The sequence below is a fragment of the Miscanthus floridulus genome, chromosome 9 (assembly GCF_019320115.1).
Source record: "Miscanthus floridulus cultivar M001 chromosome 9, ASM1932011v1, whole genome shotgun sequence".
Taxonomy (NCBI): Eukaryota; Viridiplantae; Streptophyta; class Magnoliopsida; order Poales; family Poaceae; genus Miscanthus; species Miscanthus floridulus.
The window spans coordinates 107,425,775-107,566,689 of record NC_089588.1 but is presented as its reverse complement, the minus strand read 5'-3'; the positions used below and the strand labels follow the sequence as shown (position 1 = coordinate 107,566,689).

The following is a 140,915-nucleotide window of genomic DNA, read 5'->3' as shown; positions in this document are numbered from 1 at the left end:
TTCGACAACGTGGATATGTAGTCTAAGTACGGTCGTCGTTAAAACTAGCCCGTTAACTTGAGAGGTGTAAATCGTATTGTTACGAGTCACGATTGTAGTCGATTAATTATGTCTTTGCATTGCATTGCATCACATTGCATATCATATAGGTACGATGATGGATCAACGGATCAAGTGAAGGATTAGTGGAAATCTGAAGATGGCGTAATGGTGTTCTCTCCGGGAGATGATGCAATGGGCTTTCTATTCAGATGATGGTGGATGATCAGAAGATGTAGATACTAACTTTTTAATATATATCTTACCCAGGCAAGCCCCGGTGCATAACCCCTTCTTTTTTGCAGTTTAAATTATATTTGTGCATTAAGTTTTAAGGCCCCGTTTGGCAGGGCTTCTCCACCGGCTTCAGGAGCCGTTTGGAGCCGTTTTCTGCCAAACGGGGTAAAGTGAAATAGCTTCACTGGTGAAGCCCCTAAAAACATGCTATCACAGTGATTTGGGGTGGGATGGAGCCAAAAAAGTGGCTTCTCCTGGCTCCTCCTCCAGGCCCCTAAAAACATGCTCTCACAGGGAAGCTATTTTGCCAAATGGTTTACCAAAACTGCTTCAGCTCCACCGGTGGAGCTGTTCGTGGTGCTGAAGCAAAAAAAAATAGCTTCACTAGTGAAGTGAAGCTCTGCCAAACGGGGCCTAAGGAGTTGATTGAAACCCACTTGCATATATATCTTTATCCTATGAGTCTTACTAGTATGACAGGATCGTGTAGATTGCTATGCTACAGGACTCCGGTAGAAGTCAAGTGATTGCCTGTCACTCGCGAGATATAGAAAATGTATTACTGTATTATTATCACTTGGAAAAATATGAAATGGTGGAAAGGAAAATAGTGACCGGGCAGAGATATGGTTTGGGTATTGGTGGGTGTAAGAGGTTGTGTCCTGTGTCCAATGGGACATAGCTTGGTTACACTATTTTTCCCTGTCTGTGTCGGTTAAGGACCGGACGTTGCATAAGGCTCTAGGCAAGTCATAGATTTATTATCCCAAGCACATACTTTCATCATCGGGGTCATCCTCGACTTCATCATCGGGGTCATCCGTAGGAGTAGCTCCTCCCTCGTGGACGCTTTCGATGTGTCCCTTAGGGGTGCCTGCCATGAAGCTTTCTTGTGAGGGGTGATGGATTCCCCTGCTGGAGTCAGAGTCGGAGATCATCTTTGAATCAACCGTGAGAAGGTCATGGAAAGATTCGGTGACGTAGTCTGTCATACCCATGAATTCATCATCCGTGGGGGACAGCTGCGCGCGTCGTGCCACGAGGTGACCAACGGTCCTCGCAGCATTGCGAAGACCGAACAGGAACGTTGTCAGGGCATTCCGGGTGAGGTATTCCGGGGAGAGCGGCTCCCCTATGGCAAGCTGCATCATGACGTTAGCGAACGAGAAGGCGAGGCAGCGCAGATCCTCCTGGGATAGTCAGGGTCCTAGGAAGGCATCGAGCTAGTGCTCCATCCTCTCGTAGTCGAAGCTGAGGAGCTAGTCGCTCCCGTGGGGCGAGCTTCCGGGGCATGCAGCTGTAGCTCCTTGAGGGCCTCGATGATTGTGTCGAGGCCGGTGGAGTGAAGAGGCTGGGTGGGGGCGGGAGCCGCGCCAACTCTCCCTCCATGGTGATGAAGAAATCCAGGCTCCCGAAACGCACGTGAGCACTCGGGACCCAACGGATGCTGTGGCTAGCCATCCATGGCCTGTTGTGGACGACGAGACACGCAAAAGGCCCCTACCTTTTATAGGTGGAGGGGAAGGCACATGTTGCACAAGAGAAAGAGAAGAGAGAGAGAGAGAGAGAGAGAGAGAGAGAGAGAGAGAGAAGCAAGGAGGAAGGAGGGCCCCGGGGTCGTGGCGTCCTTCATCTCCTTTATGTGGGTCCCGTTGGTCCTGTAGATGATGATGGGGATGGCTCCATGTCGTGGCCCTATTCACCACTGGCGCTATACGTGGGCGTTGTCAGCCGGTCGTGGCGCTCCATTCCGTCCCGGTGGGTGGCATGGTTAACAGACACCCCTATCGGAAGTCGTACGGGGATTAGGCGGCACAGCGCCGGCACGCCCGACACTCTTGTCGACGTGAGCCCCCAGGTATGGCCCGTCATGCCCGAAGGTGACGTCAAGACTCGCCTACTCCCTTTTCGGTGTTAGAAGTTTGACCCTGGGTTCGTACCCTACGACCCGTACTAGTTGGGGGCGATACGGACGCCCGTCGGGCAAGGCGGAATCCCCCTTCGAGGGGTCTGACAAGGCGAAGACCATACCCGAGGGGTCGGGCGAGACGGAGCTCGCACCCTCGAGGTCAGGCGCGACGGAGCCCGTGCCCTCGGGGTCGGACGTCACGGAGCCTGCGCCCTCGGGGTCGGGAGAGGCGAAGACCGTGCCCGAGGGGTCTGGCGAGGCGAGACCGTGCCTGAGGGGTCTGGCAAGGCGGAGCTTGCGTCCTCGGGGTTAGGCGTGACGGAGCCCGCACCCTCGGGGTCGGACGAGACGGATCCCGCGCCCTCGGGGTCGGGCGAGACTTTAAATACGCCCCTGACCATCCGAGCGAATCATCGTTACGCGGCCATTAGCTTCCTACTTCCGCGTATCCTAATATTGATACCCGACAATTCTTCTTGTTTGCAGAATGCCCATAGTTTACACAGGCTGTGGCTCAAACAATGTATGTGTAAGCACAAACGTGTATGTACGTATACTAGCATGTACGTGATAATAACAAGTATGTTGAACTAGCACGTACGTGTATATTTGTTGAATTATTGAATCTAAAAAGGGGTTACACTGCTGTTGCAGTTAATTTGGCCGTCCAGCATACTTTTTATTGATCTATTAGCTAATTAATAATGCAAGCAGTAGGAGACAAACAGGAAAGAACAACACTGATCTTCAGGATTAGCTGGTGTTGGCGTTGCATGGTGTGCAAGAGGCATGGGACATGACAGAGTTGTTGGGATCTCAGACATGAGCCTGCAGGGTCATGTGACGGAAGACATATTGCATATATGTTGGCTCAGTTATATGGGAAGAAAGCAAAGAGAAAACGGAAAAGGTTGAAGTTGAATCGGATTGGAGAATACTTGAGAAAGGAAGAAAGTATTTTGCAGCCGTTGATTATTATTTGGCCGATCAAGCAAAGAAGTAGCAGCCGTATGCGTATGCGTTTTCGACTGGTATCTCCGTACTTCTTGAGTTGCATGGCCAAATAAAATAGATTTGGAATATTTTATTCGTTATTATCTACATGCAGATTGATTAGTGCGTGCAGAGTCAAAATTGAAGATTGGAGAATATTTTAATTAGTTGAGCTGTTTATATACCGGACATTAGTCACTACTACACAAAGCATTTTTAGGGGCAGCTGGTAACTCTTTATAGGGGCGATTTGGCAAGCCGCCCCTACTGAACCGTCTCTACAAACCATGCATTTGTAGGGACGGTTCCCAGGCTGCCCCTACAAATTGATTTGTAGGGACGGTTGGTGATTGAGTCGCCCCTACAAATCGATTTGTAGGGGCGGCTGGTATTACGAATCGCCCCTACAAATAGATTTGTAGGGGCGGCTCAATCACCAACTGTCCCTACAAATCGATTTGTAGGGGCGGCTGTAGTGCCAGCCGCCTCTATAATACCTGTTTGTAGGGGCGGTTAAATCTAAAACTGCCCCTACAGTACGTTTTCCTGCCAAAAAAATTTAAATTTACAATTCAAATTCGACCAGAACTGTTTGTTTCCGCGTATTCCATCCAACGTTCGCGTTGCCGAACGCCCCGCGACCAACGTTCCGAACGCGACTACCAGCACAATAGTATTATATAAACTATAATTACAAGTCAATATATACAATCCATCATTTAATATACAAATTCCATAAACATTGTTATCAACGTCTAGAGCTAGCCTTTCAGTCTCACGAAGGTGTTGGTACTGAGGATTTCTACCTAAGTCAGACTCTCGGTCATGGTAGGCGCCTTTGACGTGTACAATCTGTTCCAATATGAAGTTGCAAAGGTCGCCGATGAGCTCTAAGAGTTGGTCATCCTTATATGGGTCTTTTTCATTCCTTTCTCTTCTCTCCACTACAAGAGAACAAGTTTTGGTTTAGTATTTCATACCATGTACGAAGTTTTTATACTACGGGTGTAGAGATTCAAACTTACCCTTAAGGGGTGTCTCCTGTAGGCACCGGTGTTACTCATCATAGAACATATATAGTATCCACAATGTACACTCCCAGGCCTCTGCTTGGGGTACTGTGTGTTTTGCATATGAAAATATTAGGTAATGCTTTTGATAGCCATGTAACGGAGTACTGAAGAAGTAAGATACACTTACCGCACATAGTGTTTTAATAGCCAGTTTTTCCTTCCTCGCTGGATCATGCCTTCCGTGATGATGAGTGACATAGAACCTAAATGCCCTGTTCGAATTATTTTAGCAAATACAACTTGTTAGTATCCATAAGTGAACGTTACAAGTATGTATACAAACATATAAGCTAATGAGGATTGTCGATATGTATACGTCTTGAGAATCGATATGAAGTCTTTGTATGTCGCCGGGTCCTTATCTATTGAATCAAAGACCCATGCCATGCTCCTCCCGACATCGACGGCTATACAAATCCAGTGGTTGCTGCATGGATTTAATCATAGAACTAGATAAGCTCTTTTACATCGAATAAAATATATCGAACAAAGCTTTAAGTATATAGTTGAACTTACTCGAAGTTGTATGGTAGCCATATAGTAGAGTGTTGTTGTAGATTTTTGAAAGCCAGAGCAATGTATGCCGCAACCTTAAGGGACTCTTCCTTTAGTTTCGCCATACAGATGCGCTCTTTCTTCCGAAGAGTCTTTGCGGCGGCTAGCTCTTTGGCATCCACTGTCCACTGTTTAGGGTAATTAAAATTTGGTTGGGCTATAGCTTGAGGGTCTACATACCCGGCTTTCAGACTTGGCATTTGTTTGACAATGTGCACTTGCATTCTACAAATCACGGTGTTGGTTAGTTACAACAAAATTCAAAGATTACATTCATATCATATTGGGAGGACAAGGACTTACAAGCACCACGTGCAAATTAGATTCATCTCCATTTCTCCCAGGTGAAAGCATGTGTGCATGTCATTGAAGTCAAAGACAATTTTCCCGGCTAGGCTTCCAAATGTGCCGGTGGGGAAGCATGCTTGTACGAGATCTATGCTCATTGGGAGAACACGCAAGTACCAATCATGGAACCTTCTCATTCCAAGTGGTAGGCGCCGGATGTCCCGGTTTGGTATAAGGGCTTGCCTCTTTCGTATGTTTTCGGGCAATCCTTTGACCATTTGATGTCATCAACATTTGGATACTGCTTTGCAATTTGGTGGAGTTTGCTAGTTACGGCCTCCTCCGAACCACGTTCTAGGACTTGTTTAACTTGGTTCTCAGGCTTGAACTGGTCATGTGAATACCACTTGGACACCGACGAGACATCTTTCACTGGAACATAAACTGGCCTTATGTTGATTGGAATCTTCTTTCGAAGTTCCCATTCAGGCACGTCCTCGTCTTCTTGTGCATCACCTTCTTCAGGAGGCACTCGTTGTTCATGTATCAGCTGTGCTTGTTTAGAAGACTGTGGCATCTCATCATGCACTTGCTTGGTACGAGCTGGAGAAGGTTGTGGCATCTCATCAGGCACATGCTCGCTAGGAGGCGGGGAAGAATGTGGCATCTCAGGTACGTGGTGGTCACGAGACGGTGAAAATATCTCCCCAACCTCAACAACTCGCTCCAAATTTGGGAGAGGGGGAGGCGGTGAAGTAGTCAATATAATGTCCCGTTTGTGCCAGAGGATGAACTGCCCAATAACGTCTCCGAGTAACACCAGCCCCTCGGGAGTTGCGTAGTCTATCCTCCACTGCATGAACTCGGGCTTCACGGTATGCACCTCGACCCTAGTGTAGTCTGGCGGTATCTTATTATTGTGGTGTAAGCCACCGGGAGGATGTGCCACACCCATTGTCCCCTCCATCATAGTGTTCTGTCGGCCGCTTAGAAACACCAAGGTGCAACTAGTTGGTTCCCGTATGCGATCGACGGGGGTTGAGGCTGCAGTGGAACCTTGGCTGCTAGGAACTTTCGGAGGGCTGCCAACTAATGCCAGTTCTCCCGGCGGCATCACTAACATCCGTGGCTCCGTAGACAGTCCTTGCTCCTCCAGTGCCTTCGCAACTAGAGCCTTCACTTGGAGTTCAAGACTAGTCTCCTGGTCTCGGCCATGTTTCTTGTACATGTGTCTGTCCTCTTCGAATCCTTGCTTCTAGGTTGTCCTTTTCCCTAGCCCCCTGGTGCGGCCTGTGTGCTCCTTATTTCCCAAGCCAAGGCTAAGCTCGTCCCTCTCTCTAGAAGGATTGAAGGAGCCCTTCTCCTTGTCTTAAGCATATTTCAGTATCCTTGATACCACCTCTTAGGTCTCCAGCTTATCAAACTTAAGATTGCTGCTGGATGTTTCTGTACTCCTCGCATATATCGAGTTCCTTGAGTGTACCTTCAGATTCGTCACATCGATATTCCCAGCAGCTGCGGCCTCTTCGTCCATCTTCCTAAACTGCTCTTCCTTGGCATAGTAGCCACCGGGGCCTAGATGATGGTGGCGTTTGTTCCTCTTCGCCAGCTCGGTGTTACGGGCACTAAGCTCCAATGCCTCCGGTGAAGTCTTCTAAGCCACGAGCTCCTCCCATTGACTATGAGTTATTTTGTCGAACTCTTTGAAGGGAGTTAACCCCTTTTGGATATACTTCGTGTTGAGCTCCGGCCTCCAACGTCGGAATACCTCTCCCATCATCCTGAAAGCATTTTTTTTACCAGTTCGTGCTTACCCTCCGGAAATCTAAAATTGACCCTCAGGTGCCTATCCCATAGTTCATTCTTTTTATTCTCTGGTACCTCTTTCCAGTTAGGGATTGCTGGGTTTAATTTATCTCTTACTAGGACCCCGATCGCATTATAGAATCGTCCTCTTAATTCCTTCGGCTCAAGGACCTCCCCTACTAGCTCGACCTCCGTTATCACATAGCATGCCTTATCTGGATATAGATTTCCTTTTCTATCCCCTCATTTCCTCTTAGGCTTGGTAGTCGTGGTTGTGTCTTCAAGTTGTGGAGCAGAGGCATCGTGATCCGTCTCTGTGGCTGTTGCCTCTACTCTCCTTTCCTCTACTCTGTCTTATCCAGCGAGATGCCGCAGACGTCGACGTCGTCTTTTCCAAGTTTCAGGAGGGACCTGTATATATGACAAGTCAAAGTGTTAGCAGAGGTAACACAGCCAAAGCTTTAGCAAAATTTACAAGCTAAGGCTTTTTCCCTACCTCCTTGTTCGGGTCAAAGTACTTGTCCAAATCTTCCTCTGTTGGCCTCCTTCTGGCTTCATGTGGGAAAGGATCCTCGGGACTTACATATCCCTCTTCTGAGTCATCATCAGCATCATCCTCTTCTTCTTCGCCTTCAGCAGCCTGTCCTTCGGGGCCTTCCTCCTCGTCACATTGCTCCTGAGTAAGCATCACTTCTAGATCATTTTGTACCTCCTTATTAAACTATTCCTGAGTAAGCTGGTCCTCTAGTGCTTGCTCCTCAAGGGTTGGCTGCTCATCATGCTTGGGGCATCGGGCTGCACTATCTGGTGTCCGCGACATTATTTCGCGCTTTGTTCTAATAGATGCAAGAAAGTGTGCTTTAGGTACGCGAGAAGGTATAAGAAATTAAAAAGGTCTATAAACCAAAGTAGTCCTATAAAACAACAATATATAAAAAACAAGAAGTAGCAGTGGTAGAGGCCTCAGAAACATGTCAAACATCATCTGATCTTGAACTTGGAGCATCAAGGCATCATAACAGAGAAGAGAGGAGAAGGTAATGTAGGGGTGGCTGCTAATGATGCCAAGTTCCTCACAAGTTCTTGATCATCAACTCATACTCCATATAATGTATGGACTTGGACAATTTCATCATCGGCAAAACAAAGGAGAGGAGAGGAGAGGGGAGATTTGGCAAAAAAGCAACAGTTGCTTAACAAACATAGAGAGGAAAAGGTGTAAAAAAGCAGCTGCTGCTTCCCAAACATAGAGGATAGGAAAGGTGGCAAAAATAGAGGAGAGGGGAGGAGAGGGGAGATTTGGCAAAAAAGCAACAGCTACTTAACAAACATAGAGAGGAAAAGGTGTAAAAAAAGCAGCTGCTGCTTCCCAAACATAGAGGATAGAAAAGGTGGCAAAAATAGAGGAGAGGGGAGATTTGACAAAAAAAGTAGGTGTTGCTTCCCAAAAAAAGCAACAGCTGCCATACTGACTTTGCTCAATCACACATGAACATCATATGCTTAATATCTTCCGAACCTGATAGACAGATCGGATAATCAGTTTTAGTAGACAGTAGTAGTAGGGAAGTAGTATAAGTAGTTGACAAAAGTACAAGTAGTTGATAGAAGACAGAAGTAGAAGTAGTAAACAGTAGTAGTAAGGAAGTAGTAGAAGTAGCAAAAAAGCAACAACTGCTTAGGAGAGGAGAGGAGTAGAGTGGAGTAGAGGAGAGTAGTAGTAGAAGAGGAGTGGTAGAGTAGTAGGAGAAGAGCAGGAGGACAGTATAGTAGTAGAGTAGCAGCCAGCAGCAAGGGAAGAGAGTAGAGTAGCAGCTAGCTAGTAGGAGTAGGAGTAGCTAGCAGTAGCAAGTAGAGTAGTAGTAGTTCAGTACAGTAGAGAGTAGTACAGTAGGATAGTAGTATAGCAGTAGCAGGTATGTAGTGAAATGCTACAACCAATCATATAAGTGAAATGCTACGGTCAAGATCTGGAACCTAAAATGGCTAGCTACTACCGATTTGAATATGTAGTAAGAACTGACTGCTTGCACTTGATAAATATGAGCTTATTTTATTGCCATATAACAATCTGATTTGAATATGTATGATTCACTTGCAATGTTGTTAGCAATGTCAAATGGCCTATTTAGAAACTTATTTTATTCACTTCTCAAATATTTAAAACTGAAAGGCTCAATTACTAACCACTCAAACATTGGAATGAAACTAACCTACAGCTAACCATCCACCAACGGGCCAAGCATCCATGCAGTTCAAGCTAAAAAGAGACTAATATAAGAAACAAATAGCTACAAAAAAACACAACAGCTAAGCATTGAACAAATTATAAAGGTAGATTGTTGTATCATGAAAATGACATTGCACAGGAAATAAAATCACACTAAACTCAGCTAGCTACTACAAATTTTCTGAAACTCAATGAACCACTGTAATCTGAGTTGCAAATAAATAAACCAAATGTAAACTCAATGAACTGCAGCTAGTTGTACTCAATGATGCGGACAGGACATGTGTCCGCCAGTCAACCTCACATGGTAATCTATCCTAACGCGTTGATGTGCACTCACACATCACGTCGCTGTTTGCTGCCATGTTCTCATGTGCACCGTGCACACAATGGCAAAAGGCCATACTAGGGTTTTTGTGTTCTGTCGACCACCAAACCTTTTTTCCAAAAAAAGGTGTGCGCCCTCAACTGCCATCGTGTGGTTCAGAGTGCGTTAAGATTTGTGCTCCTTGCTCCTCAGGAAACTCCAAGGAGGAGAGAGGAGGGGAGGATCAGAGGTAGGTGTAGCTTAACTGCAGGAACTGGGGAAGGGAGACCGGGAAAAGGATACAGAGAAGAGAAGACCAACAAACTATAATCCTATAGTCCTATAGATGCATCATGACAGAGAAGTGACCTGGAAACCAACAAACTGACCATGTGTCATACAAGTACAGACCACTAGCCCCTTGGATATGTTTGTGATTAAATTCTAGGTAATCCACTAATTGATTGAATACCATAAGTGTGCTAGAGACATGTACTGAACTGCACCAGTGGAAGCAAAGTAATCAAGGTAGCAGAGCCCGAGCACCAAAAATGTATGCATAGCACATCAAGGTCAACTTTGCAATATATCATATTCCTATATAAATGAGATAGCATGGATGAAGCCTTCAAAGACTTTTAAGCACAGGAAGAATTTTAAGCTGCTTTTGGAAGGACTAACGTAGGACTGTTAAGCATTGCCCTATATAAGAAACTACTATCCATTAATTCATCATAATTAAAAAATTCCTAACTTCTTCAAGCTTTTAACTACATTTCTGAATCGGTGAGATGGACAATATGAAATCCACAATGGTCCAGGCAAACTAAACTCACATTACCTTTAGCTCAGTATTTTCAGCAACCAAATTCGAAATACAACTTTTGAAGTCCTCCAAATCACCTTTAAAAAGTTCTAGTTTGAGCACACAAGGGAAGGTTTGACTTTAAATTCCAAAATAATAAGTTGAAATCTCAAAATGCAACATGGAGATGCAGTGAACAACTCAATATACAGGGTGCCAACATATACTTTATCTTTTCAACACACACCGTAAACGACATGGAAAATGCTGCACAAATCCAATTGGATCGACACAACTATAAAGCCCAATTAGGTGGGAAAAATAACCAACATTCAAGTTCTTGACAAATAAACTATTTTGTTGTATAAGTCTAGGCTGTTCTAAGATCCAAAAGTAAATAAAATAATGCACATGGCATAGTCAACAACAGCAGGAATCTCAAACTACAACGTGGAGATGTAGTTAACATACGTGGTGACTGTTTTACAACAATGTAATCTTAAGATGTTAAGAGACAACTCTAAGCTACAGAATGCATAGCAGAAAATAAGCTACACAATGCACAGCAGAAACAAATAGAGATGAAGCTTTTTCATTCTTATTCTTCTAGTAACAGCAAAAGTAGGCTCAGGAACGGTAGGTGACAACGACAACGAAGGGCCATAGAAAGCAGAATGAAATTGGCACAGGTTGTATATATACCTAAAGAGGACAAACTAACTTCACCAATCGAGAGAGTGCAATCACACAAAAAGGAACCAACTGTTACTATGAAAGAGTTCCTAATCATAAAAAACAAATATGAACTAGAACCCACGAAGCTAACGTAATGTTTTCCATTACTATGCCAAAATTACTCAACAAAAAGTAGGTTTCACTATACAATGCCCGCGGCAGTAGCAGCCATGGTAGCCGTATCAAGATAACGATGAAACCAAAGAGGAACAGTCGAAACTGGGGCTAAGGAACTTGGTTCCTCTCCTTACCTAAGAGCTTCTGGTAGCAGTGAATCTGAAGCTCCTTGCCACCAAGACGCGCCACCATCTCAGCCTCACCGACTCTCTTGCGAAGCTCCTCATCCTTATAGATCTAGAAATAGAGATGGCGGCGCGCGTCAGCGGTGGTAGAGAGCTGGCCTTTCCCGAATCCAATCGCAAAGAGGAATAACCCGCAGACCAGGACTAGAATCGTTCCTACCTGCTGGAGGCGGGCCTGGGAGATCTCCTCGTGCTCTTGTGGCAGTGGTTCGACAAGGGAGGGGGCAGTCGTGGCACGATGGGGTCTCCGGCGGCGTTCGACGTGGTGAGGTGAGCGGCGATGGAGCGGTCGAGCTGGGAGCAGCAGGGGCACCGGGGCTGGGGTTGTGGGGCCACCGAGGTTGGGCCAAGGGAGCTGTCGTCGATCCGTCGGCTGGGACCTCGATGGTGGAGAGTGAGATTGAGTCCAGGTGGGGGAGGGCAGTGGAGCTGGCGGCGCGGAGCGAGGCGCTCGGGCTCTAAAACCCTAGATGGAGCAGCGAGGGCGTCGGGGAAACAGTTGGGCAGCCTGACGACGTCGGGAGGAAGAAGAGACGCCCAACACTTGTTCACCCGAGCGCCCGTGGTTATATAGCCAGGACGATTTGTAGGGGCGGTTCCTAATCCAGCCGCCGCTACAAATGCATTTGTAGGGGCGGTTCCTGATCCAACCGCCCCTACAAATAGTTTCTATTTTTTAAATTATAAATTCTCTATTTTTATATCATAAAAACATAAAGTAATATAAAACAATTTGTGTATATGCACAAATATAATATTTTGTATTATTCTATATATGAAGAAATATATATAAACAATTGTAATCAAAACAATATAGAAAAAAAACAAAAATTAAAAATTTGAATTTTAAAACTTCGACTACAATTTTATGACATTAAATTAAATAAAATGAAAATGTTGTAAACATAAAAGTAGTATAACTCATCAACATGTACAACTTTTATTTTGGTCATCTTGTCATGTGACTTTGTTTGAACGATTCAAATTTTGAAATTCAAACAATTTGAACTTGAAACAATATTTTGAAAGAGTAAATGATTTCAGATGAAAAACTTATGAATACCAAAGTTGTAGAACTCATCAATATGTACAACTTTTATTTTGATCATATTTTCATTTGACCAAATTTGAACAGTTGAAATTTTGAATTTCACTAAATGGCAACTTCAAACAAGATTTTAAAACCTTAAATGATTTCAACAATAAAAGTCGTAGACATAAAAGTTGTTGAAATCTTCACTATCTATAACTTTTATTTTGGTCACTTCTTCATGTGACAAAGTATTAGTAAACATTGTTCATAAATTCACATATGACTCATAGTTTCATGAACTATATGAGAAACATGTTGATTTATGTACAATGTTTACTATCACTTTGTCAGATGAAGAAATGATCAAAATAAAAGTTGTAGATCTTGATGAGTTATACAACTTTGGTATTCATTACTTTTTCAGCTGAAATCATTTAATGGTTGAAAATCCCGTTCGAACTTATCATTTTTTTAAATTTAAAAATTTGAAGTGCTCAAACTTTGTCAAATGAAAAGAATGACCAAATCAACACACTAACTTGATAGGGCAAGATTTTAGAAAATTTTAGGAAAAAATCATCACATTTGGAGTTAGTATGAGGGAGAAAAACTAGTTACAAATTTTACCTAGAGATTAAAAAGAAAAATCACAGCTGTTCATGATGATCAATGATGAACAAGTGTGATTTTCTAAAATCATGCTCTATCATTTTAATCTAGTCATCTTTCTTTGTCACTAATTTTGAACAATTCAAATTTTAAATTTCAGAAAATGACAGCTTCAAACCTAATTTTCGAACACTAAATGATTTCAGCTGTAAAGGTGATGAATATAAGAGTTGTATAACTCATCAAGATCTTCTACTTTTATTTTGGTCATTTCTTTATTTCATAAAGTGTTAAGTGATTTCATAAAGTTTTAGTAGTAATAGAGTGGATGTTCAAATAGAGTCATCTGGATGTTGCAAAGGGTAGTCTCGCACATATGCATAAATGTAGTCTCACACACATACAAAAATATGTAGTCTTACACATGTACATAAATATATAGTCTCATACGCATGAATAAATAAAGTCTTACAAACACACACTTACACAAACACTCCACGTTCAACAACTAGCTAGCCTAGTGTAACGACTTTCCCCTTGACACCTTTTCGTTCCCATGGCAATATGTCTTTGGGGAGGTTCTTTTCCACAACACTGATCTTCTTAGGAAAGTCTGTGAATAGCGGCATCTTATCGTAGTTATTATAAGCTTCAACATCGTCCACGCCATCAACTCCAATAATGTGCTGTTTCCCGAAGGCAACCACATGCTTTGTCTTCTTCTTCAGGGGGAGGTTACTTTGTGGGTTAGACATATAGAAAACTTGTGCGACACGTGAAGCGAGCACCCAAGGGTCATCTTGGTAGCCTAGATTCTCGAGATCCAGGACTCTCAATCCGATCTCGTTCAGTTGGTGTTGTTTGATCCAGCGACATCGAAACAGGGCCACCGTTATATCCCTTCCATAGTCAAGTTCCCATATCTCTTCAATGATGCCAAATTATTGGATCTTTCGAACTAATCCATCGAGAGCCTCTATTCGAGCGCCGCTGTTTTGGTTTACATATTTACTATCCTTTGCGTGGGTATAGTACGTATACCCATTGATGTCATAAGCATTCCAAGATGTCACTTGTCTCGATGGCCCCTCCGCCAACCTACTGATGGTAATAGAGTCTATGGTTTCTCTAGGCGTTATGTTTTGGTCCTTCAACCATGTAGTTAGTCGTTGCTTGTGTTGTTTCATGACACAATCATCCGAACGGCCATTTCTCTCCGCCATAATGATAGCCAATTGTTCATCAATATACGGTTGCATCAGTTGTGTACTCTGCAAGACACTGTAATGCGCCCGACTCACCTCTTTGTAATCATGGTCGATGAACACTTCTCTACCACTGGTGCCCTTCCTAGCCAGCCTACCCTTGTGATGAGAATTGGGTTTACCAATCCCTTTCTGTACTTTTAGGTACTCTTGATAGCACTTGACTTCTTTATTACTATAACCCTCTATCATGGAGCCCTCTAGGTATGCTCGATTATGCACGTATTGACTTAGAACCGACATGAACCGCTCATAGGACCACATTTCATGCAAGTAGCAAGGGCCAAGCGCCTGTATTTGATGAACCATGTGAATCATGAGATGTGGCATTATATCAAAAAAGCAGGAGGTAAACACATCTCCAGTTGGTTTTGTGTCTCCACCACAAATTCATGTAGGTCACTCGGCTCTTGCTTGCCAATCGTCTTCTGTGAGATCTTTGAAAAGAAGTAGCACATGCGGGTGATGGCCATTTTCAAGAACTCTGGCTTTATAGCCCTGATTGCAATAGGTAGAAATATTGTCAGCATCACATGGCAATCGTGAGCCTTGTAGTGTGTTATTGACAAGTCCTTCATCGACACTAGCTTCTTCACATTTGCTGAAAACCTAGTCGGGACTTTGATCCCTCTCAGGAAAGTGCATATAGCTCTCTTCTCGTCTGGTGTTAGGTTGAAGCACGCCGCGAGCAGAGTGTATTTCCCATTAGCCTCAGGTACCGAGTGAAGCTGTGGCATCACGTTTAGCTGCACCATGTCTTTCTATGCTTTCAGACCATCCTTTGACTTGCCTATGTCCATCAAGGTAGCAATGAGACTCTCAAAAACATTCTTCTGCACGTGCATAGCATCAATGGCATGGGGGACCTCTAAGTCTAGCCAATAAGGCAGATACTGAAAAAAGATTGATTATTTCTTGAAAGGTACGCCTTCGACAGGAGGTGTGCTTCTATCTATGTTCGTCCCATCTGGTTTCTTCTTTTCATAGATGACGCGTATGTTTTTCACCATTCTGTACATGTGTTCTCCGTTATGATGTCTCTCTGGAGGGGGTTCAATCTCCGGGGCATTGTCATAAAATCTAAAGAACAATTTGCTGCGGTACTTGTGACTTATCTTTAAGAAGCGTCGGTTCCTTAGGTAAACTATCTTCTTGGATGCATCTAGGTACACCCATGTAGTACCATCCAAGCAAACCAAGCATCCCGTCTTCCGTTTGATCTGTCTAGACAAAGCAAACAGCGCGGGGTAATCATTGGTAGTAACAAATATTATTACTCTACATATGAAGTCCTCCTTTCAGAATGCATCGTACATCTGCTCCCCATGCCTCCATAGCCTCTCCATTTCTTGCATCAAGGGCTCGAGGAACACGTCTATATCAATGTCTGGTTGTTTAGGGCCAGAAATAAGAATAGTGAGGAGAAGCTACTTTCTCTTTTGACACAGCCATGTTGGGATGTTGTACATGGTCAAGATCACTGGCCATGTGATGTGGTCGCTCATCCTCTCATTGAAGGGATTCATTCCATCGGTGCTCAAGCCAAACCGTACATTCCTTGGGTCATCACTGAATTCTTTGTGCTTCTCATCAAACCTTTGCCACTGACTACAATCAGCTGGGTGTGCAATCTTATCATCATCCACCTTGCGCTCATCATCCCACCATGTCATGAGTGCGGCTTCTTTAGGGTTTACGAAGATACATCTCAAGCGGTCGGTCACTAGCAGGTACCACATTACCAGGGCAAGAATTCTTCTCTGCTTTGCGTCGTTGCCTAATGGAGTGTCCTTTGGGGGCTGAGATTCTTGTACCACCTTTTTGGTAGCCTTCTTATTCCTCTTTTTCCCCGTGGAGGCTTCGTCCCCACCGTAAAGGTCATTGTTCTTGTACCGGCTGGCCCCACACCGGGGACATTTATCCAGTGACTTGAACGTTTCACCATGAAAAAGTATACAGTGGTTGGGGCATGCATGGATTTTTCAACCCCCATTGTCAATGGACTTATGACCTTTCTTCGCTTGGTATGTGTTGGTGGGAACTAAGTTTGGTTGTGGCAGCACCCATGACAGGAGATGCAATAGATCATTGAAACTACAGTCTGACCAGCCATACTTAGCCTTCAGGATGAGCAGCTCAAGCACAAAACATAGCAATGTCCAATGTGTCAGACAACCCTTTTCAACACCATATACAGACTTCTTCGATGCTTTTATCACCATTTCCAAATTTTCTAGACCTTTTGGGCTATTTAGTAAAATCTCTGGTCCAAGGGCTCGAATCATGTCCTATAAATCATCTTCATCCCCGACACATGCTCCACCATCATTATTGGCACCACCTTCGTCGTTACCATCCCAACCACCAGCATCACCACCTTGTTCATTGCCAAACTCGAAATCCATTCGTGCATCAAGCTCTGCTGAATATTGGGACAGGGATTCTATGGTTTCGTCGTCGTATTCCTCCTCATCCTCGTTGTTAACAATAACCGTTTCACCATGATGAATCCATACTGTGTAGTCCTCAACAAATCCTTGCATAATCAAATGTGATCTGATGATAGTCACATCTGTCCATGCCATACGGTTCTTGCAATCTTTACATGGGCAAATAATTGTATCCTTATTCTCTTTCAATGTCGTTGCATGCTTCTTTGCGGCTTCAATAAATTTATCCACCTCTTCACGGAAACCTGCCTTGAACCTTAATGAACCATACATCCAAGAGTTCCTGTACTCCATCTTTTACAACAACAACAAAACAGACATTAAAGGAGTACTTATTCAGATACATATAAAAATGAAACAAATTAATAATTACTTAAGAATAATTGTATATACTTCAGATATATATGAATATAAATCTAATATAATTACATGAAGCATACAAACACACCATGGTAAAAGAAAATTAATTAACGGCCCATTTATCCATAAATAATTAAAATACATATTTATTGATTACAATAAATAATTTCAAAGACAACAATTAGAAAGAATTATACTTTACCCAATATATTTCATACAAACCCTAGTTCAATTTCATCAAACATAAATTTACAAAAACAAAATTAATAAAAAAACAAAACCCTAGATCTAGATCCACATGCACATGAAACATCCATAAAACTAACTAATTGTTCAATAAAATCAAGAAACATGGACCAAATAAGGGTATGATCTTGTTCCCCTCCCTAATTTACCCTAGTACATTCAAAAGTTGGGTCTAATTTGCTTCATAAATAGCTCAAGCACCATAGAAGAGAGAGAAAAACAAAACTCTAATTACTCACTAACCAACCATTAAAACTTCAAAAAAAGTATGGAACAGCATTTTCTTACCTTCTACAACCTCTCCACCAAAGGATTTGAGACCAAAACCTTCCCCCTTATTAGAGCAATTTTTGGAAGGTGCCCAAGGACTACCCACCTTTTTTCACGGGTTGGAGTGAGTGACCCGAGGAGGAAGAAGGTGCTGCATCTATTTTATATGGGGGCATTTGTAGGGGCGGCTGGTGATTGAGCCGCCCCTACAAATCGGTGCTATAAATACGGGGCCATTTGTAGGGGCGGCTCAATCACCAGCCGCCCCTACAAATAGCATTTTCAGGGGCGGCTGGTGATTGAGCCGCCCCTACAAATCAGACCCCATTTGTAGGGGCGGCTCGTAACACCAGCCGCCCCTGCTGTTCCATTTGTAGGGGCAGCTAGTGTCTGGGCACCCGAGCACGCCACTTTAGGGGCGGCTCCATCACTAGCCGCCCCTACAAAAAATTCGAACCGTTGCTAAAAATTGTTTTCTATGTAGTGAGTTTTCCTGTTGATAGGATCAAACGCGTATCACTGGTAGAGAACAGATCTTTACTCCTGGTGGGGAACTCCCTCTAGTCCCGGTTCCCCACCCGGGAGCAAGCATCCGGGACTAAAGGGGGGTCCTTTAGTCCCGGGTCAGGAACCAGGACTAAAGGGGGACCTTTAGTCTTGGTGGGTAACACCAACTGAGACTAAAGGTGCCTCCTGACATGCCACGATGGCCGGAACCCTTTAGTCCCGGTTGGTAATACGAACCGGGACTAAAGGTTTTTTTACTTTTTTCTTTTCTTTTCATTTTTTGTTTTCTTTTCAAAATAGGTTATCGAAGTTATATTGTACGCTGCTAATTATACATATACGCGTGTATAGTATGTTTCGGTTCAAGCACAATGAACGTATTAAATCACACAATTCAAGCATAGAAATATATATATATATATGTATATATATATATGTATATATATATGTATATGCATGCATGCATCATATATATATTTACATGCATGCATGCATATGTGTATTTTACATTATATTATTTCATGTGTATATATTACAAAAGATTGCATTACAATTGTTGTGATATAACAAGTTTCCTCTCATCCTCTAGCTTGGCTTCCATGGCAGTGTTGGGTCGAAGTAGAACTCACCCTTAGAATCGATGACCTGGTCATTAAAAAATCCGGCTATAGACTCTTGAATTGCTTTGATTTGGTCTTGCTGTATGACCTTTTCCTCCAACCATCGAGCCTACAGGTTTGAATTAAAGGAAAATAAATTAATATATGTACATATATATATAAAGACATAGTAACACAATCAATAATAATAATTAAATGAATATATAGTGTATTTTTAACGTACTTTGAGTCTCTCTGTAGGAGTTCTTTGGGAGACCACCTTGATAAACTTACAAACATAGTAACCACAGTAGTTGTTCCCCTATTCCTGCCTCAGACACCACTTTACGAGAAAAAGATTTGTCATCCAATCTGGTGATCTGGTGAAAGCTATATATTTAATTAATAAAGATGATGCGATTTAGGGGACTTACTTTCAAAGGGATTACATTTAGTGGCGCTTTGCATTTTCCCATGTGTTGCTTCTCAATAAAGGTTTTCCAAACACTGCCCAATAAAAAATTTGCCACGTCATCAGATATAGTTAATCATCATGTTTGTGTGTATATATAGTTGCTAGAGATACCGAAATTACCTCTGGATAATATCTATCATATCTTGGTAGTCTTGTTGTGGTTTTCTCATCGAGTCATAGATTATCAAGTGACTTTTCACCAGATCGATGTCCATCAATATCCAGTGATTGCTGCATGTGTTTATAGGATATAACGCATAACACTCATTAATTAACTAGAATCAACATATGAGCCATTAAGGATGATCGACATTATTAACACTCACTTGAAGTTGTAGGGAAAGAGTATATCCTTCTTGTGGCGTTGGTTCACTAAGAAGTTCATGAGGTTACTCTCTGACTCAGACTTCCAATTAGGCTCTGGAGTAACTGGGTCTTTGAATACTATATGGGGATCAACAAAACCAATTTCATTACAGTCTTCCTTTCTGAGCTCTGTCATTGTAAATCTGCATATATATAGTACTTGTTAGGATAATTTATATGCATATACACACATATGATGAGTTTAATAATAGATCAAAAGAATTATTACTTATAGGCAATAGCAGCTAATGATAACTTTGTCCAGAGAGATCAGGTGGCATAGTTGATGAAATTCTGTAAAGTCAACATACATAACATCATCGCCACGGAACCAATGTTCGTCTCTAATTCTGACACCAATGCAGAAGTCTCCACCAGTAGACGCCTGCATGTACCACTTGTTTAGCAGGTACATTTGTGTCCCCAGATCACATAAGGCTTGAGGGTTGTATAGACTCTGGCCTAGTACAAATTTTTTCTTCCAAATATCAACCTCCGCCGCACTCTCAATGTTTCCATCACCAAACATCTGGTAAAGGTCGAGACCGGTCTCTTCAATAAATTCACCAAGGTGATCCAAATCGACATCCGGACGTATGTTTGCCTGATGCATTAATCCTAAATTCGAACCATATTCATTACCAACAACTAGCGGGGGACTGATTGGTGCGATTGTTGTCCGAGTTGTGCAACTCCTTTCCCTGCCCGCTTCTTTTTCTGTGCCGCCTCAATTGACTTGGTGAGAGTGCGGTCATAGTCCATTAACGTTGATTTGGACGGCTTACGAGATTCTCGCAGTTGTTGTTGGTAAGAAGCCACTTTTTTCTTAGAATATCTAGAGCTACGAAGAAGTACGGTTTCTCTAGGTTTCTCCTTGCTTCTTGACCGTTTTTAAGTTTGTTATAGAATCTGGACATATCTTTTTTATATGCATTAGTTACTTCTTCCTTCTCTTCAGATATTATTTGGGGAATAGCCCTTGGTTTCACGGTGGCTTTCTTTGCTGGCGGGGACTGGTTCTTTGTTTGTGGGGCTGGCCTCTTGCTAGTACTTGGCTTCTTGGTAGGCGGGGGCATGGGAGGCTTTGGAGACCTCCTCGGAGGTGGTGGCAGCGGCGTTGGAGACCTCCTTGGAGGTGGCGGCTGCGGCGTTGGAGACCTCCTTGGAGATGGTGTGGATGCAGCCTCGCCTTCCAACACATTATCATCGTATAGAGCACTATGATGATCTGGCGATTGAACAATTAGACTTAGGTTGGGGGAGGATCTGCTACAAAAAAAGGAATGACATATTATTATGAGCAGATTGTTAATTATTTAAGCCAATATAAATTAATGATGTAGTGTTTTCATCCGCACCTATGGTGAGGTAGTTCAGGAGGAGGTGGAGGCGACATCCCGGGAATGATGATGTAGCGCTTGCACCATAGAATGAATGTCTTCTCTGCTTCTCCTAGAGTCTTCTCGCCATCACCTCCAGGAATGTCAAGAGGCAAATCACTAAAACCTTTTTTAGCTTTATCTACCGAGATGGTAGCATATCCTTCTTGGATTATATTCCCATGAATCCTTGGTGTCTTAGTTCGGTCGATAGGATTAACAAGACCGATAGCCACCTTGATTGTGGAATTCCCCTTCAGAATGTGTAGCTCACACGATGTACAAGGTTCAGTGACGTCATCCACAGGGAAGCGCAGTCCTATGTCCCCTTGATTTGGTATCTCCGTGGAAGTGCAGCTGCTTTTCAACTGAACAGATTGGCTAATGTTGATTCCTGGCTCTGATGGCTGCTTGCTTGCACTCACTGCTATTTGCACTTGCCTTCTGATTTCCTCCTACATTCTCGCTTCAAGGTTTTTTTCCGCTCCTATGCTTCACGCACCGCTTCCTCCAACCTCTGGAGCCGCTGTGCCTCTTCTTCCTTCTTTCTCTGGCGGCTTCTGTAGGAAGGTCTATCCTGAGGGAATCCATGCTCCCATGAGACACTTCCTTTGCCTCAAGTTCGGCCACCGTGTTCAATAGTCCCGATGGCGTATGTTAGTTCATCCTTCTCTCTGTTGGCCTGAACACACCACTAGCAGTAGCTCTCTGAGCATAAAATAATATTTCTGCTGCTTCTTGCAGTCTTGCGCCATAAACACACTTCCCAGTCTCCTGGTCCAGTGTTCCCCCATGAGCGAAAAACCAATTCTTTGCATGCTCTCCCCACTCGAGTGATTCTGGTATGATACCCTTGGCAAGGTCTGCTTCCATTTTGTTCCACTTCTTAATGGCAGTCGGGTAGCCACCTGATCCCAAGTTATGGTGGTATGTCTTCTGTTGGGCATTACGTTGGTTCTTTATCACCCGACTCACACCCTCTTCTGACGTCTTGTACTGTACAAACTCATCCCAATAGGGCCTCTGCTTTGAGATCGGGCTTGGGACAGTGAAATCTGGTGCTATGTTCTTCTTGATATACATCATGTATAGGTGTTTCTTCCAAGTCTGAAACTGGGTGGCCATCTTCTTCATTGACCAATCCCTAACTCGCTCCTTCAATTCATCACCATCTATTATATCATCATAACCATCTGTTTGGAGCGTGAAATGTACCAAGACATCTTTCCAAATTAACGTCTTGTCATGATCGGAGACAAAACTAATATGAGGAGCATTGGTCTTCTTCTTCCATTCGCGGGTACTGATCGGGAGCCGGTCCCGTACAAGGTAACCATAGTGGTGCACAAATTTCATTTTATTTGGCCCCCCAGTTCGCCTGTATCCACATTGAACTCTGAGATGATGAAGCGGCCCTCCAATGGCTTTTTGGGACCTCGAACATTTTTACTCTTCGTTGTAGTTGTTGATGTCGATCCAGAGGGCTACAAAACATAAACATTATTTTTAATGTCATGAGCACACATAAGACATATGATAATATATATAGCTAATAATAAAAAATATATACTTGGCTAATATGTTGTTGCTCATTTTGTTCAAGAGCTAAGTACTGACTCCCATCATCTGCGTCCTCTTGCACGTTATTTTTAGCACCATCATCGCCGGCAACTTGAGTGCTAGTGTTGATCAAATTCATCATCAACTCCTCCTCATCCATGTTTCTCGAGTCGGCCATCTAGCTTCAAAAAAACAAAACCAATATATAGTACGGCCAAATCTTTGCTTACATGCGTCAAATCTACAAACAATATTCATTATTAAATCTTGCCCCTCAGCCACGGACGCAATTCGCCACACTAGGGCGAACTGCGTCGGTACTAGGGCGAATTAGGGCTATACATAAACGGCTGAGGGCAAATTGCGTCGGTGACTAGGGCGAACCACGTCGGTGACATCAACAACGCGGTTCGCCCTAGTCACCGACGCAATTCGTCCTAGTGTGCTTTTTAGCGTTAACGATAACGATAATATGAATGTTGATCGACTAGGCCGCGAGAGAGGGCAGTGTGATGAGAGTGGCGGTGCTCCACTCCGCCGTATATATGTTTGTACACATGGGTGAACGAGGGCGGCGATGCTCCGCCGTATAAACCCTAAACCCTAGGGCGAACAAGGGCGGCGGTGCTCTGTCGTATAAACCCTAAACCCTAGGGCGAACGAGGGCGGCGGTGCTCCGCCGTATACATAGAAATGCATGGGCGAATGAGGGCAGCGGTGCTCCGCGACGTATATATACATGCATATGAATACAAATGACAAAAAATATGGACCGCCATATACATAGAAACGCATTGGTCAGCCTCTGCCTGACTCGGTGACGTGCCACCACGGAATTCTCACCTCTCGTCGTGGCTCCCCCCAGGAAGCTCTATCCTCGAGATCCTTAAACGCAAAGAAACTAGGCGTCATTTATGCTCGTGCGGTCGCGCGCCCACAAAGATGCTGCCGCAGCCACGCTCGCCTCAAGAGCGCCGCCCAAGTCCTCCCCCTCCCACCGGCGGCATGTACTACTCCAACGACATGGACGCGTTCTACGATGCCTGGGTGGGCTGGGAGGAGCAGATCGTGGCCGACCAAACGGCGGCACTCGTGCTCTCGCCCCGGCGCTGGAGCGACGCGCTGGCGTCACTCGTGGACGCCGCCGTCGTGCACGTCGCCGCCTACTATGAGCACAAGTCCTGGCTGGCCGACCGTGACGTCGTGGCCGCGCTGGCTCAACCCGCTCGAGCGCACCTTCCTGTGGGCCTGGGGATGGAAGCCCACGCTCATGTTCCGCTTCGTGGAGACCGGCGGCATCGGTGCGGGGATCGGCGTGGGACCCGAGCAGCGGCGCGTGCTGGAGGATAGAGAAAGCCGAGAGAGCTCACCTCACGAATGTGGAGGTAGATCGACGGGGTCACGTGGGCACGCGTGGTGGAGGGCCGCACGAGGTCGTCGGCACGAGGTGGGGTGGCGACCGGCAGCGGCGCGAGGAAGAAGAGAGAAAGGGCGGATGTTCAACGAGGAAGAAGAGGAGGGGATCGATCCGCGCAAGGCACTAGCGCTTATATACCAGGGAGATTTACTCCCGGTGCCAGCCTCCCATCGGGAGTAAAGGTCCTTTACTCCCGGTGCGTGTTACCAACCAGGAGTAAAGGTACGGTTGGTAACACGCACCGGGGGTAAAGGGTTTTTTTGGCGGGCCACGAAACTGCAGCCCACCTTTACTCCCGGGTGGGCTTCCCACCCGGGAGTAAAGGTGGGCTGCAGTTTCGTTTCCCGCCTATTTTAAGCAAAAAATTTTAATAGAAATGCAATAGTCTTGTTAAATACATAGTAAATTAAATAAAAGGCATAAAATTATTTTGTTAAAAATATGGATTTTTTTTCTTTATTGCACATAGGAAAAATCTATAACCTACTTTTTTTATTTTTTGTTATAATTATAAAACATAATGTAACTAATATTTATTATTTTGTTAATGCAAAAATATAGTGTTTAATTAAAATTATTAAAACTATTGGTTTTGGACAGGAAATTTGTTTTCACATCATTTTAACGTAAATATTTTAATTTTTCATCACTCAATATCCTAATTTAACTTTTCGAGAGAGAAATCCCACCAAATCAAACATTCATTTAATTTGAAACACGACATAATAAACATCTGAATTCACAATTATTACATAATATCTCAAACACACACTACATTAAATCACTATATCATCAAGTGGGCATAGCAGTGAACTTCTTCTTTACGTATGTCCCTTGGTTATGATCACGTCGTAACCATGGAGTGTCCTCATCATTTACCAAGATGCTAGGGTCTTTGTTCACTTTGAAGGGCGGAATTCGGTCATCCTTTTCATAATCTTCTGACATGTCCGACTTGTCCTCAATTCCCACGATGACTCTTTTCCCTGAAAGAACTATGTGGCGCTTTGGCTCTTTGGTTGAGTCATTATCGTTTTTCCCTCTTTTTGGTTTGGTAGACATATCATTGACATAGAACACCTGATTCACATCCTTGGCAAGGACGAATGGTTCGCCTTTGTACCCAATATTAATAAGGTCTACTGTTGTCATTCCATACTCGTTGTCTACTGTTACCCCGCCTTCGGTCACCTTGACCCATTGGCACTTGAACAATGGGATCTTCAAAGTAGGTGCATATTCTAGTTCCCATATTTCATCTATGCGTCCATAATATGTCTGCTTATTCCCATTCGGGTCTGTGGCATCTATGTGGACACCACTGTTTTGGTTGATACTCCTTTTATCTTGGGCTACTGTGTAGAATATGTTCCCATTTATCTCGTATCCTTTGTATGTGACGATATGCCATGATGGTTGCATAGCCAATAAATACAGTTGCTCATGGATGCTCTCATCACATTGACATTTTTTTTGCAACCAACCGCCAAAAGTTTCTATGTGCTTACGCGTAATCCAAGCTTCAGTCTTCCCTGGAAACTCGGATCGTAAGAGATCCTTGTGTGTCTCAATATACGAATCTACCAAAGAGGAGTTCTGTAGAACTGTGTAGTGCACTTTATTGAAATAATCATCCTCCATACCAATATATGTTTCCTCCCTAGTGTCCCCTTTCCGCTTAGTCTCCCCTCATGTCTCGATTTAGGAACACCAATCGAGTCAAGGTCGAGAATAAAGTCAACACAGAACTCAATGACATCTTCTGTTCCATAGCCCTTGGCGATGCTTCCTTCTGGGCGAGCACGGTTGTGAACATATTTCTTTAGGACTCCCATGAATCTCTCTAAGGGGAACATGTTGTGTAGGAACACAGGACCGAGAATGAAAATCTCCTTGACTAGGTGAACTAGGAGGTGTGTCATGATATCAAAGAAGGAAGGAGGGAACACCAACTCAAAGCTGACGAGACATTGAACCACATCATTCTGTAGTTTAGCTAGATCAGTTGGATCAATTGCCTTCTAAGAAATTGCATTGAGGAATGCACATAGCTTCACGGTGGCTAGACGTATATTTGGAGGTAGAATTCCTCTTAATGCAAATGGAAGTAATTGCGTCATGAGAACGTGACAGTCATGGGACTTTAAGTTACAGAATTTCTTCTCTGGCACATTTATAATACCCTTTATAATCGAGGAGAATCCAGATGGTACCTTGATGTTGTTTAAGCATTCAAACATGATGTCCTTCTCCTCTTTGCTTAGAGTGTAGCTGGCAGGACGTAGGTAATGGCGTCCATCATTTGTCTTCTCTGGATGCAGGTTGTCTCTTTCTCTCAAACAACGCAGGTCCTGTCATGCTTCAAATGTGTCCTTAGGCTTTCCATACACACCCATGAAGCCTAGCACGTTCACACAAAGATTCTTCGTCAGGTGCATCACGTCGATCGAGCTGCAGACCTCTAGGACTTGCCAATAGGGTAGGTCCCAAAATATGGACTTCTTCTTCCACATGGGTGCGTGACCGTTAGCGTCGTTCGGAACAGGTTGGCTGCCATGTCCTTTTCCAAAGACGACTTTCACATCATTGACCATATCGAGTACATCCTCACTGGTTCGGTTGCGAGGCTTGGTTAGGTGGTCTGCCTTCCCTTTAAAATGCTTGCCTTTCTTTCTTACGGGGTGATTTGTAGGAAGAAATCGACGATGACCAAGGTACATGATCTTTCGACATTTTTTCAAGAATACACCTCTAATATCACCGAAGCAGTGTGTGCATGCATTATATCCCTTGTTTGACTGTCCTGAAAGATTACTTAGAGCAGGCCAATCATTGATTGTTACGAACAACAATGCTCGCAGATCAAAGTGTTCCTGTTTGTACTCATCACACACACGTACACCTTCTTTATTCCACAAAATGATAAGTTCGTCAATAAGTGGTCTCAGGTACACATCGATGTCATTGGCAGGTTGCTTCAGGCCTTGGATGAGAACAGGCATCATAATGAACTTCCGCTTCATGCATAACCAAGGAGGAAGGTTGTAGATACCTAGAGTAATAGGCCAAGTGCTATGACTACTGTTTTGCTCTCCAAAAGGATTGATACCATCTGTACTTAAAGCAAACCTTAAGTTTCTTGCGTTATTTGCAAACTCCGGGAATTCTCTATCGATTGCTCTCCACTAGGACCCATCAGCAGGGTGTCTCAACATATTGTCTACCTTACGGTCTTCTTTGTGCCATCGCAACAATTTTGCATGTTCTTTGTTTCTGAACAGACGTTTTAAGCGTGGTATTATAGGAGCATACCACATAACCTTGGCAGGGATTTTCTTCCGCAGACGTTCGCCCTCAACATCACCAGGGTCATCTCACCTGATCTTATACCGCGATGCATGGCATACTGGGCATGCATCCAATTTCTCCTACTCTTTGCCACGGTACAGGATGCAGTCATTAGGACATGCATGTATCTTCTCGCTTTCTAGCCCCATAGGACAGACAACTTGTTTTGCTTCGTAGGTTGTGGCGGGCAATTCATTGTCCTTCAGAAGCATCTTCTTTTGGATTTTTAGTAACTCTCCAAATCCCTTGCCAGATACACCATTCTTTGCCTTCCATTGCAGCAATTCTAGTGTGGTTCCCAACTTTTTCTGCCCTGCATCACAAGTTGGGTACAACAATTTCTTGTGATCTTCTAGCATCCGCTCGAACTTGATCTTCTCCTTTTCACTTTCACATTCTCTTTGTGCGTCACAAATGATCTGACAAAGATCATCAGCAGGCTCATCTTCTGCGGCTACCTCTTCTTCAGCTTCTCCCATTGCAGTATCATTGAAGCATGCACCATCGGGAATAATATCATTGTCGTCCCATTGTTCTTCTCCACCTTCTTCCATTACAATGCCGGTTTCTTCGTGCTTCGTCCAACAAATATAGTTTGGCATGAAACCCGACTTGAACAAGTGTGGATGAAGAGTCCTTGAGCAAGGATATTCCACCGTATTCTTACATATGGCACATGGGCAGCACATGAAACCGTCACGTTTGTTTGCCTCGGCCGCACGTAACAAAGAATGCACGCTGTCAATGAACTCTTAGGAGCGGCGATCAGCATTGTACATCCAATGCCGGCTCATCTGCATTAAATGACATAAATACCATATTAAAACCTAGATCATAATTAATTATTTATACAACATGCGTGCCACCACAAAAGGTACAAATTTATGAAAGCATTGCTACAATGTAGACAATCCCAACTACCACTGAAAGAACTAAAGATAAAATACATTTTAGTAGCACAAGGATTTCGCGACCAATCTCAACTAAAACAGACAGATCCCCGATTGTGCAACATCTTTGGGCTTCTTCGGCTGGATCACTGCCTCATTAGCCACCGTATCTTCCTGTTGTGCAAGATATTTTTGCACGAGTTCAACATACTCTTCCTCCCAGTAGAAGCCTGAACATCATCCACTGCCATCCCACTGAAATTAAAACAAAAAATTAGAACTTTAATCACAACCATCATGAAAATAGGTATAAACTAACCATAATCATTAAATACGATAAAATAACTCACATTACGATCCGGACACTTGTAGAAGATACGATCCTTGTTGGGACCCTCCTTCTTCACTCGGTACTCCATCACAATCTTCATCTCATCATGACACTTGCCGTATGGAATGAGAGGGAGGCCCGGCCTAAGTCGCTTTGGAAACCCATGAGAGGCCGACGACCCAGAAGCAGTTGCCATCTACTCTCTATACTCATTTTTTAATACATTATAAATTTCTCATTTTATAAACAAATAAAATTAAGAAACTATAAAATTATCTATATCTCTAAACAATGATATTTTTAATGGTCATTGTGTTCCCGTCATTTACTGCGGCAGGTAAGTAATTCACATGATATTTTCGCAAATTAACAGAAGAATGGCAGTGTACACACATAACAATCGATTATCGTTTATATTTATATATATACTACGTTTGGGTACGGTGATTGACAGACTACTACGACGATATCGGAACGTGTGAATAAATAACCATCCGTACTAGTTGACCTTGCTTACGTGATCATCTCGGTGAGCATTTCTCCACCGGACGGCACCGTACTTGGCCACGGAAGAGCTCCAATTCTACAAGGAAGGGAACACGGTCTTTCATGACCGTTGCCGCTCTCCCTCGTAGAATCAAAGCTCCTCCTTGACGTCCGTTATCGCTCGGCAGAGAACATGCTCGCCGAAATGAACACGGTCCGCTAGTTCAACTAGCTACTTTAACCTTCCTTCATGTAAATATGCAAGCTTGAAGTGATCTTGAGCTCAAATTGCTTACAAATGAAAAAAAACCACAATAAAGAACCATATATATATAGTGAACAAAATGGGATAAGACAATGATGAAACATGAGAGTATGAAGTTGGTAACCTTTAGAACCGAAGAATCGACGGAGGAATCGAAGAAATCGATGGAGGAATCGAAGAATGGATGGAGAAAGAGCAAGAACACTGCTTAAATTTGAACTTAAGCTCTCAGGCGGGCTTGGGGAGGAAGAAGACGGCCAACAGGATTTATAGCTCAAAAACATGTTTTAATAAATAACCATCCGTACAAGTTGACCTTGCTTACGTGATCATCTCGGCGAGCATTTCTCCACCGGACGGCACCGTACTTGGTCAAGGAAGAGCTCCGATTCTACGAGGAAGGGAACACGGTCTTCCACGACCATTGCCGCTCTCTCTCGTAGAATCAAAGCTCCTCCTTGATGTCCGTTACCGCTCAGCAGACAACATGCTCACCGAGCTGAACACGGTCCGCAAGTTCAACTAGTACGGATTTTCTATAATTTTCAAACTATTTTCTAAGTTTTTCATTTCATAAAAAGTTAAAATAAAATGTTTAGTCGTGGAGTCCATAGAAATGAACATATTTTGACCTAGCAACGCATTGTCAATTGTCATTGCGTTGCATTGCACCCCAGACCGGACTCCGGACAATAAAATACTATGGTCGATCGATGCCGTTCTTTGTCGTACAGTCGCACGGCGACGGCCGACGGACCCGTTCAACCACCAAATCTATCAGGCCCGGCTGTTCGGGCATATCGTCAAAAGAGAACGGATTTGCTTCCTATTGCATGGCCTTGCATTGCATCTGTCATACCAGTCGGAGGCACTAGTCCCTATACTCATTTTTTAATACACTATAAATTTCTCATTTTATAAACAAATAAAATTAAAAAACTCTAAAATTCTCTATATCTCTAAACAATGAAGTGTGCTATGCATGCTACAAATGAACGGTGAATACTAGTTTTTAATAGCTACTTTAACCTTCCTTCATGTAAATATGCAAGCTTGAAGTGATTTTGAGCTCAAATTGCTTACAAATGAAAAAAAACACAATAAAGAACCATATATATATAGTGAACAAAATGAGATAAGACAATGGTGAAAAATGAGAGTATGAGATTGATAACTTTTACAACTGAAGAATCGACGGAGGAATTGAAGAAATCGACGGAGGAATCGAAGAATGGATGGAGGAACAATGGATGGAGGAACAATGGAGGGAGGAAGCAAGAACACTAGTGCAGTGAGCTTCAAAATGTGCTGAGCTCGGGCTCAGGGAGGAAGAAGGAGACGGCCGGGATATAAAGGGGGGACCTTTAGTCCCGGTTGGTGGCTCCAACCGGGACTAAAGGTAACTTTCCAACCCCGGGCGCATCCACGGCCCGGGAGTAGACCTTTACTCCCGGTTGGAGCCACCAACCAGGAGTAAAAGTATACCTTTAGTCCCGGTTGGTGGCTCCAACCGGGACTAAAGGTCCCTGCCACCTCTGTCTGGCGCAGTAGCCGTTGGGCAGGGACCTTTAGTCCCGGTTGGAGCCACCAACCAGGACTAAAGGTATCTCTATTCTCGGGCGCAAAAAATTCTGGGACTAGAGCCCATTTTGGCCGAGGATCAAAGGTCTGTTCTCTACTAGTGTATGTATTCCAGTTTAGAATCCTGGTCGGATACAGCTTGTCAAAGCCTGTGGCATACCTGTGTATAATACTGGGTACATGGCTGATTGTTTTCTCTCTAACCAATCGACATAATACATCTACTACTATTTTCGGCGATATGTTCTTTCTTCTACCTTAGGACAATAATGCATGCCGAACCCTAATCTCCATTAGGGGTGGGTAACCTTTGCCGTTTTGCACTGAAAAACGCTAGGCTCTCCTCCACAAAAGCGAGGAACCCCTTTGCTAGTTTGTCGTGAAAAATAGTCGCTCGTGGTCATGAAAGCACGATAGTACGGCGGTGTTGTGTATAGCCACACAGGCGGATCATGCAACAATGCGGCAGAAACAACAACCACCTGATTACGAGCACATCATAAGCCAATATGGCGGTGATAGTGTATATCCACACAGGCGGGTCATGCTCCAATGCGACGGAAATAAGAACCTGATCACAGACGGATCATAAGCCAATATGACGGTGTTAGTATACACCACAGTCGGTGATGAAGCCGACGATGAGGGCAATGACCATTACTGTTACTGCCAAGGCCGAAATTCGACTGCGATGAGGGGTTACGAAGTGGCTATGATAGGTCTAGATGTAGTACAACGATCCTCTCATCTGACGTCGTGGACGTCGTTCCGGACAAGGACCCCTCACACAGAGAGAGGCAGATAGAGAGGGTACGACGACAAGATGGTGGCGTCAGCCCGGCGACGAAAACAAAGGCAAGGCATGGAGCTCGCTAGAGTGGGTTATGCCGGTGGCGTCTTTGGCTGGAGCTCGACACTATGCGGTGGCTGGCACTCCTAAGGCCATGCTGCAGCGTCTGGGGTTGTCGGTGGTGACTGCAGGCGTTCGGGGCGGCGATAGTGACTCCCTGAGGCAACAGCGGCAGCGCGGTTACAGGCCGATGCCCTAGCGGAGTCTTCTAGCGAACGAGGAGGGGTGGCGCGTGAGCACAGTAGGTGCACGAGCATGCAGAAGGTGTCGCCTTGCCTTGTGGTGCCTTGCTGGCGACGAGCAACTGCCACGGCGGCTCGATGGTTTGCTACTCTCAGTGGTAGGGCGACACAGAGGGATAGATCAGGCTAGAGGTGGCGGAACGTATGTTTGAGGGGCCAAGGAGCTTGCCTATCAACTCTATTGGCCTGAGGCATGCTAGATAGGGAGAGCTCGGAGCTTGGCTCTCATGGCGCCTAGATTTGGGGAAGATTGAGCTAGCGCTCGGAAGAAGAGTGACGAAACTCAAACATAAGGGTATGTCTAGTCTCTAGCTAAGTTCTTCCTAACCGAAGGACCCCCGACCAATTCCTCCAGAATCGCTCGGGGGCTACGCCCATCAGGCGTGCTTGAGCACACCTTTTGGCCAAGGACCGAAGAAAAGCCTGACCACGCCCTCAGCTCCCCCAATGTCAGGCAATTGCCAAAATCAAACAGAGCCAGCTCCCAAAGTAAATCAAGGTACAAGTTGAGCAACTTCTGAAAATTTTACTTCGGTAATACATTTCAAATCAAAACAACTTAACTGAGCAAACGCCATATACATGTAATTGAACCAGGAGCAGCCTATGGACATGGGAATGAGTAACTGTCTTAGGGAAGTCATCTCGTCAGGATGAATGCAACCATTAGAGCCCCACCCGTTCCCTTCAGGCGCTCACCCACCCCCTCCACAAAATCAACCAAATCCACCAAAATCTCCCCTTAATCCCACCAAAATCCATCTTCCAGCTATGGATCCACACCCACCTCTTCCTTATCTACCATCTGGTGGGTCTTTTTGCTCCGGTCATGGCTGCTGTGGGGGTGGCGCATCCTCTCCGGCATGCAGCTGGCGGCCGCCGCCGGCCGAGCCGCCTTCGCCGAGTGCGGGCGGTGTCATGGCTGCTGAAGCTGTGGGTGTGGACGCTGGCATGTCCTCCCAGTTGCCCGGGATGGTGGGGCTCGGATCTCGTACAGGAGAACCCAGCGACGGCGGATCCGCGCCAACCAACGATGTAGTGTTCGTCCCCGAGCTGGCGTCGCCTGCTCGCTCGAAGGGTCGCCCCACTCTCCCCCCCCCCCCCCCCCCGACACCGCCTCGTTCTTCCCCGGCCACCTCTCCGCCGTCAGGTCCAAGCGCTTGCGTTGGGAGGATGGCTCTCTCTCCGGTGACTCCGACCTCGAGCGCTCTCCTTCCCCATCATTGCAGGCCGCGCGTTTGACTCGCTCGGGTGCTGCACCCTCCTCGGCGAGCCCCCCACCGAAGGCAGCTGTGGCTGCGGCTGCCATCCCAGTGCCGCGGCGCCGTAGGCGGCGTCGACGCCATCACCGACGCCGCGGGCGGAGGGCTGCCACGGCCGCAATGGGTCGTTGCGACGTGCCACGCAGGGGCAGTGAAGCCCCGCCCTCTGAGGCTCCGCGGATCCAAGTCCATCTGCAGCTCGGCCCGTGGAGTAGGGTATCCGCCATTGATGCTGATGGGTGGCGGTGCATCCTGCCTCATTCTCCAAATCATACAGTGGGCAACCAGCAGCTGTGCCGGGGAGGCGGTGAGGCCAGGCTTCAGCAAGATGCCCGCCCGGGGGTCAGACCCCGGATTTTCCCCGCCGATTTTTGGGGTAGATGCTTCAACTGTCTATCCGGACTCACCGGGTGGCCACTTGCCGGCTCCCCCATCGCTGCCTGCGTTGCCACGGGTTTGGGCACATAGCGCGTGACTGCAGGCGGCCGAGATCAAATGTTGTCGCTACCGCCTCCACATGCCACTCCTCGCCATTGATGGGTGTATGTTCGCTGGGTGGCAGAGCATGGTCGTGGACTGGCTCGCTTCGCTTCGGCAGCGTTACCGTCATGGCCACCTCTGGGTGGCCCGCTGATTCATCGATGCCCCACGCCCCATCCGAGATTCCTGCTGCAGGCGAGGTTGCCGTGCACTCCTCCCTGCCTCAGGTCTCCTTCGACGACTTCTTCGACCCCCTCGCTTCCGAGATGTAGGCCATGCCGGCCCATGAGCGATGGGACGACCCCATGCGCTCCGAGGGGTTGGTCGTCATGGAAAAGGCTTCGGGTGTGGGGGTCCCAGCAGGAGGGTCGCCCATTCTGGCACAGCTTTCTGGATCGCCTGACTTGGCCACGCGTTGCTCCCCCCTGGGTAGGAGGCGACCAAGGACGCTTGTGCCGGATTCGAAAGCTGTGGAGCTTGAGCTGTTGAGGCCCGGCCGCAGGTCTTCGATTGATGACGAAGGCCATAATGCTCAACCTCCATCGGCTGATGTGTCCCTGTTGAAACAATTGGAGGCGCGGGTATGCATCCCGCTCGAGACCCCTTTGATCAGCAAGCCGAGGCTGAGGAGGTCCAGGACACCTTCAACGGTGTTGTCGGTGCGTCGGAGTGGGAGGATTGCTGCTAAGGCCAAGGCCTCCAACCTGACTGTCCAGGCACAAAATGTGCTGAAGCAAAAGCTAGGGATCGCAGACATGGCGCAGGGTCCGGAGCCTGCGGCCTTGGACAGTATCAAGGCCTTCTTCGCAGAGCCGTTGTCGCCCTCTAAGCTGGCGGCCCTTCAGGCGCTCTTCGCTCCAGATTTCGATCCGGTGGCCATAGAGCTCAACCTCACTGGCTTCGAGCAGGACGCTTTTTAGCCGCTGGGTGTAGGGCCTGTTGTGTTTGTTTGTCCCTTTGCTTGGTCCTCTGTGCGGCCGCTATGTAGTTTCTTTTGTAATCACAACTGTGTGAGCTCTGTCGGTATTTGGTTCGGTAACAAAAAATTACCGTCCCAGTTTTAATAATTTGTAAAACTCTCCTTCTGCTTAATGAATACCGTGCCAATGACACGTTCGAGAAAAAATATGGACATGGAGTAGCTAACCACTCTACACTGCCACTGGCAGCATGGACTAGCTGAATCATCGCTGCACACAGCTAGCAACCAAGAAATCATCAAGCAAACGCACTGAATTGGACGCGGTGACAGCCATTGGACTAGCATAAATAAAAGGTTCTAAATTTATAATCACAAAATCAGGGCAGCCATTATAATAATCAGAAAAAGGAAACAGCGGAGAGTTTAAGGGAACAACTTTAGCCGTTTAGCGACATGCCGTGGCAGCCTCAGTCGGAGGCGGCCACAGCCACCTCGAGGACGGGGGTCGCGGGTGCCGTGGCGCCGGATGCCACGAGCGTCCAGTCCGGCGGGAGCGGCGGGTACTGCGTGGGGCGGCGCTTGATGTCCCACGGCTGCATCTTCGTGGGCCGCGTCTTCATGTGGTCCTTGGTCCCCTTCTTCTGCGGCCGCGACGAGCACTCTACCACCAGCAGCGAGGGGAAGCCGACGGAGTAGTGGCGGGCGTGCTGGTGCTGCCTCACCGGCGCCCGGCGGGACGGGGACGGGGCCGGCAGCACGGCCGTGCCCGCCAGGAGCGCGGTCACCGGCGACAAGCTCGCTGCTTCGTCTTCGCGGGAGGGACGGACGGACTCGGGGAGTAGAGTGTTGTGTTTGGGATAATAAGACGGGAGGCGCTGTTTCGGATTGGGGCGGGATTTGATTTGCTACGCTGAGCGAAATCCGGCCGTTCATCCCAAACAGCTGCGATCTGACCGATCAGTCATCTTGACTGTGTGGCTTTTTTCTTTCTTTATTTATTTATAGGAGTATATATATGTCCCTATTTGAAATTTGTAAATTTTGAGTCACCTCTTCCTACAATCCCTTGCCATCTGCTGGGAGAGCCAAATCGGTATCTCAACTTTGTTGTCATCAAAAGGCTGTAAGTTCATTTCACATACAAATTCAAAAATGAACAAGGGGCTACAACTACAAGATGCATGGTCTGTGTTACTTGGTCAACTGCAAGAATGAAGAATCCCAAATCAAACTTATTCGTGGTATCAAAAGACAGTGAAATGCCTATACAGGAAGCAAGCAACAACTTATTTAAGAAACTAGATATATATGCACACCACCAAGCCCCAAGGACCAGATATAACCCAGCTCAACATTGAAATACTTTTCCGAATCAAACAAAAAAGAATTGCTGTATGCCAAGCCAATGCATTTCATCCTATCTAACAAGGACGCCTGGAAACTTTGGTAGCCATCCATGATCGGAATGCTCGATGCCAATATTGGGAACCATCCACGAAGTGTGTCAAGTATTGCTCGCCAATTTCTCATGACATAATTGCGCCTAAATTAAAGGACTATATATAAATACTTCACCGGACATACGTTACTCATCAACACAAGACATCTCATTGTTTATTATTACATATATATTGAGTAGGACACTACTCAATAGATTCATCACAGACACGTACATATATGAAATCAACCATACAAGGAACTTTAGATGACACCCTCGCTCGCATTATTCAATTGATGCTTGCCTTTCATATATCAAGGCATAAAAAAATATAAAGGTACCCTTTGCTAGGCAACCTAGCATTGAACAGTATACGGTATTTCCTCAATCGTGTCCACGTTATTTTCCACGGTGTAGTAGATAACGATCTTTATAGTTCCGGCTGCGAGTTCGTCACAAGGCGTTGGCTGCTCGTTATGATCTGAATTTAGTTCGTCAAAGTGTGTTATATCTTGCCTGTTGGCAAGGAGCCAGTTAACAAACGCATCAAGCGGCTGGCCAAGCTGTTCGGGAAACATCTCGGAAGCCGCAGCCATGATAACGTACTATATATATCCTTTGCTTTTCTCTCTTTCGAAACTGTTATAATACCAATAAGAATCAATAATCGAGCAATATTGACATAATCAATAAAAACATAACATCTTGTCTCGAACTAATGCTATCATCTTTGGCAAGAATAAACTTCATACTGCGATAGACATCCTACTTTCATACTAAGAAGATGTCTTAATCGATTGAACCATATACCAACCGAGCAGCAAATAGTCTACTAAAATGTTAAAAGGAAAATATTTGGAAGCAATAAGTAACAAAGAAATACATGACAATACCTCCGGAGAAGAAGAAGAAGAAGAACGCAGTAGCCTATGGCGATGATATATGTGCTCTATGTACACGTGTGTATATATATACACCGACATTTGTATATTAGTTTGGCTCTTCTCGGTGAAAACAATGTAAGCGTTTTGTCAACCATTAATTAGGAAACACCGTCATATTGCCATTTTGCTACCAATAATGATAGTTGTCAACCATGATGATGTTCGCATAACGCATGATGATGTTCGCACAAACATAACATGACGCTCTCAATGACGATAGTTGTAAACAATGTACGTCCACCATTAATTAGGAAACAACATCGTGAGGTCGCTAATGACAACAGAATGGGAATTTAAATATCATCAAACATCGTCTATTCTTCTCCTCGTTCGCAGAGAGACAGCTGAATGCCCATAGTTTTTGTCACAAACCAAATGTCATGCCAATTTTTTCACATGCATTATGAACCTAGGTTGCATCTGAAAATTCCTAAAATAAAAAACCCTGCATGTTACATCTAGAAACTTGGTGTGCATCATGTGCATTTTAAATTTAAAAATTAGAAGTTAACTTGTGCATAAACTGAACCTGCACATTTTTGGCGGACCGTCTGTTAATCACGACGGAGCGTCCGTCAAAACCTTTGCACGACCATTCAGTCTGTCAGGCACAGTCAAGCACTGGTGGATCGTCCGTCGCTCGGGGCGGACTGTCCGTCAAAATCGTGCCGACACCTGTAACATGCAATTGTTGTGCTGTCCATCTCTCACTCAACTCAGGCCCACATGTCAGCCCAGCCCCACCTGTCATCCGCACCATTCACAAATATACACCCTCTCAATCAGCCCTCACCCCTCTCACACAAATACCAGGAAAGAACAGAGAAGGAGAAAGGAGAGGAGAAGAAGGTAGAAGAGAGGAGAAGGAGAGGAGAAAAAGGAGGAGGAGGGAGGCACCCATGCTGGAGCCCTACTTGTCGCTGGCAAGCTTCAACATGCCACCACCCCGCCAGAGATGGAGACTGCCCCCAAGACACCATCTTCTTCCCCAAGCCCATGGAGAAGCTCCGCAAGCTCGATCTACCTCTACAAGGCATCCCGCCACGAGCTGTTGTAGATGGAGGTACCCCAAGTCATGGTGAGACTCCCCATGACGCCCATCTTCATCATCCCCTCCCAGTCTCCATTCCCACCAAGCTCCATGGTCCTCCAATGGTGGTTTTCTCCATTGATAAGGGCGAACTCCACACAGCCCATGCATGGTGATTCCAACACTTGGAATACCTTCCCCACATCCCTAGAAAGCCATAGGAACAAACCACACTCTATTCGGAGTTCGGACTCCCCGGAAATCATCTCCGACATCTTTGCACTGTTGCTGTTCCTCATTATGTTGAATTATAGCCACAACCCGAGAGCAGCCTTGTATTGGTGCAGTGTCCGTCATATTTGACGGATGGTCCGGTAATTTCCACTGGAGGGTCCGTCACATTTGACGGAGGCTCCGGTAAATGCACAGCAGCACAACCTAAACTTGTAAAATTAATAGAAGATGAATTTGAACTCCAAAAATTATGAAACAAGTTTTGTTGTGTTATTTAGAATATTCTCTATCATCTAAACATGATTTTGACATCAAAAGTATAATTTAATTTTTAACTAACACTACTACAGAAAATTTAACCGAGGCGGGCGTTTTGGCTTTACCGAGGCAGGCATCGTAGCCGCCTTGGAGTAAAGGTCACGGTTAATCTAAACCTACCGAGATGGTTGGTTTGCCCGCCATGGTTAATTGATTAACCAAGGCGGTTGCTTTAAGTCAACCGCCTCGGTTAATAGGTATTAACCGAGGCGGTCATCCTAAAGCGACTGCCTCGGTTAAAGATTTAACCGAGATGGTTGTCTTAAACAGACCACCTCCGTTAACGTAACAAAGGCAGTTTTTATTACTTGCCTGCCTCAGTTAATGTTGGCATTTCTAAACGTCAACACTATGAATAGAGATAGAATCTATCCCTGACAATGGCGCTAGAAATGCCAGTTGGCATTTCCTAGCATCGCTACCTAGGATTGAGGTCCTAGATAACGACACTAGAAAACATCAACCGGTAAATCTTAACGTTTACAGATTGAAGTCCGCAAGCGCACGGAAATAGCGTTCTAGCATTTCACCCGGAAGTATTAAGGGTATCATTATTTATATTTTTCTAAAGGAAGGCATGGTGTAAAGATTCTAGCATGGATATGATCAGGATAACATGCTTGCATAATGGACCAAAGTTCATGACAGGGATAAACATAGTATGGTTTAAGGATAGTGTGACACACACTCGAGCCTACCACAGAGGTAAAGATGGAAGAAAAAATAAATAAAGAATAAAGATCCTACGGGAGCAGGCGTATCTTTAATATAGTTATGCAAAGAACAATAAGTAATCATACATATACATGAGTAAGAGCTAGCTCTAAGCATGAGATTGGTTGGGAGGCCACCGAGTAATGGTCTGCCGGCAACCTCATTGTTGGCTATTGACACCTGTGGGCGCACGCAGAAAAAGATCCGCAAGCGCATGAATATCAGTTGTAGCTCTTCACCAGAAGTATTCTAGGATATCAAACTCAGGGAAACGTGTGAGTTTAACTAAGTCTAACTTAACCAGGAGCTAGCAACAAGGCTAAGGATAACAGGAGCATAGAGAGGACTTAAGGTTCTCTTTCTCTAACTTGGGTAGTGTGTTGTCTATTATTCACCTGGGGACGCCGCTACGAAAGAGCAAGAATAGAGCTTAACTACTTCTGTCGCAACTTTTGTCCTACTTGGCCTACAGACGGGAGGTGGATTACAGAGGACTCAACGGGGCTGTCACCCCCGCGATCTACCACATGATACGGAATGTAGGGTTCCTCTACGAGTAGCCAAAAGTCTAAGCACCGCGCTTACACTATTGATTACTACTTTACTCTTCCTAGGAAAAGAGTAAAGCACTCAAAAGTGTCATGAACCTGATGAACAATATAAACACAAACTTACTTGGATTAGAGATCAATTACCAGAGATGTCTCAGAAGCAGGTTCAAATAGAACTTAAATCCGCCAAGGTACAAGCCATAGAGAGAGCCCGACAGGTACAAAGGATAGCTCCTAAGGAGACTATTCTTCTCTTGTTGTCATGAATCAGAATGAATTGGATTATTATCCAAGAGGGGGTAGAGGGTGCCTTATATAGGGGAGATGGAGTAAGGGGCAAGGAATTACCACGTCATCAATCCGTGTTATTTCCCTTGATCATCGTTGGATAAACCGGCTTGAAACCGACCTTCATACATGGTGGAGATTGATCCTCATAGGCGGTGGAGTGCGCACGACGAAGCGAAGACCGATAGGATGGGCCCATAGGCCAGCCGGCCTACAGGTGGGGCCACCCAGCCTCCCCTATGACAGGTGAGCCACCCCCTATGGCGGTGGGTCTTTGACTCCGTATTGAGTTGACTTTTGGATGTTTCGCGAGTTGGTCGTTCCCTTGCGTTAGTTTGCTTGTTTGGAGTGTATGACGGTGGTCCCAGGAGCTGTTTTATGAATAAATCCTCCTGCATATATAAATCCCCAAAGCTCGTGGAAATCATTAGTTTAAACCCCTAGTTCTATGTTGGTGACCTTATTCATACAATTTTATAAGTTAAGTTGATGGTTTATGATGAGCATTAACTACCATCAACAGGCTACCACAAGCTTAACCTTTACAAGTCCCTTAGCAAAGACTAAACTAAATTAATAGATCAGAGTTGCTTTGATGTTTTCACTCCTCAAAAGTACATATGCGTTCAAACAAAAAATCTCCTCTGGATTAGAATAATCTGGTTTGACTTTCAAACTCACCCATATTACCTTTAACCATGGGGCTTCTTAGCCTTCACTTGGTTTTTGAGCAATTGAAAGACAGAATGATCAATTGAAGCACTATGTCTCAAGTTCTTTGTTCCACCATTGTTTCGGAGTTTTTATAATTTTTCAAAATAAAACTCAGAGATTCCGTTGTATGACACCCTCAAGTCTCTCAATATATGTGGTATTTGTGAATCTTCACCAAGGCAAAAATAATGATGTTGTGCCTTTCTCTTTCTACAACTAAGGCTTATGTAGAGCTCATAGGTGTGGACAACGCATACATACTTGCAAAGCATATGTTGTAAAGTCAAACAATGGATCCAAAACGAAACGAGTCATACAATCAAAGCAAGACGTGCATGTGTATGGATATATGAAGTGGATATATATGGTGGAGTGAATATAGTGGAATCCTAATTCTACTTTGCTCCTTAAAAACTTATCTCTCTTTTGAAACTTGTAAATATTTTTGCAAGAGCTTGGGCTATCTTTATTCTTTCTCTTTTTCTTTCTTCTCTTTCTTTTTTTCAGACGGGCATCTAAGTACCCATTGTTTTCAATATCTCGGACATCTTTGTGTCCATTTTTTTCAATACTTTTGCATAGCCCAAATCTCTCTTTTTTTGCAACAAAAGCTTTTGAGAGATAGCAACAAGAACAACGGAGCATTTATTTGGTGGATGAAAAACCTATTAAGCATGTTTTTGTGTTTACTCCCAGTGTAAGAATAAAATATTTTTGAGTGGATCTAAATGGAATGGCATGTTTTTGCGCCTATCCTCAGTGTAGGAGTAGTGCATATGTGGGTGGTGTGTATGTGATCTTGATTTTAAGAGCATGACAAGTCTCTCATAAGGGTCAACGAAGCTTGATAAAACTTAATGCAAAGCAAGCAGCATATATATGGAAGTTTTTCTAGCCTAAATAGCATGTATGTCTGTGGTAGGAATTCAAGCTTTTTCATACAGGAACTCATCATGTAACATTTTTATGTTTTCCAAAAGTAAATCTACAGGATTCTAGTGTCACTTGGAACAAGATAAACAGCAACTCAGAACTTCTCATATCATATCCGTCAATTACCTAGACTTAGATCAAGCATATACTACCCACGAGTTTCAAGTTCAAAGTAAATCTTTATATCAAAACAATTTTATCCAAAACTCGAAAGAATTCAATGCTGAAAATTAGGTACTTGGAATGAATTACAACAGAGCAAATATTCATCATTTCCATTTTCGGAGGTTATTCAGAGAGTCCCTTTTATTTAATATCAGTTCTTAAAAACAAAGACTAGCAAATTATAAATACACTCTTTTTATTTTGTTTTCATTTTTATTACTAATATATATAGATAACTATTAATTTTGCTTTCAGGTATGTTTTTTTAACTAGCTATATGAATAGCTGGAATAAAAAGATAAATGAAACAAAGGGAAAGAAATATTTGTCTTGATACACGGGGGTGCCTCTCCCACAAGCTAGTTGTTGACGTGGTATTATTAAAGTGCGCCACGAGTTATCCTTGCAGAAGCGCTCCCGTGTGGTACTGCATCCGAAGGATTTGGAGCTGGAGGACTGCACGTGTGCGTTTCAAGCAATCACCTCCGGCCAGTGCCGGTCCTAGGGGTAGGGCACAAGGTGCGATGGCCGAGGGCCCAAGCGGAGGAGGGGCCTAAGCCTAGGTATACAAACCTCTAGGTTCTATAATCCATTAGGCATTAGCAAATTAATGAGAAGAGAGACATAGAACTGGTCAGGTGACCCAAAAAGACAACATCGGCATTTCTTTCCTAGTTTCCTTTCCCCACGGCCCTCGGGTAGAGAGGAGGCGATGAGTCACGCTGCACACAGCACACTCTGATCGTGAGTTCGCGACGTGCACCTTATACACGCGGAGCTAGCGAGCCGCGCCGCCGCGAAGAGCTTGACTACCGGAGACACGGACACGGCGCACGAGGACGACGACCAGGCAGGGCTCCACGACGACGACATCTTGATTCTTGGCTTCTTACGAATTGCGACCACCGATCTTTAGGCCCAAGGTATTTTTTTCCTTTTTATTTTTAATCCAAATTAATTATTTGTATAGTATTCCAGACTTCTAGTACTTTGTACCCATATAGTCATATTTTTCTTCTAATTTATGTGTTAGAATTTTAGAATGTTACCTAATAAACATTTGTCATGGGTGAGAAAAGAAAACTAATATATTGCTTTTTTAATCTACATTGTTTCTCGATAATTATCATACATCTACAAATATATTGCTTAATCTACATTGTTCCTTGATAATTATCAGACATGTTAAATTAAAAATATGTTATTGAATTTGCTTTCATTTTGCAAGTAAAATTAGTGCCTATATTAATGAGATTTTATACATAGTCAAGAGAAGCCGTTGCGACGAGATCGCCAGAAGTCCTGGGACCGGCACTGCCTCCGGCTCACTGAAGAGCTTGGTTCTGAAGAACTGCTGGTGGAACTATCTCACTGAGATCACATCGCCCTCACTGAAGCGCTTAGTTGTTGCTGGTGGCTCGAATAATGCTCCCTGCGTTGTCGTGGCCCCCGCGATTGCTCATCTGTGCCTCGATGTGACTCTTTACTTTGCTAGAAGTATTTCAGTGAATCGGATGCCATCACGGCCAAGGCTTTGATTTATCTAACGATGTGGTCACAGAGACAGTGTATTCGCAAGCAAACTTTGCTGGCATATAAATCCTTAGTGTAGGCCTTGTATGTGTCTTGCTAGTTGCCATCTCCTGGTTTTTTTCTGAAATTTGAGTACATGTTCTACGGTACCTTCAGATGTAGTACTTAGAATGCAAGCATATACCTTTGACTGGACCTTTGACTGGTTTCTAGATGATATAAGGTTTTGCTCTGTAGGCTATAGCCCCGATGCTCTGTTTTCTTATCTTGTGACTACTCAAGAAAATATCTTCTGAGTCCTGTGAACATATATCTTACTAGAAAGTTTGATGTGGACCTGAAATTTGCATATTTGTCTCTGTTCTTATTTTTACAGTAACAAGAGTGAAATGTTGACGTCATCACTACAGGTGCTCAACATTTTCTAAGTGAATTGCTTGAACACACTTTGGATCATATTGTTAGATAATTAGGCATTTTCATGGTCAATTTAATCCAGAAATATAACGTTAGCAGGTTTGTGACGACATATATGTGCATGTGTATATCTCTAACAAACGCTACAGCATGCAGACATGACATACAGATCGATACAGTAAGAACGCAAAGTGCGGTAATCACAGAGATAAGATTGTGCCCAGCGGATGGTCCCATACCGAGGGCATCGGAGGCTCCATTCGCACTAGTCGACATAGTGCGTTGCTCGAAGTCGTGGACCACAGTCGATGCTGGACGGTGTTCGCAGTGCAGTCCCATGAACGGATCACCAGGAAGAAGACAGGTTCCGCGAGCGATCACCAAGAAGATATCGAACGAGCAGTCGCGGAATCGTAATCGCCGCACACCCCGTGCAAGGTTCGCAGGCGGACGAGGGTTCCGGAGGCACCTGCTCTCCCGCTGCTCCGTGCGCGCAGAGGTACAGGATGGGGAAAGCCCAAGGGCGGCTAAGATATGGTCTCTCGGAAGCAAAGCGGAAGGGACGAAGACTGACCGAGGATTTTAGATTTGTGGCTGGGATGGGAAGGGAGAAAGGCTACGGAGGATCCCAAGAGACGGTGACAGCGGAGAGATGGTAACTGGCGCAATCAGTTCGCCTCCACCATAAAGGAGAGAAACTCGCGTGATTATGTGGATTAAGTGGCAAAACCTGGCCGCCTCGCCACGCCACGCCACGCCAGCCCACGGCCACGGCCTCGGCCCGGCCCGTGCCCACGCCCACGCCCACGGCCATGGCCCGGCCCGGCCAGCGGCGGTGGCAGCGCGCGCATGTGGCACTCCTTTGTCCTTTTCTGAGCTTCTCAATTAAGATGGATAATTTCCAACCAAATACGCTAAGTAAACGTTCAGTCAAAATTTCATACGGTATTAAACCATACAATGCTTAATGTTACGTACCATAGAGTTTTATTTGATTTATTAAATATTATACGGGCCAAGCCCATAATATATCCAACAATCCCCACCAAACTCTAGGGTTTGTAACAAAGTAGTCTCAGAACCATATTTCTTTTATATACCAGTGTTTCGATGGAGCCTGTTAAGTTGAACATCCATTTAGAGCAATTGTTTCACTCAGTCACAACTGAACAATGGACTAAGCCTTGAATTGACAATTTTATGTGAGGTGAATGTCACTACAGTCCTTAGCTGATACTTGGCTACAAAAGGCATCCCCTCTATTTGAAGCATATAAGTCATACTCCAGTGCCTTTCATGAGTATTTAGAGATCACTCAAATCTCATAGACTATAACCAGCAGTCTGACTCATATAGGTGTGTTCCTCAAAAGATATTCTGTAGGACAACATCTTTGCTTTAGCAAGCCACTTGGAACACATTAAGGTAAAAACCAATCTACCTTACAGAAAGGAAAGATATGTATCAGAAATAAGTCTTACTAAGGATCTTTCCTCACAATTTACTACTAGCTTGTTTCACCATCCTACTTCACGGGATCTCCGATCACATAGAACAAGTTACTACTATAGTAAATTTCATGTGGGTCTCAAACCCATCTCTCTCGACGCACTTTCTATCACATTGCGTGATAGACCCATAGTGAACTGATCTGCCAGATTGTTAGACGTGTGAACATAGTCTAACGCTATTACTCCGGAGTTTCTCAATTTTCTGACAGATTTTAGTCGTCTCTTAACATGCCTTGTAGACTTCATGTTATCCTTAGAACTGTTAACCTTTGTAATCACAGTCTGGTTATCGCAGTTCATAGAAATAGCCGGTATGGGTTTTTCAACAACCAGTAAATCCATAAGGAGATCACGAAGCCACTCGGCCTCAGAGCCAGCAGTGTCTCATGTTGTGAGTTCTGCTTCCATTATAGACTTCATTAAGATAGTCTGCTTGCAAGACATCCAGGAAACAGCACCACCTCCAAGCAAAAACACATATCCACTTGTGGCATAAAGCTCATCAGCATCAGAGATCCAGTTGGCATCACAATAGCCTTCCAGCACCTTCGGGTGTCCGGTATAATGAATACCATAGCTCATAGTGCCTTTTAGATAGTGCATCACTCTCTCAAGAGCATGCCAGTGATCATCTCCCGGGTTTGACATAAACTAGCTCAGCTTGCACACAGCAAATGAGATGTCAGGCCTTGTTGTACTAGCAAGATACATGAGCGAACCAATGATCTGGGAATATCTCAACTGATCCCTTGCTATTCTTTGATTTTTCCTTAATAGCACACTCGGGTCATAAGGTGTAGGAGCAAGTTCATAGTCACTAAACCCAAAGCGACTCAGCACCTTTTCCACATAGTGGGATTGTAACAGAGTTACCCCATCATCACCTTCTCTCATAAGCTTGATATTAAGAATAACATCAGCCTCTCTCAAAGCTCTAGTTTGGTTTTGGTTAATTGATGAAACCCTAAGTGCTAACCTAGTTTATCAAAGTGATCATGAGATAGGTAGCACTACTCCAAGTGATGAAGAAATGACGAAGATCATGACAATGGTGATGGCATGGTTATGATCAAAGGCTTGAACTTGGAAAAGAAGAAAAAGAAAAACAAAAGGCTCAAGGCAAAGGTATAAAATGTTGGAGCTATTTTGTTTTAAGTGATCAAGACACTTAGTGAGTGTGATCACGTTTAGGATAGATAGCCGTACTATTAAGAGGAGTGAAACTTGTATCGAAATGCGGTTATCAAAGTGCCACTAGATGCTCTAATTCATTGCATATGCATTTAGGATATAGTGGAGTGCTAACACCCTTGAAAATATTTGGAAAAATATGCTAACACATGTGCACAAGGTGATACACTTGGTGATTGGCACATTTGAGTAAGGGTGAAGGAGATAGAGATGATAGAGGGTCAGTCTTGCTGTTTTACAACTGATCGGACGCTGATCTCAGGGAGACCGGTGCGTCCGGTCAGGCGTGGCAGTGATACCCTGGCGTCAGTCATATGACCGGATGCTGGGCCTCTGACTGCCCGGATGCTGGAAGACAGTGTCCGGTCAGAGCAAACGTAGCTGCACAGTAATCAGGGTAACTAACCGGACGCTGGCTGTGTCTGGTCAAGTACCACCGGACGTGTCTGGTCGAAGAAAACCGATTTTGGAACCTTACTGTAAAAGACTGGACGCTGGGGGTTCAGCGTCCGGTCACTTGTGTCGGAGCGTCTGGTCAACTGTCGACCGTTGAGATCAGACGACTCCTGTTGAATGCAGGATAACACATGGCCGCCATCGGGTGACCGGACGTTGAGCCCTACGTTCGGTCAGTAGGACCAGAGCATCCGGTGACCCCGATCAGTACCCATTAAAGGGGTACAATGGCTCTATTTTGTGGGGGCTTCTATTTAAGCCCCATGGCCGGCTCTAGCTCACTCTCTTGCACATTTTCATTGACATAACAACCTTGTGAGCTTAGCAACAACCTTGTGAGCTTAGAGGCACTTGGTATTCATGTTGCGCTGCGGATTTCGCTTGTTACTCTTGGTGGTTGCCACCACCTAGATGGCTTGGTGCAGCGGTGGAGTATCGGCACGAGTTGGTGATTGTTCGTGGCCACCTTCGGTGATTGTGAGGGGAGTTGTACCTTCCCGGCAGAGTGCCGAAAGGTAACTCTAGTAAATTTCTCGTGTCATTGAGTTACCTCACTTGTGGGTAGGTTCTTGCGGTGTCCAATCGTGTGGACAAGGTTTGTGAAACACCTCTTAGTCGCCGAACCACCAAGTGTTGGTCGACACAACGAGGACGTAGCGTGTTGGCAAGCACGTGAACCTCGGGAGAAAATTAGTTGTCTCTTGTTATTTGTATTCTCCTGGTGATTGGCATAATCTTCATCTTGTGAGTGGTTTATTCCTCTATACGGCGGTATAATCATCCTACTCACTCATTTATATTCTTGCAAACTAGTTGTGGCAAGCTCTTTAGTGTAATTAGAATTGAGAGCTTGCTTTGTTATTTTAAGTTCATCTAGTGGAGCTCTTTAGAGTAGCAAGTTTGAGAGCTCTTAGTGAGTAGTATCTTTGCGAGTTGGGTGCCTAGTAATTATTGCTACAAGAATTGTTGGATAGGTGGCTTGCAACCCTTGTAGAGCTAGAGCAAGTTTGCATTCTGCCATTTGTCATACTAATCAAATTGCTCTAGTTGATTTGTAGAATTTAAATAGGCTATTCACCCCCCCCCTCTAGCCATATTAGGACCTTTCAAGTGATATCAGAGCTGTGGTCACCGTTTGATTGAAGGCTTAACATCCTCGGTGTCAAATTATGGCTCAAGTTGTGTTCAACCATGTGGGGGGCAAACCACCGTTCTTTGATGGCACATGCTATGATTATTGGAAGAGAAAGATTAGGATGTATCTTGGTTCAATCAATGATCAAGTATGGGAGGTGACCGAGAATGACTATGCTATCATCGATCCAGATGATCCCACCAACCAAGATAAGATCAACAAGCAATGCAATACAATGGCTCTCAACACCATATGCAATGCCATTGATTCCAAGGTGTTTGAGCAAATCAAGGATTGTGAAAGAGCAAATGAGGTGTGGAAAAGATTGGAAGAAACATATGAGGGCACACCGGCGGTGAAGAGTGCCAAGTTGTATATCCTCAAGGATAAATTGACAAGCTTCAAGATGAAGGAAGATGAGAGCATTCCGAAGATGTTCCACCGATTGCAAGTGTTTGTCAATGATTTAAAGGCATTGGGAGAGAAGATCAAGGATGATGATGTCTCTCATCGGTTCTTGATGTGCCTACCTCCAAGATTTGAGATGTTGAGATTACTCATCATAAGAGGAGGATTGAAGAACATTACCCCCAACTAAGTACTAGGTGATGTCATGACACAAGAGACATACCGTGTGGAAAGGGAGGGGGATGACAAGGATGACAAGAAGGAAGAAGAGGACAAGAAGAAGAAGAGTATAGCATTCAAGGCTAGCTCATCATCATCCAAGAACAAGGGCAAGTCCAAGAAAGAATCAAGTGATGATGATGATCTTAGTGACATTGATGATGAAGCCATGGCCCTATTTGTGTGCAAGATGGGTAAATTCATGAAAAAGAAGGGCTATGGTGCAAGAAAGAGAAGAGATCACACAAAAGAGCAAAGAGTATGTGAGAAGATGCTATAATTGCAAGAGCCCCGATCATGTTGTAGCAAATTGTCCCTACAATAGTGATAATGATGAAGATGAGAAGAAGAAGCACAAGAAAGATAAAAATGAAAAGAAGGAGAAGAAGGAGAAGAGAATGATCTGCCAAAAGAAGAAGAAAGGTGGAGGCTATGTAGTCACTTGGGATAGCGATGGTTCCTCGGATGGTGATAGCTCTAGTGATGATGACAAGAAATCTATCAAGAGAGCACTAGCAAGCATCGCCATCAACAGGAAGCTCTCCATCTTCAACACTCCATTGACATGCCTCATGGCAAAGCCTACCAAGGTAAATTATAAAGCCGGAGGAAGGCATTGGGTGCTTGATAGTGGGTGCATACAACACATGACCGGTGATCCAAGAATATTCAATTCAATCAATGAAAACAAGAGCAATGGGATTGATAGTATCACATTTGGTGACAATGAAAAAGGCAAGGTCAAAGGTCCTGGTAAGATTGCAATATCCAATGACTTGAGCATTTCCAATGTGCTACTAGTAGAGAGCTTGAACTTCCACCTTTTGTCGGTAGCTCAATTGTGTGATCTTAGTTTCAAGTGCATATTTGGTGTGGATGATGTAGAGATCATAAGTGTAGATGGCTCTAACTTGATATTCAAAGGATTTAGATATGAGAATCTATACTTAGTTGATTTCAATGCTAGAGAAGCTCAATTGACAACATGTTTGATCACTAAGTCTAGCATGGGTTGGTTATATCATAGAAGGCTTGGTCATGTTGGAATGAAATAATTGAACAAGTTAATCAAGCATGACTTAGTTAGAGGCTTGAAAGATGTCACCTTTGAGAAAGATAAGCTATGTAGTGCATGTCAAACCGGAAAACAAGTTGGTAACACACATCCTAAGAAGAGCATGATGAGCACATCTAAGGCATTTGAGTTGATGCACATGGACTTGTTTGGACCAACCACATACACTAGCATTGGTGGAAAAAATATGGTTTTGTGATTGTGGATGATTTCACTACATACACATGGGTATTCTTTCTTGTTGACAAGAGTGATGTGTTTGCAACATTCAAATCATTTGTCAAGGGCATTCACAATGAGTTTAAAACAACCATCAAGAAAGTTAGAAGTGACAATGGTAGTGAATTTAAGAACACTAGAATTGATGAGTTGTGTGATGAATTTGGAATTAGACATCAATTCTTGGCCAAGTATACTCCTCAATCAAATGGTTTAGTTGAAAGGAAGAATAGAACTTTGATTGACATGGCAAGATCAATGTTGAGTGAGTACAATGTGAGTCATTCTTTTTAGGCCAAAGCAATCAACATGGCTTGCTATTATAGCAACCAACTCTATTGTCACCCCATGATGGAGAAGACACCTTATAAGCTTTTGAATAGAAGAAAGCCCAATATAGCATACTTTTAGGTTTTTGGTTGTAAATGCTACATATTGAAGAAGGCACTAGATTGAGAAAGTTTGAAAAGAAATGTGATAAAGGGTTCTTGCTTGGTTACTCCACTACTAGCAAGGCTTATAGAGTTTGGAATTTGGCTAGTGGTACTCTTGAGGAGATCATGATGTGGAGTTTGATGAAACAAATGGTTCCCAAGAGGAAGATGAGAATCTAGATGATGTAAGAGGCACTCAATTGGCCAATGCAATGAAGAACATGGACATTTGTGATATAAGGGCTAGAGAGGTGGTTGATATTGAAGATGACAAGAATCAAGTGCTCTCTAACTCAAATATGCAAGCTAGTGGTTCTCATAATCAAGTTCAAGCAAGAACTAGTGATGACAAAGTGCAAGATCAACAACAAGTGGCTAGTTCATCATCTCAACCAAATGATCTATCAAATGCAAGCAATCAAGTGCAAGTGCTTCAACCAACTAATGTTGCAAGAGATCATCCCTTGGACACTATCATTGGTGATATTTCAAGAGGTGTGCAAACTAGATCAAGATTGGCTTCATTTTGTGAGCATTTCTTATTTGTGTCATCCATTGAACCTAAGAAGATAGATGAAGCTTTGAAGGATGTTGATTGGGTCAATGCTATGCATGAAGAGCTAAACAACTTCACAAGAAACCAAGTATGGGAGTTAGTTGAGAGGCCTAAGGATCATAATGTGATTGGAACCAAGTGGGTCTTTCGGAACAAGCAAGATCAAGATAGGATAGTAATAAGGAACAAAGCAAGATTAGTGGCTCAAGGTTACACTCAAGTTGAAGGTCTTGACTTTGGAGAAACATATGCCCCGGTTGCAAGATTGGAAGCAATTAGGATCTTATTAACCTATGCTTGTGCCCACAACATCAAGTTGTACCAAATGGATGTGAAGAGTGCATTTCTCAATAGGTACATCAATGAGCTTGTGTATGTTGAGCAACCTCCCGGTTTTAAAGATGAGAAGAAACCCAACCATGTTTACAAGTTGAAAAAGGCTTTGTATGGATTAAAACAAGCACCTAGAGCATGGTATGAGAGATTGAGAGATTTTCTACTCTCTAAGGGATTCAAGATGGGAAAGGTTGACACCACTCTCTTCACCAAGAAACTTGGAAATGACTTGTTTGTGATGCAAATCTATGTTGATGATATCATATTTGGGTCAACAAATTAAGATTTTGTGAGGAGTTTGGCAAGATGATGGCAAGTGAGTTTGAGATGTCTATGATTGGAGAGCTTAGTTACTTCCTCGGTCTTCAAATCAAGCAAATGAAGAATGACATATTTATGAGGCAAGGCAAGTATATCAAGGACATGCTCAAGAAGTTTGGAATGGATGATAGTAAAGCTATTAGTACACCAATGGGGACAAGTGGAAGCTTGGATAGTGATGCTAGTGGCAACATGGTGGATCAAAAGATGTATCGGTCTATGATTGGAAGCCTACTCTATGTGACCGCATCAAGATCGGATGTGATGTTTAGTGTATGCATGTGTGCTAGATTTCAAGCCTCACCAAGAGAAAGTCATTTGAAGGCAACTAAAAGGATATTGAGGTACTTGAAGCATACACAACATGTTGTATTATGGTATCCCAAAGGAGCAAGATTTGAGTTGATTGGATATTCGGACTCTGATTATGCAGGATGCAAAGTTGAGAGAAAGAGCACATCAGGCACATGTCAACTATTAGGAAGATCACTTGTATCTTGGTCATCAAAGAAGCAAAATAGTGTAGCACTTTCAACCGCCGAAGCGGAGTACATTTCGGCCGGTAGTTGTTGTGCTCAATTACTTTGGATGAAGGCTACTTTGAGTGACTTTGGAATTAAATTCAAGCAAGTCCCATTGCTATGTGACAATGAGAGTGCCATAAAGCTCACCAACAACCCGGTTCAACATTTAAGAACAAAGCATATTGATGTCCGCCATCATTTCATAAGAGATCACCAACAAAAAAGGGACATTTGCATAGAGAGTGTGGGCACCGAAGATCAACTTGCCAACATATTCACCAAGCCACTTGATGAGAAGAGGTTTTGCAAGCTAAGGAATGAATTGAACATACTTGACTTCACCAATATGTATTGATACAACCCCCAATTTATATGACATGCCTCTCCTTCGAGCAATACAAGGTATAAATTGATTGGCATGACATTCATCCTTCCCAAGGACATGATTAGTGCATCTAGACATATTTCACATTTGAATAGGCTCATTCATGAAAATCAAATAAATTTGATGCTTGTATGGTACCACTATTGCTTGTATGCTTGAAATGATCTAGTGGTAGCATATGACATGTTTGTGGGCTTGTAAACCTAGTGTTTAATCTATAAAATGAGCTATAAGTGTTTAACTCAACATGGTACAAGATAACCCTTATTTGGAGGTGTGAAGAAGCTTGTCCTTGGATCAAACCGAGTTAAATATCTTTTGCAAGTAATCTAGATTGAACCAAATTGAAAAATGATCCTCATTTCACATGGTTTCACCCCAACCTATCTATAATTTGAACCTATCTATACTTTAAGCCTTTGTGGTCATTGATGACAAAGGGGGAGAGAAACAAAGAAAAGTGATAGGGGAGAAATAGTGTAGAAACAAAGGAAAGAAAAGTGATAGGGGGAGAAATAGTGTAGAGAGATAAGATATGACAAAGGAAGGGGATCAATTATAAAATCATGAGCACACAAGTAGGGGGAGCAAGCTCATGAACTTGTATGGTGCATTTGAATGTGCATTTCATATGTTTGCTTGCATGGCACAAGTTTTAAATTTCAATATCCATGCTTGTGTGGTGTATGCTAGTTGAAGGTTTGAATGATAAAATGAAAAACTAGCATGCATAGGATATCTAATGATTTCATTTCCAAGTATTTACAAGTGGTATCTAGCTATCAAGTGGTATCTAGCTAAAGTAACTAGACTTATGTTCGTCATATGAAAACTAGACCCTTACTTATAATATTGATCTCATGAGGTATTCTAGTTTTTATGTATGTATAGTTACTAATGGTGCTAAGGATGGTATAATGGTGCACTCCGATTAGTATCATGCTTCAAAGGTCCATCTCTTATACCTTAGCATCATTTGGTAGAAATTGTCTCCTATATTTCCTATCTAAGCATATGTGCAAAGCTAAAATCTAAACTCTTAGCACATATGTAGGGGGAGCAATAGCTACCATATGGAGTTCATGAAACTTGTCCATATCCTTTACACATGGTAAATATGCTTGGGCAAGCAATATGAATTCAATTGAATCTTATTTCATATCTTTGTATAAGGGTTGTCATCAATTACCAAAAAGGGGGAGATTGAAAGCTCTAGTTTGGTTTTGGTTAATTGATGAAACCCTAAGTGCTAACCTAGTTTATCAAAGTGATCATGAGATAGGTAGCACTACTCCAAGTGATGAAGAAATGACGAAGATCATGACAATGGTGATGGCATGGTTATGATCAAAGGCTTGAACTTGGAAAAGAAGAAAAAGAAAAACAAAAGGCTCAAGGCAAAGGTATAAAATGTAGGAGCTATTTTGTTTTAAGTGATCAAGACACTTAGTGAGTGTGATCACATTTAGGATAGATAGTTGTACTATTAAGAGGAGTGAAACTCGTATCAAAATGTGGTTATCAAAGTGCCACTAGATGCTCTAATTCATTGCATATGCATTTAGGATCTAGTGGAGTGCTAACACCCTTGAAAATATTTGTGAAAATATGTTAACACGTGTGCACAAGGTGATTGGCACATTTGAGCAAGGGTGAAGGAGATAGAGATGATATAGGGTCAGTCTTGCTGTTTTACAACTGACCGGACGCTGATCTCAGGGAGACCAGTGTGTTCGGTCAGGCATGGCAGTGATACCCTGGCGTCGGTCATGTGACCAGACGCTGGGCCTCTGACTGACCGAAAGCTAGAAGACAGTATCCGGTCAGAGCTGACGTAGCTGCACAGCAATCAGGGTAACTGACCGGACGCTGGCTGTGTCCGGTCAAGTACCACCGGATGTGTCCAGTCGAAGAAAACCGATTTTGAAACCTTACTATAAACGACCGGACGCTGGGGGTTCAGCGTCCGGTCACTTGTGCCGGAGCATCCGGTCAACTATCGATCGTTGAGATCATATGACTCCTGTTGAACGCAGGATAACACGTGGCCGCCATCGGGCGACCGGACACTGAGCCCTGCGTCCGGTCAGTAGGACCGGAGCGTCCGGTCACCCCGATCAGTACCTAGTGAAGAGGTACAACAACTCTATTTCGTGGGGGCTTCTATTTAAGCCCCATGGCCAGCTCTAGCTCACTCTCTTGCACATTTTCATTGACATAACAACCTTGTGAGCTTAGCCAAAGCACTCCCACTCATCTCCGTCATTGATCCATCATCTTTGTGAGATTGGGAGAGAATCCAAGTGCATTGCTTGAGTGATTGCATCTAGAGGCACTTGGTATTCGTGTTGCGCTGCGGATTTCGCTTGTTACTCTTGGTGGTTGCCACCACCTAGACGGCTTGGTGCAGCGGTGGAAGATCGGCACGAGTTGGTGATTGTTCATGGCCGCCTTCGGTGATTGTGAGGGGAGTTGTACCTTCTCCGGCAGAGTGCCGAAAGGTAACTCTAGTAAATTGCTCGTGTCATTGAGTTACCTCACTTGTGGGTAGGTTCTTGCGGTGTCCAATCGTGTGGACGAGGTTTGTGAAACACCTCTTAGTCGCCGAACCACCAAGTGTTGGTCGACACAGCGAGGACGTAGCGTGTTGGCAAGCACGTAAACCTCGGGAGAAAATTGGTTGTCTCTTGTCATTTGTATTCTCTCGGTGATTGGCATAATCTTCATCTTGTGAGTGGTTTATTCCTCTATACGGCGGTATAATCATCCTACTCACTCATTTATATTCTTGCAAACTAGTTGTGGCAAGCTCTTTAGTGTAATTAGAATTGAGAGCTTGCTTTGTTATTTTAAGTTCATCTAGTGGAGCTCTTTAGAGTAGCAAGTTTGAGAGCTCTTAGTGAGTAGTATCTTTGCGAGTTGGGTGCCTAGTAATTATTGCTACTAGAATTGTTGGATAGGTGGCTTGCAACCCTTATAGAGCTAGAGCAAGTTTGCATTCCGCCATTTATCATACTAATCAAATTGCTTTAGTTGATTTATAGAATTTAAATAGGTTATTCACCCCCTCTAGCCATATTTGGACCTTTCACTCTCCTAAATCTTTCATTTCAAAATTATTAGATAAAAATTCCTTCACCTCCTCAATCACTTTGAGGTTGGATATAAAGATCAGTATGTCATCAACATATAAGCACAAAATAACTCCTTCACCCTCACCATACCGATAGTACACACATTTGTCAGCTTTATTCACAACAAAGCCAACAGATGTTAAAGTTCTGTCGAACTTCTCATGCCACTGCTTAGGAGCTTATTTTAGGCAATATAATGACTTTAATAATTTACACACCTTGCCTTCTTGACCATTTGCTACAAACCCATCCGGCTGATCCATATAGATCTCTTTCTCTAACTCTCCATTTAGGAAAGTTGTCTTAACGTCCATTTGATGAACGATAAGACCATAGGAGGCTGCCAGAGAAAGCAAAACTCGAATTGTAGTCTTTGAGAGCACACTAACTTAGTGTATTGACATAGTCATTGTGTGGATAGAGATTATACAAACTAAAATTATGGTAGGTGGCTTGTATTTTTAGTAGGCTAACGCAACACTCGCTTCGCCTCATATTTGTCTAACCGGGTTGCTAAGCGTTGTTAATTTGTTATAGAAATTTTTAATAGGCTATTCACCCCGCTATCCATTAGGACCTTTTAGCCTTGCATCCCTAACTTGCGGCGCCATTGGCTGAAAAGAGCGGAATACAGGTACGCAACATGTCAATGGAAGCCGAGAGACTGAGTGCAGAGCTTAAGGTCATGTTTCTTATAAATTTCTCTTTTGGCTTTTGGTCAAAAGCCAAATAATGATACAAACAACCAAGTTCTAAAATTAGTTTCGGAGAAGCAAAAGTTGTGTATTTATTTAAGAGCGTCTAATTTTTAGCTAGATGTTTGGGTAACAACTAGCCCAGCTATTGAACTCTTTTTTTTAGATAAGTTAATACAAATGTTTAGCTAACTTTTTTAGGGGAGTTTAGCTAACTAGCTAGGCAGCTAGCCATAGCTCTGATCTCCTACAACTAAAAAAAGTGTGAATATTTTTTGGTGCGACATTTGTTTTGGTTCGTCCGTCTGCCCACACCTGCGATCCCACGATAATCATGCATAGAAGGAAACAATAATCATGCATGGAAGAAAATGATAATCATGCATGAAAGGAAACATCAGTGGTGCCAAATAAAAGGTATGCAGGTTATACATGGTGAGACTGGTGAACCTTCTGCAATTTCCTAAACGAATATTCCCACCATTAGTATATAGGTCAATTCCCCTGCATTTCTTCGTGCTCCCATTAGCATATAATATAAAAGTATTGTTGTGTTCATCACCACTTCCAGTTGACTACTCCTATTAGCATATACTTCCTCTACCCAAAATATAAGTCGTTATGGGATGCGTGCAGGTCAAACTTTCTCAACTTTGACTAGGTTTGTAAAAAATACGTGCAACATTTATATCTCCAAATAAGTTTATTATGAAAATATATTCAATGTTCTATGTAATGATACTAATTATGTATTATAAATATTAATATTCTTTTATATATAATTGGTCGAAGTTAAAAAAAAGTTAACTTCTCGGAAAGCGAGAATAAATTCTATTTTGGGATAGATGGAGGGCCTGTTCGGCAGGACTGAAAAATACTGTTCCGGCTGATTGTTGTGAGAGAAAAATATTGTTCTGGCATAACGTGAACAGTGATTTCATGAGTGATAGAGCCAGCCAGCCAAACAGCCCGGGAGTATATGAAAGCAGTGTTGAAAATATTTTAATAATCAAGTTCGTCTCTGTCTGATTAATAAGTTTAGACATCATAATGACATCAAAAATTTCGACTCTCATGGACACCCTCATGGATCAGTGCAAAGCATCATAATCCTACAACATACACAAATGGCAACCTTAAAGTTATGATATTTTCAAAGGGTGGACAATAAATACCATCTTAGATGTTCTGGCATTAGAGTATATACGTGCAGACACATAGGCATGGTGGTACAAGTGAGCAGCCAGCAGGAGCCGAGAGTCAGGGGTGTTTGATCCTAAGACTAAATTTTAGTCCCTGTCACATTGAATTTTTAGATATCAATTAGGAGGACTAAACATGAGCTAATTATAAATCTAATTACATACGTTGTGGCTAATTCGCTTGCCAGCGCCGTGTACAGGATGGTATAGAGATGTGGTGGAACTTATTCGTGAATTTATTGGCTCACGAAAGAAATGAATATCGAAAATCTCTTCCATAGCCGCCAAATCTAAAGATTCCTTAAGTTTTCGTATGGCTTCTTTTTTCAATGATCGGTGACAATGAATGCTTCTCTAGTAGGAAAGGAAAAGCTTGCCTGGATCTGTTTACCAGGAAGAAAGGAAAACATGAAATTACACGAGCTAGAAAGCGTTCTATTCTAAAGAGAAGTTGACCTGGATTCTTGATCGCCATTTTCATTAGCACAATGGCATTCATTGGATTTTGCCTATGTTGGTGTGATGACTTCCTGCCTCTGAAAACTCTATTCTCTTTTTTAATAATAATAATGGAATACTTGGAATTAGCAGAATTCTCAAACTATGGTTCGAATTTTTTTCTTATTTTATTAGTAGTCTTTATTTTATTAGTAGTCTTATAGTAGTCTTAGATTTTGCATTTTGAAAATGATCTTAGTCGCATCACGGAAAGATCTACATAGTATAGTTTGTGAGCCGCGACGCCACGCTCTCTGTGACTGTATAAATTTCACGAACTTAGCTTTTTGGATTAAATGTCACTTTAACGTCGGTCATATACTTTTATAGTATTGTTATCTTATCGTGCGGTCCGTGTGTTTTTAGTACAAAAGTTTAGCTGTCCGTATCAACACACGGGCACGAACCTATTTGCATATATACTCGAACCTGTGCGTACATGATTATATGGAGATGCAGCGGAACGTATTCATGGATTTATTAGCGCATGAAAAAATGGATATCGTAGAATTCTTTTTGCTGATATAAAATATTATCTTAGCCGTATCACGAAAAAGTCTATACAGTAGAGTTTGTGAGCCTGTGACATCGCGCTCTCCGTGACTGTGTTAATTTTACGAACTTTGCTTTTTGAATTAAGGCCCCGTTTAGTTCCACCCAAAAGCCAAAAATTTTTGCATAGTATCCATCACATCGAATCTTGCGGCACATGCATGGAGTACTAAATGTAGACGAAAAAAAAAACTAATTGCACAGTTGGGTGAGAAATCGCGAGACGAAACTTTCAAACCTAATTAGTCCATAATTAGACACTAATTACCAAATACAAACGAAAGTACTACAGTACCCAAAACCCAAAAATTTTTGGATCTAAACGGGGCCTAAATGTCACTTTGACGTCGGTATTTAATTTAACAGTATTGTTATCTTATTGTGCAATTTGTATATTTTTAGTATAAAAGATTTAGTTGTCATGTAGCAACGCTTGGGCACGCTACCTAGTATATTAAAAAACCATGTTCCTAATCCAGAAATGGATAAATATTTGGAAGAAGAAAAAAACGACGAATCCTCTCGGTGGCGGCAACTGGGCCTTTGCTATCCGGCCCAAAACTGTTCGGCGGCTCGGCGCTGTACTCTCCCCTTCCCCTGCGTCTCGCCGCCATTGAGGGAGACGAGAGTTTAGGCAACACCTTCCTTCCCCGCGCCGGCGCCGCCCTTCTCACGCCCGCGTCTCCTCCGGCTGGTTCCGCTCCTCCCTCGCTCAGGCTGCGGCGCTCGGTAAGCCCCGCTCCCCAACCTCCTCCTTTCGCCCCGTATCCCGTACGCCTTGTGAACCCTTCTCGATTTCAGCCTTCTGATGAGGTTCTGTCCTATTCTATTCAGCAATGTTTCACCATCTATTGAAATCTTCCGCCCCCTCGATCTAGCAGCTCGACTCATCTAGTGATCAAACCGGATCCTGCGGTGTTTTGTGAAAGATGGAAATAGGGATTTTTTTGTTTATTAATTATTATTTATTTTTGGTGTGGGTTATTTCCTCATCTAACGGAAGAGCTGCTCCGTGTAGGAGTAGACACGCCATGGAGGTTGAGGAGGCGGAGCGCGCCCGCGCAAGTGGTGATGGCGGCGGCGGGGGCGGGTGCTCGGCCGCCGGCCCGGACCGGCTGAGCTCCCTGCCGGACTGCCTCCTCCATACCATCATGTCCTTCATGAAGGCCCGGCAGGCGGTCCAGACATGCGTGCTGTCCACGCGGTGGAGGAACCTCTGGCGCTCGGTGCCGCGCCTCGACATCGACCTTGCTGAGTTCAAGACGGTGCCTGTTTCTGATAACAACTCGGGCTCCAGTGGCGACGACAACTCTGGCTCTGGTGGCGACGATAACTCTGGCTCCGGTGGTGACGACAACTCTGGCTCCGGTGGCGACGACAACTCTGATTCTGACGGCGAAAGCTCTGAAAGCTCCGAATCTGATCTTGATAGCTCTGATTCCGACGACGGCGACGTCCCTGATTCGGACGGCAACAGCTCCGAATCTGATACTGTCAGCTCTGACTCCTCCGACATCACAACTTCTTCCGAGGACGACAGCTGGGACTCTGATACTTACATCTATGGCGCTAACATCAACAGCTACGAGAACAACAAGGTCAAGCACAAGGAATGGGAGGATTTCGAGGATTTCACCGTGAACCTGATGCGCCAATGTAACATTGCACAGCTGGATTCATTCCGCCTGCACATTGTTGGGAGCAGAGCACCTAAGTTTGGCAATAGACAAGCAGCAGGATGGCTCCGTCGCGCGATGAAATACTGCACCCCAGACCGGCCCAGACAGCATGGAGGAGTGAGCTCTGGTTCTTGGCCTCTCAAAATCCTCCATCTCTGCCATGTACTACTGGATAACGGTTTCATGAAGCGTGTTAATTCAGTGTGCCGCTCTTTGGAGGATTTGGAGCTGGACGACTGCAGTTGTCAAATTGAGTCAGTCACTTCCCAGTCTTTGAAGACCATGGTTCTGAAGAATTGTAGATGGCGCAATCTTTCTGTGATTGCATCGCCCACACTGAAGACACTGGTTATTGATGGCGGCTCGAATACTGATGACTCTGGGCTGGTTATCTTGGCTCCTGCTGTTTCATATCTGAACCTGGCTGTGAAGGCTGACCAATTTTGTGGTGGTGTTTCAATAAATGAGGTGCCATCCCTTGCCAAAGCTTCAATTCGTATAAAGGGTCATGGTCACTTATATAGTTTTGTCAGAAGTAAACTTGACGGCGATCAGTTTAAGCTTCTTTGTAGCATATCGAACGTGACAAGTTTAGAGTTGTCAGGTGTTGGGTCGAAGGTATGCCTTCGCTGTCTCTGGCAATTTTCCAATTTATTCACTCCAGTAATGTTATTGTACTATCTAAGTATCTATAATGTACTTCAGGTGCTCGGAAAGGAACCCAGATTCCAAAAATTCAAGAACCTGAGGAACTTAATGCTGAACAAATGTAATCTCAGTGACGACTTCCACATATTGGTATTCTTTCTTCAGAGTTCACCTATTCTGGAGAAGCTCACTTTGCGGTGCTGCAAGGTATACTGTAGTTTGCTTCTTAACTTCTTACTTAACCAACATGATTCATCAGTCTTACATCTTTTGTGCTGCCCACAGTTCCCAAAACATTCTAGCAAAAAGAAAGGAACGCCCATACTCAACAAGACATCTTCTGAGCTCCGTGGACTGGATTTGCTGTGTGAGAACCTCAAGGTTGAAATCATATATAAATATGGCTATGGCCTACACCTTGTCCAGCTTCTGATGCGCATTTCAGTGAATCTGTTGGAGAATAACATTAAACTCACCAAAGTTAATTAGTGTTATTGGTATCCCAGGCCTTCTATGTTTCTCACCGTATGGTTCACATGTAGAATTTAGTTGCACATTATAGGTTCCCTTCAGGTGCCCTAAATCGCAAGCTATGATGAAGACCTTCCTGTATTGACTATTATGCTATTGATTATTACTCTTTTTCTTTGCTTAAGGATATGACTGCCTCTGGAAAATATCTGTTTTAAGCCCTGTGTACTGTGTGTCTGTGTCAACTGTGCACCTACATGTTTGCTGCTGTGTTTACTTACTGAAACTGTCTCCAATTATAAAACAACGCAAGCTTGGAAAAAATGCTCGGAAATCACTTGTTTTCTTCTTTTTTTTTTTCTCCCTGGGAATCTTGGGACTAGCCAGACAGGTACATACTTTCGAAAACTATACAGCAACTCGAATTCATCCCACTTTTGGGGTCTAGAGATTGCTTGAGGCTGTGCTGACTACGGACGAACACGAACTGAAAACTTTGTGCTGAGTGCTGACTACACATGAACTGAACACATAATCACCGAGTACACCTTATCTCCCAGACCTAGTCAGTGAGTACACATTATCTCCCAGCTTCCGGACAATAGAGATTCAAGGGAATTAGGCCTGCTTTTACGTGTGATGGCATTTGTCAAAGCATCATGGATATTGGTCAGTGCGTCCCATCATTGCTCAAGTGCAGGATATAAATTGAGCAAGAAGCTACTCGGTAATCAAGACCTGCAGAGAGCTAAGTAAGATAGCTGATGCTCTTGCTAGAAAGGCAAGATGGGCAAGCATCTAGAATTCATTCCTTTTGTGTTGCTAAACAGTTGCTCATTCTCCAACTTGTAATATGAAGCATGTTTTAGGAAAATTCGACCGTGGTAACATGATCCTTATAACCTATTTGTGATGCAATGCAAGTATTTTTTTTAAAGAAGATATGATGCCCAAAAATATAAAATATATAAATGCTACTTATTTCATAACAGCACAAAACTAACATGTGCAATATTCTTGTATATAATCGAATAATTATATGGAGTCATCGAGAAAACTGTTTTTTTTCTCTCAACTAAGCAAGAGACACTACTATAGAAATGGTTTCCCCTTATGGTAACCGCCAATTCTATTAAAGTTGGTGGTGATGATCTATCACCGCTAATTTGTAATAGGACTGACGATGAAAATCATTTTCACCACATGTTCATATCTTAAACTAGCGGCGAAACCCAGTTCAGTTTTTACTATAGGTTCCCACCGGCGGTGGAAAACGGACCTAGGTGCATTATCACTCTCACCCTAGGTGTCGCCACCCTCTTTTTCTCTCTACCTCACCCACCACCTCAGCCCGCCCTTCCTCTCCCAAGCGCGGCGGCGGGGCTTGCCTCCCCTCAGCAGCATGGTTGAGGACAATGACGACAACACAGGGATGAACTCTATTCGCCCATCACTATCGGTCTGTAATCGATGACGATGAACTCTATTTTTACCGCCCATTTTTATCGTCACCGAGCAAAATCGACGATGATAGGGGGTTGAGGCCCAGCGGTGATGAGATACTTGTAGTAGTGAGAATTGCATGTCTTTTATATTAGGGAAGAAAATATTCCATACAAAGAACCATTGTCCGTTTTAAGTAGGCATATTAGGATTCACTATAAGAGATTGGGCCTTCTACGACAATTTTCATATGACAACATTTTTTAGTCATAGAAACGATGCGTTTATGACAATTTTCCTTTGGATGATAAACGTTTGTGACTAAGTTGTGATTTAGTCATAAACAACCGTCACCATGTGCCTTTCCCAATCTTTGTGACAATAGCTCATGACGAAATTGATGGAATGTGATGGTCATAAATTAAAAATCATTTTTTTAATACTTGGTGTGTGCTGTATGGGTGGGGCACTTTGTTGGCCATTACAAAATTAGTTAAAGCTGTAAAAATATTATGAAAATTTATGAGTATTTTGCCCTGTAGAACAAGTATCATAATCCTTGGACTGAAAATCACACTAAACAATGCAGTATAAAGGACAAATTGACCCCAGGAAAGACTGGACTGGATCCTATTTTGAGAAGCAGATAACTGATGCTGATGCATTCCTGAAATGTCTAGTAGTAGCACCTGTTGATTCATTAGCATGTAAAGAAAAGAAACGGCTTGCGCAGGTAGGTCCCAGACCCTGAACAGTAACGAGATATAAAATATATAAGCAAGCATTTTCACCAGGTACAAGGATCAATGCCAATCACCAGGTAGGCAGGTACATCTGATTCTGAATCCCTTCAAAGAAAAAATCTGATCACAGCCGTATCGTCAGAGAAGGGGTACAATGATGAGAAAAAGGCTATAATTGTCATAGTCGGTTAGAAGGCCTGTCGGGTTCATAAACCCGGGGTCCCTCATGGACCGGCTTCCCAATAAAGGCTCGGCCCAACGAACAACGTTGTGAGCAATGCGCAACTCATGGGCCGGCCCAAATACCTAAGATGACAGGCCAGAAGGACGATCCGATCTCCGACCGGAAGGCCTGGCCAAAGCACTACTTCCGACTACGACCCGCGTCTCCGACCAGGGATACGCCGAACCCCTGCTTACGAGCTCCTTTTCAACTGGCGCAATCAGAGCAGACTGGGGCCAACCGACCGAGGACGCCCGCTCGGTGAGGACCAGGAAACGAACGGAGAAAGTAAAACAGGGCGTACAAGTCAAACTGCAATACCCGAGACCGTACCCTGTGCACCTGCCAGGCAGTACCCTGCGACCCTCCTAGCATGACAGAACTCAAGCAGTGTTGTAGGCGCCGATGTTTTCCCCTACAGTGTTGTGGGCGCCATTAACTCTCATACGGTAAGGCTCCCCCCACATGCCTCTGGGCATCGACAGTATTGTGGGCGCCGGCATTTACCATACCAGGGGAACATGGTAAAACCCCTTGCATGCCTCCAGGTACAACAGTGTGGCAGGCGCCGACGTCTGCCATACCCGAAGAAGACAACACACCCTCCCACGTGCATTTGACATTAAACAGTATTGTGGGCGCCTACCATCATCCTATACCCGTCGGCGTGGGCGACAAGACTTAGTAGCATACGTACTCTCTCCCTCTCACTTGTAAGGCCATCCCCTTCATCTATAAAAGGGGATGTGCTCTCTCCCAACAGAAAAGCTCATTCAGATTCATTCAGATCGACCAAGTTCACATAGCGCATAGCGGAGCTCCCGTCACTCTCGGCCCCTCTAACCAGAGTTTGACCGGACCTTTCGTACCCCCATCTTTCTCCTTCTCGTTTGTAACCCTACTGCAAACTTCGAGCACCTGGGCTCAGGAATAAAGTCACCGACCGACCCAAACTGGACGTAGGGCATGTTGCCTGAACCAGTATAAATCATGTGTCATTGAGTGCTAGGCCACCTCCGATCACAACGTACGGCAAAACTACAAATATTTACGTGTTGATCACTTTCTGCACCGACAAGGCCTAACCTCTTGTAGTGATTTAAAATAAAGTTTCTTTAAAGGTATACTTGACTCTCAATTTGTCTTACATACTGAACAATGGTCGTTAAAAGACCATTGGAAGATGGGTTTATTCAATACCCCCTCTGTTCAACTAAAATGTGTTTTTTGGAAAGAGGCCATTACAATTCTTCAACTTTTGAGAAACACTACGTCTATTCTAAGAAACGCCATTATAATTTCCAGCTTCGCTGAACCATGCCATTTTGTACAGCTGAACCGTATGAGGCCCACTGTCAGCACCGTAGGTATACAGGGAGACAAACGCGCGTCAAGTATCGGCCTCCTCCGTTAGTCCGCGCCGCGTCGGTCTCATCTCTCTTTCTCTCGTCCCCGTTCCCTATCCCATCCACAAACCCTAGCTCGGCGATTTGGCGGCGGCGGCGGCGACGACTGAAGGCGGCCGGAGAACCAGAGGAGGTGGCAGGGCAAGGAAGCAGGCGTTGGCCGCTGGGGATCTCAGAGGCGGCCGCACCTGCACTGAAGGTACTAAAGCTGTAGAATCGACCACAATATGAAGTTTCTTGGTCTCCAATTCCTGCTTGGGCTCAACCAGCGCCACCTTTGGCTCACAAAGCTGGACCTTCAGTGCCAGAACATCACAAACAAGACTGTCCACAATTTGACGAACCTCATCCAATTCTTCCTTCAAACCGGCATATGCTTCACCAGACACCGGACTCAAACAGCCTGCGTCCTTCATCTGCAGCCGGCGTCCATGAGCTTTTGCAGCTTCATACTCGACCTCGGAGCGAATGAAGCCACATGTGGTTGGATCACCCTATGTTCAGATCACAGTTGTGTCATTCAGTGAAAAACAAGACTTTGCACAAGCCAAGCATGGCAAGAAATCAAACCTTTGTAGGGGCACTTCAAAAACCACTGATCCTTCATATCCTCTTGCTTGCTTCGGATGCGGATCAGAGGAACAAACCAAAAGGGGCACTCTCCTCTGCTTGCAGTGCCACTGGAAGCAGACGAACCTGCCCTCATCAAGTCGCCTGCACCGGAGTCGCCTCTCACTTCAATCGCCGCAGCCCTCTGTTTCTCTGGCCGCCGCAGCTGCACCAGAGCCGCCGCCCGCTGGTTCTCCAGCCACCGCAGCCTGCACCGGAGTCCCCAACGACTTCAATCGCCACCGCCTGCTGGTTCTCCCAACGCAGCTGCCTGCACCGCCGCCGCCGCGCACCTGAATCACGCCTGCCAATGCCTTCAGTCGCCGCCGCCGCCGCCAAATCGCGGGCTAGGGTCCATGGATGGGATGGGGAACGGGGACGAGAGAAAAGAAGAAGACCAACGCGGCGCTGACTAACGGAGATGGCCGATATTTTCACGAGCGTTTGCGTCCCGTATACATACGGTGCTGACAGTGGGCTCTCATACGGTTGGGATGTAGAAAATGGCACGGTTCAGCGAAGCTGGGAATTATAATGGTCTATCTCCGATTAGACGATCTGCAATGGCGTTTCTCAAAAGTTGAAGAATTGTAATGGCCTCTTTCCAAAAAAAAACCTAAAATATAAGGTGTTTTAGTTTTTGTCCAAGGTTAAAACTTTAAGTTTAACCAAATTTATATATAAAAAATATAGAAGAACCTTACAAACACCAACTTAGACAAACATCAAATTTGATCAAACTTGAAGAAGTTTAATTTAAGACAAACCTTAAAGACCTTATTTTGAAAATGAGAAATTATACAATATGCATATAGTTCAGGAAGCGGGCCCGCATGAGTGGTGTCATCGACGGATGCTCGGCCGGCGGCCCGGACCGGTTGAGCTCTCTGCCAGACTGCCTCCTCCATACCATCATGTCCTTCTTGAAAGCCCGGCAGGTGGTTGGTTCAGACATGCGTGCTGTCCACACGGTGGAGGCACCTCTGGCGCTCGGTGCCGTCCCTGGACATCGACTTTGATGAGTTCAACAAGGCGCCCCCTTCTGATGTCAATCGCATCTATCTCTCAAGTAGCGACGACAGTTCTAGCTCCGAGAGTGATACCTCTGATTCTGACAGTGACAGATGGCTACCGCATCCTTTCAACAAGCACTTCATCAAGTACAAGGACTGGGAGGATTTTGAGGATTTTGCTGTGACCCTGATGTGCCGCTGTAACATTGCACAATTGGATTCATTCCGGCTGAATATTGTTAGAAGCAGAGCTCCGGTGTTTGGCAATAGACTGGCAGCAGGATGGCTCCGTCGCGCCATGAAATATGACACCCCAGATCGTGCCAGTAAGCTGGGACTGAGCTCAGGTTCTTGGCGCCTCAAAAGGCTGCATCTCTGCCATGTACTTCTTGATGACCATTTTGTGAAGCGTGTTAGTTCAGTGTACCACTCTTTGGAGGATTTGGAGCTGGACGATTGCAGTTGTCAAATTATGTCAATCACCTCCCAATCGCTGAAGACCCTGGTTCTTAAAAAATGTCGATGGCGCAGTCTTTCTGAGATTATATCGCCCACACTGAAGACATTGGTTATTGATGGTGGCTCAAATACTGCTGCCTGTGCGCTTGCTATCTTGGCCCCTGCTCTTGCATATCTGCATCTGGCTGTGGATGTTTATAGATTTTGTGGTGGTGTTTCATTAAACGAAGTGCTATCCGTTGGAAAGGCTTTTATTCATCTACTGCATCACAAATATAATCATGCCAGAAGTAAACTTGATGGCGATCAATTCAAGCTTCTTTGTAGCATATCTAACTCGACAAATTTAGAAGTATCGGGTGTCGGGACAAGGGTATGCCTTCGCCGTCTCTTGCAATGTTCTTTATTCACTCCAATAATGTTATGGTGCTGTCTAATGTACTACAGGTGCTTGGTAAGGAACCCAGATTCCAAGAATTCAAGAACCTGAGGAAATTATTGCTGGACAACTGTGATCTCAGTGATAACTTCAGGACATTGGTATTCTTTCTTCGGAGTTCTCCTATTCTTGAGAAAGTCACTTTGCGGTGCTGCAAGGTATACTGTTGTTTGTTTTTTAATAATTAACTAACGAACATAGTGCATTGTCTTACATCTTTTATGCTGGCTACAGTTCCCAAAATGTTCTAAAAAGAGACATGCCCATACGCAACGAGATCTCATCTTCTGAGCTCCGTGGACTGGATTTGCTGTGTGAGAACCTCAAGGTTGAAATCATATATAATGATGGCTATGGACCCCACCTTATGCGGCTTCTGCTGCACATTTCAGTGAATCTGTCGAAGAACAACATTAAACTCACCAAAGTTAATTAGTGTTTTTGTTATCCCATGCCTTCTATGTGGCATCTCACCAAATGGTTCATGTGGAATTTGTGTGCACATTATAGGCTTCCTTCAGATGCACTAAATCGCAAGCCTATATGTTTGACTAATTTTAAGTGTTGACTATATATGCTATTGCCTTTTACTCTTTTTCCTTGCTTAAGGATATGATTGCCTCTGTAAAATATCTGCTTTAAGCCCTATGTGCTGTACTACTGTGTGTCAGTGTCGACTGCCCACCGTCCACTTACATGGACAAAGCTAGATTAAGTTCTTACATATTGGGAAACTGTCTCCTATTATAAAATATCGCAAGCTCGAAAAATGGGTCTGGAAATAGCTTGTTTTCTTCTATTTTTCTCCTTCCTGGATCTTCTGGGGACCAGGCAGAGGTACATACTTTCGAAAACTATGCACCATCTTGAATTCATCAGCGTTTTTGCCATCGCTGTTCAGTTATCTTGTGTATGGGTCCCCTACTTGTATGTCCAAAATATCTTGAGCTCCTCTGCTTTAACATGCATGTCCTTCTATGTGGATTATTGCCTTATGGTTCAGATGTGGAATTTACATGCATATTATGGGTTGCCTTCAGATGCACTAAATGGCAAGCCTATACTTTTGACCAATTTCGAAGTGATGCAGGTCTTTGCTCTTTTGACTGTATATGCTATTGATTTTTAGTCTTTTTAACTTGCTTCTGGTGCTTTTAGCTCTATGTACTCTTTTTTCCTTGATGTTCGCTTCTGTGTGTGCTTGACTGCTTTCCTACTGAAATGTCGCCAATTATAAAACATGACAATCTTGAGAAATGCACCGGAAATCGCATGTTTTCTTCTGTTATTTTCTCCCTGGGGCTCTTTGGGATTAGGCAGAGAGCTACATGAAAACTATACACCAACTCAAATTCATCAGCGTTTTTGTCATCACTATGCAGATATCTCCTGTATTGGTCCCCGTCATGTATGTGCAAAATATCTTGACCCCTCCGCTTTGACATGCATACCCTCTCAACTTAACTTGGAGATTTCAAATCGTATATTGATATCTTTCTTCTCTCTATTATCCCTATTTGAGGTTCTACTGACTACTGATGAACTGAAAACTTTGTGGTGACTACAGACGAACTGAATCCTCTAGCTGGCTCACCCTTTTTGCTTCTGCAATGCACAAGATGTGTGATCAAGTCCAGCGCAATTTGTGTGTTTTCTGTTCCAATTTCAGTTCGTTTACTCGTGCAAACAAACCTTATCATGTGCAAGGATAAGGATTTCAGTCGGTGAAACAAAATTTCAGTCAATAGGAACGCAAATGCGGGTGATGTAAGGATTTGAAAAGGCAACCAAATAAACCGATGGATTAAGAACCACGCAGTGCACCAAGCACCGGCCAAAGTGACCCACTGATAGTCTCAGGCGAATTAGGCCCTCTTTTACATCATTCTTTTTCACTCGTGTGATGGCAATGGCATTAGGCAAAGCAAACAGATCAATCACTAGGCCAAAGTGCAGCATTGTTTAGTGCTACTTTTTATACCCACATATATAAAAGTCATACACAGTCCTATGTCGCATCACACCCAACAAGGCCACACCAAACACAGAGAACAAATCTGAACTTCATGGTCGCCAGTACACAACATTAGCATAAAAGCTCCGTTGGGCATGGCTCCACTTCACAAGCGAAGTCTTTTTTTTTTTTTTTTTGCTTTGGCTCCATGAACGGCTCTTTTGGTGGAGCTAGAGCCGTTTTGGTACCCCATTTGACAAAACAACTCCTTACATTAGACAAAATGAATAAAAGACCAAAATGCCCTTCTTTCTCCTGTCCATATCTTGTTTCCCTCTGTGCCAGACGAATGCGAGGAAACTCAGGAACAGCGTTCGTCGTTCCCTCGACCCGCCTGCTCCGGCGACCTGCATACCGGCAGTCTGCGCGCCCAGGCAGACACGGCCCAGCGCCCCTGTGCCCGCGCGCCCAGGGTGATGTGCCCCCCCGCGGCCCGTGTGCACCTACAGTCGCGTGCCCAGGCTGGCCTGCACGCCCCAAGGGCCGAGCGCTCTTGTGGCCATGCACCCTGGTGGCCGAGCGCCCGCACAGGCGCCCATGAGCCTCGACGGGGGCAATCCAGGGTTTTATCCTCGTTGGGTTCCACGTAGGCAAGGTGAAGCCAATTTTTGGCTCCACTCCTCAATTATCCTTTGTCTCAGTACATTTTAAGGGTCTCTCTTTGTGAAGTCGTTTTATTTTACCTAGTTTGGCAGAAAAAGGCTTCAAACTGCCCCTCGTTTTAATTAGTGGCATCTGGAATGCAAGACTTGCCTCAAGCACAGGCTCCGCGACTGCCTCATACACAAGTTTGTGTCTAGCATTTTCATTGAAGAAATCATCGAATTTGTAGGATTCACAGCTCCAATTATTTTCTTCAGTTCCAGCCTCTTGGACTACAGAAAACAAGACCATCAACACAATCGGCTGCAGAAAAAAACACTTTATACAGTTCAAGCGATTACCTTGACCGATGCTAGCTGTAGCTAGCGGTTCATAGTCGAAAAAAATATCGTATTCATTAGGCAAATACATATGTAAACTTTAATTAGATCAGATCCTAATAGGGTTCGTGTGCTCGGTTTCGGACGGCAGAAAGGGAAGAGAAGGGGTATGAATACCTGGTGGGTGTTGGCCGCCGGCGGCTTGTATACTGTGCCATCTTGTGCGGCGTCAGCTCTAGCACCGCCATGTCAATGCTGCCCCAAACGCCGCGTCTGCCGCGTCGCCGCCGCCCGCTGACCTGCGAAACGCGAACTCAATCATGCTTGTACCTCAATCAATCTGTAATGAACTCGTGGTACTCGGCCCTGCATTCAGAAGAAAAAAATTAACGAGAACAGTTTGTAGATGATCCCCAAAATGGGCACCTTGCAGCCTCTCTTCTTCGTGAGGTTGTGGATGTGGTTGGCCTGATCACTATTAAGAGAAGATGTTCTTGCCAAATTGACCCATCTGCATTAACGCCATGGCTCCTCCGCCACCGTCCAGCAGCGGCGACGTGCTTCGGCGACGTTCCACCTCGCATCTGGCAGGAACGCCATGGCTCCTCCGCCACCGGCCAGCAGCGGCGACGTGCTTGATTAGGATTTAGTGCTGGTTTAGGGTTTAGTGCACGATCGAGGCCGGGCTGTGGTGAGGGCGATGACGGTGCAAGATCGTGGAGGGTGACGGCGATGAAGGGGGCGGGGGATGAGGACAGCGAGGGCGCGAGCTGGGGGCGACAGAGGCTGTCGGCGATTGTCCGCGAGGCTGAGGGATGGGGAAGGAAGGAGGAGGCAAATAGCCAATTTTCTCAGGAAGGAGTGCGCGTCGGTTCTGTGATTGACACCTTTTTTCGTACCTGGAATGGAGCGCGCGTTTTTGTCGCACGGAGGGGCAGACCGACGTAGCGATCGATTGTTGCACGAAGATGATGTCCACGTTTTACTCTTTTTAGATTGCGAGAGATTTTTACAAAAATGTCCATCTTTACCTTCTCGAGGGAGGGTCTTAGGGATGGAACTATCAAAAATGGTTAGGAACAATTTCTAACCACCTTCAACTTTTCTATAGATAGGTAGCGTGCCCATGCGTTGCTACGGGATAGTTAAATTTTTGTACTAAAAACACACGATCGCACGATAAAATAATAATAGTGTGAAATTAAATACCGACGTTAAAGTGACATTTAATCCAAAAAGCAAAGTTCATGAAATTAACTCAGTCACGGAGAGCACGGCGTCACGATAATGCCCGTGCTTCGCAACGGGAACGAAATAATATCAGGATAATATAAGTTAAACATGAATTGTACTGTTATTCAAAAAATGATACTTGGAGCGTGATGTTTGGAAATTTAATGTTACATGAGGCTTCAACAAATTTAATATTAACTTATGTGGGGTTTCAGATACGTCCATCAACTCTAAGTTGATTTTCAGATCCATAAATTTTAGATTTAACTTTCAAGAGCATAAACTTTTTAAGTGGTTCACTATAGATCCATACATCTTCGTTTGGCCCTTAGATCTAACGTGGAATGCAGAGTTAGCAGCCAGCATGACATGAAATTTGCCAAGCTCATGTTTATCCCCTGACCATGCTGCCCTCAATTCCATTCTCTCAAGCCTGACATCTATGCATTTGCTCACTCTCTCCTCGAGTGCTCACCACCGCCATTAGAGCACCTACTATGCCTTGTGCTTCACCTCTGTCCTAGAAACGAGCTCCTACTGAATCTATCTCTGTCTCCTCTAGCTTCTGCACTCGTTGGGCACATAAACCATGTCAGAGCTCCTAGCCATCCTACTGCATCTGAAATAGTCAAGTTTTGAGCTCACGTGCGCCGTAGTTTCCATCGATGTAGGCCATCACTACTTCAATGAGAGCGCGGTTGAGTCAATCGCAGTCCCCTTGTACCCGTGCGCATGCATTTGGGACAAGTCTATACTGGACCCACCATTTTCACCATCGTCTTCCACCTACCAGCCATCGACCGCCGAACGAGCACTCTCATGGCCGACCCACTATTGACCTCCACGACATAGATTAAAACCATCCTTGTGGTGCAAGGGTGGTAAAGCTCGCGATCCCATCCACTATAGCCAGAGAATGCTCCCTTGGCCAAATCGGCCCCTCCCCACCATACTTGTGCCTATGCTGATTTGGGAAAGAAAGAAGAGGAAGGAGATAACTCGTGGGGCACGCGCGCTGCCACGTTTCTGCAGTGCACCCCTATAGCCATATGCCGGAGGTTCGTGTCCGTGCATTGCAACAGGTGCAAAATATTCCAATACAACAAGTCAACAACTAAAACAGACATGGATAATTGTGATGCAACTCCTATGACATGGATAATTTTATCAAAAGACATTAATGGCCAAAGAACATCAGTATAAAATGTGAATGGCATATTAGGCATTACACAAAATAAGGCATCTTTATATTTCAAAATTTCGAAGTCCTATAATTCATCTTTACAAATAATCCAACATAGGGCCCAATGCAATTTTTGTATAATCTCAACAAATAATCCTGCTATTAGAGCTCTCCACTGGCTTACCATTGTAAGCTCGATCCTAGGATGATTTATCGTGGACTTTTTCTCTCTTCTGAAATCTCTTCTCAGGCAACACTAATAAGCATCTCAAGAAACGATAGCGAGCATTTAGGCTTTCCTAAATCTGCAGAAAAAGGAATTCAGACATCAAAGGCACCAAAGCTCTCAGACATGTTTAGGTCTTATACTTGTATGCAAACAAACAAGATAAAGTATATGTCTACATAGTAAAAAAAATCGAGTAGATCAAATTGTTCTCTAACAAGCCCATATATCATTCTGCTATTATGAGCATTTGTTATTATGGAATCCTTCCCTTCAAGCAACCTATACCTAAGAGCATTTGCTATTACGGCCCTAGGAGACGTGTTCCACACACTGCAGAACCCAATCACCAAACTTATCATCGGAACCACAATGTTATATGTATGACGAAATCAACCCCAAGAGCATTATGAAGCCAAAAATGCACCACACGATCACAATCCATGCTCAAAGCGTTAGGCAGTAGCAGCACATAGTGCCACACTGAAACTTCAGACTCCAAAAGTGTGAACCATTATTTTAGAGTCTTCTTGGTAGCATTTATTTTCAATTTTGCTATTCAAGTAGTAGAGGTAGCAGTAGCATTTATTTCTAGTTTTGCTAGAACAAGTTGAGCTAGCAGTAGCTACTGTTTAGTAGTTTTGCAATTCAGTGAGTATAGGTTTTAGAGTTTTCATCGAGTAGCAGTATGTTCTGCTTGTGCTATTGTCACATTGCTTCAGTTATCGGCTATAGGTTCAGTTTTCAGAGATTGCAGGATTTGAGCAAGTGTATGTACTACACACTGCTATGCCAATGTTGCTGAGCAAATAGCTATGTTACAATAAGCAATAAATGTTTATTTGATTGTGTTTTATGCATTCGCAACAGAAGAACAAGAAACAAAGAGAGCATTAAGAACAAAATAAAAAATTGTAAGCGTTGTAAGGAAAATGGACCATTGGCCCATTTACTTTGAATTTTGGTGTTTGATGATCAACACAACCAAATTGGACTAATGAATTTGCAAGTGATTGTTTTGTAGTTAAATAGGATGCAAGACGTGACTTGGACGAAGGCAACGTGATGATCCGATAATCAACACCATAAGCAAGACCTTAGAAGCACAAGAGAAGACCCAAGATATCAAGCAAAGTCCAAGCATGAAGATAGGAACCAAGCTGTACGCAAGATTGCGAAGAAACGAGCTCACAGAAGTGACCGGACGCTGGGAAAGTGACCGGACGCTTCGATCAAGAGGATCGGCAAACTGGCATCAGCAGCAGCGACCGGACGCTGGTGGTAAACCGACCTAACGCAGGACAACAGCGTCCGATCGAGTACAGAGAGGTTCTAGAGCGACGAAACTGCGACCGGACGTGTCCGGTGGCAGGTGACCGGACGCTGGCAGCGTCCGATCAGTAGTTCGCGGCTTCAACGGTCGGGACGACCGGACGCGTCCGGTCAAGACGTGATCAGCGTCCGGTCAGTAGCAGAAAAGCGGGATTTCATCCCCAACGGCTACTTTCTTAGTGGGGCTTATAAATACAACCCCCAACCCACCAAATGAGTAGAGTGGAGCTGAGGAAACATACCAAGGGTGTTGATACACCATTTTAGTGATCTCCACTTGCATAGTGCTTAGTGATTCATTAGGTGATTAGCGTAGGTGCTTTGCGAAGTGCTTAGGTTGATTAGACCACTGCTTATGCGCTTGCTCTAGGTTTAGACCTAGTGTTTAGTGAGGTTTGCATACCTCTTACCACTCGGTGCTTGCGTGCACCATTGTTGTACATCGGAGGGGCTTGTAGTCTTGCGAGATCACACCAACCGCGTTTGTGGTGTGGCTGCCACCATGTACCGGAGGGAACAAGGCCCACGGCGTTTCGGCCGGAACCTTGATAGTGAAGACGGTGGGGAGCATCCGGGAGAGGCTTGCCGGAAGGCACGTCGGAGACCCACTTGCGCGTAGGGAAGGCCCGAGGCTATCCATGGAGTTACTCAACCGGGAGCTTGGCCCTTGCGAGGGATTCCTTGCGAGGGGCTTCAACGAGGACTAGGGGAAGCTTGCGCGCTTCTCGATACCTCGGTAAAAATACCGGAGTCGTCGATGGGAGTTTGCATATCTCTACCTTGCTCTTTAGCTTCCGCATTTACATTAATTGTATTACTCCATTTGCGGTAGAGATAGCAACACACTAGCAAAACCGTAGTTGCACATTTAGATAGTTTATCTTCTACATAGGTTTTGCTAAGGTTAGAAAAAGAGGCCATAGTTTAGAGTTAGATTTTTAAGTTACCTAATTCACCCCCCCCCCCTCTTAGGCGTCATGGTCCCCTTCAATTGGTATCAGAGCTGGTTGGCTCATTTTGGACCTTTGGCTTAACCGCCGTTGAGCCGACGCTATTTAGAGTGGTTGGGATGGATACCTCTAGGCCTCCGCACTTTGACGACACTAACTTTCCCTATTATAAAGCTAGAATGGCTTGCTACCTTGATGCGGTGGATTTAGGAGTTTGGAGAGTCACTCGTGATGGGATGAAACCCATTAAGAATCCCAAAAACCCACAAAGAGGGAAGAAAAGGAAATACATTTCAATGCTAGAGCTAAGAATTGCTTGTTTAAATCTTTTAGCATGGACGTGTTTAACCAAGTGTTCACTTTAAATATGGCACATGAAATTTGGTTAAAACTCCAAGAGCTCCATGACGGCACATCTAATGTCCGTGAGCAAAAATATTGTCTAGCTAAACAAAATTATGATTCCTTTATAATGAATAATGATGAGCTTGTTCGTGATATGTATTCTCGTTTGAATCTAATTATCAATGAGCTCCATTCAATAGGATTAACAAAGCTAGATGATGCGGACATCGTGAGGAAGATCATCTCCGTGCTACCACAAAAGAAATATGCAAGCATCATCACCATCCTTCACAACATGGAGGACTTGAGCACCATGACCCCGGACATAGTCATTGGTAAGATAGTGGCATTTGAAATGTCACGTAAGATGGGTCAAGAAGAAGCCTCTTCATCAAGCAAAGGCAAAGCTCTCGTATGTAGCGAGAAAAAGAAGATGAAGGGCAAGCAAGTTGAGACAAGCTCAAGCTCAAGCTCCTCAAGTGAAGATGAAGAAGAAGATGAGGACGATGACGATGATGATGAAGATTCAAGTGAAGATGATCAATCTTCCTCCTCCACCTCCGACCTTGATGAAAAATCAATCAAACTAGTCAATAAGGTGGAGAAGATGATCCAAAGACTCAATGTCAAGGGTGTGCCTATTCAAATTCAAGATCTCATTTTCACCAATCAAAGAAATGAGCAAAGAAAGAGATGATGCTATGGATGCGGCGAGATAGGGCACTTTGTGGAAGTTTGTCCAAATAAGCCCACACCCAAGACAAAGAAGAAGGCGTGCAAGAACCAAGCCCTCACATCATTAAGGTCATGGGATGATTCTTCAAGTGAAGAAGAACACCATCACAAGAGGCGAGGGCGCAAGCACTCATCATCAAGCTCTTCACGTGTGTGCCTTATGGCACGAGGTAATGAAAAATCATCCTCTAGTGAGAGTGATAGTGATGATGAAATGCCTTCTTATGAAGAAATTGTGCAACAAAATCTTAATTATGCTAAAGTTTGTACTAGCCAACAAAAGAAGCTCGGGAAAATAAAAGAAAAGCTAGATAGTTCACAAGAAGCAACTTTGCTTGAACAATATGAGAATTTTGCTAATCTTAATGTTCAACTATCTACTAAAATCGAGCAACTTGAGGCTAGTGCAACAACAAATGCATGCACAATCAATGATGAGCAACATGTAAAGAAAAATGAAAAATTAAAAGAAAAGTTAGCTAGCTCACAAGATGCTTATAAAAGTTTGCTTGCTAAAATGGAAACCATGTGCAAACATTGTGATGAGCTAACTAATAAAGTTGCTAATCTTGAAGCCGTTAGCACAACCCCCACCAAGGCATCTAAAAGGAAAAGTTCCATCATTAACATGTCTAAAAAGGATGCCTCTACTTCTTGTAATGATTTATGTTTAGACTCACCTTTGTGCAACCAAGTTTGTGTTGAGAAAGTTGTTGTAGATACATGCACACAAGAGGTTGCAAAGGAGAATGAACAACTCAAGCAAGAAGTAGCCCGCCTCACCAAGGACTTGACTCAAGTGAAAGGCAAGGCAAAGCAAGCCCAACGTCATCAAGATAACACCATCAAGGGAGTGAAGAAGCTTGATGAAGGACAAACCGTAGTTTGCTACGTGTGCCACAAGAAAGGTCACAAGTCCTATGAGTGCAAGGTGAAGAATGGGGGAGGAGCAAAGAAGAAAGAGAAAAACCAAACAAGCAAGCTCTCCAACACCTACACCAACAAGGTGGACAAGAATGCCTCTACACCTTATCTCTTGAAGAAGAAGAAAAATGACAAGGTGGTGGCCATCAAGGTGAACAAACAAGCCAACAATGGGGTCAAATGCTTTTGGGTGCCAAAGAAAATCATCTCCAACATGAAAAGCACCAAAAAGGTTTGGATCCCAAAAGGGAAGTGAGAAGTCCTATGGACTGCGGGGAATTTGGAGACTTGGCAAAGTATGGATGCATTTCATGGGGTGCATCATGATGGACAAAGGCATTGCCAAGTGGGTTAGTGAATACTATGGACCCAAATTTTCCTTCCCATGTTAGGTAACTAGATTCAATTTACTTCAATTGGTATTAGATTTAAATTTTCCTATAATTGGTATCTTTTAGCATCTAGTTACTCTTCATGCCTAGGTTTGCATTTGAATTCTTATATCTTTTGTCATGCATACACTAGGTATATCATATGGTAGGCTTGCTCGGTTTCATTCTTAACCCTTGGAGCAAACCTACATGGTTTAAAATTAGGAGCACGGCACATAGCTTGTCCTTCAATTGTTCATCTAATATGTGCCAAAGTCTAAATTGTAGATAATTTCTCCTGAATATCGCCTTCGAAAATGACCCTCACATTCATGTGATGTCATCTTTCAAGTAGTATTTTTTATTCTAAAATCAATGTGCATGTTTTCTACAAGTATTCCATACTTGTGTGCGCAAATTTAGGGGGAGGTTACTCTACAAGTTGGATGCTTTGAGACTAACACCTTTTCAAGCTTATCATGTGTGTAGTAGTCTTATTGCAAGAAAAATGGAGTCCCCAGAGTTAAGCATCATACTTCAAATATCCACCACCTATTGCAAGTGGTAGAAATCAAATTGGTTTCCACATGTGGCATTTCTAAACCGATATCATCATGTTGATTTCATTTTGATATTTATATGCTTTCTCCAAGCATTATATAGATTAAATTCCCTTGAGCAATAATTTGCCAAATATGCATATGCCTTGCTTTCTACCATTTGTATGCATATATTTAGGGGGAGCTTAATCTATATAATGTGAGAGTTAGATTTTGTGACCTATTCCACTCTACACATAAAGGTTCATAAAGTTTGACCCTCCCTTGTGCTACTAATGTCTTCCTTTTCGGTGTTTGATTCCAAAGGGGGAGAATTTAGAGGACCAAAAGCAAGCATTAATAATTTACAAGTGGTAATGGTCCAAGAAAGGGAGGATAGTGGATTATGAATTAGTCTATGTAATGAGGAGAATTTGTAGGAAGCAAGGCTTAAATCCATAATGCCACATGGGGACATTTTGCAAGGGCAAGATATGTTTTTATGTAGTATCTTTTAGTCTTACAAGTAGTATCTTTTAGCATCATATAAACTTGCCCCTTGCATTTCATCCAAGCAAGTAGGTAGTTTTCAAATTTCAAAATTTTATTACTTGCTTGTTTTGGTCGTGTTGTCATCAATCACCAAAAAGGGAGAGATTGTAAGGAAAATGGACCCTTGGCCCATTTACTTTGGATTTTGGTGTTTGATGATCAACATAACCAAATTGGACTAATGAATTTGCAAGTGATTGTTTTGTAGTTCAATAGGATGCAAAACGTGACTTCGACGAAGGCAACGTGATGATCCGATAATCAACACCATAAGCAAAACCTTAGAAGCACAAGAGAAGACCCAAGATATCAAGCAAAGTCCAAGCATGAAGATAGGAACCAAGCCATACGCAAGATCGCGAAGAAACGAGCTCATAGAAGTGATCGGACGCTGGACCGGACGCTGGGAAAGTGACCGGACGCTCCGATCAAGAGGCTCGGCAAACTGGCATCAGCAGCAGCGACCGGACACTGGTGACAAACCGACTGGACGTAGGACAGCAGCGTCCGATCGAGTACAGAGAGGTTCCAGAGCGGCGAAACTGCGACCGGACGCTGGCAGCGTCCGATCAGTAGTTCACGGCTTCAACGGTCGGGACGACTGGACGCGTCCGGTCAAGACATGATCAGCGTCCGGTCAGTAGCAGAAAAGCGGGATTTCATCCCCAACGGCTACTTTCTCGGTGGGGCTTATAAATACAACCCCCAACCGGCCAAATGAATAGAGTGGAGTTGAGGAAACATACCAAGGGTGTTGATACACCATTTTAGTAATCTCCACTTGCATAGTGCTTAGTGATTCATTAGGTGATTAGCGTAGGTGCTTTGCGAAGTGCTTAGGTTGATTAGACCACCGCTTATGCGCTTGCTCTAGGTTTAGGCCTCGTGTTTAGTGAGGTTTGCATACCTCTTACCACTCGGTGCTTGCGCGCACCATTGTTGTACATCGGAGGGGCTTGTAGTCTTGCGAGATCACACCAACCGCGTTTGTGGTGTGGCCGCCACCGTATACCAGAGGGAACAAGGCCCGCGGCGTTTTCGGCCGGAACCTTGATAGTGAAGACGGCGGGGAGCATCCGGGAGAGGCTTGCCGAAAGGCACGTCGGAGACCCACTTGCGCGTGGGGAAGGCCCAAGGCTATCCACGGAGTTACCCGACCGGGAGCTTGGCCCTTGTGAGGGATTTCTTGCGAGGGGCTCCAACGAGGACTAGGGGGAAGCTTGCGCGCTTCTCGATACCTCGGTAAAAATACAGGAGTCGTCGATGGGAGTTTGCATATCTCTACCTTGCTCTTTAGCTTCCGTATTTACATTAATTGTATTACTCCTTTTGCGGTAGAGATAGCAACACACTAGCAAAACCGTAGTTGCACATTTAGATAGTTTATCTTCTGCATAGGTTTTGCTAAGGTTAGAAAAAGAGGCCATAGTTTAGAGTTAGATTTTTAAGTTGCCTAATTCACCCCCTCTTAGGCATCACGGTCCCCTTCAAGCGTCTTTGCAGCCTGTCTTCCCTTCCCCAATGCAGCACCGAAGTATTTCTGTTCAAGTTTGTAAAGTCAATAAACATTTTGTATTTCAAATTCACAAGACTCCTAAAGCGCAATGCTACTCAAAAACAATGCCATCCATACTGAAAATGAGCGCGCAACTGATAGAAGACCAAATTCATATAAAAACTAACACAAAGAGCCTATGCACTCACGTCGTTACAACTATGAAATACAGTAACTTACATAGAAAACTCCTGAGGGTTCTATCATAATCTCCAACAATAACACCACAACCAAAAGGCCTGGTACAACAAAAATGAAGTTAGGGTTGACTACAGTAGCAAAAAAATGTTTGATGAATACAGACATGCCTCCAGTAATTATGGACCACTACTGCTGAATATATTACCTGAGCCACTAGTACAGTATGCAAATGTGAACATAACTTGCCACACGATCTGCCAAGTCTAAATGATCTTGCATAACATGGATCTGCCAATACCTAAATCATCCTCATGCTACATCAAACCAAATTGGATTGATATCTTGATTTACAAGACCAAACGCTGCACAAGACATATACAACAAATCAAATATTTGATTTCTCCCATAGGCAGTACTAAGGATTTTGCCCTTTGGCATTTCATGACTGACTTCCTCACCGTAGCTTGTAGCTCTGTTGCTCCAATCAAGATCAATTGTTTTGAACATTATATGAAGACATTTGCCCACTGAAGTCACAACCTAAATTGAATAAGATTAAAAAATATTGTGTACAACATCATTATAATAGCCTAAATTAAAAAAAATATTATAGTGATTAGTTAATAACTTGGCATGTAGTACTAAATATTGTATGAAACCAAAAAAAATTACAGCTACAAAATACATTTATTTTTGCAAAGGTTGAGTAATCAGTTTTGCAGTGTTTTTTATGCAATCGTATAACATGGAAATTCGCATCAATTCATATTAACCAACCTACTTCCTGATCAGAGCTCAGACCTTCATTCATATCACGATCAATAGAGGTATTTTTACCACAATTGAACAGAACCTGCGCCAAAGCATCAAGACAGTAATAACTATTAAGTTGAAGGTTCAATGCTGACTTTTATCCTCTCATTGCTGCTAAATACATCAAGCTGGTTCAGCAATTCCAACATTGTCCTTTGCACTTCTCTATCGCCGCTAACTTCACTGCAGAATGAAACAAAAAAATACAAATTAATTGACTGCAGACAAATAATATATATCCTGATCTAATGCTAATAATCATCCTATATAACATCAATTACCACCCAGCATGGAGATACTAAATATGTAGAATACATAACAAAAAGAAAAGAGTGAGTTTGCAGTGTAGAATCACACTACATGAATTCTATAAACTGCAAGTTGTTTATCAGGCCAACTGAAAAAAGTGAAATGCTAAAATGGTTAGTTTTAGGAGCCCTAGCATTTGTATGATATTTTAGTATATTTCAAATTAAAATAATGGGATGTTACAAATATTGATTTCATAAATTTAATTACCTATCGGGACAAGTTGTGGACAGCCAGTTTCAGAACTATGGCATTAGTTTGTGGTGGTCCATACAAAAGAACACCTTTGGGGGATGAATACCCAATTTCTGAAATCGATCTTTGTATGTCATTGGCAACACTATTACTTCCACAAGCTCTTGAATATGTGTCACAACAGAACATCATTTTACTGCTTGCAATATATAAACTCAACCATAGTGTCGCTTTAACAGTCTATGCATCAATTGTACAAAACAAATTACATGTTTTCCAAGTCCTCCAATGTCATTGTAATCCTCTGTAGATTTCTCATCTACTTCCAACGCCATAACCCGTGAGTCATGCTCTGAAGGCAATGTGTAAAGTATCAAGTAGCTGTCTTTGTTAACCCAAGAATTTAAAAATGAATCTGAGTTCTTCATAACTGACATAATCAACCAACTACAAATGGCATGGGATGTAAACATATGCATTGTTGAATTACAATATGTGCAATGCAGAACAAAAATGTAATCCGACTCTAACAATTAGGGATCAGGATACCTTGATTTTTTTATAAAAAAAAGCATAGGGCTTCAGTTTGAGGTAATTTCTGAAATTGAAAAGGCACAAAATGAAAACACTATTCACAATAACTGAATCTCTGAAATTGAAAACACTGAAAACGAACGAAATTCGACACTCATATATTGAGATTCACTTGAGGACTCAAGGATATTAAATCGGTGACTAATCGTACACTGAGCACAAATTGAAAATACAACCACGCATGCCTCACCTTCTAATGTGGCAAAGAGGAAGTAGAAGGGCTCCTGTTTGTCCCGGGTGGCGGAGTGAGACGGCGGCGACGGCGGCCGTCTCCGCGAGCACGCAGATCCCGATGCCGCGGCAGCACACGCTCCGCCGCTGGGTATCTCGAGCATGTGCGGCCGCATGGCCGCCGCGGGATCCACGTCCTGCGTGACCACCAGCGGCGGCTTGGGCTTGTTCTTGTACCCCGGCGACCGGCCTCGACGACGCTTGCCGCCGGCCCGTCGACTCCTGCTGCCCCGTTCGTCACGGTGAGGGAAGGCCACCGCTGCCGTTGTCGAGGTGGGGGAGGGCCACCATGGCCGCGCGTCGGGGTGGGGGAAGATCGCGTGGTTGGGGCGCCGCCCGATCCATGGGGTGGGGGAAGGGGGTGCCATGGAACGGTGACGCGGCGAGCTGAGGGCGACGATGGGGGCGCGGTGGATGCGGACGACTGTGGCCGGCCGCGCGTGGAGCGAGGATAAGGGTGCCCGCGCGATGGCGATGATGGCCGCGCAAGATCGGTGGTATTGCGAAACTGCCGCCGGCGAACGAATCACGGGAGCGAGGTTTCCTTTTGAGCTCTTTCCTTTTGTCACGAGGGGACGGGCGTACGAGCGTCGACTCATGGGATCGCACGGGGAGGGCAAGAAGGTGAGGCGAACTTTTTGTCGCACCAAAATGGTGTCTCCTCTTTACTCTTTTTAGTTGTGAGAGATGCTGGCCACAGTTCCCAAAATATTCTAACAGAAAGAATGGAACACCCATACTCAACAAGACCTCATCTTCTGAGCTCCATGGACTGGATTTGCTCTGTGAGAACCTCAAGGCTGAAATCATATCTGGCTATAGCTATGGACCCCACCTTATCAGGCTTCTGCAGCGTGTTTCAGTGAATCTGTCGAAGAAAAACATTAAACTCACCAAAGTTAATTAGAGTTTTTGTTATCCCAGGCCTTCTATGTGGCTACTCACCGAATGGTTCATGTGGAATTTATGTACACGTTATAGGCTCCCTTCAGAGGCACTAAATCGAAGCCTATACTTTTGACTACTTTCTAAGTGAAGCAGGCCTTTGCTCTATTGACTATATATGCTATTGCCTTTTACTCTTTTTCCTTGCTTAAGGATGTGATTGCAAAATATCTGCTTTAAGCCGTATGCACGTACTGTGTCTGTCGGTGTCTGCTGTCCACTTACATGGACAAAGCTAGCTTAAGTTGTTACATATTGGGAAACTGTTTCCTATTATAAAATATCGCAATCTTGAAAAATGGGTTCGCAAAGTGCATGATTTCTTCTTCTTCTTCTTTTCCTTCCTGGGCCTTTGGGGACTAGGCAGAGGTACCTACGAAAACTATACACCATCTCAACTTCATCATTGTTTTTGCCATCACACTGCAATGATCTTGTGTATGGGTTCCTTACATGGATGTTCAAAATATCTTGAGCCCCTTTGCTTTGACATACATGTTCTTCTATGTGTCTTCTCCCCTTATGTTTCACATGTGGAATTTCTTGCATATTATGGGTTCCCTTTAGATGCATTGGATCGTGAGCCTATACTTTTCACCAATTTCTAAGTGTGATGCAGGTCTTTGCTCTATTGACTATATTATATGCTACTGATTTTAACTCTTTTTTCCTTGCTTCTGGTGCTTAACAGTATGTACTCTGTGTAACTGTGTCTCTTGGCTACTTACATGTTTGCTTCTGTGTTTTCCTACTGAAACTATCTCCAATTATAGAACATCCCGATCTTGAAAATGGCACCGGAAATCGCAAGTTTTCTTCTCTTCGTTTCTCCCTGGGGCTCTTTAGAACTTGGCAGAGAGGTACATACTTTAGGAAACTATCAAATTCATCAGCGTTTTTGTCATTAGTGTGCTTTTGTCTTGAGCCCCTCCGCTTCGGCTTTGACATGATTTCAAAACATCTTTCTTTGGACTGAAAACTCTGTGCTGACTGCTGACTACAGACGAGCTGAAACTGTCTAGCTGGTTCACCCTATTTTGCTTCTGCAGTGCACAAGATCTGTAATCAAATCCCGTGGAGTGTTTCCTGTTCCAATTTCAGTTGGTTTTCTCGTGCAATCAAACCTTGACATGTGTACAAATCCCCAGGAACGCAAATGCGGGTGATGTGAGGATTTCAGTCGGTGAAACAAAATTTGACTAAATTTATTTAAGAAAGCAACAGAAAAACCGGTCGATTGACAACCACGCGGACGCAGTGCACCAAACACCGGCGACAGTGACGCACTGATAGAGCTTCAGGCGAATTAGGCCTTCTTTTACAACATTTTTTCTTCCCTCTGTGTGATGGCATTTGGCAAAGCAAGCAGATCAATCACTGGGCCAAATTGCAGCTTTTGTTTAGTGATTTTTAAAAAGTAATTTACCCTCAGGCCCTGTTTGGTTCCCAGGAACCGAGAGGAATTGGAAATAATCTAATAGTGAAATGAGAAACATTTTTTAGATATTGGTTTCAATAAAGGGACCAAACAGGCCTTCATATAAAAGTCACACAGTCATGTGCCGCATCACGCCCAAGGACACACCGCGCGCGCAGCGAGATATCTGAACTCCATGGTTGCCAGCACACAGTAGCATAAAGATTATTTTGCAAGCATAAGAACTTTGTTCTCCATGTTCCACCATACTGACTTTTCTTATTAAAAAAACAGAATTTAGCAAATATAAAATATGAAGTCAGTTCATTGGCACATAAAGGATTAGAAAACAAAATCTGAAACCAGGTTGTTGGAAAATCCATTGAGTAAGGACTATTGTGGCATCATTTTCTTCATATTGCTATACCCTTTTTTTTTTGCGAGACTCAATATAGATGCAGACGCTCATATGACGCGTACGTTATGGAATAAAATAAAAACTCTTTTTTTGAGATAAAATAAAATAAAAACTCGGTAGTAGCAATTGCCAATTGGGCCTGCCCAAAACTGCTCGGCGTAGTGTCCTCTTCCCCCACCCATCCCCTGTCTCGCCGTCGAGGGATTAGGCACCGCTCGTGCCGGCGCCGCCCTTCTCTGCGTCTCTTCCGGCTGGAGCGGCTCCTACCCCCACGGCAGGCTCAGGCTGCGGCGCTCGGTAAGACGTAAGCCCCATTCCCCCACCGCCCCATCTTTCGCCCCATTCCCTTACCCCTGACTGGTTTGCTTTCGGCCCTCGTGAACCCTTCTTGATTTCAATCTTCCGAGCAAAATGCTTCGCCATTTTTGGAAATCTTGCGCCGTCTTTGATCTAACAGTGCGACTCATCAAGTAATCGATCTAGCAGGGCACGCCATGGAGCTTGGGGATGCCTTCAGGAAGCCCGCCCGCGCAAGTGGTGTCGTCGGCGGATCCTCGGCCGGCGGCCCGGACCGGCTGAGCTCTCTGCCGAACTGCCTCCTCCATACCATCATGTCCTCCTTGAAAGCTCGGCAGGCGGTCCAGACATGCGTGCTGTCGACACGGTGGAGGCACCTCTGGCGCTCAGTGCCCTGCCTCGACATCGACTTTGATGAGTTTAACAAGGCGCCCCCTTCTGACGACAGCTCTAGCTCCGACGATGGTACCTCTGATTCCGACAGTGACCTTTGGAATGATGATCCTGACGACGACGACGACGATGATGACAACATCCACAACGACTGGGAGCACTTCACCAAGTACAAGGACTGGGAGGATTTTGCCGTGACACTGATACGCCGCTGTAACATTGCACAGTTGGATTCATTCCGGCTGCATACTGATGGAAGCAGAGCACCGGAGTTTGGCAATAGAGTGGCAGGAGGATGGCTCCGTCGCGCCATGAAATACTGCACTCCTGATCGTGCCAATCAGCAGGGATTGAGCTCTGGTTCTTGGCGCCTCAAAAGGCTACATCTCTGCCATGTACTTCTTGATGACCGTTTTGTGAAGTGTGTTAGTTCAGTGTGCCGCTCTTTGGAGGATTTGGAGCTGGACAATTGCAGTTGTGCAATTCAGTCAATCACCTCCCAATCGCTGAAGACCCTGGTTCTGAAAAGATGTGGATGGCACAATCTTTCTGAGATTATATCGCCCACACTGAAGACATTGGTTATTGATGGTGGCTCAAATATAGGTGCCTGTGTGCTAGTTATCTTGGCCCCCTCTGTGGTGTATCTACATTTGGCTATGCGTGTTGACTACTTTAGTGGTGGTGTTTCATTAAACGAGGTGCCATCCATTGCCAAGGCTTTGATTCATCTATGGTATCACAAATATGTTTATGCCAGAAGTAAACTTGCTAGCGATCAATTCAAGCTTCTCTGTAGCATATCTAATTCGACAAATTTAGAATTGTCGGATGTTGGGACAACAGTATGCCTTCACTGTCTCTTGCAATGTTCCATTTTATTCGCTCCAATAATGTTACTGTGCTATCTAATCTAATGTGCTATAGGTGCTTGGTAAGGAACCCAAATTCCAAGAATTCAAGAACCTGAGGAGCTTATTGCTGGACAGATGTGATCTCAGTGATGACTTCAAGACATTGGTATTCTTTCTTCGGAGTTCTCCTATTCTTGAGAAGCTCACTTTACGGTGCTGCGAGGTATACTGTTGTTTGGTTTTTAACTTACTTAATGAACATTGTTCCTTGTCTTACATCTTTTATGCTGGCCACAGTTCCCAAAATATTCTAACAAAAAGAAAGGAACACCCATACTCAACAAGACCTCATCTTCTGAGCTTCGTGGACTGGATTTTCTGTGTGAGAACCTCAAGGTTGAAATCATATATAATCATGGCTATGGACCCCACCTTATGCAGCTTCTGCTGTGCATCTCAGTGAATTTGTCGAAGAACAACGTTAAACTCACCAAAGTTAATTAGTGTTTTTGTTATCCCAGGCCTTCCATGTGGCATTTCACCTAATGGTTCATGTGGAATTTATGTGCACATTATAGGCTTACTTCAGATGCACTAAATCTCAAGCCTATACTTTTGACTAATTTCTAAGTGAAGCAGGCCTTTGCTCTATTGACTATATATGCTATTAATTTTTACTCTCTTTCCTTGCTTAAGGATATGATTGTCTCTGTAAAATGTCTGCTTTGATCCCTATGTGCTGTGTGTCAATGTCCACTGCCCATCGTCCACTTACATGGGCCAAGCTAGATTAAGTTCTTACTTATTGGGAAACTGTCTCCTATTATAAAATATTGGAAGCTTGAAAAATAGGTTCGGAAATAGCTTGTTTTCTTCTGTTTTTTGGCCTTCTGGGGAATAGGCAGAGGTACATACTTTCGAAAACTACACACCATCTTTAATTCATCAGGGTTTTTGCCTTCACTGTGCAATTATCTTAAGGATGAAAGGGAGCATCTCTTGGTGAAGGAGGATGAGATCCGATATCGATGGCAAGAGTATTTTGACAAATTGTTCAATGGTGAGAATACGGACAAAACCTTTCAGTTGGATAACTCTTTTGATGACATCAATAGGCGCTTTGTGCGGAGAATCCAAGAATCTGAGGTCAGAGAGGCGTTGAAAAGGATGAAAGGAGGTAAGGCGATGGGACCGGATGGTATCCCAATCGAGGTGTGGAGATGCCTCGGGGACATAGCTATAGTATGGCTAACCAAGCTGTTCAACCATATTTTTCGATTGAACAAGATGTCTGACGAGTGGAGAAGTATATTGGTACCGATCTACAAGAATAAAGGGGATATTCGAAGTTGTACTAATTACTGGGGAATAAAGTTGATGAGCCATACTATGAAGCTATGGGAGAGAGTTATCGAGCATCGCTTAAGAGCAATAATGCGGGTCTCTATGAACCAATTTGGTTTCATGCCCGGAAGGTCAACCATCGAAGCCATTTTCTTAATAAGACAAGTTATGGAGCGGTATATGGAGAAGAAGAAGGACCTATACATGGTTTTATTAACTTGGAGAAGTCTTATGATAATGTTGTGACTAGTGTTCGAACAAGTGATGGGCACCCAAGGAATATTATGTGGTGGACTTTGGACAAACATAAAGTCTTAACGAAGTATGTCGGACTCATTAAGGACATGTACAATAATGTTGTGACTAGTGTTCGAACAAGTGATGGAGACACGGATGACTTTCTGATTAGGATATGACTAAATCAAGGGCCAGCTTTGAGCCTGTATCTGTTTGGCTTAGTGATGGATGAGGTCACAAGGGACATACAAGGGGATATTCCTTGGTGTATGCTTTTCGCGGACGATGTAGTGCTAGTTGATGAAAGCTGGACAGGAGTGAATCAGAAACTGGAGTTATGGCAGGAGACTTTGGAGTCCAAAGGTTTTAGACTCGGTAGAACTAAAACTAAGTATATGAGATGTGACTTCGGTACTATTACTCGGGAGAAGGAAGATATTAGTTTGGAAGGTCAAGTAGTGCATATGAAGGATACCTTTCGATATTTAGGATCAATGCTACAGAGAGACGGGGATATTGATGAAGATGTTAGCCATAAAATCAAAGCAGGGTAGATGAAGTGGCGCCAAGCATTTGTGTCCTATGTAACAAAAGGATACCACAGAAGCTAAAAGGTAAGTTTTATAGGACGACGATTAGACCTGCTATGTTGTATGGTGCAGAATGTTGGCCTACGAAAAGACAACATGTTCAATAGATAAGTATCGCGGAAATGCGTATGTTGCGTTGGGTTTGCAGTCATACAAGAAGGGATCGAGTTCGGAATGATGATATACGTGATAGATTAGGGGTAGCATCAATTGAAGAAAAGCTTGTCCAACACCGGTTGAGATGGTTTGGATATGCCCAACGGAAACCTCTACAGGCACCGGTGCATAGTAGAATTCTAAGTCAGGATAGTAACGTGAAGAGAGACAGAGAAAGACCGAAGTTGACTTGGGTAGAGGCAATAAAAGGAGACTTGAAAGGATGGAATATACCCAAAGACTTAGCCTTAGATATGAGTGTTTGGAAAACAACTATTCACGTGCCTGAACCTTGATTGCTTCTGCTGGGTTTCAGCTCTAGCCTACCCTAACTTGTTTGAGACTTAAAAGGCTTTGTTGTTGTTATTGATGGATCCCCTAGATCTATGTGCAAAATATCTTGAGCCCCTCTGCTTTAACATGCATGTCCTTCTATGTGGCTTCGCCTTTTGCTTCACATGTGGAATTTACTTGCACATTATGGGTTCCCTTCAGATGCACTAGATCGCAAGCCTATATTTTTGACCAATTTGTAAGTGATGCAGGTATTTGCTCTATTGATTATATATGCTATTGATTTTTACTCTCTTTTTTTCCTTGCTTCTGGTGCTTTTAACACTATGTACTCTGTGTATCTGTGGCTCTTGTCTACTTACATGTTTGCTTCTGTGTTTTCCTACTGAAACTGTCTCCAATTATAAAACATTTCAATCTTGAAAAATGACACCGGAAATCACATGTTCTCCTTTTCTTTTCTCCCTGGGGCTCTTTGGGACTTGGCAGACAGGTACATACTTTGGAAAACTGTGCACCAACTGAAATTCATCAGCGTTTTTGTCACCAGTGTGCAGATATCTCAAACTATACACCAACTCAAACTACATGTATGTGCAAAATATCTTGAGACCCTCCGCTTTGACATGATTCCAAATCATATATCGACAATCTTTCGTCTGACTACAGATGAACTGAGAACTTTGTGCTGACTGCTGACTTCAGACGAACTGAAGCGGTCTGGCTGGCTCACCCTCTTTTGTTTCTGCAATGCACAAGATCTGTAACCAAATCCCGTGTAATTTGAGTGTTTTCTGTTCCAATTTCAGTTGGTTTTCTCACGCAGCTCCATTTGACAAACTAATGCCTTCTTAATGAAAAACAGGCTGTCAAGTCTGCTCGAGAAAAAAAAAACTGAAAACTTTGTATTGACTGCTGACTGATGCTGGTGGCTTGCTCACCCTCTTTTGCTTCAGTTGGTTTTTCCGTGCAATCAAACTTTGACATGTGTTCAAGTCCCCTAGAACGCAAATGTGGGTGATGTAAGGATTTCAGTCGGTGAAACAAAATTTGACTAGAAATTTGAAAAGGCAACCAAAGAAACAGAGAGAGTTTCAGGCGAATTAGGTCTTTCTTTTACAACATTTTATCTTTCACTCGTGTGATGGCACCTGGCAAATCAAACAGATCAATCACTGGGCCAAAGTGCAGCATTGTTAAGTGCTCTATAAAAAGTAATTTACCCACATATAAAAGCACGCACACAGTCATATGCAGCATCACAGCCAACAAGGCCACCCCAAACACAGAGAATAAATCTGAACTCCATGGTTGCAAGTACACAACAAAGTCTAAAGATTGTTTTGCAAACATAACAATTTTGTTCTCCATGTTCTACCATACTGACTTGTTTATTCCAAAAAAAAAAAAGGATTTTGCAAATATAAAAGATGAAGTTAGTTCATTGGCACATAAGGATTTGTAAAACTAAAAAAAGATATAAAAACATGTCGTTGTAAAATCCATTGAATCAGGATTATTGTGACAACTTCTTCATATTGATATACCATTTGAAAAGGTGTGATGCCCGTTTTTTATAAAAAAAAAACTATGCAATTGAAAACTTTTTTTTTCCTCAGGAATTCAGGAGACCTGCACATCTTTTCTATCAAGAGAGAAAATGTTGTCGAAACCTTCATCTAGGATTGAATAACTAAAGTTTCTTTAAAGGTGTAGTTGACTCTCAATTTCTCTTACAGTAGTGAAAAATTGCTAACAAATCAATGTCATATCGAAAGATCTTTAAGACTGAGTTCACTCGTATAACTATTATTATTCTCTCCGTTCTAAAATGTAAGGCATTTTGTTTGTCCTAAGCTGAATTTTTTTTCTTCTAAATTTAACCAAGTTCATAAAAAAACATATCAACATCTTACAACACTAAATTAGTTGCATTAAATACACCAAATTTAATCAAACTTAAATAAAAGGCATGTTTAGATACCATGAGCAAATTTTAGCTTAAATTAGCTCTATTGCATCCAAACAAAGAGGCTAATAGGTGGGTTAATTTTTTAGCCAAGTCTTCAACTACTAGCCAACCATATATAATTTAGACAAATTTATAGCTCAACTAGGAACTAGCCATGTGCATCAAACATGCCCTAAATCTAACTTAGGACAAACTTAAAACATCTTATAATTTTTAACTAATTATTAGCCAAAATTTTATGAAGTTTGATTTTAATCACAATACGTCTACTAATTTCGAGCGGAGGGATTACTTTACAGACTAATCCTCCGTAGCCAAAAATCATGGATTAAAAACTCCTTCTCAGCTATTGGGCCGGCCCAGAACTGCTCGGCGTTGTGTCCTCCTCTTCCCCAACTCTCTCGCCGTCGAGCATCCCCGCTCGCGCCGCCGGCGCCGCCCTTCTGACGTCGGCGTCTCCCCCCACGGCAGGCTAAGGGCTCGCTCGGTAAGCCTCATTCCCCTACCGCCAATATTTCGCCCCGTTCCCGTACCCCTGAGGCCCTAATTTCTTTGATTTCGGCCCTCGTGAACCCTTCTTCATTTCAATCTTGCGATGAGAACATGCTTCTAACTCAGCAAATGCTTCGCCAATCTTGCGCCGTCTCCGATCTAGGAGAGCGAGCGACTCATCTAGTAATCGAACAGGATTTTGTGGTGTTTTGTGTAGATGGATTTATTTTTAATCTTTTTATTTATTTGTTCTGCGGGTTCTTTGGTCCTCTAACGTGGGGAACTGCTCCGAGCAGGGCACGCCATGGAGCCTGAGGATGCCTTCAGGAAGCGCGCCCGCGCAAGTGGTGTCGTCGGCGGAACCTCGGCCGGCGGCCCGGACCGGCTGAGCTCTCTGCCGGACTGCCTCCTCCATACCATCATGTCCTCCTTGAAAGCCCGGCAGGTGGTCCAGACAAGCGTTCTGTCCACACGGTGGAGGCACCTCTGGCGCTCGGTGCCGTGCCTCGACATCGACTTTGATGAGTTCAGCAACACGGCGCCCGCTTCTGACGTCTTCGATAGCAACGAGAGCGACGATGATACCTCTGATTCCGACAGTGATAACTGGCACAACCACAAGGACTGGGAGCACGTCACCAAGTACAAGGACTGGGAGGATTTTGAGGATTTTGCCGTGACCCTGATGCGCAGCTGTAACATTGCACAGTTGGATTCATTCCGGCTGCATGTTGTCCAAAGCCGAGCACCGGAGTTTGGCAATAGAGTGGCAGCAGGATGGCTCCGTCGTGCCATGAAATACTGCACGCCAGATCGTGCCAGTTATCAGGGATTGAGCTCCGGTTCCTGGCGACTCAAAAGGCTGCATCTCTGCCATGTACTTCTTGATAATAATTTTCTGAAGCGTGTTAGTTCAGTGTGCTCCTCTTTGGAGGATTTGGAGCTGGACGATTGCAGTTGTCAAATTCAGTCAATCACCTCCCACTCGCTGAAGACCCTGGTTCTGAAAAAATGTCGATGGCGCAATCTTTCTGAGATTATATCGCCCACACTGAAGACATTGGTTATTGATGGCGGCTCAAATACTGATGCCTGTGTGCTTGTTATCTTGGCCCCTGCTCTTGCATATCTGCATCTGGCTATGCATATTGCCCTCTTTTGTGGTGGTGTTTCATTAAACGTGGTGCCATCCGTTGCCAAGGCATTGATTCATCTATGGGGTCACAGACATCGTTCTGTCAGAAGTAAAATTGGTGGCGATCAATTCAAGCTTCTCTGTTGCATATCTAATTCGACAAATTTAGAATTGTCGGGTGTTGGGACAACAGTATGCCTTCACTGTCTCTTGCAATGTTCCATTTTATTCACTCCAATAATGTTACTGTGCTATCTAATCTGATGTACTACAGGTGCTCGGTAAGGGACCCAGATTCCAAGAATTCAAGAACCTGAGGAACTTATTGCTGGACAAAACTGATCTTAGTGATGACTTCAAGACATTGGTGTTCTTTCTTCAGAGTTCTCCTATTCTTGAGAAACTCACTTTGCGTCACTGCTTGGTATACTGTTGTTTGATTTTTAACTTACTTAATGAACATAGTTCATTGTCTTACATCTTTTATGCTGGCCACAGTTCCCAGAATATTCTAACAAAAAAAAGGGAACGCCCATACTCAACAAGACCTCATCTTCTGAGCTCCATGGACTGGATTTGCTGTGCGAGAACCTCAAGGTTGAAATCATATATGGCTATGGCTATGGACCCCACCTTATCAGGCTTCTGCGGCGTGTTTCAGTGAATCTGTCGAAGAACAACATTAAACTCACCAAAGTTAATTAGTGTTTTTTTTTTATCCCAGGCCTTCTATGTGGCTTCTCACCTAATGGTTCATGTGGAATTTATGTGCACATTATAGGCTCCCTTCAGAGGCACTAAATCGAAGCCTATACTTTTGACTACTTTCTAAGTGAAGCAGGCCTTTGCTCTATTGACTATATATGCTATTGCCTTTTACTCTTTTTCCTTTTGTTAAGGATGTGATGGCCTCTGTAAAATATCTGGTGTAAGCCCTATGTACTGTCAGTGTCTGCTGTCCACTTACATGGACAAAGCTAGCTTAAGTTGTTACGTATTGGGAAACTGTTTCCTATTATAAAATAGGCAAATTTTGCTATTGGACATGCCAAATGACCCCTCTTTGCTGGCGGACACTGCGTTTTCCATCTTTTGCCGTGAGACACTCTGGTTTTTGGAAATACTGCCAGTGGGCACCGCAACCCAGTTGCATCCGGTTTTGGAGAGAGAAAACTTCGTTTTGGACATCGGGTGCCCATGAACCAGACTTGGCGTCGTCCCAACCTGGTCTGGTTCGACCCAGTTGTAACGACCGGCCTGCACCCGACTCCGTCGTTACAACGGTCTGTTCCTCGTTCCTCCCTCTTCACCACAGAGGCGGCGGCGGCATAGGCTGCGGCGGCCGGTCGGGCGGGGGAGCCGACGCGGCGTAGGTTGGCGGGCGTCGTCGACAGGAGAGCGGGCCTATAGAAGATGGCTACAGGATCTGGCGCTTCTTCGTCGACTGGGTCGCGTGGAGCGAGAGAGGGGCAGGCGTTGTGCCCTTTCTGCCACACGGCGACGGTCGTGGAGCGGACGTCGAGATCCAGACAAGCCGTTCTACACTCGCAAGAATCGTGACTGGGTGAGTTTTCTTGATTTTGTTCTTGCTACATTTGGGCGTTTTGAAATCGGATGTAGGGTTCATCCTATTGATTTGGCTTTCGCTGTGAAATAGGGCAACGGTACCTGCAACTTCTTCATGTGGAAGCCAGAGAGCGCTGGAGATGGCATGGATGGTGCAGCAGTGATGGCTGCGTTGAAGGCTCTGGAGAATTCTCTGTTGAACTTGAACAATGTTGTAGTTGCTCAGAGCATTGTCGTGGCTAGAATAGCTGGAGAGCAAATAGTTGTTAGGATGATGGTTGGGGCCAGTGTGTTTGTAGGTGTTGTTTTCTTTCTTGCTTTGTGCATGGTATTGTACAAGCAAGCATGAAGTATGCTTTGTAATGTTTGTGAAATATGAATGAAATGCAGTTTGAATGGAGTAACTTCAACTTGATTTGTTCCCTTTTTTAGTTGTAAAGTTAAAATTACAGCATCACTACCTTCAACTTAACAGCTGACTTAATTTTAGCATGACAAACACAGGCATACCAGATCATTAATTATGGAACATCATACCAGATGGCAATATCAAGTTCACACCAACAATAGCCAGGTTCACTACATTATTATATTACAATACCAGGTTCACACCAACAATATCCAGGCTCAAAAGCACACATATTACAATAGCAAGTTCATAGAACCACACAAAAGCACACCAAAAGCACAGGTGGCTCAAAAGGTTGCTTCTGTCTTGATGTTCCCAGTGCAGGCATCAGGCCCCTCCCCTCTTGCTCCTAGTGCAGGCGCTTGGGCTCTGACTCCTAGTCTGTGCCCCTAGGCTACCTCCAGCTTGCTATTTGGCCTGCCTCCTAGTGACTGGGGATCTTGGAACCCTGTAAGATGGCAGATGTGACCATGTTATCAACTACACTTGGCTTTAGATTAAGAACAGTGTTGGCAAGAAATGGATCACTTACTGCACTGATTGCTCAGGAGGTGTAGGCTCAGTTGGAGTTGTCTTCTTCTTCTTGCTGGTTTGTTTCCCCTTGGTGGAGGCCTTTCTCTTCTTCTTGGCTGGCTCTTCTGTTGTTTCTATGATCTCAACAACCTTGGTTTTGTCAAAGAAGGTGACCTGCAGTTCTTGGTCGACCCCATGGACTATCTCCTCACCAAGGCACCCAAGAAACCCCATCCAAGAGAATTTATCCTTGTCTACCACACGCATGTAATTAGCAGTTACATGATAATCATCGAGCCCGTCTGGTCTTTGCTCTACATATGCAGGTACGCTAATCGCCAGTCTACACGCGGAAGTCGGATCCATCCTAAATCAACACAAAGGATAACAACCAAACTAAACGATTTCAAAACCGCAAGCATTCTACCACATCCGTAGGCATTCATCTGCAAATAGTACGGATTCAAAAGACTCACCCTTTCACTAGCCATTTGAATTGCGGAACCCTAGGCAGAGACCTAGGGCACTGCCCGTTCTTCGAGCTGGGGGACTTCATCTTCGGGGCGCGGGGGAACTCTAGATCCTCAACCCCCCATGGCGGATGATGGCCGAGGCTCGATCTGTCAGCGGCGGCGGGCACTGGGTGGACGGCGGCGCGACGAGCAGTGGAGACGAGTGGGTGGCGGCGCGATTGGGAGTGAGCGGCGGTAGCGGGATTGGGGAAATGGCGCGCCTGGAACCCTAACGATGGAGTCGGGTGCGGGCCGGCCGTTACAACTGGGTCGAACCAGACCAGGTTGGGACGGCGCCAAGTCTGGTTCAGGGGCACCCGATGTCCAAAACGAAGTTTTCTCTCTCCAAAACCGGGTGCAACTGGGTTGCGGTGCCCACTGGCAGTATTTCCAAAAACCAGAGTGTCTCACGGCAAAAGATGGAAAACGCAGTGTCCGCCAGCAAAGACGCGTCATTTGGCATGTCCAATAGCAAAATTTGCCTATAAAATATCACAATCTTGAAATATGGGTCCACAAATCGCATATTTTCTTCTGTTTGTTTTTCTTCCTGGGCATTTGGGGACTTGGCAGAGGTACATACATATGAAAACTATACACCATCTTGAATTCATCATTGTACATCTTTCTTTGGACTGAAAACTCTGTGCTGACTGCTGACTACAGACGAGCTGAAACTGTCTAGCTGGTTCACCCTCTTTTGCTTCTGCAGTGCACAAGATCTGTAATCAAATCCCGTGGAGTGTTTCCTGTTCCAATTTCAGTTGGTTTTCTCGTGCAATCAAACCTTGTCATGTGTACAAATCCCCAGGAACGCAAATGCGGGTGATGTGAGGATTTCAGTCGGTGAAACAAAATTTGACTAAATTTATTTAAGAAAGCAACAGAAAAACCGGTCGATTGACAACCACGCAGACGCAGTGCACCAAACACCGGCGACAGTGACGCACTGATAGAGCTTCAGGCGAATTAGGCCTTCTTTTACAACATTTTTTCTTCACTCGTGTGATGGCATTTGGCAAAGCAAACAGATCAATCACTGGGCCAAATTGCAGCTTTTGTTTAGTGATTTTTAAAAAGTAATTTACCCTCAGACCCTGTTTGGTTCCCAGGAACCGATAGGAATCGGAAAATAATCTAATAGTGAAATGAGAAACACTTTCTAGATATTGGTGTCAATAAAGGGACCAAACAGGCCTTCGTATAAAAGTCACACAGTCATGTGCCGCGTCACGCCCAACCAGGACACACCGCGCGCGCAACGAGATATCTGAACTCCATGGTTGCCAGCACACAGTAGCATAAAGATTATTTTGCAAGCATAAGAACTTTGTTCTCCATGTTCCACCATACTGACTTTTCTTATTAAAAAACAGAATTTAGCAAATATAAAATATGAAGTCAGTTCATTGGCACATAAAGGATTAGAAAACAAAATCTGAAACCAGGTTGTTGGAAAATCCATTGAGTAAGGACTATTGTGGCATCATTTTCTTCATACTGCTATACCCTTTTTTTTGCGAGACTCAATATAGATGCAGACGCTCATATGACGCGTACGTCGCCTACCACTGAAAGAATAATGCCGCTAAATTCTAGAATAAATCTAGGAGAATATGAGCACCCGTGTCAAGTCTGAGCACAACTCACTTCGTCCTTCGTACATTATTTAATGGATATGTTATTTAGTAAATATATTTTAGGATTTAATAAATAAAGTGATTTAAAGATATACTTAACCCTCAATTTGTCTTATAGTAGTGAACAATTGCTAAGAAACCGATGTCATATCAAAAGATTTTTGAAAATTGAATCCATTCAAAATGTATGACATTTTGTTTATCCTAAATTGATATCCTAAGTTTAAAAAGTTTATAAAAAATGTAGAAACTTCTTGCAACACTAGATTAGCACTAGATACACTAAATGTAATCAAATTTAAATGAGTCTTAACAGGACAAACATGAAAAAACCATATATTTTTAATCGAGGAATTATACACTATGCATGCATATAATTTTAACTAATAATTAGCCAAAAATTCATAGAGTTTGGTTTTAATCACAATCTGTCTACTAATTTGGAGCGGATGAATTTCTTTAGAGAACTCACTAAAAAACATATGGTTAAATTTTTCAGAATTAATCGACGACAGGCGACTGATTTTTCGCATTCACGTCCGTCACCTGCCCACGAGCTCAACCTGCGCCCGTGGCCTCCCCATCTCTCTCATCTCTGGCGACTCCTCCCCGGCGGCCACGCCCGTGCCCTACTCCGGCGAGCTCCTCCCCATGCCCCACTCGCACCCGTCCCCGTGCCCGACAGCCATGTGTCTGCACCGGCCCCACCCCCTTCTTCCTTAACTCCGACGGGCTGAGAAGAAGGGGCACGGGGGGGAGGTAGGGCGGCACGACAGTGGGGACAGTGGCCGGACGATTAGGTCCCCTGGCGGCGGTGGAGGCGGGGGAGCTCCATGCGCGGGAGCTCCAAGGCCATGTCAGGCTAGGTCACCAAAGTTCCATGGCCAGGCCAGGTCAGGGCGGGGGCGGGGAGGGGGTTGGGGAGAGGCTGGGGTGGAAGACGGCGGCCACCGCGAGTGCCCAAGGATTACGCTGGAGCTCCACGGCCGTCGCCGCAGCCGCGGAGCTCTGGTGCAACCTTAGCGCGCCACTGTGGGGTGGTGGACCGCAGCGGGGGCAAGTACGAGGCTTAGGAGGGGCAATGGAGGGGGAGAAGATGCCAGAGGGAGAAGCCGCTTGGGCTGGGAGGAAGAAGGACGCCGGGAAGAAAGAAGGGGAGGAGTGGAGACAAAAAAATATTTGTGAGATTTCAGTCACCTACCCTCTAAGAGCATCTCCAAGAATTTCCTAAACCTCCTCCTAATCCTAAGTTTTTAGAAAGCTCCATAAAAAATCCATCTCCAACAACTCCTAATACAATCTCCTAATATTTTAGGAGTTGGAAAAATTCCCCTCATCCGCGTAACTTTACGCGCCGTAGCCTCGAGCGTATCCTTCGACTCCCTGCCGTCGCGCTCAAGTCCTCCACGCTGGGGTCGCTCAGCCTCGACCGGGACGAGGAGGAGATGATGAAGTGGTGCGACGACGGCGGAGTTGTCGAAGCGGCAAAGACGCTGCCGCTGAAGCCGCAGCTGATGCGGCGGCAGAAATAGGTGCCAGGGTCGCCGGCCAAGACGTGGGTCCCCGAGCCCAAGGTGATCAACGTGTGGGAGCTCATGGACGGCCTCGATGACAAGGACGAGGAGGGCGATGCCGACGGCGAGGAGCGGCGGGAGAAGTCGGCCCCAGGATCGCCCGAGTTCGATCCGGACATCATCACCGCATTCCGAAAGGCGCTGGATGAGATAGCCCCGCCGCGCTCCGGAGATACGGCGTGCACGTCGACGAGCGCGACCTGTCGATGCACTCAGGGTTCAAAGACGAGCTCCACACCGCGCTGGGCTCCACCGCGGGAAGCAGGATCCCGCAGGTGTTCACGGACGGCAGGCACCTGGGCGGCGTCGAGGAGGTCCGCCGGATGCACGAGGTCGGCGAGCTGTCGAAGGCGCTCGAGGCCTGCGAGATGGTGCCCCCGCTGAGCTCCGGCGGCAAGGGCATTGCCCTGGAGGCGTGCTCCAGCTGCGGCGGCGTGCGGTTCGCCGGTTCGTGCCCTGCAAGGAATGCTCCGGTAGCTGCAAGGTGTTCCTCGAGGAGGTGGGCACCTTCAGGCGGTGCCCCGAGTGCAACGAGAACGGGCTAGTGCGGTGTCCCCTATGCTCCTTGTGAAAAATCTCAGAGCTGCTATGGGCCAAGAGGAGACGTGCTCGTCGTCGGTGTCGGGGTCCAGCGGAGATGCCGACGGCGTCGATGGCGACAAGCCGGACGTGTCGGAGTCGAAGCACACGAGGGGCGCGCCCTGTAGTTTTCCGTGATGGAAAAGAAAAAAAGCCGCAACATAATTTATGTGGGCCCTAAATTTGGTTTTTTAGTTGCCATTTATTAGAAACTCTTGGAGATGACATTCTTTTTTCCTCCCTAAATCTTTTTAGGAGTTGCCAAACTACAAGTTTTTAGGAGAAAAAAGTATGGAACTCTTGGAGATGCTCTAAGACATACACTATTTTTTTCTGTTTATTAAAAAACAGACTATTCCTCTGTAGCGAAAAGTTATGGAATAGAATAAAAACTCTTTTTTTGAGCAGAAAATAAAATAAAAACTCGGTAGTAGCAATTGCCAATTGGGCCGGCCCAAAACTGCTCGGCGTAGTGTCCTCTCCCCCCCACCCATCCCCTGTCTCGCCGTCGAGGGTTTAGGCACCGCTCGTGCCGGCACCGCCCTTCTCACGGCTGCGTCTCTTCCGGCTGGAGCGGCTCCTACCCCCACGGCAGGCTCAGGCTGCGGCGCTCGGTAAGCCGTAAGCCCCATTCCCCCACCGCCCCATCTTTCGCCCCATTCCCTTACCCCTGACTGGTTTGCTTTCGGCCCTCGTGAACCCTTCTTGATTTCAATCTTCCGAGCAAAATGCTTCGCCATTTTTGGAAATCTTGCGCCGTCTTTGATCTAACAGTGCGACTCATCAAGTAATCGATCTAGCAGGGCACGCCATGGAGCTTGGGGATGCCTTCAGGAAGCCCGCCCGCGCAAGTGGTGTCGTCGGCGGATCCTCGGCCGGCGGCCCGGACCGGCTGAGCTCTCTGCCGGACTGCCTCCTCCATACCATCATGTCCTCCTTGAAAGCTCGGCAGGCGGTCCAGACATGCGTGCTGTCGACACGGTGGAGGCACCTCTGGCGCTCAGTGCCCTGCCTCGACATCGACTTTGATGAGTTTAACAAGGCGCCCCCTTCTGACGACAGCTCTAGCTCCGACGATGGTACCTCTGATTCCGACAGTGACCTTTGGAATGATGATCCTGACGACGACGACGACGATGATGACAACATCCACAACGACTGGGAGCACTTCACCAAGTACAAGGACTGGGAGGATTTTGCCGTGACACTGATACGCCGCTGTAACATTGCACAGTTGGATTCATTCCGGCTGCATACTGATGGAAGCAGAGCACCGGAGTTTGGCAATAGAGTGGCAGGAGGATGGCTCCGTCGCGCCATGAAATACTGCACTCCTGATCGTGCCAATCAGCAGGGATTGAGCTCTGGTTCTTGGCGCCTCAAAAGGCTACATCTCTGCCATGTACTTCTTGATGACCGTTTTGTGAAGTGTGTTAGTTCAGTGTGCCGCTCTTTGGAGGATTTGGAGCTGGACAATTGCAGTTGTGAAATTCAGTCAATCACCTCCCAATCGCTGAAGACCCTGGTTCTGAAAAGATGTGGATGGCGCAATCTTTCTGAGATTATATCGCCCACACTGAAGACATTGGTTATTGATGGCGGCTCAAATATAGGTGCCTGTGTGCTAGTTATCTTGGCCCCCTCTGTGGTGTATCTACATTTGGCTATGCGTGTTGACTACTTTAGTGCTGGTGTTTCATTAAACGAGGTGCCATCCATTGCCAAGGCTTTGATTCATCTATGGTATCACAAATATGTTTATGCCAGAAGTAAACTTGCTAGCGATCAATTCAAGCTTCTCTGTAGCATATCTAATTCGACAAATTTAGAATTGTCGGATGTTGGGACAACAGTATGCCTTCACTGTCTCTTGCAATGTTCCATTTTATTCGCTTCAATAATGTTACTGTGCTATCTAATCTAATGTGCTATAGGTGCTTGGTAAGGAACCCAAATTCCAAGAATTCAAGAACCTGAGGAGCTTATTGCTGGACAGATGTGATCTCAGTGATGACTTCAAGACATTGGTATTCTTTCTTCGGAGTTCTCCTATTCTTGAGAAGCTCACTTTACGGTGCTGCGAGGTATACTGTTGTTTGGTTTTTAACTTACTTAATGAACATTGTTCCTTGTCTTACATCTTTTATGCTGGCCACAGTTCCCAAAATATTCTAACAAAAAGAAAGGAACACCCATACTCAACAAGACCTCATCTTCTGAGCTTCGTGGACTGGATTTTCTGTGTGAGAACCTCAAGGTTGAAATCATATATAATCATGGCTATGGACCCCACCTTATGCAGCTTCTGCTGTGCATCTCAGTGAATTTGTCGAAGAACAACGTTAAACTCACCAAAGTTAATTAGTGTTTTTGTTATCCCAGGCCTTCCATGTGGCATTTCACCTAATGGTTCATGTGGAATTTATGTGCACATTATAGGCTTACTTCAGATGCACTAAATCTCAAGCCTATACTTTTGACTAATTTCTAAGTGAAGCAGGCCTTTGCTCTATTGACTATATATGCTATTAATTTTTACTCTCTTTCCTTGCTTAAGGATATGATTGTCTCTGTAAAATGTCTGCTTTGATCCCTATGTGCTGTGTGTCAATGTCCACTGCCCATCGTCCACTTACATGGGCCAAGCTAGATTAAGTTCTTACTTATTGGGAAACTGTCTCCTATTATAAAATATTGGAAGCTTGAAAAATAGGTTCGGAAATAGCTTGTTTTCTTCTGTTTTTTGGCCTTCTGGGGAATAGGCAGAGGTACATACTTTCGAAAACTACACGCCATCTTTAATTCATCAGGGTTTTTGCCTTCACTGTGCAATTATCTTAAGGATGAAAGGGAGCATCTCTTGGTGAAGGAGGATGAGATCCGATATCGATGGCAAGAGTATTTTGACAAATTGTTCAATGGTGAGAATACGGACAAAACCTTTCAGTTGGATAACTCTTTTGATGACATCAATAGGCGCTTTGTGCGGAGAATCCAAGAATCTGAGGTCAGAGAGGCGTTGAAAAGGATGAAAGGAGGTAAGGCGATGGGACCGGATGGTATCCCAATCGAGGTGTGGAGATGCCTCGGGGACATAGCTATAGTATGGCTAACCAAGCTGTTCAACCATATTTTTCGATTGAACAAGATGTCTGACGAGTGGAGAAGTATATTGGTACCGATCTACAAGAATAAAGGGGATATTCGAAGTTGTACTAATTACTGGGGAATAAAGTTGATGAGCCATACTATGAAGCTATGGGAGAGAGTTATCGAGCATCGCTTAAGAGCAATAATGCGGGTCTCTATGAACCAATTTGGTTTCATGCCCGGAAGGTCAACCATCGAAGCCATTTTCTTAATAAGACAAGTTATGGAGCGGTATATGGAGAAGAAGAAGGACCTACACATGGTTTTATTAACTTGGAGAAGGCTTATGATAATGTTGTGACTAATGTTCGAACAAGTGATGGGCACCCAAGAAATATTATGTGGTGGACTTTGGACAAACATAAAGTCTTAACGAAGTATGTCGGACTCATTAAGGACATGTACAATAATGTTGTGACTAGTGTTCGAACAAGTGATGGAGACACGGATAACTTTCTGATTAGGATATGACTAAATCAAGGGCCAGCTTTGAGCCTGTATCTGTTTGGCTTAGTGATGGATGAGGTCACAAGGGACATACAAGGGAATATCCCTTGGTGTATGCTTTTCGCGGACGATGTAGTGCTAGTTGATGAAAGCTGGACAGGAGTGAATCAGAAACTGAAGTTATGGCAGGAGACTTTGGAGTCCAAAGGTTTTAGACTCAGTAGAACTAAAACTAAGTATATGAGATGTGACTTCGGTACTATTACTCGGGAGAAGGAAGATATTAGTTTGGAAGGTCAAGTAGTGCATATGAAGGATACCTTTCGATATTTAGGATCAATGCTACAGAGAGACGGGGATATTGATGAAGATGTTAGCCATAGAATCAAAGCAGGGTAGATGAAGTGGCGCCAAGCATTTGTGTCCTATGTAACAAAAGGGTACCACAGAAGCTAAAAGGTAAGTTTTATAGGACGACGATTAGACCTGCTATGTTGTATGGTGCAGAATGTTGGCCTACGAAAAGACAACATGTTCAACAGATAAGTGTCGCGGAAATGCGTATGTTGCGTTGGATTTGCAGTCATACAAGAAGGGATCGAGTTCGGAATGATGATATACGTGATAGATTAGGGGTAGCATCAATTGAAGAAAAGCTTGTCCAACACCTGTTGAGATGGTTTGGATATGCCCAACGGAAACCTCTACAGGCACCGGTGCATAGTAGAATTCTAAGTCAGGATAGTAACGTGAAGAGAGACAGAGGAAGACCGAAGTTGACTTGGGTAGAGGCAATAAAAGGAGACTTGAAAGGATGGAATATACCCAAAGACTTAGCCTTAGATATGAGTGTTTGGAAAACAGCTATTCACGTGCCTGAACCTTGATTGCTTCTGCTGGGTTTCAGCTCTAGCCTACCCTAATTTGTTTGAGACTTAAAAGACTTTGTTGTTGTTATTGATGGATCCCCTAGATCTATGTGCAAAATATCTTGAGCCCCTCTGCTTTAACATGCATGTCCTTCTATGTGGCTTCGCCTTTTGCTTCACATGTGGAATTTACTTGCACATTATGGGTTCCCTTCAGATGCACTAGATCGCAAGCCTATATTTTTGACCAATTTGTAAGTGATGCAGGTATTTGCTCTATTGATTATATATGCTATTGATTTTTACTCTCTTTTTTTCCTTGCTTCGGTGCTTTTAACACTATGTACTCTGTGTATCTGTGGCTCTTGTCTACTTACATGTTTGCTTCTGTGTTTTCCTACTGAAACTGTCTCCAATTATAAAACATTTCAATCTTGAAAAATGACACCGGAAATCACATGTTCTCCTTTTCTTTTCTCCCTGGGGCTCTTTGGGACTTGGCAGACAGGTACATACTTTGGAAAACTGTGCACCAACTGAAATTCATCAGCGTTTTTGTCACCAGTGTGCAGATATCTCAAACTATACACCAACTCAAACTACATGTATGTGCAAAATATCTTGAGACCCTCCGCTTTGACATGATTCCAAATCATATATCGACAATCTTTCGTCTGACTACAGATGAACTGAGAACTTTGTGCTGACTGCTGACTTCAGACGAACTGAAGCGGTCTGGCTGGCTCACCCTCTTTTGTTTCTGCAATGCACAAGATCTGTAACCAAATCCCGTGTAATTTGAGTGTTTTCTGTTCCAATTTCAGTTGGTTTTCTCACGCAGCTCCATTTGACAAACTAATGCCTTCTTAATGAAAAACAGGCTGTCAAGTCTGCTCGAGAAAAAAAAAACTGAAAACTTTGTATTGACTGCTGACTGATGCTGGTGGCTTGCTCACCCTCTTTTGCTTCAGTTGGTTTTTCCGTGCAATCAAACTTTGACATGTGTTCAAGTCCCCTAGAACGCAAATGTGGGTGATGTAAGGATTTCAGTCGGTGAAACAAAATTTGACTAGAAATTTGAAAAGGCAACCAAAGAAACAGAGAGAGTTTCAGGCGAATTAGGTCTTTCTTTTACAACATTTTATCTTTCACTCGTGTGATGGCACCTGGCAAATCAAACAGATCAATCACTGGGCCAAAGTGCAGCATTGTTAAGTGCTCTATAAAAAGTAATTTACCCACATATAAAAGCACGCACACAGTCATATGCAGCATCACAGCCAACAAGGCCACCCCAAACACAAAGAATAAATCTGAACTCCATGGTTGCAAGTACACAACAAAGTCTAAAGATTGTTTTGCAAACATAACAATTTTGTTCTCCATGTTCTACCATACTGACTTGTTTATTCCAAAAAAAAAGGATTTTGCAAATATAAAAGATGAAGTTAGTTCATTGGCACATAAGGATTTGTAAAACTAAAAAAAGATATAAAAACATGTCGTTGTAAAATCCATTGAATCAGGATTATTGTGACAACTTCTTCATATTGATATACCATTTGAACAGGTGTGATGCCCGTTTTTTATAAAAAAAAAAACTATGCAATTGAAAACTTTTTTTTTCCTCAGGAATTCAGGAGACCTGCACATCTTTTCTATCAAGAGAGAAAATGTTGTCGAAACCTTCATCTAGGATTGAATAACTAAAGTTTCTTTAAAGGTGTAGTTGACTCTCAATTTCTCTTACAGTAGTGAAAAATTGCTAACAAATCAATGTCATATCGAAAGATCTTTAAGACTGAGTTCACTCGTATAACTATTATTATTCTCTCCGTTCTAAAATGTAAGGCATTTTGTTTATCCTAAGCTGAATTTTTTTTCTTCTAAATTTAACCAAGTTCATAAAAAAACATATCAACATCTTACAACACTAAATTAGTTGCATTAAATACACCAAATTTAATCAAACTTAAATAAAAGGCATGTTTAGATACCATGAGCAAATTTTAGCTTAAATTAGCTCTATTGCATCCAAACAAAGAGGCTAATAGGTGGGTTCATTTTTTAGCCAAGTCTTCAACTACTAGCCAACCATATATAATTTAGACAAATTTATAGCTCAACTAGGAACTAGCCATGTGCATCAAACATGCCCTAAATCTAACTTAGGACAAACTTAAAACATCTTATAATTTTTAACTAATTGTTAGCCAAAATTTTATGAAGTTTGATTTTAATCACAATACGTCTACTAATTTCGAGCGGAGGGATTACTTTACAGACTAATCCTCCGTAGCCAAAAATCATGGATTAAAAACTCCTTCTCAGCTATTGGGCCGGCCCAGAACTGCTCGGCGTTGTGTGCTCCTCTTCCCCAACTCTCTCGCCGTCGAGCATCCCCGCTCGCGCCGCCGGCGCCGCCCTTCTGACGTCGGCGTCTCCCCCCACGGCAGGCTAAGGGCTCGCTCGGTAAGCCTCATTCCCCTACCGCCAATATTTCGCCCCGTTCCCGTACCCCTGAGGCCCTAATTTCTTTGATTTCGGCCCTCGTGAACCCTTCTTCATTTCAATCTTGCGATGAGAACATGCTTCTAACTCAGCAAATGCTTCGCCAATCTTGCGCCGTCTCCGATCTAGGAGAGCGAGCGACTCATCTAGTAATCGAACAGGATTTTGTGGTGTTTTGTGTAGATGGATTTATTTTTAATCTTTTTATTTATTTGTTCTGCGGGTTCTTTGGTCCTCTAACGTGGGGAACTGCTCCGAGCAGGGCACGCCATGGAGCCTGAGGATGCCTTCAGGAAGCGCGCCCGCGCAAGTGGTGTCGTCGGCGGAACCTCGGCCGGCGGCCCGGACCGGCTGAGCTCTCTGCCGGACTGCCTCCTCCATACCATCATGTCCTCCTTGAAAGCCCGGCAGGTGGTCCAGACAAGCGTTCTGTCCACACGGTGGAGGCACCTCTGGCGCTCGGTGCCGTGCCTCGACATCGACTTTGATGAGTTCAGCAACACGGCGCCCGCTTCTGACGTCTTCGATAGCAACGAGAGCGACGATGATACCTCTGATTCCGACAGTGATAACTGGCACAACCACAAGGACTGGGAGCACGTCACCAAGTACAAGGACTGGGAGGATTTTGAGGATTTTGCCGTGACCCTGATGCGCAGCTGTAACATTGCACAGTTGGATTCATTCCGGCTGCATGTTGTCCAAAGCCGAGCACCGGAGTTTGGCAATAGAGTTGCAGCAGGATGGCTCCGTCGTGCCATGAAATACTGCACGCCAGATCGTGCCAGTTATCAGGGATTGAGCTCCGGTTCCTGGCGACTCAAAAGGCTGCATCTCTGCCATGTACTTCTTGATAATAATTTTCTGAAGCGTGTTAGTTCAGTGTGCTGCTCTTTGGAGGATTTGGAGCTGGACGATTGCAGTTGTCAAATTCAGTCAATCACCTCCCACTCGCTGAAGACCCTGGTTCTGAAAAAATGTCGATGGCGCAATCTTTCTGAGATTATATCGCCCACACTGAAGACATTGGTTATTGATGGCGGCTCAAATACTGATGCCTGTGTGCTTGTTATCTTGGCCCCTGCTCTTGCATATCTGCATCTGGCTATGCATATTGCCCTCTTTCGTGGTGGTGTTTCATTAAACGTGGTGCCATCCGTTGCCAAGGCATTGATTCATCTATGGGGTCACAGACATCGTTCTGTCAGAAGTAAAATTGGTGGCGATCAATTCAAGCTTCTCTGTTGCATATCTAATTCGACAAATTTAGAATTGTCGGGTGTTGGGACAACAGTATGCCTTCACTGTCTCTTGCAATGTTCCATTTTATTCACTCCAATAATGTTACTGTGCTATCTAATCTGATGTACTACAGGTGCTCGGTAAGGGACCCAGATTCCAAGAATTCAAGAACCTGAGGAACTTATTGCTGGACAAAACTGATCTTAGTGATGACTTCAAGACATTGGTGTTCTTTCTTCAGAGTTCTCCTATTCTTGAGAAACTCACTTTGCGTCACTGCTTGGTATACTGTTGTTTGATTTTTAACTTACTTAATGAACATAGTTCATTGTCTTACATCTTTTATGCTGGCCACAGTTCCCAGAATATTCTAACAAAAAAAAGGGAACGCCCATACTCAACAAGACCTCATCTTCTGAGCTCCATGGACTGGATTTGCTGTGCGAGAACCTCAAGGTTGAAATCATATATGGCTATGGCTATGGACCCCACCTTATCAGGCTTCTGCGGCGTGTTTCAGTGAATCTGTCGAAGAACAACATTAAACTCACCAAAGTTAATTAGTGTTTTTTTTTATCCCAGGCCTTCTATGTGGCTTCTCACCTAATGGTTCATGTGGAATTTATGTGCACATTATAGGCTCCCTTCAGAGGCACTAAATCGAAGCCTATACTTTTGACTACTTTCTAAGTGAAGCAGGCCTTTACTCTATTGACTATATATGCTATTGCCTTTTACTCTTTTTCCTTTTGTTAAGGATGTGATGGCCTCTGTAAAATATCTGGTGTAAGCCCTATGTACTGTCAGTGTCTGCTGTCCACTTACATGGACAAAGCTAGCTTAAGTTGTTACGTATTGGGAAACTGTTTCCTATTATAAAATAGGCAAATTTTGCTATTGGACATGCCAAATGACGCGTCTTTGCTGGCGGACACTGCGTTTTCCATCTTTTGCCGTGAGACACTCTAGTTTTTGGAAATACTGCCAGTGGGCACCGCAACCCAGTTGCACCCGGTTTTGGAGAGAGAACTTCGTTTTGGACATCGGGTGCCCATGAACCAGACTTGGCGTCGTCCCAACCTGGTCTGGTTCGACCCAATTGTAACGACCGGCCTGCACCCGACTCCGTCGTTACAACGGTCTGTTCCTCGTTCCTCCCTCTTCACCACAGAGGCGGCGGCGGCATAAGCTACGGCGGCCGGTCGGGCGGGGGAGCCGGCGCGGCGTAGGTTGGCGGGCGTCGTCGACAGGAGAGCGGGCCTATAGAAGATGGCTACAGGATCTGGCGCTTCTTCGTCGACTGGGTCGCGTGGAGCGAGAGAGGGGCAGGCGCTGTGCCCTTTCTGCCACACGGCGACGGTCGTGGAGCGGATGTCGAGAACCACAAAAAATCCAGACAAGCCGTTCTACACTTGCAAGAATCGTGACTGGGTGAGTTTTCTTGATTTTGTTCTTGCTACATTTGGGCGTTTTGAAATCGGATGTAGGGTTCATCCTATTGATTTGGCTTTCGCTGTGAAATAGGGCAACGGTACCTGCAACTTCTTCATGTGGAAGCCAGAGAGCGCTGGAGATGGCATGGATGGTGCAGCAGTGATGGCTGCGTTGAAGGCTCTGGAGAATTCTCTGTTGAACTTGAACAATGTTGTAGTTGCTCAGAGCATTGTCGTGGCTAGAATAGCTGGAGAGCAAATAGTTGTTAGGATGATGGTTGGGGCCAGTGTGTTTGTAGGTGTTGTTTTCTTTCTTGCTTTGTGCATGGTATTGTACAAGCAAGCATGAAGTATGCTTTGTAATGTTTGTGAAATATGAATGAAATGCAGTTTGAATGGAGTAACTTTAACTTGATTTGTTCCCTTTTTTAGTTGTAAAGTTAAAATTGCAGCATCACTACCTTCAACTTAACAGCTGACTTAATTTTAGCATGACAAACACAGGCATACCAGATCATTAATTATGGAACATCATACCAGATGGCAATATCAAGTTCACACCAACAATAGCCAGGTTCACTACATTACTATATTACAATACCAGGTTCACACCAACAATATCCAGGCTCAAAAGCACACATATTACAATAGCAAGTTCATAGAACCACACAAAAGCACACCAAAAGCACAGGTGGCTCAAAAGGTTGCTTCTATCTTGATGTTCCCAGTGCAGGCATCAGGCCCCTCCCCTCTTGCTCCTAGTGCAGGCGCTTGGGCTCTGACTCCTAGTCTGTGCCCCTAGGCTACCTCCAGCTTGCTATTTGGCCTGCCTTCTAGTGACTGGGGATCTTGGAACCCTGTAAGATGGCAGATGTGACCATGTTATCAACTACACTTGGCTTTAGATTAAGAACAGTGTTGGCAAGAAATGGATCACTTACTGCACTGATTGCTCAAGAGGTGTAGGCTCAGTTGGAGTTGTCTTCTTCTTCTTGCTGGTTTGTTTCCCCTTGGTGGAGGCCTTTCTCTTCTTCTTGGCTGGCTCTTATGTTGTTTCTATGATCTCAACAACCTTGGTTTTGTCAAAGAAGGTGACCTGCAGTTCTTGGTCGACCCCATGGACTATCTCCTCACCAAGGCACCCAAGAAACCCCATCCAAGAGAATTTATCCTTGTCTACCACACGCATGTAATTAGCAGTTACATGATAATCATCGAGCCCATCTGGTCTTTGCTCTACATATGCAGGTACGCTAATCGTCAGTCTACACGCGGAAGTCGGATCCATCCTAAATCAACACAAAGGATAACAACCAAACTAAACAATTTCAAAACCGCAAGCATTCTACCACATCCGCAGGCATTCATCTGCAAATAGTAGGGATTCAAAAGACTCACCCTTTCACTAGCCATTTGAATTGCGGAGCCCTAGGCAGAGACCTAGGGCACTGCCCGTTCTTCGAGCTGGGGGACTTCATCTTCGGGGCGCGGGGGAACTCTAGATCCTCAACCCCCATGGCGGATGATGGCCGAGGCTCGATCTGTCAGCGGCGGCGGGCACTGGGTGGACGGCGGCGCGACGAGCAGTGGAGACGAGTGGGTGGCGGCGCGATTGGGAGTGAGCGGCGGTAGCGGGATTGGGGAAATGGCGCGCCTGGAACCCTAACGATGGAGTCGGGTGCGGGCCGGCCGTTACAACTGGGTCGAACCAGACCAGGTTGGGACGGCGCCAAGTCTGGTTCAGGGGCACCCGATGTCCAAAACGAAGTTTTCTCTCTCCAAAACCGGGTGCAACTGGGTTGCGGTGCCCACTGGCAGTATTTCCAAAAACCAGAGTGTCTCACGGCAAAAGATGGAAAACGCAGTGTCCGCCAGCAAAGACGCGTCATTTGGCATGTCCAATAGCAAAATTTGCCTATAAAATATCACAATCTTGAAATATGGGTCCACAAATCGCATATTTTCTTCTGTTTGTTTTTCTTCCTGGGCATTTGGGGACTTGGCAGAGGTACATACATATGAAAACTATACACCATCTTGAATTCATCATTGTACATCTTTCTTTGGACTGAAAACTCTGTGCTGACTGCTGACTACAGACGAGCTGAAACTGTCTAGCTGGTTCACCCTCTTTTGCTTCTGCAGTGCACAAGATCTGTAATCAAATCCCGTGGAGTGTTTCCTGTTCCAATTTCAGTTGGTTTTCTCGTGCAATCAAACCTTGTCATGTGTACAAATCCCCAGGAACGCAAATGCGGGTGATGTGAGGATTTCAGTCGGTGTAACAAAATTTGACTAAATTTATTTAAGAAAGCAACAGAAAAACCGGTCGATTGACAACCACGCAGACGCAGTGCACCAAACACCGGCGACAGTGACGCACTGATAGAGCTTCAGGCGAATTAGGCCTTCTTTTACAACATTTTTTCTTCACTCGTGTGATGGCATTTGGCAAAGCAAACAGATCAATCACTGGGCCAAATTGCAGCTTTTGTTTAGTGATTTTTAAAAAGTAATTTACCCTCAGACCCTGTTTGGTTCCCAGGAACCGATAGGAATCGGAAAATAATCTAATAGTGAAATGAGAAACACTTTCTAGATATTGGTGTCAATAAAGGGACCAAACAGGCCTTCGTATAAAAGTCACACAGTCATGTGCCGCGTCACGCCCAACCAGGACACACCGCGCGCGCAACGAGATATCTGAACTCCATGGTTGCCAGCACACAGTAGCATAAAGATGATTTTGCAAGCATAAGAACTTTGTTCTCCATGTTCCACCATACTGACTTTTCTTATTAAAAAAACAGAATTTAGCAAATATAAAATATGAAGTCAGTTCATTGGCACATAAAGGATTAGAAAACAAAATCTGAAACCAGGTTATTGGAAAATCCATTGAGTAAGGACTATTGTGGCATCATTTTCTTCATACTGCTATACCCTTTTTTTTGCGAGACTCAATATAGATGCAGACGCTCATATGACGCGTACGTCACCTACCACTGAAAGAATAATGCCGCTAAATTCTAGAATAAATCTAGGAGAATATGAGCACCCGTGTCAAGTCTGAGCACGACTCACTTCGTCCTTCGTACATTATTTAATGGATATGTTATTTAGTAAATATATTTTAGGATTTAATAAATAAAGTGATTTAAAGATATACTTAACCCTCAATTTGTCTTATAGTAGTGAACAATTGCTAAGAAACCGATGTCATATCAAAAGATTTTTGAAAATTGAATCCATTCAAAATGTATGACATTTTGTTTATCCTAAATTGATATCCTAAGTTTAAAAAGTTTATAAAAAATGTAGAAACTTCTTGCAACACTAGATTAGCACTAGATACACTAAATGTAATCAAATTTAAATGAGTCTTAACAGGACAAACATGAAAAAACCATATATTTTTAATCGAGGAATTATACACTATGCATGCATATAATTTTAACTAATAATTAGCCAAAAATTCATAGAGTTTGGTTTTAATCACAATCTGTCTACTAATTTGGAGCGGATGAATTTCTTTAGAGAACTCACTAAAAAACATATGGTTAAATTTTTCAGAATTAATCGACGACAGGCGACTGATTTTTCGCATTCACGTCCGTCACCTGCCCACGAGCTCAACCTGCGCCCGTGGCCTCCCCATCTCTCTCATCTCTGGCGACTCCTCCCCGGCGGCCACGCCCGTGCCCTACTCCGGCGAGCTCCTCCCCATGCCCCACTCGCACCCGTCCCCGTGCCCGACAGCCATGTGTCTGCACCGGCCCCACCCCCTTCTTCCTTAACTCCGACGGGCTGAGAAGAAGGGGCACGGGGGGGAGGTAGGGCGGCACGGCAGTGGGGACAATGGTCGGACGATTAGGTCCCCTGGCGGCGGTGGAGGCGGGGGAGCTCCATGCGCGGGAGCTCCAAGGCCATGTCAGGCTAGGTCACCAAAGTTCCATGGCCAGGCCAGGTCAGGGCGGGGGCGGGGAGGGGGTTGGGGAGAGGCTGGGGTGGAAGACGGCGGCCACCGCGAGTGCCCAAGGATTACGCTGGAGCTCCACGGCCGTCGCCGCAGCCGCGGAGCTCTGGTGCAACCTTAGCGCGCCACTGTGGGGTGGTGGACCGCAGCGGGGGCAAGTACGAGGCTTAGGAGGGGCAATGGAGGGGGAGAAGATGCCAGAGGGAGAAGCCGCTTGGGCTGGGAGGAAGAAGGACGCCGGGAAGAAAGAAGGGGAGGAGTGGAGACAAAAAATATTTGTGAGATTTCAGTCACCTACCCTCTAAGAGTATCTCCAAGAGTTCCCTAAACCTCCTCCTAATCCTAAGTTTTTAGAAAGATCCATAAAAAATCCATCTCCAATAACTCCTAATATAATCTCCTAATATTTTAGGAGTTGGAAAAATTCCCCTCATCCGCGTAACTTTACGCGCCGTAGCCTCGAGCGTATCCTTCGACTCCCTGCCGTCGCGCTCAAGTCCTCCACGCTGGGGTCGCTCAGCCTCGACCGGGACGAGGAGGAGATGATGAAGTGGTGCGACGACGGCGGAGTTGTCGAAGCGGCAAAGACGCTGCCGCTGAAGCCGCAGCTGATGCGGCGGCAGAAATAGGTGCCAGGGTCGCCGGCCAAGACGTGGGTCCCCGAGCCCAAGGTGATCAACGTGTGGGAGCTCATGGACGGCCTCGATGACAAGGACGAGGAGGGCGACGCCGACGGCGAGGAGCGGCGGGAGAAGTCGGCCCCAGGATCGCCCGAGTTCGATCCGGACATCATCGCTGCATTCCGAAAGGCGCTGGATGAGATAGCCCCGCCGCGCTCCGGAGATACGGCGTGCACGTCGACGAGCGCGACCTGTCGATGCACTCAGGGTTCAAAGATGAGCTCCACGCCGCGCTGGGCTCCACCGCGGGAAGCAGGATCCCGCAGGTGTTCACGGACGGCAGGCACCTGGGCGGCGTCGAGGAGGTCCGCCGGATGCACGAGGTCGGCGAGCTGTCGAAGGCGCTCGAGGCCTGCGAGATGGTGCCCCCGCTGAGCTCCGGCGGCAAGGGCATTGCCCTGGAGGCGTGCTCCAGCTGCGGCGGCGTGCGGTTCGCCGGTTCGTGCCCTGCGAGGAATGCTCTGGTAGCTGCAAGGTGTTCCTCGAGGAGGTGGGCACCTTCAGGCGGTGCCCCGAGTGCAACGAGAACGGGCTAGTGCGGTGTCCCCTCTGCTCCTTGTGAAAAATCTCAGAGCTGCTATGGGCCAAGAGGAGACGTGCTCGTCGTCGGTGTTGGGGTCCAGCGGAGATGCCGACGGCGTCGATGGCGACAAGCCGGACATGTCGGAGTCGAAGCACACGAGGGGCGCGCCCTGTAGTTTTCCGTGATGGAAAAGAAAAAAAGCCGCAACATAATTTATGTGGGCCCTAAATTTGGTTTTTTAGTTGCCATTTATTAGAAACTCTTGGAGATGACATTCTTTTTTCCTCCCTAAATCTTTTTAGGAGTTGCCAAACTACAAGTTTTTAGGAGAAAAAAGTATGGAACTCTTGGAGATACTCTAAGACATACACTACTTTTTTCTGTTTATTAAAAAACAGACTATTCCTCTGTAGCGAAAAGTTATGGAATAGAATAAAAACTCTTTTTTTGAGCAGAAAATAAAATAAAAACTCGGTAGTAGCAATTGCCAATTGGGCCGGCCCAAAACTGCTCGGCGTAGTGTCCTCTCCCCCCACCCATCCCCTGTCTCGCCGTCGAGGGTTTAGGCACCGCTCGTGCCGGCACCGCCCTTCTCACGGCTGCGTCTCTTCCGGCTGGAGCGGCTCCTACCCCCACGGCAGGCTCAGGCTGCGGCGCTCGGTAAGCCGTAAGCCCCATTCCCCCACCGCCCCATCTTTCGCCCCATTCCCTTACCCCTGACTGGTTTGCTTTCGGCCCTCGTGAACCCTTCTTGATTTCAATCTTCCGAGCAAAATGCTTCGCCATTTTTGGAAATCTTGCGCCGTCTTTGATCTAACAGTGCGACTCATCAAGTAATCGATCTAGCAGGGCACGCCATGGAGCTTGGGGATGCCTTCAGGAAGCCCGCCCGCGCAAGTGGTGTCGTCGGCGGATCCTCGGCCGGCGGCCCGGACCGGCTGAGCTCTCAGCCGGACTGCCTCCTCCATACCATCATGTCCTCCTTGAAAGCTCGGCAGGCGGTCCAGACATGCGTGCTGTCCACACGGTGGAGGCACCTCTGGCGCTCAGTGCCGTGCCTCGACATCGACTTTGATGAGTTTAACAAGGCGCCCCCTTCTGACGACAGCTCTAGCTCCGACGATGGTACCTCTGATTCCGACAGTGACCGCTGGAATGATGATCCTGACGACGACGACGACGATGATGACAACATCCACAACGACTGGGAGCACTTCACCAAGTACAAGGACTGGGAGGATTTTGAGGACTTTGCCATGACACTGATACGCCGCTGTAACATTGCACAGTTGGATTCATTCCGGCTGCATACTGATGGAAGCAGAGCACCGGAGTTTGGCAATAGAGTGGCAGCAGGATGGCTCCATCGCGCCATGAAATACTGCACTCCTGATCGTGCCAATCAGCAGGGATTGAGCTCTGGTTCTTGGCGCCTCAAAAGGCTACATCTCTGCCATGTACTTCTTGATGACCATTTTGTGAAGTGTGTTAGTTCAGTGTGCCGCTCTTTGGAGGATTTGGAGCTGGACAATTGCAGTTGTGAAATTCAGTCAATCACCTCCCAATCGCTGAAGACCCTGGTTCTGAAAAGATGTGGATGGCGCAATCTTTCTGAGATTATATCGCCCACACTGAAGACATTGGTTATTGATGGCGGCTCAAATATAGGTGCCTGTGTGCTAGTTATCTTGGCCCCCTCTGTGGTGTATCTGCATTTGGCTATGCGTGTTGACTACTTTAGTGGTGGTGTTTCATTAAACGAGGTGCCATCCGTTGCCAAGGCTTTGATTCATCTATGGTATCACAAATATGTTTATGCAAGTAAACTTGCTGGCGATCAATTCAAGCTTCTCTGTAGCATATCTAATTCGACAAATTTAGAATTGTCGGGTGTTGGGACAACAGTAAGCCTTCACTGTCTCTTGCAATGTTCCATTTTATTCACTCCAATAATGTTACTGTGCTATCTAATCTAATGTGCTATAGGTGCTTGGTAAGGAACCCAAATTCCAAGAATTCAAGAACCTGAGGAGCTTATTGCTGGACAGATGTGATCTCAGTGATGACTTCAAGACATTGGTATTCTTTCTTCGGAGTTCTCCTATTCTTGAGAAGCTCACTTTACGGTGCTGCGAGGTATACTGTTGTTTGGTTTTTAACTTACTTAATGAACATTGTTCCTTGTCTTACATCTTTTATGCTGGCCACAGTTCCTAAAATATTCTAACAAAAAGAAAGGAACACCCATACTCAACAAGACCTCATCTTCTGAGCTCCGTGGACTGGATTTGCTGTGTGAGAACCTCAAGGTTGAAATCATATATAATGATGGCTATGGACCCCACCTTATGCAGCTTCTGTTGCGCATCTCAGTGAATTTGTCGAAGAACAACGTTAAACTCACCAAAGTTAATTAGTGTTTTTGTTATCCCAGGCCTTCCATGTGGCATTTCACCTAATGGTTCATGTGGAATTTATGTGCACATTATAGGCTTCCTTCAGATGCACTAAATCTCAAGCCTATACTTTTGACTAATTTCTAAGTGAAGCAGGCCTTTGCTCTATTGACTATATATGCTATTAATTTTTACTCTCTTTCCTTGCTTAAGGATATGATTGTCTCTGTAAAATGGTTGCTTTAATCCCTATGTGCTGTGTGTCAATGTCCACTGCCCATCGTCCACTTACATGGACCAAGCTAGATTAAGTTCTTACTTATTGGGAAACTGTCTCCTATTATAAAATATTGCAAGCTTGAAAAATAGGTTCGGAAATAGCTTGTTTTCTTCTGTTTTTTGGCCTTCTGGGGAATAGGCAGAGGTACATACGTTCGAAAACTACACACCATCTTTAATTCATCAGGGTTTTCGCCTTCACTGTGCAATTATCTTGTGTATGGATCCCCTAGATCTATGTGCAAAATATCTTGAGCCCCTCTGCTTTAACATGCATGTCCTTCTATGTGGCTTCGCCTTTTGGTTCACATGTGGAATTTACTTGCACATTATGGGTTCCCTTCAGATGCACTAGATCGCAAGCCTATATTTTTTTACCAATTTGTAAGTGATGCAGGTATTTGCTCTATTGATTATATATGCTATTGATTTTTACTCTCTCTTTTTCCTTGCTTCTGGTGCTTTTAACACTATGTACTCTGTGTATCTGTGGCTCTTGTCTACTTACATGTTTGCTTCTGTGTTTTCCTACTGAAACTGTCTCCAATTATAAAACATTGCAATCTTGAAAAATGACACCGGAAATCACATGTTCTCTTTTTCTTTTCTCCCTGGGGCTCTTTGGGACTTGGCAGACAGGTACATGCTTTGGAAAACTGTACACCAACTGAAATTCATCAGCGTTTTTGTCACCAGTGTGCAGATATCTCAAACTATACACCAACTCAAACTACATGTATGTGCAAAATATCTTGAGACCCTCCGCTTTCACATGATTCCAAATCGTATATCGACAATCTTTTGTCTGACTACAGATGAACTGAGAACTTTGTGCTGACTGCTGACTTCAGACGAACTGAAACGGTCTGGCTGGCTCACCCTCTTTTGTTTCTGCAATGCATAAGATCTGTAACCAAATCCCGTGTAATTTGAGTGTTTTCTGTTCCAATTTCAGTTGGTTTTCTCACGCAGCTCCATTTGACAAACAAATGCCTTCTTAATGAAAAACAGGCTGTCAAGTCTGCTCGAGAAAAAAAACAAACAAACTGAAAACTTTGTGTTCACTGCTGACTGATGCTGGTGGCTTGCTCACCCTCTTTTGCTTCAGTTGTTTTTTCCGTGCAATCAAACTTTGACATGTGTAAGTCCCCTAGAACGCAAATGTGGGTGATGTAAGGATTTCAGTCGGTGAAACAAAATTTGACTAGAAATTTGAAAAGGCAACCAAAGAAACAGAGAGAGTTTCAGGCGAATTAGGTCTTTCTTTTACAACATTTTATCTTTCACTCGTGTGATGGCACCTGGCAAATCAAACAGATCAATCACTGGGCCAAAGTGCAGCATTGTTAAGTGCTCTATAAAAAGTAATTTACCCACATATAAAAGCACGCACACAGTCATATGCAGCATCACAGCCAACAAGGCCACCCCAAAACAGAGAATAAATCTGAACTCCATGGTTGCAAGTTCACAACAATAGTCTTAAGATTGTTTTGCAAACATAACAATTTTGTTCTCCATGTTCTACCATACTGACTTGTTTATTCCCAAAAAAAAAAAGGATTTTGCAAATATAAAAGATGAAGTTAGTTCATTGGCACATAAGGATTTGTAAAACTGAAAAAAGATATAAAAACATGTCGTTGTAAAATCCATTGAATCAGGATTATTGTGACAACTTCTTCATATTGATATACCATTTGAACAGGTGTGATGCCCATTTTTTTTTAAAAAAAACTATGCAATTGAAAACTTTTTTTTTCTCAGGAATTCAGGAGACCTGCACATCTTTTCTATCAAGAGAGAAAATGTTGTCGATACCTTCATCTAGGATTGAATAACTAAAGTTTCTTTAAAGGTGTAGTTGACTCTCAATTTCTCTTACAGTAGTGAAAAATTGCTAACAAATCAATGTCATATCGAAAGATCTTTAAGACTGAGTTCACTTGTATAACTATTATTATTTTCTCCGTTCTAAAATGTAAGGCATTTTGTTTGTCCTAAGCGGAATTTTTTTCTTCTAAATTTAACCAAGTTCATAAAAAAAACATATCAACATCTTACAACACTAACAGCTTATTCGGCTCGACTTGTCTCGGCTTGTTTCAGCTTATTCTCTCTCACAGAACACTATTGAATCAGCTGAAACCAGGCAGAACCAGCCAGTACACAGTAGTTTTGTGTACCAGCCGAACGGGCTGTAAATTAGTTGCATTAAATACACCAAATTTAATCAAACTTAAATAAAGGCATGTTTAGATACCATGAGCAAATTTTAGCTTAAATTAGCCCTATTGCATCCAAACAAAGAGGCTAATAGGTGGGTTAATTTTTTAGCCAAGTCTTCAACTACTAGCCAACCATATATAATTTAGACAAATTTATAGCTCAACTAGGAACTAGCCATGTGCATCAAACATGCCCTAAATCTAACTTAGGACAAACTTAAAACATCATGTAATTTTTAACTAATTATTAGCCAAAATTTTATGAAGTTTGATTTTAATCACAATACGTCTACTAATTTCGAGCGGAGGGATTACTTTACAGACCTTGCAAAAAATTAAAATATGTTTCTTTAGGAGAATTACAGACTAATCCTCCGTAGCCAAAAATCATGGATTAAAAACTCCTTCTCAGCTATTGGGCCGGCCCAGAACTGCTCGGCGTTGTGTCCTCCTCTTCCCCAACTCTCTCGCCGTCGAGCATCCCCGCTCGCGCCGCCGGCGCCGCCCTTCTGACGTCCGCGTCTCCCCCCACGGCAGGCTCAGGGCGCGCTCGGTAAGCCTCATTCCCCTTCCGCCAATATTTCGCCTCGTTCCCGTACCCCTGAGGCCCTGATTTGTTTGATTTCGCCCCTCGTGAACCCTTCTTCATTTCAATCTTGCGATGAGAACATGCTTCTAACTCAGCAAATGCTTCGCCAATCTTGCGCCGTCTCCGATCTAGGAGAGCGAGCGACTCATCTAGTAATCGAACAGGATTTTGTGGTGTTTTGTGTAGATGGATTTATTTTTAATCTTTTTATTTATTTGTTCTGCGGGTTCTTTGGTCCTCTAACGTGGGGAACTGTTCCGAGCAGGGCACGCCATGGAGCCTGAGGATGCCTTCAGGAAGCACGCCCGCGCAAGTGGTGTCGTTGGCGGAACCTCGGCCGGCGGCCCGGACCGGCTGAGCTCTCTGCCGGACTGCCTCCTCCATACCATCATGTCCTCCTTGAAAGCCCGGCAGGTGGTCCAGACAAGCGTCCTGTCGACACGGTGGAGGCACCTCTGGCGCTCGGTGCCGTGCCTCGACATCGACTTTGATGAGTTCAGCAACACGGCGCCCGCTTCTGATGTCTTCGATAGCAACGAGAGCGACGATGATACCTCTGATTCCGACAGTGATAACTGGCACAACCACAAGGACTGGGAGCACGTCACCAAGTACAAGGACTGGGAGGATTTTGAGGATTTTGCCGTGACCCTGATGCGCAGCTGTAACATTGCACAGTTGGATTCATTGCGGCTGCATGTTGTCCAAAGCCGAGCACCGGAGTTTGGCAATAGAGTGGCAGCAGGATGGCTCCGTTGTGCCATGAAATACTGCACCCCAGATCGTGCCAGTTATCAGGGATTGAGCTCCGGTTCCTGGCGACTCAAAAGGCTGCATCTCTGCCATGTACTTCTTGATAATAATTTTCTGAAGCGTGTTAGTTCAGTGTGCTGCTCTTTGGAGGATTTGGAGCTGGACGATTGCAGTTGTCAAATTCAGTCAATCACCTCCCACTCGCTGAAGACCCTGGTTCTGAAAAAATGTCGATGGCGCAATCTTTCTGAGATTATATCGCCCACACTGAAGACATTGGTTATTGATGGCGGCTCAAATACTGATGCCTGTGTGCTTGTTATCTTGGCCCCTGCTCTTGCATATCTGCATCTGGCTATGCATATTGCCCTCTTTCGTGGTGGTGTTTCATTAAACGAGGTGCCATCCATTGCCAAGGCATTGATTCATCTACGGGGTCACAGACATCGTTCTGTCAGAAGTAAAATTGGTGGCGATCAATTCAAGCTTCTCTGTTGCATATCTAATTCGACAAATTTAGAATTGTCGGGTGTTGGGACAACAGTATGCCTTCACTGTCTCTTGCAATGTTCCATTTTATTCACTCCAATAATGTTACTGTGCTATCTAATCTGATGTACTACAGGTGCTCGGTAAGGGACCCAGATTCCAAGAATTCAAGAACCTGAGGAACTTATTGCTGGACAAAACTGATTTTAGTGATGACTTCAAGACATTGGTGTTCTTTCTTCAGAGTTCTCCTATTCTTGAGAAACTCACTTTGCGTCACTGTGTGGTATACTGTTGTTTGATTTTTAACTTACTTAATGAACATAGTTCATTGTCTTACATCTTTTATGCTGGCCACAGTTCCCAGAATATTCTAACAAAAAAAAGGGAACGCCCATACTCAACAAGACCTCATCTTCTGAGCTCCATGGACTGGATTTGCTGTGCGAGAACCTCAAGGTTGAAATCATATATGACTATGGCTATGGACCCCACCTTATCAGGCTTCTGCGGCGTGTTTCAGTGAATCTGTCGAAGAACAACATTAAACTCACCAAAGTTAATTAGTGTTTTTTTTATCCCAGGCCTTCTATGTGGCTTCTCACCTAATGGTTCATGTGGAATTTATGTGCACATTATAGGCTCCCTTCAGAGGCACTAAATCGAAGCCTATACTTTTGACTACTTTCTAAGTGAAGCAGGCCTTTGCTCTATTGACTATATATGCTATTGTCTTTTACTCTTTTTCCTTGCTTAATGATGTGATGGCCTCTGTAAAATATCTGGTGTAAGCCCTATGTACTGTCAGTGTCTGCTGTCCACTTACATGGACAAAGCTAGCTTAAGTTATTACGTATTGGGAAACTGTTTCCTATTATAAAATATCACGATCTTGAAATATGGGTCCGCAAATCGCATGTTTTCTTCTGTTTGTTTTTCTTCCTGGGCCTTTGGGGACTTGGCAGAGGTACATACATATGAAAACTATACACCATCTTGAATTCATCATTGTTTTTGCAATCGCTTTGCAGTTATCTTGTGTATGGGTCCCCTACATATATGTGCAAAATATCTTGAGCCCCTTTGCTTTGACATACATGTTCTTCTATGTGTCTTCTCACCTTATGTTTCACATGTGGAATTTCTTGCATATTATGGGTTCTCTTCAGATGCACTAGATCACAAGCCTATACTTTTGACCAATTTCTAAGTGATGCAGGTCTTTGCTGTATTGACTATATATGCTATTGATTTTTACTCTTTTTTTCCTTGCTTCTGGTGCTTTTAACACTATGTACTTTGTGTATCTCTGTCTCTTGTCTACGTACAAGTTTGTGTCTGTTTTTTCCTACTAAAACTGTTTCCAGTTATAAAGCATCGCAATCTTTAAAAAATGGCACTGGAAACTGCTTGTTTTCTCTTGTTCTTTTCTCCCCGGGGCTCTTTGGGATTGGGCAGCGAGTGCGAGGTAGTACATTCCAAACAAAATTTCATGTGCAGATATCTCCTGTATGCGCCCCCCACCCCCCCCTACATGTGTAAGGATACTGAAACAAAAGTCCCAGTAACACAAATGTGGCTGATGTAGGGATTTCAGTATGTGAAACAAAATTTGATTAAATTTGAAAAAAGCAACCAAAGAAACCGGTCGATTAACAACCAAGCAGTGCACAAAGCACCGGTGACAATGACGCACCGATAGAGTTTCAGGCGAATTAGGCCTTCTTCTACAACATGTTTTTCACTCGTGTGATGGCATGTGGCAAAGGAAACCGATCAACCACCTAAGGCCTGTTCGGCTTACCCAGAAGCCGGCTTGTTCGGCTTCTTTTTTCAGCCGAAGCCGGCTTGTTTGACTTCTTTTTTCAGCCGGAACGGTATTTTTCTCTCACAACAATTCAGCCAGAACAGTGTTTTCAGTCAGTTTCAGCCAAGTTTCAGCAAGCCGAACGGTAGGTCAAGAAGGTGGGAAAGCGCCTTTCTATTGTCCCAAAGTGCACCATTATTCAAGAAGGTGGGAAGCGCCTTTCTATTGTCCCAAAGTGCACCATTATTCAAAAAAGTAATTTACCCACATATAAAAGTCATACACAGTCATATGCCACATCACACCCAACAAGTCCACCCCAAACAATAGTAGCATAAAGATTGTTTTGCAAACATAACAATTTTGTACTCCATGTTGTACCACATTGACTTGCTTATTCATAAAAAAGATTTTTGCAAATATAAAAGATGAATTGGCACATAAGGATTTGCAAAAAGAAAACAAGATCTGAAAACAAGTTGTTGGAAAATCCATTGAACCAGGATTATTGTGTGGCAGCATTCTCTTCATATTGCTATACCATTAAAATAGATATGATGGCCAAAAAATACAAATAGAAATCCTTAGTACTCTTGTAAGCAATCGAAGGTGAAACCTAACATTTCTTTTTCTCAAATTCTTAGTAGACCTGCACATCTTTTATATATCAAGAAAGAAAATGTTATTTGAAGAAACCTCGTCAGTTTTCTATAGGTGTATTTCTGGATTTAATATAAAAAAGTGTCTTTAAAGGTGTACTTGACCCTCAATTTGTATTACAGTAGTGAAAAATTGCTAAGAAAATCAATGTCATATCAAAAGACCTTTAAAAGACTAAATTTGTTCATATACTACCTCCATTTGAAGTTATAAGACGTTTTTCCTTTTATGGAGATATATTGCTTCTACTGTGATATAGTATATATATAAGTATATAGCAAAAATTATGTATCTAGAAAAGCTAAAACATCTTATAATTTGGAATGGATGGAATAACTTTTATTTTCCTCATGAATGACATTTTGTTTATCATAAATTGCATAATAATCTAAGTTTAACAAAGTTTATACAAAATATATAGGAACAGCTTAACACGCTAAATAAAATTATTTAGTTGCATTAAATAAACCCAATTTAATCAAACTTAAACAAGTCTAACTTAGGACAAATCTAAAACACCATACGTTTTTTAATCGAAGAATTTTATACTTTGCATGCATATAATTTTAACTAATTACTAGATATGTGCCCGTACGTTGCACGGTGGCCTCGAATTTTGTCCACATCTATTTTTTTGCTGTAGCTTTAGATCTATTTTTTCCTATAATTAATTCATAACTGCAGTTTCTATGGTCCTATTGCGGTTAATTTTTTATGGTGGGCTAATTATTATATGCTTGAACTGTAGTAAAAATTTCATACTAGTATGTCATTTTTACTATAGTTCAAGCATATAATAATTAGCTCACCACAAAAATTTCACTACAATTGGACCTTAGAAATTGCAGATATAAATTAATTACAAAAAAGCATAAACCTAAAGCTACAGTAAAAATTTGTACTAAAACATACCATATTATATGTTAATTATGTAGATATACTCATGTGGAGTCCAAAAAAAATAGATTTTCCACTTTATGATTTTTTATGATTTATTATGATTTTTCAAAGTTTTAGCCGAAATAAATAAAAAAGAAAAAGACAAAACCGTCTTTGAAAACCGCTTATAACCGGTTATGGAGGTAAAACGAATGGTTTTAAAAGTTCAGGAAGGCGGTTTATCTAGTTTTAGAGTTCAGCGAGGAAAGCAGACTTTTGCAAAAGTTGAGGAGCTAACGTGGACTTTTTCGAAAAAAAAACCGAAAAACAATTGGAGTAAAGACTCGGTCGCGGCAATTGGGCCGGCCCAGAACTGCTCGGCGCTCTGCTCCTCTCCCCCCAATTATCCCCCCATCTCGCCGTCGAGGGTTTAGGCACCCGCTCGCGCCGGCGCCGCCCTTCTCACGGCTGCGTCTCTTCCGGCTGGAGTGTCTCCTACCCCCACGGCAGGCTCCGGCTGCGGCGCTCGGTAAGCCCCATATCCCAACCGCCCCATCTTTCTCCCGCTTCCCGTACGGGTGATTAGTCTGCTTTCGGTGCTCGTGAACCCTTCTTGATTTCAATCTCCCGATGGATCACGGTTCTGATTCAGCAATGCTTCGCCACCTCTTCGAATCTCGCGTCGTGTTCGATCTAGCATATCGACTCACCTAGTAATCGAACAGGATTTTGCGGTATTCTGACCTAGATTGTATTTATTTTAATTTTTTTTTCGCGTTCCTTGTTTGTTCCGTCGTCTAACGGAGGAACTGCTCGAGCAGGAGATGCCATGGAGCATGAGGGGGGAGACACCATGGAGCTTGACGGGGGCGCAACAGGGCGTGGCCGCGCAAGTGGCGGTGGCGGCGGAGGCGGAAGCTCGGCTGGCGACCTGGACCGGCTGAGCGCCCTGCCGGACAGCCTCCTGCACGCCATCATGTCGTTCCTGAAGGCCCGGCAGGCGGTGCAGACGTGCGTGCTGACCACGCGCTGGAGGCACCTCTGGCGCTCCTTGCCGTGCCTCGACATCGACCAGGATGAGTTCAGGGCTGCGCCGAAGCCTTCCAACAACAACCACCTTGCCCCCGACGTTGACGACTCTGACATCGAATTCGACGAAGTTGATGACTCTGACGGCAACGAGGACGACGGCATCAAGGACAATGAGTGGGACAGCTTTGAGGATTTTGCTGATTGCCTGATGCATCACTGCAACATCGCTCAGTTGGATTCCTTGAGGCTGCATGTGAGTAAGAGCAGGGCACCTAGTTTCGCCAATAAACAAGCAGGCGGATGGCTCAGGCGCGCAATGAAATACTGCACCCCGGGCCCTCCCCATCAATGCGAGGGACTGGGGTCCACCAATTCTTGGCGCCTCAGAAGGCTCTATCTCTGCAATGTGGCTCTGGATTGCCGTTTCACGATGCATGTCAGCTCAGTGTGCCTATCGTTGGAGGACTTGGAGCTGGAGGATTGCATGTGTGCGATTCATGCAATCACCTCCAACTCACTGAAGAGCTTGGTTCTGAAGAACTGCCGATGGAATTTTCTTTCTAAGATCACATCGCCCACGCTGAAGAGCTTAGCTATTGCTGGTGGCACGAATTCTTCTGACTGTGTGCTGGTTATCAGGCCCCCCGCAATTGCTCATCTGTGCCTCGATGTGCCTCTTCGCTTTGCTAAACGTGTTGCAGTAAACTAGAAGGTTTCAGGTTTCGGGATGGTGGTAAATCTGCATATTTGTTATCTCTGCTTTTGTTATAGTAATCTATGTAAGACTTTAAAGGAGATGCATCCTTCCAAGAGCTAAATGCTGACTTCGGTTGCTCAACGTTTTCTGAATTCTGAGTGCATTACTTGAATACACTTTGGATCATATGTCAGCATTCGTTCCTTAACTTTTTCAGGTGCGGCTCTCATGAGCTCAGACCATTCAATGTTCTTTGGCAGGAGGAACAAGTTTACAGATTATTTTTTTGATTGATGATTCTCGTTTAGTACAACACAGTGTGTTTAGGTACCCAAGGTACATTGGGGGGTTTGGGCATTTTAAACCTTAGCTCTGATGATCTGCTCTTTTGTTTGCCCAATTGTGGTTTTAAATAGTTGAATAGTGGTGGTTTATGGTAGAAGTTTCTTTAGACAGTCTCCTCGGGGAACTGATTCTTTTACTCATATTTGCTTCTGTTTTTGCTGTACCCTACATCCTTTCAAAAGCTAATCAAATACCTTCCTCGTTTGGTCAACATTTTTGAAGTGAAGTAGTGCCTAAACATATCGGCATGTTTATTCACTATTGCTGTTGGGTCTGAAGAAGTACTTTTAAGGTCGAAGTTACACTTTTAAGAGCTTGGTTCTGAGTTGCAGATGGTACCATCTTTCTGAGATTGCATCGCCCACACTCAACAGCTTAGCTATTGTTGGTGGCTCGAATAATCCTGATTGTGTGCTGTCTATCAGCGCCCCGCGATTGCTCATCTGTGCCTCGATGTTTCTCTTTGCTTTGCCAAACGTGTTGCAGTAAACTATAGGTTTCAGGCTTCGGGATGGTGGTAAACCTGCATGTTTATTATCTCTGCTTTTGTTATAGTAACCTATGTAAGACTTTAAAGGAGATGCATGGTTCCAAGAGCTCAATGCTGACTTCAATTGCTCAACGTTTTCTGAATTCTGAGTGCATTACTTGAACACATTTTGGATCATATGTCAACATTTGTTCCTTGCCTATTCTGGTTGCGGCTCTCATGAGCTCAGACCATTCCATGTTTAGGTTCCTTTGGCAGGACAAGCATGGCTCCACAACAGTGGACATGTATTGTACTCTGATCGAGGCTGATTATATATACGGTAACCAGACGTCCGGGGCGGTCGGACGCAACTCCTTCACTCATTCGCTCGCTATTAAAAAAAAAAATCCTCCACTGTGCTTATCCTCCACTCATCCGCCGACTCGCTCGCCTCTCGCCCCCTCCATCGCGTGCGCCGCCCGCTCCCTCCATGGTTGGCAGTGGCGCCCTCACCCACCCTGGCGCGTGCCCTCCCCTATCCCGACGCGTGGCCATGGCTGCCTCCCTAGCCGGCGGTGGCGCCCTCACCCACCCCGGCAGCTCCTTCCCCCACCTCGGCGTCCTCCCTCACTCCGGCGTCCTCCCCCATCAGGAGCCCCCAACGCTTGTAGATCCGGCGGCCCTCTCCCCCACACCGGCGAGATTCATGGAGCACGAGCGAGATCCTTTGGCGGTGGCACGGCGGTGTTGCAGGGGAGTCAGCGGTGCTCCTCCACCCGGGCGAGACATCCTCCCCACCCCCAGCGGCGCCCTCTCTCACCCCGGCGATCGTGCTTCCCCCACCCGATGGCCATGGCGCTCCCCGCGCCAAGCTCTCTCTCTCTCCTCCTATGTTGCATATGTATGTTTCAAGTGTTTCAGGCGTTTCAGATGTATGCAGTATTTGTTTCATATGGATGTTGCAAAAGTAGATCGGGGGGTGTTGCACATGTTGCCTATGTTGCAATTGTTTCGGAGGTCTGTTGCAATTGTATGTTTCGAGTGTTTCAAATGTTTCAGATGTATGTTTCATCTGTGTTTTCCGAACGCATGTTGTAAGTGTGTTTATCTGGATGATGCATGTGTTTCACACATACGTTCATGTATTTTATTTGGATGTTTGCTATGGTTGCTACGGTTTTCAAGTGTTTATCAGGTGTTTTTTTCAAATGTTTCAAAAACATGTTTCAATTGTTTCAACTGTCTTCAGACGTATGTTGCAACTGTTGTATTTGGATGTTTCAAAAGTAGATCGGGTGTTGCATCTCTCCTCCCCACCTTCTGCTGTATCGTCTCTCTCGGCGCCGGCAGGGCATCCATACAACGCCGCTGCCAGGTCCTTCCGAATCGGAGGCGCCGCATCCTTCCCCTCTTGTCGCTCGGGCGGCGCGGGCCCCGCATGGATAGTGAAACGGGGTGTAGCGCGCGGGCGTCCAGACGCTAGCACTTCCGTTATATATACGTTCCAGTGAAAATCCTATATACAAAAACATGTTTGGCTAGGAGTATACAGTATAACATGTCTAGTGAAAATCCCATGCCATTTTTCCGCAAAAAAAAAAAAAAAGGAAAATCCCATTCCATCCTGGTGACACGAAAACAGAGTGCTATCCAGCCTCTGCACGATCAGCACTGCACAGGCAACATCCAACGCCGCGACAGCTTGCCCGGCCCGGCCCTCCAAACGCTGTGCTGTGCTGTGCCCAGCAGCGCCGCCGGCGACGTGGCCTGCAGCAAGTGTCACAACCTCCCTCCCTCCCTTTCTCCTACCTTGAGAACTAAGCCTCTTGTTAAATGTTAATCCGCCGACCGCCGGCCGCCGGACGATATAAATTTACTCGCGGACACGCTTGGAATCTCCAACGAGAACAAAAGCAGCGACCTTTATTCATTCTGGTTCTGCGGTCTGCCTCTGGCCTCGTAGTCGTCAATCAATGGCGAAGCTAACGGAGGCGAGGGCGAGGCCGGCCGCCGCGACCGCGACCTCCGCGCGCGCGCGGCCGCCGCGGGCTTCGGTTCCGGCGTTCGGCGGGTGGGAGGGCGGCGCGGCGGCGCCGGACTACTCGCTGGACTTCACCAACATCCGCGCCGCGCGGATGCAACAGCGCAGGAAGGCGCTCTCCTGGTCCAGCTTCGTCGGCAACGCCGCCGTCGCCGTCGAGACGTCACCCGGCGGCGCCACAGGCGGCGGCGACGAGGAGAAGCGGGAGTGGTCCTTGGCGTCGGCCAGCGACGGGGACGACGACGACCGTGAACGACGTCAACGCCACCGGCTCCGCCGCCTGCGTAGCGCCGACGACGATGGCGCGGACGACCGCCTGCCGATCCAGCCTCGCCGCGCCGCTCCCAAGGTGAGCTGACGCCGCCGCCGCCGCCGCCACATTTAATTTCCACGCCAAGCATAGTGGTATGTCAACTTGTGTGTTGTGATCGATCAGAGTATCGTCGTGCACAGACAAAAACGCACTGTTTGGAATTTTGGATCATTGCATGGACCTAAAATTGCTTTGCTAGGAAAATTCACGCAGATTTGCAGTGGCAGATGAGTACAAAGTTGGAGAGTTCAATGTTGCCAATCAAATTCGACACTCCCGATGACGCCTCTTTGTTCTACTCGATCAAACAGACAAACAACTAGGCCTTGTTTAGATGCCATCCAAATTCCAAGTTTTTTCACTCTCTCTTCATCACATCAATTTTTAGCCGCTTGCATGGAGTATTAAATGTAGGTAAAAAAAATAACTAATTGCACAGTTTAGTTCGAAATCACGAGATGAATCTTTTGAGCCTAGTTGGTCCACGATCGGACAATATTTGTCAAATAAGACGAAAGTGTTACTATTTATCGGTTTGAAATTTTTTCACAATCTAAACGAGGCCCTAGTACAAAAATATCTTCTTCTTCTTTTTTACATTCATGCCAACTGCACAAGATCACTCCGCTAGCTTTTGTACTTTAACGACTTTTCTTTCTCTTAATGAAATACGTGCCTCGTGGTACGGTCAAGGAAAAAAAACTGCAGATGATCACAAACATCAACACATATAAATCCCAATTCCCAATCACATTCATGGTTACACAAATATCGTAACTGTCATAAGCTTATCTTCCATGCACCATTGGGCATTGCCATGAGCTTTCCCTCTTATCCCCCACTCTCTTCCCACATTCTTGCTATTTTTCTCCATTTGGTTATACTTAAATAAACTTCAGTTTGTTAGCTGGTTCCAGTGCATGGAGCCGAGCTGATTGTGGTGATTGTTCTTGAATCAATTTTCAACTCCATACAATTATATTCAATTCGCTGATTTTCGTTTCATTTTGCTTGTGGATTGGATGGGCAGGGAAGGAGCAAGTTCAAGGGCTACCTGTTTGGTTGTGTGAGTGGACAATGGTGATGACACACGTGGGCCCCCTGCACCTGCACTGCCAAGAACGAAGATGTCAAATTCAAGAAACGAAGACGACTTGGCTCTCACATATATTTGCAATTTCTGGAATTAAAGATCATTGTGCGTAGTACAGACATTGTTGCCTTGCTGTGGTTTTTGGCGTACCAATACCATGCGTGTGGGTGGTACAATTGGCACATGCATGTCCAGGGCTGTCCCAACAATTTCTAGGGCCCTTGGGCAAGCAAGACAATGAAGTCCCGGCAATCTAATATTTTAATATCACGAGATTGAACTATATAGTACTACTAGTAATAAGAGTTAACTCGCAAAATATAGTTCGTTAAAAAACGACAATACATCAAAGAAGTTTAAAGAACGGTGAAATCACAGTAACATGAAATGACTTAAAATTTAAAACAAATTATGGGCAGCCTGCTGCCAGTGGCATGTCCATAAGTTCCTTGATGAATTAAATAATTAAACTAATAGATCAACAATTCGCTGCACTATCGCTTGATGCCTGTATGTATTGGATTGCAAGGTAAAAAAGAAACTGAAGTTTTCAGATCGAACAAACAATAAATACTGATGAACTGAAACCATAATCACTTACCGCAGAGAGTCAGGGACAGGGATGAAGGGACTGCAGCGCAGCTGGGTTAGTGGGCGCCTGCTGGGATCACGGGATTCCAGATTACGGAAATCGGGATTTCAGGATTTGGGAACACCGGAACAGCCGCCGCGGCACAACAGCACGCATGCTTTGACGCGGAGTCGCGAATAGGAAAGGGTTGCCGCGCAGAGCCACAGACTGAACTGGACGTGACCGTATGGAGCCAAATGCATGTACTACATATACGTATACTCATGGGCCCCTAGTGCCATGGGCCCCCGGGCGTCGCACTGCCTGCCCTCCCCCATGGGACGGGCCTGTGCATGTCATCTGTGAGAGATTCTGACAGACATTTCTTGTACCCGTTTTTCTTTTTCTTTTTTGTCGTGTAAATATGTGCTGTAAGTTCATTAGTGATGCTGATAATCCGTATGTCGTCTTCGTGAATTTGCCGTTGTAATATCAAGTGCGAGTGGGCGTAAAATGTCATCATTCGCAACTTAACTTCATTGTACAATCGTAGGAAAAATATGAGAACCCGACGAAGGAAACAATAAAAAGAAAGAAAAACGTAAGATTTACTTAATGACGGGATCCCAAGGGCTGAAGGGCAAAAGTTTGGTGCGAGATGATTTTAAGGATGCACATAACAAGAACCAGATATTTATAAAAGAGGAGCAGTAACAGAAAGAGAAGCGGCCAGTTGCAAAGCAGCAGTGGCACATAAGGAAAAAAAACATTTCAGGGACATATTATCGAAGGGCATAACTGCAAAAGAGGAAAAAAAAAATAGGAGAAAAGTGAAAGTAGACTATCAGGCTCAAGAAGGACCCGTATAAAACTAACTCAGAGAAGCATAGTGTGGTTGTGAGAAAGCCGACTAATTTAGAGAATCAGAGGTGTAAAAACGAAAGCCGTCAGAGGCATAGGTGTGAGAAAGTCAGGGACCGACGCGTAAAATCTCAAACTAACTCAGAGAAGCAGCGGTGTAAAAGGAAATCCACCAGGAGCATTGATGTGAGAAAGTTAGGGATGAACGCGCAAAATCTCAAACTAACTTAGAGAAGCAGAGGTGTAAAAGGAAAGCCGTCAGGGGGCATGGATGTGAGAAAGTCAAGGACCGGCGCGCAAAATCTCAAACTAACTTAGAGAAGTAGGGGTGTAAAAGGAAAGCCACACTAGGAGCATTGATGTAAGAAAGCCAGGGATGGACGCGCAAAATCTCAAACTAACTTAGAGAAGCAGGGTTGTAAAAGGAAAGTCGCACTAGGAGCATGGATGTGAGAGAGTCAGGGATCGACGTGCAAAATCTCAAAGTAACTCAAAGAAACAGAGGTGTAAAAGGAAAGCTACTGCGTAAAATCTCAAACTAACTCAGAGAAGCAGGGTAAGCCAGGGGTTGACGCTCAAAATCTCAAAAGAGAAACAGAGGTGTAAAAGGAAAAGCTACCGCGCAAAATCTCAAACTAACTTAGAGAAGTAGGGGTGTAAAAGGAAAGCCACACTAGGAGCATTGATGTGAGAAAGCCAGGGATGGACGCTGAATCTCAAACTAACTTAGAGAAGCAGGGTTGTAAAAGGAAAGTCGCACTAGGAGCATGGATGTGAGAAAGTCAGGGATCGACGTGCAAAATCTCAAAGTAACTCAGAGAAACAGAGGTGTAAAAGGAAAGCTACTGCGTAAAATCTCAAACTAACTTAGAGAAGCAGGGTAAGCCAGGGGTTGACGCTCAAAATCTCAAAAGAGAAACAGAGGTGTAAAAGGAAAAGCTACCGCGCAAAATCTCAAACTAACTCACAAGAAGCAGGGTAAGCCGAGGGTTGACACGCAAAATCTCAAAAAAAAATGACCTTTTGTTGATTTGTGCATGTCACCTTTGCGCAGGGACCATGTTAATTATTCTTTGGATCATTCTAATTTTATCGGATGTCTCCAACGAAACAAAGTAGGCGCTATCGCTTCGGATTATAACTTGGTCTTCCCTTGTTTACCTTAGGCGGTATGGTACCTTTTTTTTTTGTACTTAACCTTTGCCTATCCAGCCTAATAAAAAAAAAATACAATTGGCTATCCAGCGACCACAGCTCCCCAGGCGACCCGCGCTCGTCCTCTCGTGGGCCGGCCTTCCAATGTCGGCCCAATGTGACGACGCGACGCTCGCGGCCCACTGCTGATCAAGAATCTGATTGTGCTGTTTCTAAAAAAAGAATCTGATTGTGCTCCACAATCTTTCAAAGAAATCCGTTATCATAAATAAAAGAAAATAAATACGCACAGTACACTGGTAAATCCACACATGCAGGAGTATAGAACAACCGGTACTCGGTCACGCACTTTATTACTACAAGTTTTACACGTACGTAACCAAACTGATACATAGGTCAGGTTTCAAAAAAAAAAAAAAAAACTGATACAGAGATCACAGAATTAATTAACATAATTGAGCTACATAAGCCTGATCATCTATCCATAAAGGAGTATAGTCGCGCGTCACGTACGTGCGGAAACGATCGAACGGCTAGGTAGCTAGCTTCACATCAGCAGGTTGCGGATGGTGACTTCATCATCATCAGCCGCATCGTCGTCGGCGCCGTCGACGACGACGGCGGCGGCGACCGACGGGTCGTCGTCGTCCTCCAGCAACCGCGCGAGCCCCTCGGCGGCAGCGTCGACCTCGGCGTGGAGCCTCCGGATGTAGACGCAGGCCTCCCGCAGCACCCGAGCCCTCGTCGACGACGCTTCGGCTTTGCCATTGGCGGCCGCGGCCGCCTGATCGGGAGGGAGGAGCGCTCGCAGCCTCGAGACGAGCTCGTGCTCGTCGGCCGCCGCCACTTGCTGCTCGCCCGGTGCGGCGTCGTCGGTGCCTGGCGCCGGTGACAGCGGCGACCTCCTCCTCCCCCGCCGGTTGTTGGACATGGACGACATATGCTCGATCGATCGTGTGTCAAGTGTAGTACTGTAGTGTGTAGCTAGCTAGCTAGCAGTGCACTGCAAAGTAGTCGGACTTGGAGTGTGCATTGGCTTAGCGTATCGTACCTATATATATTAGTGTGATTAATGTGTACATGTGCGTATACTGCGCTGCACTCTCTATATCTACCTTATTAGATATATATATATATATATATATATATATATATATATATATATATATATATATATATATATATATATATATATATATATATATATATATATTATATAGCCATACAGGAGTAGGGTTTTATAAGTACTCCCTTTGTTAAGGCTCAAACTTTTTAGCGTTTAACTAAGTTTATAAAGAATATTAGTGATATTTATATTTCTAAATAAGTTTATTATGAAAATAAATTCAACGATCTATCTAATAATACTAATTATGTATCATAAATATTAACATTTTTTATATATTTGATTAAACTTTAATACACGTTTGACTTCTCATGGAGTAATAAGAACGACAGTTGAAAAAGCGACGGAACGCGATTAGTGATGCATTAGGTCCATAGCGGCCACCATGTGACATGCATGCCGCACCATCGGTTAATAATAGGCAGTGTACGTAGCTAGTCTCCTTCACGTGATGCTATTTGCATGATGATGAAACAAAAACATGTATAAGAGGCAGACGTGTAGCAAGGTCATTTTGTAATCAATAAATATGTATTTTAATTATTTATTGATAAATGGGTCATTAATTAATTTTCCTCTACCATGGTGTGTTTGTATGCTTCATGTAATTATATTTGATTTATATTCATATATATCTGAAGTATATACAATTATTCTCAAGTAATTATTAATTTGATTCATTTTTATATATATCTGAATAAGTAGTCCTTTATTGTAAAACATGTAGTACAAGAACTCTTGGATGTATGGTTCGTTAAGGTTCAAGGCAGGTTTTCGTGAAGAGGTGGATAAATTTATTGAAGCCGCAGAGAAGCATGCAGCAACGTTGACAGAGAATAAGGATACAATTATTTGTCCCTGTAAAGATTACAAGAACAGTATGGCATGGATAGATGTGACTATCATCAGATCACATTTGATTATGCGAGGATTTGTTGAGGACTACACAGTGTGGATTCATCATGGTGAAATGGTTATTATTAACGATGAGGATGAGGAGGAATACGACGATGAAACCTTAGAATCCCTGTCCCAATATTCAGCAGAGCTTGATGCACGAATGGATTTCGAGTTTGACAATAAACAAGGTGGTGATGCTGGTGGGTGGAATGGTAACGACGAAGGTGGTGCCAATAATAATGGTGGAGCACGTGTCGGGGATGAAAATGATTTGGAGGACATGATTCGAGCCATTGGACCAGAGATTTTACTAAATAGCCCAAAAGGTCTAGAAAATTTGGAAAGGGTGACAAAAGCATCGAAGGAGACTGTGTATGGTGTTGAAAAGGGTTGTCCGACACATTGGACATTGCTACGTTTTGTGCTTGAGCTACTCATCCTAAAGGCTAAGTACGGCTGGTCAGACTGTAGTTTCAATGATCTATTGTATCTCCTGTCATGGGTGCTGCCACAACCAAACTCAGTTCCCGCCAACACATACCAAGCGAAGAAGGTCATAAGTCCATTGACAATGGGGGTTGAAAAAAATCCATGCATGCCCCAACCACTGAATACTTTTTCGTGGCGAAACATTCAAGTCACTGGATAAATGTCCCCGGTGTGGGGCTAGCCGGTACAAGAACAATGACCTTTACGGTGGTGATGAAGCCTCCACGAAGAAAAAGAGGAATAAGAAGGGTATAAAAAAGGTGCTACAAGAATCTTAGCCCCTAGAGGACACTCCATTAGGCAACGATGCAAAGCAGAGAAGAATTCCTGCCTTGGTAATGTGGTACCTGCCAGTGACCGATCGCTTGAGATGTATCTTCCTAAACCCTAAAGAAGCCGCACTCATGACATGGTGGGATAATGAGCGCAAGGTGGATGATGATAAGATTGCACACCTGGTTGATTGTAGTCAGTGACAAAGGTTTGATGAGAAGCACAAAAAATTCAGCGATGACCCAAGGAATGTACGGTTTGGCTTGAGCACCGATGTAATGAATCCCTTCAATGAGAGGATGAGCGACCACAACACTTGGCTAGTGATCTTGACCATGTACAACATTCCAACGTGGTTGTGTTAGAAGAGAGAGTACCTTCTCCTCACTATTCTTATTTCTGGCCCTAAACAACCAGGCGTTGATATAGACGTGTTCCTCGAGCATTTGATGCAAGAAATGGAGAGGCTATGGAGGCATGGGGAGCCGATGTACGATGCGTTCTGAAAGGAGGACTTCATATGTAGAGCAATAATATTTGTTACTACCAATGATTACCCCACGCAGTTTGCTTTGTCTGGACAGATCAAAGGAAAGACAAGATGCTTGGTTTGCTTGGATGGTACTACATGGGTGTACCTGGATGCATCCAAGAAGATAGTTTACCTAAGGAACCGACGTTTCTTAAAGATAAGTCACAAGTACCGTAGCAAATTGTTCTTTAGATTTTATGACAACACCCCAGAGATTGAACCCCCTCCGGAGAGACGTCATAACGAAGAACACATGTACATAATGGTGAAAAACATACACGTCGTCTATGGAAAGAAGAATCCAGATGGGACTAACAGAGATAGAAGCACACCTCCTGTCGAAGGCATACCTTTCAAGAAACAATCGATCTTCTTTCAGTATCTGCCTTATTAGCCAGACTTGGAGGTCCCCCATGCCATTGATGCTATGCACATGCAGAAGAATGTCTTTGAGAGTCTCATTGCTACCTTGATGGACACAGGCAAGTCAAATGATGGTCTAAAAGCACGGAAAGATACGGTACAACTAAACATGATGCCACAGCTTCACCCGGTATCTGAGGCTAATGGAAAATACACTCTGCCCGTGGCGTGCTTCAACCTAACACCAGACGAGAAGAGAGTTATATGCACTTTCCTGAGGGGGGTCAAAGTACTGAGCAAGTGCATGATGAGATGCCACAGTCTTCTCAATAAGCACAGCCGATACATGAACAACGAGTGCCTCCTGAAGAAGCTGATGCACAAAAAGATGACGTGCCTGAATAGGAATTTCGAAAGAAGCATCCAATCACCATAAGACCAGTTTATGTTCCGATGAAAGACGTCTCGTCGGTGCACAAGTGGTATTCCCACGACCAGTTCAAGCCTGAGAACCAAGTTAAAAAAGTGACATCACGGGGTTCTGAGGAGGCCGTCACTAACAAACTCCACCAAACACCAAAGCAGTATCCAAATATTGATGCCATCAAATGGTCAAAGGATTGCCCGAAAACATATGAAAGAGGCAAGCCCTTCCTACCAAACCGAGACATCCAGCGTCTACCACTTGGAATGAGAAGGTTCCACGATTGGTACTTGCGTGTTCTCCCAACGAGCATAGACCTCATACAAGCATGCTTCTCCACCGGCACATTTGGAAGCCCAGCCGAGAAAATTGTCTTTGACTTCAATGACATGCAGACATGCTTTCACCTCGGAGCAATGGAGATGAATCTAATTCGCACGTGGTGCCTGTAAGTCCTTGTCCTCCCGATAAGATATGAATGTAATCTTTGAATTTTGTTGTAACTAACCCACGCCGTGATTTGTAGAATGCAAGTGCACATTGTCAAACAAATGCCAAGTGTGAAAGCTGGGTATATAGACCCTCAAGCTATAGCACAAATAAATTTTAATTACCCTAAACAGTGGCTACTGGATGCCAAAGAGCTAGCTACTGGAAAGACTCTTCGGGAGAAAGAGCACATCCGTACGGCGAAACTAAAGGAAGAGTCCCTTAAGGTTGCGGCGTACATTGCCCTGGCTTTCAAAATTCTCCAACAACACTCTACTATATGGCTACCATACAACTTCGAGTAAGTTCAACTCTATACTTAAAGCTTTGTTCGATATATTTTATTCGATGCAAAATTCTCCAAGAGCTTATCTAGTTCTATGATTAAATCCATGCAGCAACCACTGGATTTGTATAGGCGTCGATGTCGGGAGGAGCATGACATGGGTCTTTGATTCAATAGATAGGGATCCGGTGACATACAAAGACTTCATATCGATTCTCAAGACGTATACATATCGATAATCCTCATTAGCTTATATGTTTGTATACGTACTTATAACGTTCACTTTTGGATACTAACAAGTTGTATTTGCTAAAATAATTCGAACAGGGCATTTAGGTTCTATGTCACTAAACATCATAGAAGGCATGATCCAGCAAGGAAGGAAAAGCTGACTATAAAAACACTATGTGCGGTAAGTGTAACTTACTTCTTCAGTACTCCATTACATGGCTGTCAAAAGCATTACTTAATATTTTATATGTAAAACACACAGTGCCCCAAGTAGAAGCCTAGGAGTGTACATTGTGGATACTATGTATGTTCTATGATGAGTAACACCGGTGCCTACAGGAGACACCCCTTAAGGGTAAGTTTGAATCTCTTCACCCGTAGTATAAAAACTTCGTACATGGTATGAAATACTAAATCGAAACTTGTTCTCTTGTAGTAGAAAGAAGAGAAAGAAATGAAAAGAGACCCATACAAGGATGACCAACTCTTAGAGCTCATCGACGACCTTTGCAACTTCATATTGGACCAGATTGTACACGTCAAAGGCACATACCATGACCAAGAGTCTGACTTAGGTAGAAATCCTCAGTACCAACACCTTCGTGAGACTAAAAGGCTAGCTCTAGGACGTTGATAACAATGTATATGGAATTTGACATTGGTTTTATCTTGTGAATTATGTCTATTTAATGATGGATTGTATATATTCTTGTGAATTGGACTTGTAATTGTAGTTTATATAATACTCTTGTGCTTGTAGTTTATATAATACTCTTGAGCGAACGCGGTTCGGAACGTTGGTCACGGGGCATTCGGCGGGATTATCTCGCTTTCCTCGCTCACGTTGGTCGCGGGGCGTTCGGCGGAACGTTGGTCGCGGGGCGTTCGGCAACGCGAACGTCGGATGGAATACGCGGAAACAAACAGTGTTCTGGTCGAAATTGAATTGTAAATTTGAAATTTTTTTAGCCAAAAAATGTACTGTAGGGGCGGTTCTAAACTGAACCGTCCCTATAAATAGGTATTATACCCCTACAAATTGATTTGTAGGGGCGACGAATAACACCAGCCGTCTCTACAAATCGATTTGTAGTAACGGTCTGGGAACCGCCTCTACAAATACATGATTTATAGAGACGGTTTGGTAGGGGCGGCTGGCCAAACCGCCCCTACAAATGGTCTTGAACCGCCCCTACAAATGATATCTGTAGTAGTGCCAGCTCTCGACTATCAATTCCAGCAATATAATGATGACAACTATGGCACCATGTTTCTTGTTGGAGATATTATTGTCGTAAGGCACGTTCTCGCCTCCTGGATTTCACTCTAATATGTGTGAATTATTCACGGATTCAATAATTTAGAGAAAATACAAGCGTACACCTTAGTTCAATTTTCTGCATCTATATATATGTCATTAGTCTTTACAAAATTCGCTGGACTTTTTAAGTTTAATATTTGTTCAAATCTTCAAAAAAAAAGTTTTATATAGCTCACTGCCGAAACGTGTGCACGTGGATGTATGCATATATGCACTAGGGGGTGCTAGGTGCATGCATGCATGAGCATGATTGGACGCGCGCGTGCCTGCATGTGCCAACGGCCAACAGTTTTCGTCATCCACTACAGTGGAAAACAGCTATCAATACGCAGGAATGACTTAGTTTTTTTAAACAAATAAAAATTTTCTTCTCCTTTAAATTAAGGCTTTGTAACCCGATGTGGTTTTTGTGACCCATGCATTGTGGGTTTAAAAAGCAATAACAACTTATTTATCGAAAATATGCATGCAATGTTCTAATAAGGAGTGTATCAGCCTTACAAAAAAAAGGGAGTGTATCAGTCGACTAATATAGTGCTTATTATGTTTTCTCAAACCATATATACACACACACACTGTATTTTAGATAACTAGCATTTTTTTTAATTTATAACTAGCATAGTTATCAAAGCAGATATGGTAAACGGCCACACACGCAACAGCTTTTCCTTGAAACCGTAGGCATGCAGCTGGGCACGAGCAACTCAAGGTCCTCCCATGGTTTCATACTTTTCAATGCAATGCAAGAGAGAG

The 140,915-nt window shown here is 44.4% G+C and overlaps 10 protein-coding genes, 1 non-coding gene and 3 pseudogenes across 25 annotated transcripts; 12 read left to right on the top strand and 2 right to left on the bottom strand.

The window, feature by feature from the left end:
* Positions 1-59,193: 59,193 nt before the first annotated feature.
* On the top strand, positions 59,194-61,642 carry LOC136482576 (MEIOTIC F-BOX protein MOF-like). 2 transcript variants are annotated; one of them, XM_066479803.1, is made up of 4 exons: positions 59,194-59,331; positions 59,621-60,899; positions 60,987-61,136; positions 61,215-61,642. In XM_066479803.1, the coding sequence occupies exons 2-4, from the start codon at positions 59,634-59,636 to the stop codon at positions 61,416-61,418; spliced, it is 1,620 nt and encodes a 539-aa protein (XP_066335900.1). In that variant the 5' UTR covers positions 59,194-59,331; positions 59,621-59,633; the 3' UTR covers positions 61,419-61,642. The 2 variants fall into 2 exon arrangements, with proteins under 2 accessions (XP_066335900.1, XP_066335899.1); XM_066479802.1 differs by having other exon boundaries at positions 59,195-59,331; positions 59,437-60,899.
* A 4,199-nt stretch (positions 61,643-65,841) lies between these two features.
* On the top strand, positions 65,842-68,203 carry LOC136480522 (MEIOTIC F-BOX protein MOF-like; annotated as a pseudogene).
* A 17,626-nt stretch (positions 68,204-85,829) lies between these two features.
* On the top strand, positions 85,830-87,907 carry LOC136482575 (MEIOTIC F-BOX protein MOF-like). 3 transcript variants are annotated; one of them, XM_066479800.1, is made up of 4 exons: positions 85,830-85,977; positions 86,167-87,215; positions 87,298-87,447; positions 87,522-87,907. In XM_066479800.1, exons 2-4 carry the CDS (start codon positions 86,175-86,177, stop codon positions 87,726-87,728), a joined length of 1,398 nt encoding a protein of 465 aa, XP_066335897.1. In that variant the 5' UTR covers positions 85,830-85,977; positions 86,167-86,174; the 3' UTR covers positions 87,729-87,907. The 3 variants fall into 3 exon arrangements, with proteins under 3 accessions (XP_066335897.1, XP_066335896.1, XP_066335898.1); XM_066479799.1 differs by having other exon boundaries at positions 85,830-85,984; XM_066479801.1 differs by having other exon boundaries at positions 85,833-85,984; positions 86,164-87,215.
* A 4,264-nt stretch (positions 87,908-92,171) lies between these two features.
* On the top strand, positions 92,172-94,453 carry LOC136482574 (MEIOTIC F-BOX protein MOF-like). Of its 2 annotated transcripts, XM_066479798.1 has the most exons (5): positions 92,172-92,304; positions 92,606-93,636; positions 93,719-93,868; positions 93,943-94,041; positions 94,169-94,453. In XM_066479798.1, the coding sequence occupies exons 2-5, from the start codon at positions 92,614-92,616 to the stop codon at positions 94,223-94,225; spliced, it is 1,329 nt and encodes a 442-aa protein (XP_066335895.1). In that variant the 5' UTR covers positions 92,172-92,304; positions 92,606-92,613; the 3' UTR covers positions 94,226-94,453. The 2 variants fall into 2 exon arrangements, with proteins under 2 accessions (XP_066335895.1, XP_066335894.1); XM_066479797.1 differs by having other exon boundaries at positions 93,943-94,453.
* A 5,226-nt stretch (positions 94,454-99,679) lies between these two features.
* Positions 99,680-100,229, top strand: LOC136480521 (uncharacterized protein At5g39865-like; annotated as a pseudogene).
* A 500-nt stretch (positions 100,230-100,729) lies between these two features.
* On the top strand, positions 100,730-102,781 carry LOC136482573 (MEIOTIC F-BOX protein MOF-like). 3 transcript variants are annotated; one of them, XM_066479795.1, is made up of 4 exons: positions 100,730-100,858; positions 101,041-102,089; positions 102,172-102,321; positions 102,396-102,781. In XM_066479795.1, the coding sequence occupies exons 2-4, from the start codon at positions 101,049-101,051 to the stop codon at positions 102,600-102,602; spliced, it is 1,398 nt and encodes a 465-aa protein (XP_066335892.1). In that variant the 5' UTR covers positions 100,730-100,858; positions 101,041-101,048; the 3' UTR covers positions 102,603-102,781. The 3 variants fall into 3 exon arrangements, with proteins under 3 accessions (XP_066335892.1, XP_066335891.1, XP_066335893.1); XM_066479794.1 differs by having other exon boundaries at positions 100,741-100,851; XM_066479796.1 differs by having other exon boundaries at positions 100,759-100,851; positions 101,038-102,089.
* Positions 102,782-107,036: 4,255 nt separating this feature from the next.
* LOC136482571 (MEIOTIC F-BOX protein MOF-like) lies at positions 107,037-109,338 on the top strand. Of its 2 annotated transcripts, XM_066479793.1 has the most exons (5): positions 107,037-107,175; positions 107,477-108,507; positions 108,590-108,739; positions 108,814-108,912; positions 109,039-109,338. In XM_066479793.1, exons 2-5 carry the CDS (start codon positions 107,485-107,487, stop codon positions 109,093-109,095), a joined length of 1,329 nt encoding a protein of 442 aa, XP_066335890.1. In that variant the 5' UTR covers positions 107,037-107,175; positions 107,477-107,484; the 3' UTR covers positions 109,096-109,338. The 2 variants fall into 2 exon arrangements, with proteins under 2 accessions (XP_066335890.1, XP_066335889.1); XM_066479792.1 differs by having other exon boundaries at positions 108,814-109,334.
* A 5,219-nt stretch (positions 109,339-114,557) lies between these two features.
* LOC136480520 (uncharacterized protein At5g39865-like) lies at positions 114,558-115,107 on the top strand (annotated as a pseudogene).
* A 510-nt stretch (positions 115,108-115,617) lies between these two features.
* LOC136482570 (MEIOTIC F-BOX protein MOF-like) lies at positions 115,618-118,702 on the top strand. Of its 5 annotated transcripts, XR_010765124.1 has the most exons (5): positions 115,618-115,728; positions 115,918-116,972; positions 117,055-117,204; positions 118,379-118,479; positions 118,559-118,702. XR_010765124.1 is itself a non-coding variant. In XM_066479791.1 (4 exons), the coding sequence occupies exons 2-4, from the start codon at positions 115,926-115,928 to the stop codon at positions 117,483-117,485; spliced, it is 1,263 nt and encodes a 420-aa protein (XP_066335888.1). In that variant the 5' UTR covers positions 115,618-115,728; positions 115,918-115,925; the 3' UTR covers positions 117,486-117,670. The 5 variants fall into 5 exon arrangements, 4 of the variants coding, with proteins under 4 accessions (XP_066335888.1, XP_066335885.1, XP_066335887.1 ...); XM_066479791.1 differs by lacking the exons at positions 118,379-118,479; positions 118,559-118,702 and adding an exon at positions 117,279-117,670 and having other exon boundaries at positions 115,918-116,831; XM_066479788.1 differs by lacking the exons at positions 118,379-118,479; positions 118,559-118,702 and adding an exon at positions 117,279-117,670.
* Positions 118,703-120,397: 1,695 nt separating this feature from the next.
* On the top strand, positions 120,398-122,522 carry LOC136482569 (MEIOTIC F-BOX protein MOF-like). Of its 4 annotated transcripts, XM_066479787.1 has the most exons (5): positions 120,398-120,524; positions 120,826-121,856; positions 121,939-122,088; positions 122,163-122,261; positions 122,387-122,522. In XM_066479787.1, exons 2-5 carry the CDS (start codon positions 120,834-120,836, stop codon positions 122,441-122,443), a joined length of 1,329 nt encoding a protein of 442 aa, XP_066335884.1. In that variant the 5' UTR covers positions 120,398-120,524; positions 120,826-120,833; the 3' UTR covers positions 122,444-122,522. The 4 variants fall into 4 exon arrangements, with proteins under 4 accessions (XP_066335884.1, XP_066335881.1, XP_066335883.1 ...); XM_066479784.1 differs by having other exon boundaries at positions 122,163-122,522; XM_066479786.1 differs by having other exon boundaries at positions 121,939-122,261.
* A 3,010-nt stretch (positions 122,523-125,532) lies between these two features.
* On the top strand, positions 125,533-127,078 carry LOC136482568 (MEIOTIC F-BOX protein MOF-like). Its single transcript, XM_066479782.1, has 2 exons — positions 125,533-125,677; positions 125,970-127,078. The coding sequence occupies exon 2, from the start codon at positions 125,978-125,980 to the stop codon at positions 126,887-126,889; it is 912 nt and encodes a 303-aa protein (XP_066335879.1). The 5' UTR covers positions 125,533-125,677; positions 125,970-125,977; the 3' UTR covers positions 126,890-127,078.
* A 2,589-nt stretch (positions 127,079-129,667) lies between these two features.
* Positions 129,668-131,327, top strand: LOC136480519 (uncharacterized). The gene is made up of 2 exons (XM_066478039.1): positions 129,668-130,084; positions 131,079-131,327. Exons 1-2 carry the CDS (start codon positions 129,668-129,670, stop codon positions 131,130-131,132), a joined length of 471 nt encoding a protein of 156 aa, XP_066334136.1. The 3' UTR covers positions 131,133-131,327.
* A 2,254-nt stretch (positions 131,328-133,581) lies between these two features.
* On the bottom strand, positions 133,582-133,685 carry LOC136484672 (U6 spliceosomal RNA). The gene has a single exon (XR_010766171.1). It is a non-coding gene; the product is annotated as a U6 spliceosomal RNA (small nuclear RNA).
* A 590-nt stretch (positions 133,686-134,275) lies between these two features.
* Positions 134,276-134,659, bottom strand: LOC136480518 (transcription factor ILI1-like). Its single transcript, XM_066478038.1, has one exon. The coding sequence runs from the start codon at positions 134,657-134,659 to the stop codon at positions 134,276-134,278; it is 384 nt and encodes a 127-aa protein (XP_066334135.1).
* Between the last annotated feature and the right edge of the window lie 6,256 nt (positions 134,660-140,915).

Excerpts from the sequence above, each read along its gene's own strand:
- LOC136482576 (XM_066479802.1), top strand. The coding sequence starts at position 59,532 with ATGGAAATAGGGATTTTTTTGTTTATTAATTATTATTTATTTTTGGTG. Across the intron at positions 60,900-60,986 it reads TGTCAGGTGTTGGGTCGAAG|GTGCTCGGAAAGGAACCCAG; the intron begins GTATGCCTTCGC and ends AATGTACTTCAG. Across the intron at positions 61,137-61,214 it reads TCACTTTGCGGTGCTGCAAG|TTCCCAAAACATTCTAGCAA; the intron begins GTATACTGTAGT and ends TGCTGCCCACAG.
- LOC136482571 (XM_066479792.1), top strand. The coding sequence starts at position 107,485 with ATGGAGCCTGAGGATGCCTTCAGGAAGCGCGCCCGCGCAAGTGGTGTC. Across the intron at positions 108,508-108,589 it reads TGTCGGGTGTTGGGACAACA|GTGCTCGGTAAGGGACCCAG; the intron begins GTATGCCTTCAC and ends GATGTACTACAG. Across the intron at positions 108,740-108,813 it reads TCACTTTGCGTCACTGCTTG|TTCCCAGAATATTCTAACAA; the intron begins GTATACTGTTGT and ends TGCTGGCCACAG.
- LOC136482570 (XM_066479788.1), top strand. The coding sequence starts at position 115,926 with ATGGAGCTTGGGGATGCCTTCAGGAAGCCCGCCCGCGCAAGTGGTGTC. Across the intron at positions 116,973-117,054 it reads TGTCGGGTGTTGGGACAACA|GTGCTTGGTAAGGAACCCAA; the intron begins GTAAGCCTTCAC and ends AATGTGCTATAG. Across the intron at positions 117,205-117,278 it reads TCACTTTACGGTGCTGCGAG|TTCCTAAAATATTCTAACAA; the intron begins GTATACTGTTGT and ends TGCTGGCCACAG.
- LOC136482568 (XM_066479782.1), top strand. The coding sequence starts at position 125,978 with ATGGAGCATGAGGGGGGAGACACCATGGAGCTTGACGGGGGCGCAACA.
- LOC136482574 (XM_066479797.1), top strand. The coding sequence starts at position 92,614 with ATGGAGCCTGAGGATGCCTTCAGGAAGCGCGCCCGCGCAAGTGGTGTC. Across the intron at positions 93,637-93,718 it reads TGTCGGGTGTTGGGACAACA|GTGCTCGGTAAGGGACCCAG; the intron begins GTATGCCTTCAC and ends GATGTACTACAG. Across the intron at positions 93,869-93,942 it reads TCACTTTGCGTCACTGCTTG|TTCCCAGAATATTCTAACAA; the intron begins GTATACTGTTGT and ends TGCTGGCCACAG.
- LOC136480519 (XM_066478039.1), top strand. The coding sequence starts at position 129,668 with ATGGCGAAGCTAACGGAGGCGAGGGCGAGGCCGGCCGCCGCGACCGCG. Across the intron at positions 130,085-131,078 it reads CTCGCCGCGCCGCTCCCAAG|GGAAGGAGCAAGTTCAAGGG; the intron begins GTGAGCTGACGC and ends TTGGATGGGCAG.
- LOC136482575 (XM_066479800.1), top strand. The coding sequence starts at position 86,175 with ATGGAGCTTGGGGATGCCTTCAGGAAGCCCGCCCGCGCAAGTGGTGTC. Across the intron at positions 87,216-87,297 it reads TGTCGGATGTTGGGACAACA|GTGCTTGGTAAGGAACCCAA; the intron begins GTATGCCTTCAC and ends AATGTGCTATAG. Across the intron at positions 87,448-87,521 it reads TCACTTTACGGTGCTGCGAG|TTCCCAAAATATTCTAACAA; the intron begins GTATACTGTTGT and ends TGCTGGCCACAG.
- LOC136482573 (XM_066479795.1), top strand. The coding sequence starts at position 101,049 with ATGGAGCTTGGGGATGCCTTCAGGAAGCCCGCCCGCGCAAGTGGTGTC. Across the intron at positions 102,090-102,171 it reads TGTCGGATGTTGGGACAACA|GTGCTTGGTAAGGAACCCAA; the intron begins GTATGCCTTCAC and ends AATGTGCTATAG. Across the intron at positions 102,322-102,395 it reads TCACTTTACGGTGCTGCGAG|TTCCCAAAATATTCTAACAA; the intron begins GTATACTGTTGT and ends TGCTGGCCACAG.
- LOC136482569 (XM_066479783.1), top strand. The coding sequence starts at position 120,834 with ATGGAGCCTGAGGATGCCTTCAGGAAGCACGCCCGCGCAAGTGGTGTC. Across the intron at positions 121,857-121,938 it reads TGTCGGGTGTTGGGACAACA|GTGCTCGGTAAGGGACCCAG; the intron begins GTATGCCTTCAC and ends GATGTACTACAG.
- LOC136480518 (XM_066478038.1), bottom strand. The coding sequence starts at position 134,659 with ATGTCCAACAACCGGCGGGGGAGGAGGAGGTCGCCGCTGTCACCGGCG.